At 44.6% G+C, this 144179-nt stretch overlaps 1 long non-coding RNA gene across 1 annotated transcript; it reads left to right on the forward strand.

Moving 5' to 3' along the window:
* Positions 1-39778: 39778 nt before the first annotated feature.
* LOC149371139 (uncharacterized) lies at positions 39779-114068 on the forward strand. Its single transcript, XR_016291878.1, has 3 exons — positions 39779-39930; positions 113237-113298; positions 114007-114068. It is a non-coding gene; the product is annotated as an uncharacterized LOC149371139 (long non-coding RNA).
* Positions 114069-144179: the final 30111 nt, after the last annotated feature.

Below are 144179 nucleotides of genomic sequence, written 5' to 3' on the forward strand. Positions count from 1 at the left end.
ATTCCTGGTATGAAAACAAACGAAGTGCCAAAACAAACGAGATAAAATAAATAAAGCTCGGATAAAGTTTCATTAGAGGTTCCAATTGCCACTGTCAGCTCACTAAGCTCGCATGACAACCAGTATGGAGTTCGCGTCGCTACTTCCCGACGCCATGTACGCGTAAGCACAAACGTTGCGAGCCATCACTAGGAAGAAATACAGTGTTTTTGTATTTAACACAAGTCTAAATATAAGTAATTTGTCTTAAAAAGTTTTTTTTTCACCTCTACTTCCTCCCTCCTCATACAGCGCCAACCGGGTGTCCACCCTCAATTCGGCAGGAGCACTGTTTTGCGAGTTCCATAACAAAAAAAAAGTGACAGTAGAGTGATTGTAATAAAGTTCAAAAGAGTTGAGAATTGGGCGAGTTGGTACAAATTCATACTGCTGTGGCACCACAAGGACAGGGACAGAGACAGAGTGGCAACACTTGTGTTGTTGTCACTCTGTCTCTGTCCCTGTCCTTGTGGTCCCACAGCAGGATGATTGTAATACACTCCCTCAAGTGGTTCCTGTACTCGAACACCGATCAGTTTGGCACCCTTCTACCAAACTGCTGAAAAAATATGGCCGCCAGGTATATTTCGAGATAATTTTGGGTCATCCAATCATTCCGCTCTTCTACTATATCTTGCTGTTCTTGTGGTGAAGCGGAATATCGTTCTCTAACGACATGGAGCATGGCTTGCCTCCTTGTTACCGGTTGGCCTAATATTTTATATCACTCTGTTGCTTTATTTTTAAATGTAAGTGGATCCTCTGTATCAGCCATACGATTGCACCTGCACATGAATGGGTCCAACACCTCAGAGCTTGAAGTGAGATTATTATTTGACAAAAGTTTGAGCACTATCTCAACTTTTCGTTTCACTGGGTTAACTTTTTTGTGTGAATTTTTTCCTTCATGCTTGTTAAAAAGGTATCTTTGGCTCTAAACGGTGATCTGTGCGCTTCATCATTAGTTCTGCTTGTGTAACCTTTAATATTTGTACCATAATTTTGTTGAGAACTCCCTTTCAGTTGTAGGGAAGCCCCAAGCAAGTGTAGTAAGTCAGTGTTCTAATAGATAATTTAAGAAGTTGATATCATGGGTACCACTTGTGCGCAGTTGTCTATACAACCTCATAAATGCTGTGAATGCCTCCGCAGTACATATGTGTGACGCCTGTGTCACATATAAGTAACCGGGCCCTTAACGACCCTATGTGGAGCAGTTGTTCTCCCCATCATCCACGAGAGATATACTCGATTTCAATCGACAAGCGCCGCCAGAACACCGCTACCAAGCGGCTAAAGGTGGACGACCATCTGGGGACGGGCTTCCACGCCGGTCGGAGAGTAGGGAGCTTGTCAAAGCAAAATATTCACAAAATAACTATGATGTGCATAGGAAAGAGATGCTGCAGAGCGATCACCAATGAAACTTAAGAACACTCGCAGAAAGTCTGACTTGAAAAAAATTGCAGCACGGATAACAAAAAAAAATCTTACGACAAGTACCGTAGCACAACAAACAAACAACAGAGGAAAGTATTCACCGAAAACTGCAACAATTCGAAGACCCGAGGCAGTTGGATGGGCCTTCCTGACGACCGTCGCTTCCAGAGTGGCCCACGTTCCCCCCCTCACCCCCCCCCCCCTTGCCTGGTGAGGTGACTGACAATGGTAATGACCCGAAAGTCGCGCTGTGTTCGTCTCCTGAAAACACCAAAGTGGTTGCTCTATGACACGGCCCATCTAGCGGCACTAAGCGATATTTTTTTTCTAGGCAGACAGCATGTTCGCTATTCAGGCCCATTCCGTGACACACAAAAGCGCAGCCCTTCGCCGTGTACAGTCTTAATCTCTTAACAGCGCGCGACTTTGTATTGGTTCGAAGAGGGAAAATTCAAAAAATTTGCGAATCATTTCTTTTATTTCGGCTCTTTGAAGTCGGGCATGTATAAGAACTTGTGAACGTCAATTATATTCTCAATGAGAGACCGAACTTTACGTTCTTTGTTTATCATTTTTTGTAAGAAAATAATTTCCCCTTATCACTATGACATTCCACATGAAACCTCCGATTCCTTTTTGTTTCAGTCTTCCTTCTTACTGTCAGAGTGCTTTGCGTCTTCTATTGTGCTTTCAGTTTTGGTCTCTTTTGATCATTTGTAATATATTTCGACTAAGATAATTTCCCGGCTGCAGTGAGTTCCTTTGCTTTGCGAAAGATAGAAACAGACGACAAGAAAACATGGCCAATGCAGCGCCATAGGCGACTAGACATTTTTCCTTCTTTAGAGACGCTGCCAAAGTGGAAATAACCCCAATTCATAAAAACTCTTCTAGCGATCTATACTTTCTCCAGAAGACATCCAGCGCTTAAAACCCTGTTCTGCACCGTGGTTTCGTTTTCGCGATATGTATGAATTTAAATTTTTTTTAGAAGAGGTGGGCACCAGAAGCCCACTACATGCTCTAGATCCTTGTCAACTGTCACACGCATAGGCATGCGACACAGGCTCAAAGCGCATAAGATGGTGAGGTTCCGTTTTCAAGAGGCTGCGGCTGACAGAAATGGCCCACCTGTTCACATGGGTGAGTTTCGCTAACATTATGACAAGAATTCTGGGAACACCGGGAACGCGCAAAAATTAACCTGTGTTGCTTGCTCAGAGGCGACATGGCTGTGGTCAAGGAGCCGTTTTTAATTAAGCGGGCGCTAGCGAAGGACCCTTATCAAAGGGTAATTTTAACTGGCGATGGTTACTAGCTCGCGCAGCAGGCAGAATCACGGTTACATGGTAGAGAACTTTCTGTCGTAAGGTAGGATCTCACAAAGCAGAGTGGGTTGCGTTTCTGGATTCTCATCCATCCCGCTTCCTGAGCGGAGGTCAAATTTCATATCAGAGGCTATTTACTATATAAAGCGTGAACCGGTATTCCGAGTTCCAAGTGATACACAGGGCGGAGGGCCTTTTGCATTGATTTGCGATATTGCCTGACAGCCCTAACGAGATTCTTATGGTCTCAGAGCTGCCACCGGTGACCGTGGTGGAGTTGGTGAAACACTTTTATTTGAAGGCCTAAAGAAAACAAAATTATGCGGCAGCATTGTGGGCGGCCTTCAGGCTGCCGATTGTGGCGTCCAGGCAGTGCCTAATTCCGACGTCCTCTGCCCAGGTCACCAGCCGAAGTTGGAGATTGGGCTCGGTGCTGGACAAAGCAGCCTCCCACTGCTGCGGACTGTTTAGGTGCCAAGAGGCAGGGCGCAAGTGTGCGGGGCAGGAGAATAGGATATGGGCGTAGTCGGCTCTTGGGCTGTCACATAAGAGACAGGCTGGCGAGTAAGTGCCTTTGCGGCGCGAGGATTCCCAAATATAATTAATCAAAAGTGCCTCAGAAAACAGTGATCTTGCTTACAGGTGCAGAGATAATGGACGCTTCCATTGTGCGAACTTCAGCTCGCAAAAGGATAATCCTTGTGTCATTCACATGAAACCAGGCTAGGAGAAAAAAGTTCGATTGAGAACAGCGCTGCTGGTACCACGGACGAAGTTTTGTAAAAGTGTATCAATCTGGAAAGATTAGTCACTCGTAGAAGTTGTTGGAAGCTTTAAGCGATGAAAAATGCGGGTAACAAGGCGGCAACTCGGGAGATTACACGCAACCATCTGGTTAAATACGTATGTTTCCACTGAAATTATGCACTTTCATTCGTCACATAATTGTCCAGGTGCTCTCGCTCTCACAATAGACACCTAATTATTAACTTTTCTCTTAACCTTGCACACGGCTCTCAAGAATTCACACATCTGTCAGTAAAACATGCCTTCTGAAAGCTTGCTAATCAATGAAATCTTCGCACAAACCGGACTCATTCATTCGGAGAAAAATATAAAGGAAGTGGGAGCGAAGTTAGAACACTTTGAATAGAGCTCTACAAACCATTAAAAATCTAGAAATGTCTGAGCAACATCGCGACCGCAAGCGGAGAATTTTAACAGAGCAGCTCCCCTCCAATCCTCATTTCCTAAATCTTCGTTTCCTACTCAGTCATCGAGGCTAGCATTGCCTCCGCACATTGTTGGGTATGATATAGGCTTGCTGCAACCAAAGACACTGCTTACTGTACCAAAAGAATTCCTTAAATTCACGGAGGGCACTCCGCTTTTAAGGGAGTTGGCGAGCCATGCTATTGCCCGACGAGCAACACACTACAAGCATAAGACGAAAAGCATTTTATTCTTTTACGAGTCAAACTTACAATAAGCTGATGTAGCGGCTTTTCTATTCATACAAGGTGTTGCGCACCGAGCACAAGACTACGATAGCCTGAAGGCTACTTCGTCAAAGTACATACAACAGAGGCACCCCCGGGTCAGTTTTGATAACATTATGTGACGGTTAGCTACGCGCAGAACAATAAATAAAACTGCTAACCGACGCGGCTACTCCAGCAAACACGTACTACAGCACCAAACACAACGCGGTGACTCTGTCGACAAAACATCAATATAGCACACTCAGATAAGATTACAAGGCGCTATGCTATCTTAACGGAGCGCTAGAGAAGAGTCTACAGTCTTCGTAGCTATGCCAATGCAAGTTACTGGTTTTACGCAGGAAGTAGACCGTGGCGGCAAAGCCTGATAGGCCGCCCCTGACCAACCAAACATGATCCTAGGACGCTTCGGCGGCTGATCCTGGTCGCGCACCCCACAATGTGCATTAGCAGTCCTCCCGCGCTAACCTGCATCCGGTGCGCCGCTCATTCGGCCTTTACCCAGCCGTTATCTCTTCTATTCTTAATAATAAATTTTCACTTCGCAGCTGTCTCACGAATTCTGAGTGCACTTTATATGCTCATCACACCACTCTGTTGTCATCTAAGAAGGATTTCGTTTCATTAACATTCTTAATCAAGATTTTAATAACGTAACGTTTGTGCGTGGTGTAGCAATAAGAAGCTTAAGATTCGCCACCTAAAATCAACATTTATGATATTTAGCTCTAAGGATGTAATTTGATATGACATTTTTTCCCGTATAATGACTACAATCATATCCATCCAACTGATCACTGTGTGCTTCTTAGCATAGTTCTAGATTCTTGTCTAAAACTCGACCGGCATATACCGGCATTACAGAAAGACTTCATTCGGAATTAGAGTATCAGTAAAAGCTCGTCGTTTCTTTAACTTTCTTATTTTAGTCACTCTCTATTATGCATTCATTCATAGCCATATAAATTATTGCATAACTTCGTGGCCGCCGACATACCGGTCCCCTTTTTCGTCTATTCAGCTTATTCAGAATCAAGCTGTCAGTACTCTTACGCTGAATAACCGCCATTGCCTACATCCCTTTGTATAACGATCTCATCATACTCAATATTAACAATCTCATTAAATTCAAGGTTGGTGTATTTTGCTATCGGGTAGTTGGTGATCATAATCTTCAGCAACGTATACTTAAAAAAGACACCATAGACCGAGATATTGCGCGCTTTTCAGATCGGAATAATTTTTTTTCTTCCGAAAGTTCTCACCAACATCGCAATTCATACAGTTGGATTTTCATTCATTAAACTTTTGATTTCACTGTCCTATGATATTAACACAGCTCCATCTTTATTGACATCTAAACGGCAACTGAATAAGCTTATTTCTAACTGCTTGTCTGCGAAGTTCTTGGTGTTTTTGTTTTTTGCCTGTGCTGTGTTTCCCCTATCACTGGTGTCACTGGTTTTAAGTTTAAATATGTATTTTAATCTCTTATGTCATATTATTTACCCGGTATGCTTTAGCTCATTGCTATTCACGGATGCTGTGCTAATAATTGTTATTGTTTATCCATTTATTCTGAGAGGTACCAATACAGCATATCATTCTAGGACCTCTTTCTGTTCGATCAATCAGTGTATACACAACACCAAGGCGCCGCGAGAAGCAATGAAGAGATAGAAGAGGCAGAAAAAGGAACCACAACGGTTTTAAGCAGACATATGTCAGGTGTGCAACCTTGCACGCTTAAAAGTGCAAGAAAGTCTCAAGAGACGGGAAGGAGAGTGCAGACCACTTAATAACAGCACAACAGCAAATTAGGAAACCCGCGACTTAAGAACATTACATTACATGGCATTACATGAGTACACTAGCTTTCTGATTGGGATTTGCCTGCTTGAGAGTACGCTGCACAATTCTTTCACAAGCCGTAGTACCTGTAGGTGCGCTTATGCCCATAAATCTACCAGTGGGACAAAAGAAGAATGCATCTACATTGTTTAGTGTCCTGAAAAGGACAAAAAGCAAAAGCGAAACTTCTCTCTGCTGCGTTTCGTCAGACATCCGAAGTCAACAAGGAAAGCGTGGGGCGGTAGAGTCGAAGCAGAAGGCGTAAAGCCAGCGTCTTTGCGCCCCCGGCTGAATGCGCGATTTCACGCTCAAGCGACCAACGTTGCATCTGCAGATTGGTCGATATTCGTCGCATATGCAGGGTCTTTTGTCATGGCCCGTTTCAATCTTGCCGACGTCAAGTGTCTGCCTCATGCTAGCGCGTGAACCATGGAATAGCTATTTGTATTGAGCTCCCCTTATGGCCGCTAGAGAAGGCTTCGCTTTGTTGTTACCGAGTTCTTTTCAATTAAGGTGAAGTGTTCCTGCTGAAAAGAATAGATTTTAGTCCAAAATATCAAAAGCTTAAATTCCTTGCTGCAAAGCCTGCAGTCACATGAATTAGTTCCAGGTGCTGCTAGCACAAGGCGGAAAACATGGTGCCCCTTACAGAGCAGACACCGATGCTCAAGAAACATCCTGCTTTGTGCAAGTTAATTTTTGCTTGTTGATCTTGTAGAAGGAAAAATTAAAGAGACGCATGAATGACACTGCACTTTTTCAATACTACCACTGAATACTGAGTAGTCAGCGCTTCTATCAGTGCAGATGCGCCCAGCCGTTCTTCCTTGCCTTTCAGTGCTGTATAGCTGAGATCCAAACTCCTGCCCTAATGAATAGCTCCTGACATAATATCGAGGCAAAAACAATCCCTCTGACTTTTCTGGGCATTATATATTTCGCAAAACGTACATATTAGTGCTCTCATTCCGTTTAACATATTAGCCAGCACTGCTGCTCCTTAAGCTACTCTTCGTCAACCACGTCGCAGACAGAGAAAATAACCGAAACAAAAGGGGGCGGGGTGATCAGTACAAAGAAAATTAGACTTCTTCTTTCCCCTTCCAGAAAAAGTATTAATACAGCAAAGGGATTTACAAACATATTAGTGTTCGTAAATGGATGAAATAGAATTGCCTGCTTACTTAGACTAGGTGTACCCGCTGCTAATAGCCTCACTATCAGATCTGTCTCTTTGCTTACGACAACAGGTTATAAACAATGAACCTTTTGTTGTGAAACAGGATATAGCGCGGTGGCCGTGTGGCTGATATTGCGCTGTAAGATTCATGATGCAACCACCTAGCTATGCCGCCAGGACAACTTATCATATATTTATCGCCTACGTTACCTTAACCATTCAATGCAGTGAGCAAAGTAATCCCCAACTGGTTACTCGTTTAGTTGGCTTCAAGATTCGTGCATACAAATGCGGAAACATGGATTGTATACTGGCGCTATGCGCCCCGCTCTCCCCGGCATGTGACAGGCATTCTTACATACGACACCCGCACTTCGTCGGTGCTAAAAACTTAAAAAACTAAAAACTTGTGGTCACCAGGAAAAACTTACCCTTTTCGGAACATAGCCTTGTAACTACATCGTCAACTAGACTTATGCTCTCAATATACTCCGCTGAAGTGGTGAGAATGCAACACTACGTGACCGCCTCTTTGGACATTGTTGGTTATTTACGCGGTGACACTTAAGTCCTTTCGTACCTTTTTCGCGGTTTGTATGCTCAAATAACTACGTCTATCCTTACCGGGGATAGTGATATATGCCTCTCATTGTGGAGGCAATGAAGGTGCTTCCAGCGGAAAAGCTATCAACGGGGACACATCCCAACACCATCACAAAATTATCAGTTGCATCACGCGTTATCCCGTGTTGCCACGTAGATCGGTCTTTCTGAATACTAAGCCTCCTTCAGGAGGGCGCGAGAATAGGGGTGGGTTCTGCACTAACTCCTACCGTCAACACTCTCTGGGAATTCTTAGCGTAGACACCTTCTTTGTCCTCTCGATTCTACACTCCTGCCAAGAAAGTAAACGCTGAATAATATTCTTGGGTTTTGCTCAAGGATTAAGGCAGCGACCCCTCATAACATGTGCAGCCCGGACTATCCGTCAGGCCTCACACACGACTTGAACATGTAAAGGCAGGATTTTGTGCCCCGCCAAAATAACCGAGAGCAATGAACCTTCACCTTTACTTTACCTGTTGCCACAAGGCTTATAGGGCAGCTAGAAATGAAAGTTTAACTCAACACTTCACTCAAAGTTAACTGGGGGCGGCGAGAGAGATATCTCGGCTAAAATGAAGTGAAATCCGTTCCCAACTTTCTTTCGTGGTTTCTTTCTTTGCGCTTTTCTTTCTACCTGACAAGAGTCAAAATGCCTATGGAATTGATAAAATGCAAATCGCATAGATCAACTCGTTCGTCCAAGAGAGCACTTGCTTATATTTGTACGGAACCTCAAGCCGAACACGAAGGGCAGGGTAAAACCAGCTGAATGTCAAAACGACACTAAGACACTTTGGTGAACCCACACGTTTCATAGCAGAATCTGTAAACATCAGGCGAACTGTGGAGCTTCTTCACTGCGCGACTTGAACCAGATCTGCAAGGCACCTGAAGAAGTTATTTCGGATGCTTGTAATCGATCTGTGCCACCAAGTACAAGCTAAGGCAGAGCTCTTTCTTGCGTTTCATTCCTTTCTCTGTCGGCATACCTTTCTTCTTTGCACTTCTATTCCTCTGGTCTATTCACACACCTTCCTTAACCAACGCATAGAGGAGTCTTACATGGGCTTTCGCGATTTTTACAGCTGTGCCTCTGAAATGACGGAACTGTGTGGGCTTACTGTCTAGCAGCCATGATTACTAGCCTCTGCTCGCTGCTATTTGATTCTACAGGTCAAGTGAAGCCTGTCACGTTAAATGTGCTCAGCGGAGTGACATGAACTGGTGAGCGCTGCTGTGAATTCTTCAGAGCCGCACAATTTTTGAATGATGCGCGAAATGGCCAAGAGTATGAAGCCACAATGCCTTGGGTAATCACATTTTTGAAATGATAAAAATTGATACTTCTACTACTAATGTTTAGCTTCAAATCTCCAATTGTGAACAAGGAATGCACTCAACCAGCGTACTCGTTACCATGATTCATGTATCTTCTGAAGTCTGACAAGACTGTAATTAGAATGCCGCAAAAGCAATACAGAACCTGAAAAGCTATTTTTGACAAATGGGGATAATTCACCCCCTGGGCCGTTTCTCTAGCAAACAATTTTCAAATTATTTGTTAGTCGCTGACCGGTCATGCGCCAGATTTAAGAGTGGTAAATTGTGAAAGGCTAATTCTGCGGGGAAGTGGCTTTTTAAATGTTAATCTTGACATCCCAGAGCTATGATACAATTTTAGACAAATGGCAAAGAAAAAAGTACACAAGAGAACGCTTACAAATTACAACTTAAGGTCAAGCTTTTACATCTGCAGTTGCACACAAAATCACGAAAAGAGCTTAGGTAGTCTTGATTGCCACTTGAAACCGACATATTAGTCTTTCTGATAATATTCCAGGCATCCTAGTAGTGATGATCTGCTTTATACCTATTTATCCAGGTCGCAGCGACTTCTTTTCACCGGTGCAGCAAAAGCAAACCCGCTGTTACTGTACGAAAGTCAACCTAACACAAAAATCGTTTCACTATAAATCTAGAAATCTTAGGAGTCAGCTCGAAATTGTGTTGCTCAACAGAACTCTTTCACTGTTTGTGATGAAAACAAAAAACACAAACAACTTACACAAAACAGTCGGAAGAAAATTTGATCTGGCACGAGCAAAAAAAAAAAGGGCCTGGATCTGAACAACTTATTCACGAAGTAGTAGAAATGCGCAGCTGCTACACGCTGTCTCCCCTACTTTGCCAAGACCACAGTGCCTTAGCTCGAAATTCAACCTAGCCCGTGGACAGTTCGTTAATAAACTGAAAACTCTGAGTTCAGTTCGAAGTTTTTCTTATTAGGAATTTCGTTATAAGTGCTGCATCCCACCAAAATTAGAACAAAAGGTGGGAACCAAGTTAGAGCCTACATTAGTGGAACAAAAGCCCAAATTGCTAGTAGTTCGCAATTGCAAAACGTTGCCGCTCCTGTCCTGTAGCTTCCCCATTCCTCTTTAGTAAGACTGTTTTATTTTATTGCGAAAGTTGATCCCAGCTTCACGCAAACCGAAACATTCTCGCTAGAGGTTTCAACACGTGCCTTACATAGTCGCAGTGGCTTTGCGACATTTGCGCCACTGTCTACATCTATCGCTGTTCATAACTGTGCTTCTCATTATTTCTGTTGATTTTATCTAATTCTATTACCCCCTTGCCTGCTCTCTTATCTCTTTCGGAATGGTCAGATTTACAAAGCCATAAATTTCGCAATTCCGCCGCAAAACTGCGGCTCACTAAAGGCGAGTTGTCTAATTTAACCTTATCATAATATTTTACTGACCTTGTTTTCGCTACAGCACCCGTTGCAAGAGGGCTTGTTCTTTCGCAGCCATTTCTCTCAAAAGAACAATATGAAATAAATGATGCAAGACAAGTAGAAAATCTGATGCGGCTTCACCCTCGTTCATCTAATGTCCATGGTCATTATGATGCCGCTCTGGCGCAATCCGCCTCTTCTCTTTTAGGTGCGTCACGATAGCACCATCATCATTACTTATCTCACGAGCATTTTCTCGTAACCGGAGAACAGCTGTTCTCTGAAACCTCTCTCATCTACTCTACCCAATGCCGTTAAAGCTTCGGCTGAAGCGTTAAGTTAAAGCCATACGTTGATGCATGTCATTTTTTTTTTGTACGGTTTCTCGATGGAATTTGAGATCCCTTCACCTAACTGTTTGTCTTTATTTTCCTAGAGGACGAGGTGAAATGTGACCAGTTTTGCCGAGGTGGGTCTAGTCGAGCAACAAAAACTCTCAACAGGTGAACGCTGACGACATGGCCAAAAATCAGCTGTAATCAGGCAAAAACCTCATAAATTCTTATACATACAAACGAACAAGTAGAAGAGGCCCCAAAGGTGAGAACTGTAGTACCTCTTTGAATGAAACGCAAAGAAAAATAAAATCAAGCCGCTATAATGGTCCATTAAAAAATTTGATTCTGCACAAATTACAACCAAGGGGCAATAATGTAAGAAATAGGCAAGCAATGGCTACTATAAAGACTTGAGATTTTGGAGGCAGCACAAACAAAGATATAGTATGGCTGAAAAGCGTTTAAGGTAATATCGGCGGTTAAAATTTAATGCGCGAAGTATTGTTTTGAATGGGAACTGAAATGGAGCGGATTTGATATTTTAAGACAAAGAACCTTAACACTTGAATAAAGAAATCCAAGTGTTTTGAATTTGATTGCTGCTTCCAACGTTTGATAATGTGAAAATGATATACAGTACACATAACATAGTATAGTTGGTCAGTTCACGAATGTGCATATACTGAAAACGCTAATGGATATTTTATACATGATATGCAAATACGCCAAGGCTAAATGGTATGAGGTTCTAACTGAGCATGATGTCAAGTTGAAAGTAGAATTGTGGGCTAGAACTATAACAGATAGAACGTTTGATAATAAGAACCACGTTGCTCTAGTAAGCTGAAGTGAATAGCGGTGAGAAAGGTACGTTAGAATCGCAGAGGCCATACAACAATTTAAACGATAGTGAATGAACGCATAGTACAGAATCACTAAATAACATACTCAATTATTGTGATACATTTAGAAAGACTGCAATCCTTAAACCATTTTGTTTTTCAAGCTGTTTGCTGGTTATATTTATTTTATAGTTACAATATTCTATGCCATAAAATGAACCAAGATCACAACGATATATGCACTGTGAGCTTCCCGAAAGAGGACTTTTTATTATTGCATACTTGGAACTTGACATGAAGAAGACAGATTTAGCAAGGTTGATAAAAGTTTACTTTTAGAGCACCATTTAGATGTGGTAACAAAATCTTAATTCAGCTGGAACGTTAGCCTACCCAAAGCTTTATTTCAGGAGATAAATGTATTATCGGCGCAAAAAATGTACACAGCGGAAGGTGAAAGGTAGATAGGAACATCATTATGAATAATTAGGAATAGAAAATCTAAAATTGAGTCTTGCGCACCGCCCACCGCTGCAACATTTGTGTTAAAATGGGTGCGTGTGATGTGCACTGTTTGTTCGCGATTGCATAACTACAATAAGTTTTCAAGGAATTCGAGAATGCATAAAGACATTAGCTTTGCAATAAGGGCATAATGGTTAATTGTGTTAGACGCGTCTCAATAAAATAAAAATACAGAACCAACATATTTGCATTCACTCGATTTCGAATTCGCATTTGTGACTTAACTAGATCTAATCAGTCAGGCCAGATTAGCAGACTAGTCCAGAATCCTTGTTAGAAAAAATCTCTTTCTAGATCACCATATAAACTTATTCATAAATTACACTCCGCAGTGAATTAGTGCCTGACTTCAGTAAAGGGAAGTATCACTGAGATGGGCCTGTAATTATTGACGAGGTTTATGGCTCTTATGTTAAAATAGGCAAGACCTTTCTTTGCATCAGCTGTCGGAGTAAGACACCAGGCTCATAAATAAAATTGATCATAAATGTGAGTACATCAGCAATAACATTACGATTTTCAATATCAATACCAAAAAATACTACCTGGTCAAGTGGAAAATTCTTCATATTTATAATGGTAGTTTTACTTCAGTAGGAGACAAGGGGGGGGGGAGGAGGTATGATTGCTCAAAATGACACAGGGCAATTTAGATAAGAAATAGAGTTCCCAGTGGGTCGATGAAGGAATCACTAGATGCGTTGGCAGTTTTGGGAGGGCTGTGAAAAGTTATTCTATCTGGAGAGATATCTCATATGATAGAGTTGAAGTTGATGTTGAGAAAAAAAAGTTAATTTTGCGCCACCGCTTCTTAGATTAAAGGCCGTAATTAAGGGTTTCATTTTCGTGGTTACTTTCGCAGCCATATTTTAAAAGTAGCATCAATGAGTTACATTATTTTTGTAACTTTGATACAAACCTTTGATGAATGGTTGTCTTTTAGCCTTTCTGCGTATATTGTCGTTCCTTCGTAGGTTCTAAAGACAGCACTGTGTAATCCAAGAGCTGTTTGGAGACGAGTTCCTGCAGCATATTAGTGTTCGAACAGGAGGCAAAGTAATTACCAATTAAGACCAAAATGCACTGTAAGCAAGTTTGGCGTCTAGTAACGGCGATACATTTCGCAAATGTGTGGAAGACATCAATTCTAGGATGAACAGGAGTAGCATAATGCAGGTGACCAGAGCTTTCTCCTTATCGAGTTTTCTCACCACAAGCAAGTACGTGGCCTAAGACGTGACGGGAAAATTGAGCCAATTGCATTTTGCTTGATTTACCCAGCTTTGCGTATGACAGGCTTTGCTACTACGAGACAGGAAACCCCCAAGGCAACTATCCATTTGTAACTTTGAACAGCATCTTAAGTCTTCAAAGAGGCACCACTTCTAAGAGAAAAAAGAACGCTTCCTTGAGACCGTTCATATGTCATAATTTTTGTTATTAATACCTTACATATAAATTCTTAGAATTTATGCAGGTTTGGCAGTCATGGTGTCTTCTTTGCTATTTACATGTTTTTAGTAGCCTCATATTTTTGCCAAAGAATGCTGCTGAGCTCTACATGGCTGATCCCTACCACGAAATTCAGTGAATTTATTCCACCTTCGCGTGAAGCTTATCTCGGGTGACTTTAAAGCTTTCGAGGTTTCTAACATGAACACTACCTCATCAGGAGAAAGTACCAAGCCACCAGCAAGGATTGTGCACAAAAATTTTCTGTATAACCGAAACAATGTGTGTCGCCAAGCATAACGAGCACTCTTCCTCTAGACATCCGGCGAGTCTGCCTATACTGCAGAGGCTTTCTTCAGAGGGTGGGGTAAACACCTGCTCTTTCGTAGCTTGTCGTTTCCATCCCCGTCCCTTTCTTCTGCTCAGAGGGACGCTCATTTCCTGTGGTGGCGGTAAAGATGAAGACGCCAGGCCATAGTGTGGTCGCGTGTGCTCCGAACGGGATAATGATGCTGACCACTGCCATCTACATCGAGTGCTTCCCGGTCATGATGGCCACGGAGTACCGGAAGTTTGAAATTAGAGCCCACCCAAATCTCCGTCGGTTTCTACGCCCGAAGAATCTTTCAGAGAATCCTGCGCACACATGAAGCCGGCGTCCCTGTTTCCTTTTCTACGGCTTTAAAGAATACTGTGGCGTCCGGAGGCAACTGCGTTGGACTGTGAAATCGGTAGGTTAGAGTTAAATGCAGAGAGTGGAAATTCGCTCTGATTGAGTTTGGTAAAAGGGAGCTGTCATACCGGTTCAGAACCGAGGATGACAGATGGAGATTGCTTTGAAATGAACAAAACATTTTGGGACTGTGGAGGATCTCTGCCATTCTGTATATTTTCAAAGCCATCTTTCCTATAATGAAAATGCAGCTACCATGGTCTGAATAGAACGCGTCACCTAGAAAGGGAAATGCATGTTGTCAACCTCTTTACAATTTATCGGTGGTTCAGTTTTTAGATTGCCATTACAAAAATGTACGTGCTCCAGATAAAGTGAGGAGCGCAACGCGAAGTTAATTATCCGTATTTATTTAGCATTTTAAGCACTTAACTTCTGGCCGATTACTAAAGAGAAATTTCTTTTGGTGCTTTTCTGACCCATAGCGACCACAAGTACACTCTGCTTACTTACGATTTTCATCATTTAACGGGACATGAAACAAGGCATTTTCTGTGAAATACGCCTATACTAAATACGCATATATACCGATTTCGCCGATCCTTGCCTGAAACTCCTTCACCTTGAAAACCGAGCCTAGCCCAAAACCTAAATGAGAATTGAAGTGCTAGCGCAACTAATTCGCATTTGGGCCAGCCGCGCTAAATCATCCTTCATTCTCTGTTAGTGGTAGGACTTGTAACTCTAACGTATCAAAGTCATTTGTCATTCATAAGAAGTGTGTAAGTTAAGCGCCCATCCTCACAGTGAGGGATGAGACTTCTAGCGATGAAGGAGGCAGGTTCTGAAAAACCGTAAGGTTTACTTTTGTTCACATGCAGGCAAACAGTTTGTTGACTCATCCAGGATATGATAATCAATTTCTCTTTATTTATTGCGAGAGCACTGCGTTCTAAGGATAGGATTTGATGAGAATTTCTAATATATTGGGCTCTTTTACACGATGCTACTGCATCCATGTTCTATCATCACTCTTGCGACCACCGCAGCGTGCCAGGCGCGGTCTGTCTTGGTCTATATTCCTTGGGGTATCCTGCCGGGGCGGTCATGAAATTCCTCAGTAATTTTCACCCGTTGCTTCGGCATGCCTTAGAGATCACAGGTTTCTACAGTCGGAATGGAGGCGACTGTTACGGGTCTTCAGAGATGGTCTTCATGTTAACTTTCTTACAGTAGAGCCTGCGCGCGAGTTCGTGTGTTCGTGTAATGTGTTGCGTTCACACTAAATCTTCATATTTTCAACTATCTTTCTTCAGAGACCGGAACGCTGTCACATATCTAAATAACGGCACGAATACCATCATCTCGTAGGATTTCAGCCTTTGGTGACATTTTGCTAGCTGTGTGAAATGACGTCTTTCAATGCGTTCAATGTGCAAGAAGCGCACCCAAAAGCCTCGTTTTTATGGTTTACACGTGGGGAGCTTGTTGCAAGAGCTGTTGCGTTCTTTCTGACGAGATTCTAGCCATTGTCGTTGCTAATCAATTAACACCTGCATCAGGAAGAAGTTAAATAGAAAAAAAGGCGACAGCATAATGCAAATCAAAGCGCCTTTGAACAGTACGGGTTTTGTTCGTCCAACATACAGGTCTGAGTCACCGAAAGGACTGGTGGCTTATACGTAAGCACAAAACTTCCTCTTACCCAAGCGCTGCCTTCAGGTACAGCTGTCCAAATCTTTAGCTGGCGTGCGTTACGGCCGCTTTTTCTGCGCTCCTGCTGTTTACGACGACGCAAACTTTCGGAAAGCTCCTTATTAAGCACGGGCTTAGTGAGCCTGTGCTTAGAGTTGATATTTTCGCAAGTTTTCTCCGTCACAAGGGGCAGGAGCACGGAAAACGCGGCCATCGCGCACGCCAGCTAAAGATTTGGACAGCTGTACCGTCTTTGTCAAAAGTAACCAGGCTGCATGGTTTGCTTCTAGGTTGTATAGTGGAGCCCTTGTGGCTTTCCTAAAGAACTAAAGGTGCTGGAAGGTAATAAGACCCCAGTCCTTACCTTTAACAACCCTTTCAGCTTCAGGGAAGCTCTTAGGGCTCCACTGTACGAGCTAGAAGCAAACCATGCAGCCTGGTTACTTTTGACAAAGACTGTACGTGACGTACCAGTGAGCGTTTAATGCCTGCTAGCTCCTAACCACGAGCTAGGTTTTTGTGCGAGAAGGACGCAGAGAACCAGAGTACCGCATTTTGCTTTCCAACACTTATGGTTTGTTCATCGTGTCCAAGACCCCAATTTTTTCGCAGTTTTTTTTTTCTCATTTCGTTACGTACTGGGTAGGTAGAGGCAAGACGACAGGAGAAGTAAAACTGCAGTCGTCGCTGCCACTGGGATATTACGCACGTCATTCTCACTGAAGAGTCCTCCCACATCAGCACGGAGTTCCGTGTCTGTGTGCGTTAGTCCAAATGAGTGGGACGGTTGCGATGTGGTACACGTTCTCTTTCCGGCCCTTTAGTGCTTCCTACTCACAGCCATTTTCCTACTTATCTAGTGCAATCAAAGGGCTGATAAAAGCAAGAAGGATTACTCTGATGCGTCCTCTGACCACCAGGGCTGCTCGTCTGAACTGTCGTAATCTCCGCGTTCAAACCAGTTTCGACTTCCTTTACTTGTGTAGTTCGCTACGGCCTACTATTCTGATACGCTACACCGCTGACACTGCTATTCCAGATAGCGCGCTTTTGTGACACAAATAGCCCATTTTTAAAAGTGTGGACCATTTTAGGTGAAATACCCGGTATATAGACGACTACTACTTTGCAGACAGAGCAAGCAATAACTTTGCCCTATTGCGCTTTCCGCCGAAGCCGCGCAGATAGCGCCATGGGATTCAGCTTGAAGCAACGCTTTCTTCGTTGGCGACGGTGAATCCCAACACGCCCGACCGCAGTAAGGGTGCGAGACTAAGGACGGGATAATTACGATGGTCGCGGCCTCTTTCATCCAAAGTTATGTGTAGACCATGTCAAGACAGCCACGAGACATTAAAATTAGAGACATCACCTGAATCCCGTCCGGCCACTGCTCCCGGAAGCTGTGGCAGTAAAGCCAGCGCAGACATTAAGGCTGCCTCGCGTGAAATCTGGTTTCCGTTTTTGGAATAACCTCGTGGCGGTGACGCGGTGACAGCGACTGACGCTCAAGAGAAGGGCTTATCTGAGCGAGTGGAGATTCGCGTTAGAAGGATGGCACAGAAGATGCTGTCCCACCAAGTCCTGTTAGAGAGGGATCGCTCGAGGAAGTATTTTTGTACGTTCGGTGGATAGAAAGGCTTGGGAACGTGTTAGGTCTTTGCATATGAGTCGTTAATGTGCTCTTCGAGCGAAACGTATAGCATCGCTAAGTGAGATGTGGAATGAACCATCTCAGCAGTTTTAGACTATCTCTTCCGTCTTCAGCAACGAAATGGTTTAGACGAAACACCAATATGTTCTGATGACCGAGCGAAATTGAAGCTGCATCTTACGCGAGTAACGTTCTCCTGCTCACCATGAAATAAAGAAAAATTATAAAGTTTTAGTTTATTGGCTTAAGTAAACAGTTACCCACCCAGCGAAAAATGCTGTGATAGCATGTTTACACAGGATGTTTAAAACGCATTACGCTTTCTACTGTAGTCTGTCTGGCTAAGCGAAAACAAGGATACTGAATATTTGGGTAAGGAGTTGGTTACTTTTCCTGTGTTCAATCTCAAGGAGGCGACTTAAAGTGGCAGTGTCTAGTAGGAACTCGACGCAGTGCAACTAGCAATATGTAATTCCTTGATTTTCGGTATTGTGGTGTGTTTTCGAACTTTAGTTCTAGTGTTCTAGACATATTTATATGGTTTTTATCTTCTCGAGCTACTGTATAATTGGCTGCTGTTTGCATACTAATATGTAAATTATTGTGAATAACATCTAGTGGTGTAAAACCATGACAGTCTTGTACAAGAGTTCGTGGGCCTACTCAGGCTGTTGAGACACCTTTGAGCTCTTGACCCTTTGTAGAATGCGTTTTTTTTAATAATAAATTGAATTGAATTGAAAAATACCTCAGATTATCACACGCGAAATCTCCGGCTTTTCCTATTTTGGATACAGAATTTAGATGATACCTACAAATCTCTTAATCTGTCGTTTAGTATCACGACGTTTGAAAAGATTCTGTGCAGGTCTCGAGGGTGCTTTGCTGCAGATTAATTCTTACCAGTTGATATACTGCGCCAAGATTACGGTACGCAATTATTTTTTTCCCTTTCGTTTTCTTCAAAAACTGATTTGTGGGAAGAGAAAATTTGTAATGTTTTTCAGATATTCCCGCGTTTTGTTATTTTCGTTTTCAAAAACAGTGAATACTTGATGCTTTTCAAAGGCATTGATTGTTACAATGCAAAATTATCTCCCGTCTATTGAATTCGCACTGATAAAAGCTCCATAATTATTTGGGACTACTATAGCCAAAATTTCCCTATTCTTTCCGACCAACCACGTGACCACATTACCTGATGGCACTTTTTGTCAACGTCACGTTGTCTCGAGAAGACTTAATACTGACATGCTTCCTCATATCTATATTAAAGGGCGTCATCTGACCTTACGGTGAACTGCTTGTTTTATTACTGCTATGCATTTAGCATGTGATACCTGCTCTGAGATATTTCGGATTACTTGATGCTTTTTCGGTCCAGGTGTATGCAGGACTTTCAAGAAGGAAAGAGTGCACAAACATGCTGGTATGAAAAGAACGTTCAGCGAATAACCAAGAAAAATAAAAAACAAATAGGAGGAGGAAAAAAAGAAAAGAAAACACTCAAAAAAGGAGGCAAGATGTAGTGGGGAGGGGGTGGAGGTGGAGACGGTTGTTTACTCCAACCACAAGTGCTAGCGGGTGGAAAAAGCCCATCGGTGGGCAATATTAAGCACAAACTGCAGCAAAACCAACCACGGTCAGGAAAAAAAAAACAGAAATGAATCATAAAGGACTGAGGTGAATGGTCCACCAAGCTTGGTAATATGCCATTGCGATCACGGTAGCTCGAAGCAAGGCCCGCGTAGGTCGCGTATTAAATATGCCGATGAAGCAACTTCTGTACGACGCTCGACTCATTAGTTAGGCGAGGTGTAACTAAACCTAAGCCTGACTGCGAGTGCAGATGCTTTGCTGGTACTTTCCATCACTTGCCATCATTTTCCACAAAGAGTGCTGCTTCGTTTTTCACACCGACACTCTCTTACACTTTGCAGTTTTACGCCGCCTATTTCTTCGGAGTTATCTGCGATGTGTAATTACGGTAAACCACACTGTGAGCGGTAGAGACACTTTAACTTTGTCTGGTTAAGCAGTCTTAGCGGCAGCCGCAATTGCGCCTGGTAAGTCACGCATTCAGGGGCTAAGACCATTAAGCAGTGTCTGGTTAACGGTGCTCAGCAACGGTGCGTTGTGCCCCGGACAGAGCAGGAACTAATCCAGCGTTCAAGCAGAAAGCATTCGCACTTCACCGATCTCTCGGGATTTTACTCTGGTTTCCTTCTGGGGAAGAACACTTTTCTGCATGTCTTTTTTGTTTTCACAGCTTAGCATAATGTGCCTTGAAGAGCATGGATGCAGAAGATTTGAATTCGACTTTCCAAAGCAGGATTGGCTCTAGGTGCTAGTAACGTGAGTTTTTTAACGTATCGAAGTGACACATGGGATAATGGTGATGCCATAGGGGAGAGCTCGGCTTTAATTTGGGCCACCCAGAGTTCTCCAACTTGCGCCAACATTGTAGAGCACACGGCCTAGTTTCACTGCTTCACATGTTCAGTGAACTTTGATTCGGTTATTTTAAATCTTTAAATGCCTCCCAAAATACAAACAACTGTCTACCATTCACATATTAACCTTTCTATCCTAGCACGTGGTTCACGAGTTGCATATAAATTCTGCTCTCGGATCTGAATAAAATGTTGCTAGTTTTAGCGCCACTTCTGACCCCTTTTTAGTATTCGTCTCCCTTTTTTCGTGCTACCTTTCTCAAAATAAACTCAATTGCATTCAAACTCCCCAAAATCAAAAAGCCGTGATCGCTTACGTATTAATGTAAGTTTGCACGGATCATACAGAAAGGTTGGAATTTTATTTAACTGCATTTTGTATGAAGTCTACGTTGCATTTTTCTTACCTTAGATAACGTATCCAAACCGTTTATGTGTGCCGCACGTGTACTCGTACGAAAAATTATGTATAAGATGCAAACTTTGCGCGAGTGATGCAGCGCCTAACTCATATTTTCTGCTGCCTCGGTTCATGAGCAAAATTTTTAGTCTTCAGTTCTCCGTGCAGGTCGCAAGTACTGCTCATTCTGAGACAAAAAAAAAATTCATTTTTCTCTGCGCGCATGTGTACAGACGAGCCTTGATTGAAGCAGAGGCGAGGGCACATTATCCGCCCATCTCCGGTGTTTCCATACATGCAGTCTCAGCACGGATGAAACAAAAATGTAGAGGATGGGGGCAGCCACGAGCTCTAACTTATGGCGCCCGTACGCCGGTCTTAAGGAGTGCATAAGGAGCATCACATAAATTTGCAGTATACATAGAGGCGAAGCAGCACTGCTTTACAAAAGGGCAACGGCGACGGCTGCGATCAGAGATGCTGAGCTGGGGATAGGGCACGTTGCGCTATTATGCTGCACCAAAAAAAGCAAAATGAAAGAAAAACTGTGCACTGGTCCATGCGGACGCAATCGTTTCCTGTGAGCGGCCGCATCATCATGGCGTTGTCGGCAGGGGCGAGCAGTCTTCTGCTGTGGCGTATCACTCGCAAAGCGATCCCTTTCCGCAAGACGCTTCCTACCTCTCTTTTCATCCGGCTCCATTGCTCGGCTTAAGCAGCTGTGACGGTGGCGGCATTGAAATGCAGGACGATGCAGAAGCGTACGCGGACACGACGACACACAGACCTGACAAGAATGTATATGCAACGCGTTCGAACACTCTGCGAGCGTGTATACATCTGCCTTCCAAAGGGGGAAACGTCATGAGCTGAAGGCCCAGCGGTCCGGAGCGCCATCCTTGGGGACGGCGCGGAAGCAGTTTTTCCGCCCAAAGCCTTTCTCGCCCTGGGGCTCCCCTCTTGCTCTAAGCGGCCCTTTCTCAAAACGTAGAGAGTCTCGTTAAATCTCGTACGGTGCCCGGATGTTCTCCTTTCAGTGCCCGGATGAGTGCAATTCAGTGCCCGGATGTTGGCTCTCGGTCTCGGCGTGACGTCACCACACTGCCGACAACGGGAGCTAAAAGCATTTCATGCTTAAAAACATTGGAAGAGCATTTGAGGGGACTTAAGTATACAAAGGTCTCGCATGACGTATCTAGTGCAGCAGCAACAGCAGAAATAACAATGAGAGAAGGAGAAATCTGATGCTGTCATTGAAATACGGTCAGCGTCAATGCAGAGCCTTCCATATGCCTCCCTTCTTAGCCAGAGTTGTAGTTTCGGTGTTCAAAATCTGCAACTAACTTTAGTTAATTTATTTTTCTTTGACGATTAGACAACTCAGTAATGTTTACACTTTTCGCGTCTTGTTCGTGCTCTTATATACCACAGAATGCCTAATATCAAATTTTACACCGCGTACTATTGCTGAGTTTTAGGTATTAATTGCACAGCACAGTTTATAGGTGGAGCGCTTCTGTCACTTCTAGTTCCCTCGGCTGCCATTAACTGCCGTTCTGGTTTAACTGCCATCACGGCTTCCCTCTCGGACATGGAGAAACGTTACTTGTCATTAAGAAAATGCACTGGCGTCCGCTGTCTGACTGGACATGCTGCAGATATTAGTTTCCAATAGGCAACGCATGAGTAAGGTAAGAAGAGATGAAAAAAAAAAAACGTAGAAGGAGATGAAAAAGTAACTGTCAGATAAAGAAACACGAAAAGGACAAAAACAAACAAATTTTGTTGAAAATGTTAAAAAGCGTTAGGAGGCTACATCGTGCGCTGTTTACTTTTTGCCAAAGCTGTGCAACTTTTATCCGCGAAATATCTCAACACTGCTGCTTTCGAGGCACCACGGCGTTCGCTGTTCTCGCCTCCGACGGCCACACGACGATGACGATACGATCTCGCAGATCGGTAGCGATACTGCTTTACTGTGCAACCAAAATGCGAAAGTGCGGTTGCGAGCTGCCGGCTAAACCAGCCTGTATGTCAAGGAGATTTAAAGAGGAAAAAAACTGTATGTGCGACAGAAGGCAAACACTGCGTGCTAGTACCCAACGGCCGCTGGGGAGGCGGGCGCACGGGAGAGATGCTCTCGAGGGCATTCTGAGCCGAGATAGCGGTCGCTCGAGCGATGGCAATAACTCAGTCTGTCGCGTGCGGCCCAATGTAGCCAACACTGCCGGCCGCAGACACCGCTATCCGGTGACCGCCGAGAACAAACGGCTCGTGTAGTGCAATCCAGGGCAATATAGACACGAGCGATTGCGGCTGTGTGTGTCAGTGTACAAAGAATGCATGTAGATACTCACCCGGAGTGCGTCATTTGTATATTCATTCTCGCATTTATTGCAACTGCTGCTGAGACCGCAGCCTTTTTCACGTCGAGATTTATGCTAACATGGAGGCTTCTGTCCTCCCTGAAAAGCAGTTTTTCATTTTGCGCCGAAGGTTTGGTACTGGTCACCCCACGAATGCACTTTCGAAACTGCAAATAAATGGGCGCACATGTCAGGTTGGCAGTCTCATTTCGTTATATTACCAGGTAGTTCATCATTGCTTCCATAATTGAAACTTCTAATTGCAGATCGAAACTTCTGTTCCATAACACCGGTGGCAAAGAATTCCTGGCACGGAAGAAGACTTTCAGCGTGCCAGCTAAAAATACCGCCCGCAAACCTTCTTTCAAGGCTTCAACACACGTTTACGGCAGCTGTGCTTTCAGGGAAACTCGCTGCATCTTCGTGCACAACTTTCTGCAAGCAGGTGCATTTGATAATCTGGATTCACCTGCCATTTCCTTTTCTTTGCCTTTAACTGGTCTCTTTTTCTGTTCGTTGAAATTTTAGCGTGACAGAGTTAGATAGCAAACTTTTACTGCATTGCAGGCGACTGCTAAATTGATGATTGGTCGTGACAGGTCGCTCGGGAAGAGCATCCTGGGACCCACAAGCCCTAATCGTCGCAGCACCTGTCATCTCCGGGTAGCGGTGCATCGCTTACCGAGGCACCATTGCGCCATGACTGGTATGAGGCCTCCCAGTGATCTATGAATGTCAATTAAAGAAGAACCAATTGCGCATATATGGGCAGCAACCCATTAACAGTATCGCGTCATACCCTTAAGGCGGAGCTTAAGCGTCGTCTCCAGTATTTTTTTTTTGTCAATATTCAACATGAGCAATTTTTTAATTTAAACAGTTGACAACGCATCTTCGGTTGAAAGTATTCTATTCCGGCCCGCCATAGCTTAAACTCCTGAAATGTTCCCATTGCTGCTACATTTCTCACCTTTGTGCGACAAAATGCAATGAAGAGTAGAAGTGACTTGTAAACGAAGTCTGAATGTTTCAGAAAGCCCTTTTTATACCTGTTTTTATACATACTATAGATTGAAAAATTTATTTGACATGGATACCGGATTACGCCACTTCAATTCAACATGTGCGCAAGGAACCTTTTAACCAGCAACAGTACACTTTGATTCTTTTAGAGCTCTATAATATTTGTTAAGCAGAATATTGCATACTGCTGCAAGAAAAAGAATGGATATAAAAGTGATGTTGCTGGTGGCTTATCCTACAGAAAAACGCAGCTACACACATACAGGCCAGTAAATTTCACAGGTTGTTCTTCTTCCTTGCACCAGGGGTGCCCCGCCAGAGACGGTTGGTTTAACTCTCAAGACTGAAGCTTGATCTTCGCACCAGGGGTGCCCCGTCAGAGACGGTCTCAAGATGTGTTGACACGCAGGGATAAAAAAGGGAATAACGGAAGATTTATGTACAGCAATTTACAATAGATACAAGTTCAGGCACTAGATAGAAATTAAACATCGAAGGACAAACAATAAAAAGGCGGAACTGGCTAACACTAGGGGAGGCCCCTACTCGGCGTAGCCCAAGATGCATAGCATCTGACCTTAGCGCAGAACCCCGCTTACGGCTTCGGGGCCCAGTTTGAAAGCCCTAAAGGCCCGGCCCACATTTCGTAGCTTCCAATCATGTTGTGCTCTTAACATGATTGGTTCTTGAAGGGCATGGCCAGCCCTCCGGCTTCAACAAGGTAAACCACCCTCTCTACCACTAAATAAACATAAAAACAAACCCAAATACACATTCGTGCCAGTACGTGCGCGAATCGGTACCGCGGGGCGGGGGACACCCGTACTTCCTGGCGCGTTCGCGAGCGGCCGCGTTCCGAAAAAGGAGACGCTTCGCTTTGAGCGCTCCCAGGTGCGTTCCGATGACCCCGAGTACACTAACGATCCCTTACAAGGCCCTTGAAAATGCACTTTGGATGCTCATATTCATTGCCGGTCTGATTAAGTTAAAGCTGTTATATTGACCTGAAATCTCTAAAGTCATATTTGTGATATTTTTATGCCGCTGAATTATGTAAATTCACAGACTTGGCCCAGAGATTGATTACCACCCGAACTGGGCCCAAGTGATTTTTTTTCTCCCCGGAAAATACGCTAGCACCAAAAAAAAATGAACTTCCCGGTCGTCAGAGATCACGATGTCAAAATGTGCTGGCTTATTGAAACGCTGCTTTCTATGAGTATAATGATTTCTGTTAATGAATTCTGATGCTGTCATAATCTCGACGGGATGACGTCTATGGTACTAGGGACAAAAAAAGCAGACTGGACCATTGGGTTTCTTTTTTTTTTAGGACTTGCTCGAAAGAACGTTGCCCATCAAGCATGACTGTTCTCACAAATAAACACACGCCTATTCTTTATAACACGAAACTGTACGCTACCGCTAACGCTAAGTGCTCGCTAAATTGCGTTTATTTTGGATTGAAAAGTCTTTTGTAATCTTCTTTGTATTTCGGTCGTCACCGTTTTCGGTTCTATGTTTTATAATAGTGGTCTCCTTTATATATCTCCCCTCCCCCCCTCTCCCCATCTTTTCGCAAGACGAGACGGCTTTGTCGGCAATTTGAGCACCGCGAACTTTGGCCTCTAGCTTTACAGACTTGGCTTCAAAATGAGAGTTTCGGAGAGGCCGTGCAGAATGAAACGACGTTGTTAGCCGCGGCGACTGCATCTTTTGTCCGTGAAACAATGTATCCCAATTCAAATCTCATCACGCTGCCGTTAGACTTCTCAACTTACGGCGGCCCAGCAAAACGAGAGAAATAGACTGCCAGCAAACACCTTCTCCCATAAAAGCAGATATCAACAATTACACGCATGGTACGAAGCGTCTCTGCTCTGGACGCACACACCTTTTTCTTATGGTCGGTCGGCTTTGAAGTTTGCTTTAATTTTTCCTATTTTGTTAGAGCTTTGTTCTCAGAATTCCAAAGAAAATTTGGAATAAACAGATAGGCGCAAATCCGTGCGCACGTACCGACCATCAGGCATATAAAAGGCACGATTGAAGAAAAGACGTCACAGAAGGAGCGGTCGAAAGGCACGGAGACAGCAAAAGGAAAAATGCGCGAAATAAGTCGTTGAACTCGGCCGAAATATGATGGCGGGCGCGCAAGAACACTTCGACCAGTTGGAGTTGCCAGGAGGGCATCGAACTTCGAGTAAATGCAGAAATTACCGGCGCCCTACGAATGCTAGAACAGCGGCGCCTGTTGACAGGAGGAACGCAAAATAAAAAAGCAAAAAAAACGTCAGTGGTAACAAAGCAAAAAGGACGAAACAGGAAAAGGGGGTACGAATCGTTGTGTGCTTGGAGTAGTCTGCGCGGCAGTTTTTGCCCTATCGAGGGCTGAAGATAAGAATACAGGGTGTGTTGCATGAGAGAGAGAGAGCTTCTAAGGTGAGCGCGTGCTCCTGGGAACAGTTTTAGGGGGTGGTTTCGCTTTTCTTTTCTGTAGGATTGCACTCTTTGTAACAATAAAACCTGCCAATACCCGGCATCACAAAATTAGCTTATTGGTCGAGAGAGGACAAGTGACCTTGCGACTTCATCAGAACCTGCCCACCATGGCAGGTGAGAACCTGGCGATGGAGTTGTGAGCAACCCGTTGAAAGTTAAATTATTGATTGGTCGAGAGAAGTCGTGTGAACTTGTAGCATCATCACAACCTGCCCACCGGGTTGTGAGCAACCTCGTTTCTACATGGGAACCTATATAAAGAATCAAAAGCAAAAATGAGAGAACTATGTTACAGCTAAAAATGTCGGCAGCTTCGCCATATAGCGGATACCAGCTACATGCAGATAGATGTCCTCATATGGCCGTTAAGAGACCTAAAATTGCAGCGAAACTGACGCAAGCACACACAGAAGTTGCAACATGCAAACCTGCGACTTATATGAAATTTATTACTATCAAATTTCACTCTTGAGATTAGTTTGGCATCCGCTTAGGTTTTTTTTTTGTTTTACCGCAGCTGTACCTTAAACGGCAGACCTGCATTTGCTTCGCTTTCCCCTCCTTATGGCTTCGCTTCGCTTGGCACGTTTCAGGTTACGCAACTAACGTCGTTTCATAATTGTATTTACGGGCTCGAAAGGGCTTGTCCGGAACAGGAAAAGGTGATATGGGCTGGAAAAATTCGTATCCAGCAGCCGCTTTTTTATTGTTTTTTTTTGTTTTTAGGAGCACTTGGCAGGTAGTACATTTTGCAGTTTTTATCATACTGCAACCGTGCTTTTTACTCTTACTTTCCGCCTTGTCTGGGAGGCAAAAGCTTTTAAGTTCTCGGCTTCTCCAGGCAGCTTTGCGTTTCATTGTTTCGTTTCAGGACTCTTTTCAAGCACTATACGATTTGTTTTAGCCTACAGTGAAGCTCTGTGGCTGCAGCATAGCCCTGTTTCACGTTATAGCCTTATTGCCACGGAAACAACGCCGAACCGCTGAGGAGCTTGGCATTGGCGTTCCATGCTTCCTTGTATGGCGACCTCTTGCGACCACCTTTTTCTTCCACGTTCATTTTTTTTTCACCTGCAGATAGAAAAGTGGTTCAGACGTGATAGCCAGCTAATGTGAATAAACGGACAAAAGAGCTTGTATCCCGAGTGCAGTTTCGACGAACGCAGTATTGCATTCACCTACTTGAAATCTACACACCGCACTATCGCGTACCAACCACTTTTCTGAGAAAACACGGGGAGCTTATGGGTCTCGCAGGTAAGGGCTTTAATAAAGGCTACTGTGCAGCCAAGAAAAAGACCTCCGCGTAAAAGTTGCTACGACATTCATTTTAGTAGATAATTTAACAAAACTTCTGTTTGGGCTAGATGGTGCATAGCTTATATTGAAAAGAATTTAAGCGCGCAAGAACACGCACACAAGAGGAGGCAACACACAGGATAGCGCCTGTCCTGTGTGTTTCCTCCTCTTGTGTGCGTGTTCTTGTGCGCGTAAATTCATTTCATTTTAGTAGAGTTGCTGGCATTGGGACGTCTAACTATTTCAGCGATAACGTATATTTATTTATAACTTTTGCGATAAGGGTGTTATACTACTGTTGTGACTCGTTTCATCCTTTTTTTTTTTTGCAGCGCCAAGGTGTTTGCACTGTTTTCTTCTCTGGAGGACCGCTTTACATGACCTCGCATCGCGTAAAACATATGGATGCCTGCTACCGACGCAGGAAGTAAAGTGGCGTCACCTTCTTGCATTCCTAGTCATACAGATGCATTTATTGCTTGCACACTACACGACTGCGCCTGCCTAGAAGGGTCAGAATTGAGATGCAGCGACCAAAAATGAATGCTTCCTAAAAACGGTGTAACTCATGAAGCGAGCAAGAGAAGAATCGAAAGGGCTAACATTGGCCACAAACAAATGCGACCGGCGCAAGACGGTAAATTGAAACTGGATCAAAATTTGAAGATTTGAAGAAAACTCTGAAAATGAACATACAATGCGGGATAATTTTGGGATGTAGCCTGCACTGTGCATGTTTATCAGCCTATGAGCCGGTGCTTTCATTTTTCACATTTTGCGAGCGTACGACAACCCGATTTACCAAATACGTGAAGAAAACTATGACGTCATAACACCCTCATCGCACTCGAAGCCAGTTGCGGGGTTTGAGACAGACCATTGCACAACTGTCTAACATGATACGTGCTTCTGCTGATGCTAAAATTCGTTGCGCAAGTGAAAAATCTGACTGTAATTATTAAATCTGATTGCATTATTGGAAGTAAAAAAATGAGGGTTCCTGGCTGCGTACCGTTACCGACGACGAGCAAGTGTGGGCAGTGGACATACCGGTCATATAAGTTGGAGCCAGAAACATATTCTTCTTTTCTCTCGCATGCTTAAACTGCTGTGCTGCCATCTGTTTAAATGACGCTACATCGACCAGTACGCACACGGTTGCAGGTGCAGATTTGAGACCTAATGACAGCTAACCCAGATCTACCAAGGCGTCATTAGGCCAATCATCGCGTTGTGTAGTCCGACGTGATTTGAAGTTTGCACTAGAGTTTACCTTCTCACAACACACAAAAGATGAGGTAACTCAAGCTCCTTAACAGTAAAAAAACGGGAACGCGTGCAAACGCAGCAGCAATCGTTCAGTGCACTGCACAAGTGCGTGCTGAGAGCTGCACGGAACTAAGCAAATGCGAACGCACAAAACGTAATGCTAGGTTTAATTCAACAATGCAGTAAGCTAACCTTGTGGTTTCTCGCGCTTATATTGCCTCAGTTTAGATATGAAAATGAACCTCACATTCTGGTAGAGATTTTGTTCTTTAATCTTATCCATCTTATTTTGCGCCGTGTCTAAGACGGACGACGACACGAAACTTTCCGTGCTGTTGAGTAAAGCGATATAACCGCCGGTCTGAGGCGGCTAACAGCGTAATAAAGCTCAGAATACGATGCTAAAAAAACAGTTCTCTACATCTTTGATGAGAAAAAACAGCGCTGAGACGGGGGACAAAGAAAGAAGACGACAACCGGACCGGCAGTATGTGCCACTAGCTCAACTCTTCATTTTATTGAAGTTTACATCTTTGATGTGGAAGCCGCCCTTTGATTTTATATAAGGCTGATTAGGATTTAATAAATAGTTTTTAAAGTATGAGGCATTAGTGGCGGTGGAAAGGAATCCTTAATTTTCATTTCTCCCCGCAAACAATGGATTTCGATTTCCCCGTAGGTCACATGAAATACCAAGTCTAACACAGAAATCATTATCAGTAGGGCGGCCATGACACATTAGTTGACCTCCGTGCTTTCGCAGGTCGTCAGCACAGGTGCTGGTAAAAATGTGCACAAACAGAAGTCCGCAGCACGTAAAGTATAGAGGACAAAATGTAAATGAACTTGAGGTTGGGGAAGCGAAATATAGTTGTGTTTTTCTTTTCGATTTGTTCAAAGTGCTCAGGGGCTTTGTGTTTTCAGACAAATGAATAGAATGATCCCATTCGCTATTTTCCTTACTTGCTTTTTCAACCTCCCCAATTGCTGCTTTATTTTCTACTTCTTTCCCCCTCAGGTACCTGGAACATGCTGGTCTCTTTGAAGAAAACTAAAGGTTGCCGGTGAAAAAAAGGGCTGAGGCTTAACTTGGTTAAGCCTGGAGAATGCGAAGCATCATCGTGTCGCGTAATTTGGAGGCGCACAACCACAGCGACGGCGCGAGGCGGGCCCCCGTTTCTGCACTGTCGTGACGTCATCAAGTCACGTGGTGTGACGTCATGTATCACGTGATTTGGAGGCGCACAACCACAGCGACGGCGCGAGGTGGGCCCCCGTTTCTCCACTGCCGTGACGTCATCGTGTCACGTGGTGTGGCATCATCGTGTCACGTGATTTGGAGGCGCGCAACCACAGCGACGGCGCGTGGTGGGCCCCCGTTTCTCCACTGTCGTGACGTCATCGTGTCACGTGGTGTGCCGTCATGTATCACGTGATTTGGAGGCGCACAACCACAGCGACAACGCGAGGTGGGCCCCCGTTTCTCTACTGTCGTGACGTCATCGTGTCACGTGGTGTGACGTCATGTATCACGTGATTTGGAGGCGCATAACCACGGTGAAGGGCTGAAGTGGTAGCTAAAGTAGTATGCTTCGCATAAAAGTACGCAAGTTCATACGTGCTCGCTTTGTCCTATTCTTTTTCATGCTCGGATACGCCCTCCCGTCGTTAGCACAATGAAGCGCGAGCGAACAGAACCATGCGGAAACCCTTCCGCGAACAAAAGAGACACACTACGCTCTTTGGCTCAAAAGGCCATGAATTGAAAGATAGAGGAAAAGAAATTTCGCCCCAGAACACAACCGGCCGCTTGTTCTTGTTTTAAACTAGGCCACATCCACATTCATTACAAACGTGTACAATGGCACGTCTTAACATCGCCTCGTTCGCTCATTTTTTTTTCCCTCAGCGTTGTCTTACTATTATTTTAATTTCATGTCACTGACGCGACTTTCCAACTATATCGTGACTGCTTAATAAAAAGCAAAAAGAAGATGCACCCGCCTTTTGTGGTGTATACTTAAACTTTTCGAAATTAACGCATTATATTTTGAGTCATAGCACGAATAGCTATGAATCATACCGGGTGGCGCACAAACTGATGTCATCGACTAGCCAACGACAGACAGCGCTCTGTGAAACAGGTATTTGGCTTAACTTCCTACTTGCAGTAGACCATCGTTTCTCCGCTCTGTGCTCAGGCTGTCAGGGATAGACGGCCCTGGCTTTTGGCTGCGCAGAGAGTCATTTGATAAGTTTACAGTGAGTCTATCTGCACACGGCCCTTCGAGAGCCGATTATTCGTTAAGATAGATCAACAGACTGCTGGCTTCTCCTTCGTGTAGTAAGAACGTTTATCTCTTTCTTTATCTTGGCGCTTTTCAATTGAACCAGAGGGAGAGGAGGATATCCTAAAGTAGGGGCGTGTAGTTGATAAAGTGTGATGTCATCCGGTTTACTGTGCATTTCTTTAGGTTTTAGAGTGATGCAGTAAGTTATTTAACGGTGCATATAAATTGTCTCGCCCTGAACAGCTACAATATTTGTTCGGCCTAAGGCGTCATATGACTGGACGCTGTCTACTAGAAAATATAATTATTTCATTCTTCTGGCGGATCTCTTTCTACTAAAATATAAACATTCCCTGCGACAGACTACCAGGACAATAATAGAACAAATGTCAGATCGAGGATATAAAGTCATCCTTCCACCAAGTTTTTTTTTTTACATTTATTCAAGCCAGGCCATTGTTATGCTTTGTATCAATACTGTGGAATAAAAATGCAAACGCAGCATAATGTTCTTTCATCGGTGACGGAATAGAAGTTGGATCGTGTTCTCTTAGCTTAAAAGGCATTTCTCAGGCGAAAGAGTAGCTTCTGCAGCGTTTTTAAGAAATAATATTAGTTAATATCTGGTGGCAAAGAATTTAGCACGTGGCATCAGCGAAAGAAGATAATGGCCTAAGCACTCACCTAGCACCAACTATATTTGTCATTGTTCAGAACCACAACGCAATTTCAATTATCAGTGGTCTACCGTAATTGCATATAGCGATATAGTGTTACAACTACTAGCTTCACAAATGCACTTACACTCCTTTGTTTCAAAAACTGAGAGTGATATAAATGCCTCGACCCAAGTAGCGAAAGAAAGGATGCACCGGTCAATGCAAATCACTGTTCATTCACAGAAATCGAACTGAGCATTCCAGGTTTTCATGTCGCCATGTCTGTTTTGTTAGTTGTTTCCCTTAAATAAAATGGCTTTTGCTGCACTCAGTCCTCCACTCGATTTGAACGTTTAAAATATTCACCGCTAGTAAGTGCACGCCACTCGCTGTAAACCAACTATGACCGAACAGTACTGTTCCGTTCAGGACTCTGAAGCTAAAGACTGGTAATCTCATTTTTGCACCGAAAGTGCCGCGTACAAAATTTCTATAAGGTAGAAAATCCTTCAACCCCCAAAATTGTGGCCAGTAGTCTTCCAACAGTGAATAGTGTAGAACACTTATTTTGCCTTTTGAAAACAACAGAGCTAACAGGTGAGGAACGAAAAAAGAAACGAACATGCCAAGCACTGGCAAAAAATAAATAAATAAACAAACGCTCGTCACTTGTCTGCTTGCGCACTTCTTTTCAAGATGCAATACGGACTAGATGAACTGCCGGCACCAATATGCCATTTTACGTCTTTACAATTTCTAAACTGAAGTCTCCCTACTCTGAAGTTGCGTCGCTTTCTTTTGAAAAGATTGCATCAGAGCTGTCTTTTCTTCTTGCGGGTGTCTCCTTGTACTTTGGTGTGTAACAAGGTATTTAGAACCAAAAAATGCCAGGAAATCACCCCAAGCAAACGTATGTACATTTGGCTTACAAGTTCGATCTCCCTTAAAAGAAAAACTACCACACTGCCGGTTTGATTAGCAAGCAGTATCACACCATAGCTCCCTTTCTCCCACAGTAACTTCATCGATTATCGAACTCCCACACGATGATCAGGTTGTGTTAGCTTATGATTAGGTAGCTGCGGCGTGGTCGGCAAGTGTTTCACTTCTTTTCTAGTGACAACGCCTTCCACGAGTTACATGAATGAACGAACGGACGTTCAGTTTAAACACCCGGTTGCCTTACATCCGCTGCATCCTTGCACACGTCTTCTGATCTGATCTATAAAATAGCGGTAACTACTGTAATTGTTTCTTTTGGTTCGCGTGTCCTCAGACGTGGTCTAGTGTCTGCTTGATCGGTAAAGTGAGGCTGTCTTGAGCACTACAGTCGTGTAGCTACCTCACCGGTGAATTGTTGGTGGAATTAGAAGGTATCAAGGAGAGATAAAAGAAAGGATGTGCTTTATATACATAAAAGTCTGCGTTACGAAGCCAGGATAGCTCTAACCTGCAAACTGTAGGCGATCAAAATAACCGAAGAAAATTAGTTACCGCTGTTGCTCTTCCAGCATACTGCTCTCTCATGTGAGAAAATTAACGCAGGTACCATGGAACGGCTGGCCAGATACTGCGAATTTATTGCCGGAGCTCTGACACATCGCCTTGAGCTCTTGTGCTGTCTCCGTTTTACTATCCTCTCTCTACTCTCTGACCCGTCGGATGCCTCCACTTAGTGCTCTGAAAGGAAAATTGCAAATTTACTTACGCTCATAACCACATTGCTCCTAGATGCAGTAACCATCTGCGAGTGCGTGCGTCCTCCACCTATACAACAAATTCGACGTTCTCTAGCAGAAATATCAAAGCGGCTTTGCTGCCGACGAACCTTGCAATCTGGACCACAAAGCATAAGGATATGGGCTGCTTTACAATCTGCAATAATATCTGCGAAATACGTAAGCCGTCTTCGACCGAAGCTCTCCAGTTCACAGCTACTGAGGTGTCGGCAAAGTCCCCACCCGCCCTTATCCTTTTACATTGTCATGTTGAGAATGGTACGCAAGAGCCGAAGGTACGTGACGCTTGTGGGCACCATACATAAATATATGATGTCACAATGCGCTCCAGGGCACAAGTATATTGTTTGTCTTGATCTGGTTACAACGTGTGGAAATTACGTAACGTAAGAAACGAGTTTTAGATATGCTAGCCTGAAACGATTAGGCAGCATCCAAAAATTACCACTGGAGTGTTGAAGTTGCAACCTGGACTCATGATACGTTCGCAGGTGCGTAAATAAGCGCGCATAAACGTTGACAGGCAGATCAAGCACGATAAAGTTGCTACTCATTGTAATACAATACCTAAGGTGGACCGCTGCACGCCTCTGTAGTTAAAACCCCCTTTTTTTTAGTTTTACTATGGTCCCATAGTTTCGCGAATAAAGCGGTTAAAAGCGTTGTATGTTCAGTGTCATTCCAATGCAAAGAAGACACAGGGATACACTCGTATAAGTACAGCTCTCGTTAATTCGTGCTATCGTGCCTGACGGAGCAACCGCCAAGTTTAGTCGCACCACAATCGTGTTAGGTTACAATTGAATATGAGTACATTCCATAAGAGGGTCAAATATGCAATAACAGTTAAACAAACTTGCATCTTTGGGCGCGTTTTATCGAAAAAGTGTCAGCTATGCGCTCATAATATGTATGCTGCATTGAATTTCGTTCAATGCCACAGCACACCATATTCACAGAAGTACCACTTCATGCTTTATTAGGCACACTTAACATCACATTAGAAAGGAAAGGCATTTGCTCACCCTTGAGTAAACGTGAAACATTCAGCATTGGTGATATTGCAGTTACTTGCGTTGACAGTGTTCGCCTTGGTGGCGAACGTAGGAATGTCCTTTACATCGCAAGTGCCACGTGTGCTTGAACGCTGGCGGAAGCAGCAGTGGAATAATCCTCTTACGCTGACTGCGCCGTCATTATTGCCAGAACAGAGGTGGTTGCTAAGCTAATTAGCAAACATGAAGAGGAGAGGGGGGAGGGGGTGTTCGTGAGGACACAATATGAAGAAAGCCGACAGTCACTGAAACCGAGGACAGCATAACGCAATTCGTCTCTTTTTATTCCATTTGCGGTGCTGATGAATTGGAAGTTGGTAGCGTAATTATTTTTTCACTGAAAGATACTTTGTCACAGGAGCCTAGACTCTACTTTTGTGAGCACCAGGAGGGTGACGGCACTACGCATTATTAGTACGAGCACTGCGTGCAGGGAGCGCACGAAGAGAAGGGCGTATGCCACCGGCATACGCGGCCATGGCGACGCTTTCCTTAAACCTGCAGCCGTGAAGCTTCTTAACACGCTCATAATCGAGGTGTCAAGGCATGAAGACATCAAAGCACGGCTTATTGCCACCGCGGGACAGCGCTCGTTCAATTACTTTGCCATACCCAAAATCTGTTTTGGCGGCGAAGGGAATTTGGCACGACGGGAGAAAACAATGACGATTAAAGGCAAGGACGTGGCTTAGGGGCGGAAGTGGGATCTCTAGAGCCATATTATCGGATAAACCTTTAAAGGCCGGGTGGCAGAGAAGCTTTGAGAAGCGACTCAAGAAAGCCGCGGCGACCTGTATGCAACGAACACCTCGTGGAAAATTAGAAATATAGGTCCGTACACACACAAAAAAAAAAGAGTAACAGCGCCTTCCTATCCCTATGTTTGGCTTAGCTTCCTTGAAACCTCAGAGGACTTCAGAAGTCCTGCTGGAAAAGATCAGGATAAGCGAGAGTGAATCTTCTCCTGGCATAAAAAGAACAAAAGAGAAGCCTCTTTCAAGCATGAAACATTATTAACTTAATAAGAGCACAACTGCATCCTTCATCGATGTTTATTTATTTTTAGTTACTTTTGTTATTTCTTCTTCTCTTTACACTTGACTATTCTTCTTCTCCTTCGTGTTATCCCCCTTATTCCGAAGGGAGCGTCCCTAATTAAGTGGGTTAAGCCCGGCCAGTCTTGAGCGAGAGGATGCCTTAGCAGAGGAGGGGGAAAGAGTATTGTGCAGCGTGCTTACCGCGACAAAGAGTGGGCCGAACATTTTGCCTTTGGCTTGCTTTGTCAACACGTATAACCTAATTATAGTATCTAATATCTTTATCGTTTTTTTTCTCTCCACTCTCTCTTGACCCTCTCTCTCGTCTGCATACGACTTCTAAAGCCCTAGCAAACGAATGTTTCGTTAGCAACCTTGCCAGTTAGCCCGAAACCCGTATTGTCGCTTTGAATTGAAAGTAACTCCCCAACCAGTCTCGAGTCTGCTGCTTGATTCTTGCTTTTGGAGCCCTCATTTTTCTCTCTTCCATGTTGTATTTGGTCAAGCTTGAACGCTTTTCTTACGCAAGCATGTGCGTGGTTTTTGAGTTCGTACGCAGAGAGAAAGATGCAGATTGGCAACCACATCCCGCACACATCGCAGCTTGTCCTCTCTGAAGAACACGATTACGTAGAGCCTCTCCACCCGACTTCTGCCGCAAATGACGCGTAAACAACGCACTGTGTTTCTCCTTGGCATCTGTTCGCTTTATTTTGTCTCTCTGGTTTGTTCTCTTCGAGGTTCACGATTCCGTATTCGTATTCTCTAAAATCATAGCTAACGAAGGAAGCTAGAGGGATCAATCGTATTTTCTTTGGGCAGGTTCGCTGCGCTAGCCTCGGTGGTGTACTTGCAAGCTTTCAAGCGCTGGCTTGCGGTTGTAATAGCTCGAACACTCATTCTGCATGCACTGGATCCGTTTTGAGAGGAATGGGTAAAACAATGGCGGATATGAGATATCTGCTTTTTGAAAATAATATCGCGCACGCCTCCGGCTGAAGTTTCCAAGGCTTTGTATATTTTAACTATTGTTTTTTTTATTTTTTCTCGTACTCGGCACCTTTCGTAGATTTCTACTACGGGCAGACGACATGCAGGTTATAGTTTCCTGCTAAGCTACAGCAGGACTTTAAAAACAACTAAATTTAAAACCTATTCACTCGATTCAGAAAATACAAATAGTGCGCTGTTTTTTCCTTGTCTTCCAGTTTCGAGGTAATGTTTTGAACATTAGTATTTTTAAAGAAGTTTACGTGTTATCTTGAGTGGAACTTTTTATCTTTCAGATCTCTTTACCTTTTAGATCTTTTTATCTTTTTACCTTGAGATAAAACACAGTGGAGAAGAGAAATAAGCTGTAGATTACTTTAAGGTCCCTTTCTACAAAACAACTTAAATACGCAGTTGGCGACATGCACTACTGTTTTTGAGTTGGTAATTTTGGCTAATGTTAGACATAAAAATGTACCTCGCTTACCTTTTGCAGCTAGCAGACACAGAGCGTTTAAAGAATACGCTCAATAGGTCATGAAGGCTGTTTAATACTCTGTACTAGTTCAATGTTTGCAGTGCACGTCAATGGTTTTTAAACCATAGTGGAATTACGCTGAGACCCCATGTATGCCGTATATTCTACGATCGAATTAGTTGCCTGAGGCCGCCGCGGTGACTCAGTGGTTAAGGTGCTCGGCTGCTGACCCGAAAGACGCGGGTTCGATCCCGGCCGCGGCGGTTGAATTTCTTTGGAGGAGAAATTCTTGAGGCCCGTGTACTGTGCGATGTCAGTGCACGTTAAAGAATCCCAAGTGGTCGAAATTTCCGGAGCCCTCCACTACGGCGTCTCTCATAGCCTTAGTCGCTTTGGGACGTTAAACCCCATAAACCAACCAACCAGTTAGTTGCCTGAAATAGGTAAGTGGCTTGTGCTTGGCACTGTCAGCTTTAACCCCTATAGGCGCAACTGAAAGGCTGAGCGAAGTATACACGTGTCGTATGAAAAGCCCCTGAAATGCATCTTAACAGAAACATTATCACCTCTCCAGTCAAAGGTCTGGCTGCCATCGCGGAACCAACCTAAACGTTAAAGCGTCTAGCTATCCTCTGCTCCGTGATGATATGACAAATGCAGTCGCTTATGTTATCCGTGTTGGTTTCTATGATGTTGTACATCAGCCGGTCTTCGCCCAAGAAAATATGTAAATTATGGAACGTGAGCACTCCGTGAGTCCCACACAATGAGAGTGTATACTGATTATTGCATCGTTTTCTAATATAACAGCTCAAATAAACTATACGGGTAACAAAGATGCTTTGGAGATTTTGTGGACGTTGCGCACGGATTTTTCCTTTTTTTGCATCATCATCATCATTTGCATTTTGTACAGGGTGGAGAGCGCAGCTGTCCTGCAGAACGTCTCACAGTTCTTGCGATGGAGAGTACTTGCGTAAAAAAACATCCATACCGGCACACCAGAAAGGAAAGTCCCTGCCTTATGTGGTCATCACTATATTGGTACATGTGATGGCTTAGTACTCTGTTGCCGACATCCTTGCACCCCTAATCTAAAAAAAAAATGGTTCCTAAGCTATTCAGCCATCAGCCTTTTGACACCATGCCCAAATCCTTTAAACGTTTTTCCCTAGGCTTTTAGGCTCACTTTTATCACCAATTTACACTCCAAGTGTCCTTCAAACCACTAATAGCAAGCTTTGGTTTTGAATCCTGTAAAGCGTGCTTTGTTTGTACAACATGCCTGCAATGCAACAAAGAGGAATAAGAAATTTGGTAGTGGTTGATAAAAAGGCAACCTATTCTTTATAATCGAAAAATAAGCACTGCCACATAAACCAATGGAGTGAAAAAAAATAAAGAGAGAAAACAAATTTGAAAATTCTTTCGTAATGAAAGCGCAAAGCTGGCAAACAGGTAAGAACTTCCGGACAAATTTCCGCTGCATGTCTGTAATAATATGTGCTAAATTTTGGCCTGCGACTGAGCAACGTTTAAATGAAAATGCGAATGCGTGATGGAAAAGCAAAATCAAGAAACAGACAAGCAAACGAAACCCATCGAAAGAAAAAATATAAAAAATATAAATAATGGTTGAAGCCAACCTAATGTGGACGTTCAGCACTAGCTTGTCGAAATTGTAGTTTTGCAATTGTGAGGCTTGCTTTCAAAGCTGCGGCCAGCCATCAGTTTTTGTCGATTGCGTTTCCGTTTTGGGAGGTTTGCAACGAGTGCTCTGTTAATGCAAAAGCATTAAAGGTCCCGTTATCGAGAAAAGCCGCCGTCTGTCCATCTGTGTGTCGAAAATTACGATCACTTGCCTGCCATGGTTGGCAGGTGCCAACCTGGCCAGCGGGTTGTGTGCAACCTGGCCAGCACGGCAGGTGTCAATTAAATTATCCTCAATAAATTCATTGCAACTGTCACCTGCTAATCGTGGCATTGCGCATGAACTGATGTTTGGGACAGAGACAACCCCCCAAGAACTCTGTGCAAAAATTAGCCTTACGGGAGCTCTGTAAGAGCAACCTGGCTTTCAGAAGCCCCAGTGACGGCTGTATTTCAAACAGCCACCTGCCTAGCCAATGGCGCTTTGCGTAACCGCTGCACCACTGCGCCGCTTGTGATATGAGGACTCCACGCAGTCTATGAATCTCTGGTACAGCTGTACTTGCACGGCACAGGTATATAACGCTAATTAAATGTACTATTATTCAAAGGTCGAGCGTTTCTCAAGTTTTTTTGTGATGTATACTTTGGCAAGAAGTTGAGCATCTTAATTCGCAGCATGTTTCCAGGTGGCGTCCCGAGTGCCTTAGTCATCTGTTGGCCACGCCACAGGATTCTGTCTTTGACCTCCCGGATAGCTGCAACATTCAGAGCACTGTGGCCCACACCCGCTCCGTCTGTGGCCACGGCCGACCCGTGGACCCGTGGTCTGCGGCCGTCCCGGCACGGAAGAGGTATGTAACGTCGCTTCTGGCGGCATTAGAATGATTGCTGTGGCCAGCTTTGCGCAAGAGTGCAGAATTCTACGCTAAGTAGTAATTTCAGGACGGTATCTTCCGCGGCGTTTTGAAGCATTGACTTGAATAAAACTTCGGTTGGGCCTAGTTGGTACGTGTTGTTGTAAAGGTGTTGGAAGCATTTTACGTATTCTTGTCGCAACCACGAGCCTCGACTCAAAGCGACAAAGTTAACGTGAGGATACAAAACATTGTGTACGGAGTTGTGACGTGATCGCGTACGCTGGATGCTGAGAACTCATATGATTTCTACTGCAACGCCGAAACCGAGAACCTAGAATTTGACAGCTAGAGTTGTAAACCTCGCTACTGTTGATAGGCCGTGTTAGCGAATCGTTCCGACCAGCTAGCACATATACCGCGCCCCTTCAGTACTGGTCACTCAACAAGAAAGCGCTCACAATGATATGAGCAGTGACTGTACAAAAGGAGTGTTTTAAGTTGTAATCCTGTATTTTTTTTTTCGCACTGATTTTCGCAGCACATTTTCGTATCGTGTTTTGTATTGTGTCTCTTTTTCTTTTTCACGTAATGCCAACATTGCCTATCAGTTTCATCGAGAGACGTCATCATTTTGAACTTTTCTTCAGTGCTTGTAGCAATCATCGTAAACTTCACTTTTTGGTCAGAGGAAACTGTGGCTTGTTTCGAAATGTTTTCTTCTAGACTTGTCTTTTTTCGGGCTCTTATTGTGCCATAAAAACACGACGCGCAAACTTCAAGTCTGCGAGCAGCCTGTTCCGTCAAAAAGCCGTTTATCTAGGCCGTACTGATTGCTTCCAGATTTATTTCTCTTTGTGTTTCCAAAAGTAAATTGCGCTGCTCAGGATGTCTCTACACGGAATTGAAACATTATTCTGCATTCTTCTTCAAACACAATAACCACTCAGCTGCAAAGCTCCCGCTCTGCCTGCTTGCAAGTACTCGTTTTTTTAGCTTCAAATCTGCTAGAAAATATCTGCTCTCATCCAATTCCTTGAGCTGATAGGATTCCATAACGTGAATGTAACCGTATTATAAAAATAAGTCTTGCAACGCCTTTATTTTCAACCAACAAAATGAAAACGAAATGACTAACCTTCAAAACGATGTTAACGGGAAAACATGGTAAGAAATATTAACTAAGTCCGTCTCATCCTTTCTTTTTTCAAAGAAGCAAGTTTGTTCTTATCTTAAGAATAAACTGGAGAACTGAGGTAAATTCTGTCCCTACGTCGGATGCGCAGGTGCGTAGCTTTCTTAGAAACATTTGAAAACCCTTTATTGCAGTTTCTTCATTCTTTCGTTTCATTAATCCTCTCAAAGTACACATCTCGAAACATGCTAAACGGGACCAGGAACGTCGTTGTGTGTGTTGCAAGTTGGTGGTGCGGTCGGATGTAATTAGAGTGGCATAGAATATAACAGGCGTGCTGTTGTTAATAACGAACTTTGGTTGGTTTATGGTTGGTTTATGGGGTTTAACGTCCCAAAGCGACTAAGGCTATGAGAGACGCCGTAGTGGAGGGCTCCGGAAATTTCGACCACCTGGGGTTCTTTAACGTGCACTGACATCGCACAGTACACGGGCCTCGAATTTCTCCTCCAAAGAAATTCAGCCGCCGCGGCCGGGATCGAACCCGCGTCTTTCGGGCCAGCAGCCGAGCATCATAGCCACTGAGCCACCGCGGCGGCAATAACGAACTTTAGGAGTACGGTCAGGAATTCATCGTCCACAGCGCTTTCGAGCGCAACTGTAGCACTGCGGAGGTTTTTTGCGAAGAAATTCGATTAGGCTTTTAACAAGGTTATTTTCGTGCCTCGCATAGTAGGACGCCTGTGAGCCATTATGTTTGCCGAACAAAAAACAGGGCTGCGAATAAAAAAACCAAGAAGCCCGATGTACAGCGAGATGAGCATGCAGCTGCATGTTATAAAATAAAGTTGCTGAAAAACAGTTTCCCTGCTCTGTAAACAACGTGAGTGCTAGCAGATCACCATGCAGATCACCATGGGGGTGCAAGCGTTAAAATGGTTTTTACAAAACGCATGCAGTATATCTTTTTCATTTCTCAATAATATTAGGGCGGTGTCGTGTATGCGAAATTCAGACTAGGGCTATGAAAAGTATGCTAGATAACAAATTTGAGGGTTGAAAAAAATCTAAGAAGCGGTAGTGCCAAGGTATGGTCAAATTGGAACCTAGGTATTTTTAATTTTTAATGCTTTCGAAAGCCGGGGTCGTCACGTGAGTGCTAGCAGATCACCATGCGAATGTGCCGCGCTACGCTTTGCATGCTTTTCTTGCACAAGAACAATAATATACATTTGGTACCAAACCGTAATTAAAGCCGACTAGTATGAGAAGAACCGTGGTTTGGTTATAGCGTTGTGCCTTGTGTGACGACCCCGGCTTTCGAAAGCATTAAAAATTAAAAATACCTAGGTTCCAATTTGACCATACCTTGGAACTACCGCTTCTTAGATTTTTTTCAACCCTCAAATTTGTTATCTAGCATACTTTTCATAGCCCTAGTCTGAATTTCGCATACACGACACTGCCCTAATATTATTGAGAAATGAAAAAGATATACTGCATGCGTTTGGTAAAAACCATTTGAACGCTTGCACCCCCCCCCCCCCCCCCCCCCCTTACAACAACGGTCTATCTTATTACTCCTGTGCTCGGTGGGTTGCTTCGAACGTGAGTGAACTTCGGCAGGTTTACTTCGACCAAGTTCAAGTTGACATTCCAGGAATTGGAAAATGACAAAGGTTGTCACAAATATGGTGACAACCTTAAAAATTAACATACAGGGTGCGAAATTGGTTTGAATAGAGCAGAAGGATTTAGTATTTTCCTTCAATGCTCCCTGTGGGAGCGCTATTCTGTTTGAAAACAAATAAAATCTTGTAAACATTCAGCCACCAAGCAACGGACATTGCCTCTCTGGGTCGAAGACAGCTTTTGGAACAACACCATCACAAAAGGTCTTCGAGAAGCTTCAGAGACCAGCGCATTACGAAACCCCTTGTCTGTACTTTTGATTAATGATGCAGGTTTGCAGCTGCTTCGGCGGAGTTGGTAAATTACAGCACCAGTGAAACAAGCTATTTCTCTAAATAGCTAGATAGCTTGGCAAATAAAGCGCGACTCCAGTGCAGCCAGTACGTTCACTTTGTAATTTTGCAGCTGGAGGCTATCCTCAACCAAAAACAACAGAGGGAACAAAGTGTGGGTGAAGTTTTGAAAACAAAGACCTTCGCCTTGCGAGCCCGTCGCAGTGCGCCGCAGAGACCTCGCTTAAGTTTAAAAACAAAATTCTTTGAAAACAAACGCACTTTGATGGCTACAGCTTTCTTTACAGAGGCCAAAATAAGTGGCGGTCTCTTCTTTGAAGCTCAGCATATCTACTCCTGAGTTTTTTTTTCTGTAGCGTCGCAGACGTGCACATCATACAACTTCTCGCGGCGATGCCGCTGTAGGCAGGCAAACGTAAGGAAAGATAAGAGGGAAAAAGCGTGGAAGGACAATCAGCTCAAAATGGAATGTAGCAAGGAAATCAACAAAGATCAAAAATAAACAGGGAAGGCGTAAATGTTAGTTTCAGAAGTAAGAAAATAACAAACAGGCTTGAACAAATCCTCTAACTCCTTGCAGAATGAGCAAGAGCGCGTATGTGGCGAACCGCTGATGTGTGGTTTACGCTCCTCGTCGGCGCGGCGGTGTTTTTTCTCGAGATTGTAGTAATGGAGTGATCCGATTCGGCGTTATTAATCACCCGTCACCACACACATTCTTTTTCTGCAGCACAACAACCACCGTTAATTCCATGGAGGAGAAAAGGCGGCACACTATACGACCGACCACAGCAAGCCAACAACACAACACACACTGACCGACAACCGCGTCTCCGTCCCCACCACGACCGTCCCGACCCTTTCCCAGAAAGGGCCTCTAATCCCCTCCGTGGTTTTCGTGTGGGAAGATTCGGCGCGTCCGGCGCCCACTGGTCCCAAGTTGAAGGGGTAATGCCCTGTGCAACGGCTACCACCACCCGCTCAAACAGGGACAGTGGCAGCGGTCACGTAGGTACGCATCGTCCATGCCTCCCCACGGCTATGACGGCGCGGAGCACGTCGTAACGCAGTGGTGACTTCAGACTGAATTCTCCTCCTGTCCCGATTCCAGGACCCCGACGTTCTCTGAAAGAAAACAAGATATACGAAGACAAGTGGGGATGGAGGGGCAACTTTTCAGTTGACAGACTAGCATGCACTAGGCTGCAAAGCGTTCCCATTTGAGTGACTGCAAAAGGGAAATATATGTGGGATACGCGGAGATTAGTCCGGCCACAGTAGAAAAGTTGAATCCTTTGTCTCTTCTGCCCGCTCTGTGGGCCCACGCCCGACTCACGTTTCCGAGCTACTTGTGAGATTTCTGGCGTGTCTGTATCAGTCCTTTCACACCCAGCCCTAGTATTGTGGAGTGCTGCATATCTCAGCATAGCGCACATGTGACATTTCCTTCTTACAAAAAGCGTATTGTCTGTTGCGAAAAGAAAAATAGAAACGAAAAAGAAATAGCGAGTAAATTCTTAAGAGGAGGGTTACTATTGTCGATGTTCTTCCCCCTTTTCAGGCAGGAGTTTTCTTAAATTCTTTTGTTTATTTTAATTGTTTACTCATCCAGTCCTTTATAAATTGGAACTGCGAAACTATGTACCGAGAACAAAAAAGTTAATCTAGCCATATCGAGATTGCACTCCAGCGTACAGTGATATTTTGAAAGATGTTTCTCAGATGATCAGTCTCATCATAATACGATTTTCGACATCCGTATCATAGTGGATTCGAGATCGCGTACCTCGGGATGTTGACACTGTTTCTTGATAAGCTTCATCGGGAGAATACGAATGGCTGATATATAGTGCAAGTTCAATTTATGGTGCAACCATTCATGCATAAGTACCTCTGTCTTTTCTGTTTCAAATCCGTTATTAAGAGGCATTAAGCTTTGCTATCATCCCGATTTGATGGTCTTCGTGTAGACATTCCACTGTGCGACTATCTGCGGAGCGGAAGTTTTTCAGTGAAAGCACAGGGTGCACTCTCAAAGAACGGCGGATATAGGTACACAACACCATAAAGAAAGAATATTCACAAAAGTTAAATAAGTACTCGTGTGTCTGGGACGAGGCACGCTCTACTGCCACATCTTTCTTGGGTCATAGAAATCGAGCTCATATTTGCACTGGGGACTTCCACGGTGCATTTCATTCTCTGGAGTTAGAGATCATTCCCGACAGCGCATTCGGCAACCGTGTTAGTATCCTCTTCTCACAAATCATATGCCTAATACGAGAACAATGAGCATCGTCCTGTGGCAAGATAGAGCGCAAATATTTGAGATGGGAGAATACCAAAGTATTTTACTCAGGAAATTAATTCCCATGTTTCGATTAAACCACTAACAAACGCAGAGCCGGGGCGACAGGGAGGCAGAGAAAAAATTCATGAACGATGAGATATTTTCTTCTCGGCACTGAGGTTGCGAACAAACTATTAAGCACAGGGCTTTGTATCTCACCTTCAGAAGTCGCAGCGAAAGATTGTCATGTGGACAGTTGCCTTTAGGCTTCCTAGTAATGAACTAGCCTTGCCTCTTTCTCCCTCACGCAGGTAAAGAAATCTCAAGTTGCCTTGCTGTGCTAAGCTGACGTTTACTCAAGCTCACTGAAGCTATCGCTACAATTTCTAGAACCAAAACAAGATGTTTAATCTGTTTGCAGCGAGTAACTGGTGCTGATGATCAGCTCTCATTGGAGGCAAGACGCGAAAAGCGAGAGAGAACTAGGCGTCATTCTGTTTACTAGGCGTCTCTCAAGAGTCCAGAAAGTGGTACAACACCATACAAGGACTGGATGCGCATCAAGCTCCTTAGAGACCCGGATAATCGATCATCTCCTAATTCGATAACCCCGCCACACGAAAACGTGTAAGAAGCAGAGAGTCAAAAGGTTTGTTCCTCCTTACAACGCGAACTGAACTCATTCCCGCTTTCTTTTATTTTGCGTTGTGCGCTGAATGGCTTGGAGATGATTAATTGAAACTCAATTATACGTGTTGGTTTAGAGGGCTGCAACGAGGAGGCGCCACAAGATGCGCTTCGTTAGCAAAGCGCCTATATTAAGCGTCATATAATTACAGGACTTCGCAAGCAATTCATCATATCTGTCAGTCGAGGTTTAAAGTGATGTCGGGCTGATACACGTCTGCTGGGCTTCAATTTTCAAGCTCCTTTCCAATATTAAACAAGTTACTGATGATGTCGGCTTTCCCCCGCTCAAGAGCTAGTCTTACACTTTCTAAGCACTGCACTTTCATGATTGATGAGGATGTCTTTGACGGGATTGCTGAAACGAAAGGGTATTCACACGAACGAACTGTCTGCCTAGTTTCCACTGCATACCTAAAAGAACAGCGCTGTGAACAATACGAATGTAAAGACAGACAAAGGCGCTATGATCAATGGCATGGGGATTTTGCCGCCATTGCCATACTATCTGGTTATCGGGAAACTTCTAGTTGAAATCGTAAAATATTAGAATGCTGTCCAGAGAACACATTTTCCATCGCCTTTCTTCTTTTCCTCTCATTTCGTCCACCAATATTGGTCCCTTCAACCTGGGACGCAAGCCGTTCGACACGACGTCATGTTATTGTTTGCAAAGACTTACCAATGATAACACTTACACATATAAATGCGTCCTAAATCCATGCAACACCGGCATACTTGAGCCGCTGCAGACGAACCAGGGAGCATGATGACGCCTCTGATATGTTCTGCGAAGGTTTTGGGCGCAAGCTTTACCTCGGAGACCAAAAATTGCGTTGACTGCGCGACGAATAGGCGACGCCCGCCACATATGTGACAAGGCATAAGTGAATGCGGCGACGGTACAGAGACTACATGTGGTGCCCAGACCAAACAGGCCAGATATTAGATTTTTGCTTCCCCACTGCTTGTTTGCTTCTTCGCGATCGACGTTACGACCACGCGAAAGAGAAATGCACATAAAGATAACAAACACGGACCAAGGCGTCCTTCGGCACAAGAGCCATGAGTGGTGCTGAGTAGGCGCTATGAGGGCAGTTGGAGTTCAAGGAAGCGGCACTAAGGGTTATATAATGTCTCGACGCAGAAATTGGGTCCAAAGTTTTTGAGCTCTTTTACTTGCCTTAGATAGTGTGCATACTTCCTCACTGCCGCCGAAATGCTGTTTGCGCCACTGAACATTCCTAAAGTGTTCCTCTTCTAAACTTTTGCACCCACTACGCTTCCAATGCTGAATCCTTTTAACCTACCAAGCGCTCCATGCTAGGACATTTTATCATCGTTTTTTTAAATAGCGGATGATGGTTAATTTAGGACATTGTAAGCATTCGCTCGGAGCATATGAGTTTAGCCAGGCCTTCGGCGACAATTATTTTATTGGAATTGGGCTGCTAGAATCGATATAAGCGGGTAAACGAGAAAGATCATCGTTAGGTATGCCATGTTGTTGTTGCTTTCTTGTCCTATCGTCTACTACTGTACGTCGTGATGCATTTTCCACGAATGTTCATTGTTGTCTACCTTTTTGACTGAAATTTCTCTTACAAACCGCAAACAGAAAGCTGTTGAACTTCTTTCTTCTCATTGCTAAACATTAACCACTCTAATCACAGTGCTACGTGTCTCCAAGCATGAACAGTGCGTCCAAGGGGACACTGAGTGTGCCGGAAAGTTGACGTGAATAGTTGATGAGGTCAAAACAAGACGAAATTATCCCAACACACACCCATATACACATATATACGCAAACTTGCGCCTTTCAAAAAAGATACATTGGCACTGTGTTGTTTTTGCTTAACTTTGAAACCTTCGAAGAGCTCTATTACAGAAGCCCAATTGTCCCAGAGCCAGCTTTATACGCTGGCGTCAAGAACAACTGTGTCCCCTTTATTGTCAATTTCACATGTTTTGGATTTTCCTACATGTGTCGGCGAATAGCGCAAGCTTTAAAATATTTCTCAGCGGCCTGTTTCATGTTGAGCCTGCTATCGTAAGGAACGCCAAATTGAATTTCGACGGTTTCTTTGGATACAAACACAGTTTTCACGTTAATTCCCCCAGGAATGCTGTCGTACCAGAAAAACACATCGGGTAATTCTCCTAGCTTTTGCAAGATTTTCCCAAGCACTCATGCTAAGAGCCCCAAAGACCTACTCCCTATTCACTTGTTTGATTAATCCCTAAGTTAACTCCTCAGTTGTTCATCCCCTGCCTAGTAAAATGGTTTCCAAGCGCAGCTCAGAATTCAATTCGTCGCCGTGGAAAACATATGCTTTTAGCGATATGATCCGAATTCACTCAGTATAAAATCTATTGCTTGCGTTGTGGCCATAGCAAGAAACGTTCTCTCTGATCCCAATGGGGTTATGGGCAAATTAATGCCTGAAAAAATGAACTCTGCTATCTGCCTCATTTAATATACGAAAAATTTCCCCCAAAAGAAGAGAAAAGGGCTGGCACCGCTTTTTTCCTCTCTCCGTCTGACGCGATGCTCAGTCATGAAGTCTGCTTTTATCAAAAAAGAAATTTTCATTTTGAAATTCAACTGGTGTTACACGGCCGAATATATTGGAGCATATGAAACTGAAGATTGGCAACCGCTCTGCGGATGACTGAGGAGGGGTCTGTAGTGATCCCACCCAATATCGGAGGAGCGGCTTTTCTCGCTGCAATGCACAAATTGCCCACGAAACGAATGGATCGCTGGAGTGCTGGTGAAGTCATAGCGCGTTCTCTTCCGGTTGACTTATCTCAACGGGCACAGTTCAGATGCACGCAATTTGAATTTAGAAAAGCTTCGAGAAAGGGCTGTGTTCTTTAGCTAGCTTATTCACTTCACTTGCAATATTCTGCTCTAAGTTATTGCGACTGCATTTATTTCTCAGAACATAGGCAACAAATTGAGCCTGAAACACTATGATGGCTATGCTGTTTCCTGATCCGCATTGCTGGGCACATAGAAGTCACCATTGAGCACATTTGATATCGACAGATACGATGTTTTTTTTTATATTGTCATTAGAATACATCCCCATTTACAGCTGCATGCAGCAAGCACACACCATGTACAAATGTTGGCCTGATGAGTCTTCCCTGTCGACCGGAAGCAGCGCCACAACTAAAACATAGCAACTTGCGAAGGCATACGTTTTCGTGTTGTTTGTCTCCCCTGGTTTAAATAATGACGACCATAAACAAGCCCTTCTCTCAGATTTTTCCCCTGTTTCTGTACTGGCTGTGATTAAGTTACATGCGTGTCGGCCAATTCTTTGTGAAGGCCGAAAAAGAGGCAAAACAAAAATTAACGCAGGAAACCCTCTACATGAATTGGTGTGCAACGCACTCCCTCATCAGGCTCCAGGAGTCATTGTTTCCAGGACACACGAAGGAATAAATTTTTTACTTTGTCAATCTTTGCGGCAGCTGGCACCTTCCGAGGCAAAACTCCTTGAATTATTATGCCACTCCTAGTGCAAAGGTTACATCTGCGTCGTTCTTTGCCCGCATAAATTGTCCACCCCGTTCCCATTTTTCCGTCTAAAGCTACATTTATAGAACTTGCACAAGTGCACGTAGCGCAGCTTAAACGATGTTCGAAAATTATCATTTCCTGTTGCTTTTAAGTGTTACTTTATGATGTTGTCCATTTCATTTGGGAGAAATGCGCAGGATTTACAATTAACACCTACAATAACAATGTGTTGGCGGCAGACACTCACGGCATCCCAAAGGAAATTGCAACAGCAGAGAGTGGCTGCCCGGAAGAGCTCCCAGTGCGTGTGATCAGGCGGCGCGCGGTGCAGGGCCCTCTACACAAGAATCGTCGTGAAGGCGCTACATCTCGCAACGTGTCGGCGAGGTGGGCGTACGCCTGCTGCGTCGAGACTAGTCAGCAGGTGCACACTCGAGGCGAGAAAGTCGCTCGTGATCTCATGTCGCTCGTGATGGAAAGGCGAATTTGACTCACCTTTTAAAATTTCACAGGAAAACTATGTGTCTGTATCCTGACACAATGCGTTGATATGGGCGGAAGTTCTACAATTAATGCTGCCAATCCCGGCGACCGGCGAAACCTTTATCACTGGAGAGAACCGAACGCAAGTTCACCTAAGGAAGCGTCAAGTTTGGTGATTCACCACGGAAGACGATCGAGAGCAAGAACTCTTTCGGAAGTCGAAACACTGGCCTGCACGCATGCATTCCTGCTTTGGGGTAGTCTGGGCGTTGCACAAAATACATCGCAACTTTTTTACCAAACAACACATTAACCCCTTTGTATCTTGAGCACCAAGGACACTAGACAGTGGGTGTGTAAAGAGCTGTTTTATAGCTGCATTCTTCTTTCCCCATATAGCATAGATGTATAAGCAGTTCGTTTTATTCTACCCCTTCATTTTAAGAATCACGCTTGTACAACTCAGCCCAAAAAGATTCATGTGTTTCCTTCCCCTTTCATGATTCTTACAGCAGACAAGAAATTTGGCTGCATTTGAGAAGAGCCACAATGTCCGCCGAGTATTCTAGTACTGCGTTTGTAGTGTCACAGCTTTTTCAATAAAGCTTCAGATTCAGATAGGCAAGCATGTGCGACAGCAAGCACTTGTTAGGCAGCTTAAAACAATTTCAATGTATTGGCCAAAAAAAAAACATTATTGTGAAAAAAAATCAGCCTGAACTGAGTGCCAAGAAAGTGAAACAATTTATGAAGGCGCTGTTTTCCCACGTGTACAAAATCATGCAATGCTCTTTACACCGCAACGTTCGCAGCCCAGGAACATCATCAAAGGTAAGTGGCCAGTCATACGGCAGCTACATAGCTCCGCAATGCATAGTTTACAGTGTGCTTAATTTACTGGTGTGTCTAAACACCTTTACGCTCAGAAAGTATCCACAGAAATATTCATGGAGCATTTCAACCTTTGTTCCATCCGCGAGAACATTACTCCACACTATACCAAGGAAGCAGTGAAGGCAGCTCATTCTTTTGGTTGTTATTGCTTTGTGATTGAGAACCGGGCACAAGCATATAGCGAGCAGGGCACACCAAGTCACAGCCTGTATTGCTTTCCGAGATATATTTCTTTTGTATCGTATCTACGTTTCGTCAGCATGCCTTTAAATCCGAGGTGGAGGCGTACAGTTACAAGGATGTGCCTACCTCGGTGTTATGTTTCGCGTCGCCTACGCAAAGCTCTTATTGCTGGGAGACATTCTTCGGTCGTATCACACCGTGGCTGAGGATATGAGACGAACGGAAACAATGAAAAGATAATAGCAACTGAAAAGAGGCTGAAGAGAAGTTTGCAGCAAGACATAAAACAACGCTCAGGCACATGTCTTAAACATCCCGGCCTAGATTTCTGAAGGGAAATTACCAGGATTCCGCCACTCTATATAAAGGCGACTGCCGACTTGCACCGAATGGTTCTCCGGAATTCAGTGGAAGAAAAAATCGAACAAATGAAGCTAAAAAGAACACTAACCACTACGATCAAACAAATGAATGGCTTGAATGGCAAGCAGACGAATGGCGCGTACTGGAGGAAAAAAATAGTAGCAGCACAAGCATCTAAGCTCTGTCCACGACGACAATTCATGACCCTGCAGTCTCGCTGTTCTGAGCTTTTTGGGTGGGTTTTTTAGCTTTATAGAATGCCCTGGAGCATTCGTAGCATAGTTTCTTCGACATGAGGGAGACGCCTAATGATAGACGTCATTTCCTTGAACGTCATTCAGCATTCCGGCATGGTCTGCTTCTGCCACGCTGGTCGTCGTATTTTCTTCTTCACCACCCTGTTCACTCATCGGATCTTTGGCAGCATCCCTCTGGGGAATATCCGTGCGGATGCATTCGCTGCGGAATCCTCTGCTGAGAATGGCAGACCTAAGTGAGCATGCTCGTTCTTCCTTCCGTGTCCTTCCTTCTCCCGCTTTATATTTTTTCGTACAGCCTTGGCAGAATATTTTGTGACAACCTTAATGAAGTTATCAGGAAGGAAAATAAGAAAAGAACTGCGAGGTAGCATCAAGAATTCAAACCATTTTGCATGACTATGGCACAAAGAAGTGTGAAAGCAGCTGGTAAAGTGCCCAGTCAGGGCATTCAACTGTGCGCTTTCCTAACAGATAATAGATCAACTTATGCAGATTTCAAATGGGGGTGCAATCATTGTAGTCAGGAAGGCGTGAAACGACAAGCAAACCTTTTAACAAATACTACTGCCAACTTTTTCTTGCACTTGAAGGCATTTTGACTCTAGGCCAATTAGCGCGAGTTTATATAAAATTACAGCTTAGAAACAAAACTCTTGCTGGGAGTTCTTTTCCTTCCTTGGGCTGTGCCTTCTTCGCTTACTCAAATTACTGGGTTCATTCATCGCAAAGGTATAGCATTCAACGACGATACACAATGAATGGCTTCCTTTTGTTATTTATGCCTATCCTACTTTGTTGGTGTTGGCCCCTGGGCCTTTGCAATGAATACTTACTGACTTGATCGCATAGCCAGTCAAGCCCTGCGTTTTCTTCTCAGGCATGTTCGTCATGAAGTCTGCCATTCATTGGAGAGGACACTTCCTGTTTCATGAACGAGAATCACGTCTGCAACATGCCTTCGGAAAACATTCCGTTCCAAGACTGAAAAGTAACTACCAGGACCAAACCTTACGCATGGTTTTTGGACTCATTTATCTTGCACAGGGCACTTTTCTATTATTTTTCTCTGTGCCCTATAAGTAGCATTCATTAGTCGACGTCTTATTTTTGCGTTTGCCCTATTTCTGTTACTTATATATTTATTTATTTATTTATTTATCAATACTGCAATCCCCTCTGGGGATTTTAGCAGGGTGGGATACAATAAATACATAATGAAAACAATAACACAGACAAACCATATAATACAAATTAGATACATGGAGCGTATAAACAGTTAAATACAACACGTTTCTAAACAATACCTAAAACAAATGCCGACAGTGATGATTTTGAAATTTGATCCTGCCAACAAAATGTATCCTTTAACGGCACTCCTCAACAAAAAAGAGAAACAGTAGGAAAGTGGGCAGAAGAAAACTTTGGAGGAGCTTTCCTTTCAACGACTGTAGTTGAAATTGTGCAAATATTTATGAAAGCGCACTGCTGGAAATTTTCGACATTACTGGCTCACGTCTGTGCATCGCTTAGTTTCTTTCAAATATTTAAGCTGTGACTATGAACGGGCCACTGTACAAATTCCCTCGTGAAATTAGTGCCAGCGCAGTACAGTTTAAGAACAAGTGATGCTGCAGCGTGCATCACTAACTTACTACGTTGCTGCGGCTTGGAATAGTAGCCAGAGATTTGCCCAGGCTGGTTGCTGAATCAGAGCTCACTCTAGCGCGCATCTACATAGAACACCACGGTCAGCAGTCCTCAGAGTACTGGCGGTTGATGACTCTCGATCTTCACGCGTATAATCTACGGTGGCTTAGTTGAAAACAGTGACGTCTTCAAACCTTATGAATGCAAAGTGCTCGCACTGCACGCTCGCTGGCGCATATGACTTAAAGTTACTTCATTTTTATAGTTTCAAGCTACCGATCATGAAGCTGGACTGACATGTGCTCGATATTAGATCCATGTGAATCTTCCGGTAAAAAAAAATGAAGCTTTTGTTTTGTTCAGGTCACGCTTATGAAATTCCCTCACCACGGGGTAAATCAAATGAATTAGACGGTGGACTTTCTCGCATCATCATCTTACTTATTTTGTATTCATCTTCAGGCAAATGTCCGCTTCAGAATATCTTTACTCCTAAAAATTGCGTGCCTTTTTTTTCATCCTATGACTTCAGGCATTTTTAGTTCAACTGTAATTAGAGCGAAATTGAGGTGGCTCTGATATACTTTGACACCAAATTCCTCCCCGAAATTGCTCTTTTCATAAACCAGCATTGTCTCCCTCAGCGTTTTGTTTTCAACGCAATTAACTTAAAATACTGAATCATTTTGTCCTGCGTTTCGTGTCACCGATTTGCCTCTCTCCAGAAATTTTTGCTTCTAATTCATTTAAAAGTAAGACTTTCTCTTAATGTTCCAAATTTACAATAGTTTAGCTCTACAAAGCTAGGCTACAGCCACAGGTAAGTTCGCTCCGCTGTCCGACTTCTCCATGTAGAAGCGCTCGCTGCTAGGGGCTCCGATCATTCTTTTTCCACTCATCAAATCCTTCATCGTTCTAAGCTGAGGGGATCTTCATTTTCTCTATTTATTGTTAACGAAATAACTTCTCCTTTTGTAAATGTTTCATTTTTGCCTTCTTTAATTTGATTAAATTCTGCTCGGCAATTTCAACCTGTGAATTCTTCGTCGTGTGGCCAATCAGCCTCCCTCCTAGGTCTGTATCATTCATAAAGGGCGCAGCAACAGCAGTGAAATAAAATACACTGATGACCAGGATACGCTTATCAAAGCGTTGGAGAAGAGCAGAGTAGCGTAATCTAGGGTTGATGGCAAATAATTCAGAAACCCGGTTGCTCTGCTCTTTACAGAAGAAAATTTTAAGTTAGAATATATTACTCCATTCGTCGCGGTAGCTCCTGCGGTTATGGCACTCGGCTGCTGAGCCGAGAAAGGCGGATTCGATCCCGGCCGGCGGTCGCAATTCGATGGAGGTGAAAAGCTAGAGGCAAGTGTACTGTGCAATGCCAGCGCCCGTTAAACTACCCCAGGTGGCCGAAATTTCCGGAGCATTTCACTGCGGCTTCGTTCATAGCCTGGGTCGCTTTGGAACGCTTTTTGAAAGTTTTGGAAGCTTTCGAAAAGCTATGAAAGAGTTCTTCTTTCTACCCTATGTCACACTCATCCGCCAATTCCTAAAAAAAAAAAAAAAGAATACGGTTACCAGGTCTGCTTCACTAAATATAACGTTTAAATGCTTGAATGGTAGAAAGAATAGGTGTGCGATTCCTATGCGACTACTACCAACCAAGATACCTGTCCTCTGGGCAGCTGTATTCCGCAGGCATTCACACGCTGTCCGATTAAGATAATGTTCCATCGTCTCCAATTTTTGTACTTACTAATTCAGAACTAATCCAAAGTAGGTTTTAAAATTTTTTTTACGCTTGATTGTGTTAACTTCTTGATTGAATGTTCCAATACGTGAGTGGTTTATTAGGTACATACGGAATATGCAGTTTGTTTTTGTTTGTTTACTTTGACTACTCCTTTGTTGAAAATATTTGTCGATCAAATGTTTAGAGGAATCCCCCAAAATGGAGGAGATTTGTAATTAGAGAATAAATATTCATTAACATGCACCCGAGCGCAGCCATACGGCTGCAAAGGAAAGCTATACAGCTTTCTCAGAAACATCGTAGTTAAAGACAAATTCGCCCTGGTCCGGGCTTCGAAACAGGGACCACCGCTTCAGTGGAGCAGGCGCTCTACGATTTCCGTCCCAGTTAGCTCAATTGGTATAGCGACTGTTGCGGTGAAGCAGTGGTCCCAGGTTTGAGCCCCGGACCAGGACGAATTTTTCTTTAACTACCAAGTTTCTGAGAAAGCTGTATAGCTTTCCATTGTAGCCGTAAGGCTGCGCAGCCGTAAGGCTGCGCTCTGGTTGATGTCAATGAGTTGAGTAATTACTCCCTTATTAAAAATATTTGTCGCCCTTTTGTTCAGGATTGAAACTGAAGCCCAGAAATTTTTACTTAAGTAGGATTTGTTTTCCGCCAGTAATGTAAGAGTTAAAAAGATTGAAATATTAAAAAAATATATTAAATTAATTATCTATTATCCACCAACAAAGCGATGGTTATTTTCTCCTCACACACAACCATCCTAAAGCGCATACACATCAATGGGAAAAAGGAAGGGTGGATTCCTTTGGGTGCTTAACCAACGTTTCCTCAAGAGGACTTGTCTTGTTTTCGGATTGCGCTTACGTCTAACAAGAGAATCGGCTGCTTGGCATGAATAATTGTATTGCGCTTTTTTTTTTTCGTTGTACATTTGACGGCCTGGCTCGGACGTGTATTCCTCGGCAGTCGTCCGTCGGCAGTGAGCGCGACGGCTCCTACGGGTCTCCGCTGGACGGTGAGAACCACAGTAACGCAGTGGCAATGGGCACATTTATCAACACGATATGAGTAGCCCATATTTTGTGAGGCACTTTAGATGACACCACATTCCTACCACCTATCTGTTTTTCCCGCTCACTGAGTAGCTGCATTATCATCGTCCTTGAGTACTCGCAGTCGCAGAATCAATATTCACTGAATCATGAAAGAAGTACACACAAAAGAATGGCGGAAGTTTTTCAGGTCGGGAATGGTGCAGAAGCCTTCCTGAGGAACGTGGCTCTGGCCACCTAATTTACATTTCGGGAAAGAAAAGGAGCATGACAGAAGAGAACGATAGTGAAGTTGTAAAGATATAACGAAGTTACCTAACAAGCAATAAGCATGGTGTCCAAGCATGCCACCACCACTAGATTAAGAAAGGTAATCAACACCCACCTGCACATAAACAATAAACACGCTGCAGTTCTAAAAACGCACTTACGGTTGACGCTCGTGCTGTTTTCGCAAGGGATGATGAGGATGCCCTCAGTGCTGCCCAAGCTTCACCGACCATCGTCAGGCGAACTCGTTAGATTTATTGAGAGGCGGGGTAAGTTCTCGCCAAATACGGTACCTGAAATGACTCTCTTCTTGACCGCGCAGTGCAAATGAAGGAACTAATAGTACTTCAGGCGCTTGGAAGTTGTTCTCTTTTTCACGACATGTATGCTAAAGATAACTAAGTAACAACACAGTCATAATTTGGAGAAGGTATATGAAAGGGTGACTTTTTTAGTTATCTTTTTTAATGTATTCACATCTGAATTGCTTGCACACAAGCTAACTCTTCGCTCAGCCTAGGGCAGCGCCTACGTCGGGGCGGCCACGCGCTCAGAATGCAGTTCGCCTTTTTTATCTGTCTGTATTTTATGATGTTAATCATATTTTAGTTACCGACGATGGTCTTACTCCTCGCATTGTTTCAGGAGCAGAGCACTCACTGATTCCGCAACGTTCTCTGTTTCTGTCATACACTGACAACCGTGCAAATCATAATAGGCAAGACTGCAAGAACGGTCCTTTTATTGAGTTTCGGCAAAGGAACCGTATGCGCATACCTTCAGGTCGCTTGCATAAAAAGCGTATTCTGACCTTAAAACTGTGGGCTTTGTTTTTTTTTATGAATGACGGCGCCTTTATCAACCTTGTCTATGGTGAAGGTGATAAAAAATGTATTTTAATATATTAAAAATATTATTTGGAAATACTTCAGTTCTATTTAAGTAGCATTGTTCTTTCGCGCAAGAAATCACGTATAGAACTAAACATTAGTAAATGCAAAATAATGCGTGTCTCTCGATAAGACGGCGGCACCTAGATATACACACTCAATAACTCTCCGCTTCAGGCTGTATCATCATGCAGATACCTATGCCTAACCATTTCTTGAACATTAAATTAGGAAGCTCATACTGACCAAACTACTAGCAACGCCAAGCTCGCGTTAAGATGCTTGAGGCGCAATTTCAGCAAAGTCCCTATTTCACCAAAGCTCGTTTTTTTATAAAATTCATATCCGACTCAAACCTGACCACAATGCTGCCATCTGGGATTCTAATCAAAGTAGTATATCACGTGGTATTGAAATGGTTCAAAATAATCCTATTCGATTTCTACTTTGTAATTATAACCAAATAGCCAAAATAAGGTTTATCAGGTCTAGCATATGTTTACCATGTGTCATTTTGTCGCAAAATTTTTCGCATTTGCTTGTTTTATAAAATCTACTATCATGAGTCTCTACGTAGTGAAGCCATCAAGTTGCCTAGCTACCGCTCCTCACGTGTCGACCATCGTCGCAAAGTTCCGCTTCCTCATTGCAACACTCACACTTTTTAGTAATAATAGAACAGTGCGTAACAAGACAGGACAAAAGGAGGAAACAGAGCGACACGACACTCTCTTCTCACGCGCTGCTCTCTTTTTATAGATCACCAACTCACCCAACAAGCAACACTTCAAACACTTTTATTTTTCATTCCTGCGAAACACATGGATAGTCTGGAACCACCTTTCGGCACCTATCGCATCTCTATCAGATTAACCTTTTCAGGCAAGCGTTGTTCACGAATTGTTTTTTTAATGTCACTTAAGTGCTCATTATTCCCTTTAATTCTGTTTTCTTACAAATCATTATTGTTATTCATGTCTTGTTTTTGCTTTTCTATTTATTTTTATGGCAGGTATATTCTATTTTCTCGCTTTCTTGAAATATCAGGCTGCCTATTCTCATTTATATTTTCTGTACTGCACAGCCCTGTCAAAAATATTCAGCACAAGCTTTTTTCTTCCAGGCCGCGTAGCGCGGTTCTTTTGCCCATTCGACAGTCCTAAGCTTGGGAGAGTTGAGTGCGCAAATTCTTCCCGCCTTAGTCAGATTAGGGTCCCTAGTGTGCAAGAGCAACTGCCTTGTGGGTCTCATACGCAGACCACCTGGGCTGTATACTTTTGACAAAGACTGCACATCTGCTAATTTAAGCTGAATTTTTGCTCCATTTTTGCTCTATTTTCTCTCCAATCCTTCAGCGATGAGTTTATGCGGAGTAAATAGATAAGCGGCCATATAGCTGTCTACTTCGCTATGGAAATCAACAATAAATTCACAATGACTTCGCAAAAAAGGACTCCTTCTTGGATGCTGCAAAAACTACGCCAAAGAAATACGCTCGTTTTGACAGTTTCGAACGAACAGTGTGTACGAAAGGAATTGAGGCTAAATTTTTGCTACTACGACGACAACGACCTTCACTCTGGTGCCTGAAGCCCCCGAAAAAACAAATTGGTAGATGTGATCAAAAACCACAAAACTGCGAATCAAAACGAAGGCACGAGGGAGCTAGATTGTGTAATGTGGGCTAAAATTTGAATTTTGATGACGGGGCACATTCTATGCGCTCTTATGAACATACGAGTACATGAGCAAAAACCAGATCTTCGAGCGAAGCCCAGAGCACCTGGGCAGGAGAATGCAAATTCACAGACCGAAGCAGAGCGGATGCGGTATGGTATGCATCGTCCTTGTTCGTCCTTCAGTTTTCCATTCTATGTTCCTTTCTGTCGGCTGGGCCCAAGCACGAGAAGCTAGAGGAGTTCTCGCTAAAGAGACAGAAGCGTGTTTGCGCAGATGCCTGTCAAAGTCTGGAAAGAGAGCCGCGAGGGCAGAGCTTTCGTTCGGTAAAAAAGGAAGAAGCGAGGAATAGGCGCTCGGAGGGGGCAGCAAAATATGCGAACGCATCGGTTTTTCCCATTGCGAACGCTCTGCTTGCCATTCTAACAGCTTTCAGTGACGCTGAAGAAGTATAGGAAATGAGAAGGATCTAAAAAGAGAGCTAACCAAGGAAATGTAAAAGCCGAAAATTGAAGGTGGCCAATAAAAAAAAAACAAGTAAGATACAATGATGAGCAGGAACATCGTGACAGCGTGGCAGAATTCCAGCGCCTCGTTCGAAAAACTACGCTGTGAGGAGACAGGTGCGGTGTTTACCTGCACTTCACCGCACTTATTTCCCAGTTCCCAGTAAAGTCCTCTCTCATAATAATACATTTCTTTATTTCTATTTCTCAACTGTGTTTCAGAGCGAAGGGTGAATAGAAGGTTCAAGTAAACAGCCCCCAGACAAACTTAGTGTTGCTGTACTACTGAGACTATCCTTTCTCTTCGCTAATGTATCACATCGTTCAAAAACTAACGTGGCGCTAATACACTCGAACTGGTTACGTACTGGTAATTGGTGTTTTCTGCAAACCATACAACACTTGTGTGAACAAGAGAGGGGGGATGAGGGGCTCGTTATAAATATGAGAGAAGCCAAAAGCCACAGAAACCAAGGGACACGAGGGATTTTTAATTAATTTATTAATTTTTTGCTGTTGTTCGATTTAGAATATTACTGAATATGTTATCGCTTAAAGCTGATTGATTAAAAAAGCAGAAGAAAAAACAACCACATGCCGCCAGTGGGATAGGAACCCACGGAGGTCGTGGGTTCGTATCCCACCGGCGGCATGTGGTTGTTTTTTCTTCTGCTTTTCTAATCAATCAGCTTTAAGCGATAACATATTCAGTAATATTCTAAATCGAACAACAGCCAAAAATAAATAAATTAATTAAAAATCCCTCGTGTCCCTTGGTTTCTGTGGCTGTTGGCTTCTCTAACACTTGTGTGAAGAGCTTTGCCGTGCTGACAGTTCCGTAGTCGTCTCAGCGCATACTTGTTTTATCTCTCGTATTTATCAACACGCGAGCACATGTAAGCCAAATCGTCGCAAGAGACAGGCCGACATGGAAACCAATCGATGTTGCCATTGATTTGAAAAGCCTGAAAGCATCCTTCTATCATAAACTCCCCAACATCTTTGTTAAGCCCTCTGCTGACAGTTTTTTTTTTCATCAGAGCAAGAATGTCTGACAGAAGTCATTGAAATATCCGGTCGCTTCCAATGTCTTGACTATTATATATCACTGATGATTCCATAAGCCTACGGTTCTTCTTAGCCCGGCCACCTCCTTCATTGTTACGGAGGCAGAGTTCTCAGTTTCATAAGGTAAATGGAGATTGGTAACTTGGCGCACCCCTCAGCAGTGTCGTGATTGAATTGATGATGGCAGAGGAAAAGGAGAAATATTAAGGAGCGCAGGTGCACAGGCCCACATATTGTGCAGCGTTTCTGATGTGCTATTGATAGTCCTGTTGAAGATCATCGTGTGCCGTTAACATAAAGATACGACCCAGGGAAAAAACCTCAGTTATCTTTATCATACTGAAAGATTAACATTAATGACCTCCAGTGAGTCCTCCCTTTTTCCAGAATTAGTTATTAGAATTTATATCGACTTTAGAGAGGTGTGCACGACCACCTTTAATGCACAAAAATGAGCCACAGATGGCGACGTTTTCTGCTTGGCGTTTGTATAAGTTGGCGCTGTGATAAATATTTTGCCGGAAACAGAAATAGGCGCTAATTCTGCAAGTGTGGGAACATTGAAAATAAGGGTCAACTTTGTTCCCGTTAGAGTTTCCCAACGTCTTCTAGTGATGCTGATGATGATGTCCTCAGGCTGAATGGCACATAACCACGGCGGGGGATTGGCCAGGGTGCATAGCGGATACAAACACACTCATGTACAGGAATGGAGTATATTTAAAATTTCGGGACGCAGAGCCACCTCCTAAGGATGCTTCTGTTTCCTCTTCTACCGACGGGGAGAAGAGAGGCTGGAGGTCGCCCCAGCTTTGCAGGAACTTTGATCTCTACTGACTTAGTGAGAGCCTAAGTCCGTTGCACTGCAACAGCAGTATATTGCGCCCTAGGCATCAACACCACTTCCCTTCAATAATGGCCTCACATAGTGGATGAATTCTCGCTGCAACATCTTGCTATTATGCGATCGAAAGGCGCGCATGCGATCCTAATTTCGCTACGACCACTTTAGTTCGTAAAATTCATTTCACTAATCAAAGCACTGCTTACTTCATTTCGTCTGCAATCTGAGCGTGGTGCCACAGGAGCATGTAGTTGCCGCTGCATTGAATGTAAAAAAAAACACCTCGACGAAGAATATAGTCATAAAAAAAAACATGGGGAATTGAGTCCTATGACACCTGTCGTATTCGTCAGGCTCCCAATCTCTGCTCTCTTTATTGGCGAAGCTGCCTGCTCGCCGCGGCGTGGTTCTGCTAAGATGAGTCGGTATTTCTCTTCGCAAAATGAACTGTCAGGAATGAAAAGCAACAGGATAAATTGTGCCGCCTTTCAGCGCCTCTCACTGCAATCCCTACGACCCGCTTCTATTCACTGCAGTACTAAGTGGAGCTAGCGAAAATGCCGGCGTCATTTTTGCGAAAAACCTACCTCAATTCTCCACAAGGCCTCCATCCACTAGTTTAGTTTCGCCTGTGTATGGTCAATGAGCGGTGCTTTGAGAAGGCGCCAAATAACTGACAACTTTTAAGCCCTACAATTGCTCGGAGTGTGGTTTACACGCATGTTCGGGTTCTCGTAGAAAAAAAGGAAATCATAAACTATGCACTGCGTGGCCACAACTGTGCGCATAATTTCGTAGAGACAGCAGTGGTATACATTGGGTTTTTAATTGAAGTGCGGTTCAGGTTAATTTCTTCGGTCTAAACGTATCTTTGTGTAAATGTATCATCTTTCAGGGGATATTGTCACTGTCATCAACAGACAGCAGATTTCACGACACAAATCATGACCACCTAGGTAATGAGTTTGCCGTTTTTAGACAAATTTGTCCATCAGGAGTGTAATCCCTGCCCTATCCACAGGCATCTCAGCATAGGAGTAATTTTCAACTTCAGAAGATAAGCATAAAAATTAATTTTCGTGCTCGGCATGAGAACGAATTGGTTTTTAAAGAAATATTTAGGGAATAAAGTGCAGACTATTATAACATTTGCTGAAGTGTATATCCAGCTTGCTTAACTTCTTTCTTTTTCTTGCTGTCATTTTCGTGCTCGCTGCCACAAAGCTATAGAAAAAAGCAAGCCATTTTGATCCATTTTCTCAGCTCGCAAAAAACGATTCAATGGCAATTCTAGAATCGTTACTTGAAGGTAGTCGCGAAGTTGCCTTTCGGGCTCCCGCAAGGAACCGCCACTTTCATTAATTTATCGAAACTATTGGTGACTCGATAAGCATTCAAATAGCGGCGGGGTAATCAGCGTCAAGACCTTGGAGGGTCAAGACTGCAGGAGGGTAGGACACCGGGCCGACGTCTGCTACAAACCTACAACGAACCTTTGCCGCCGCTGCGGAGAAAATCACTCGCCTCCACCTGAGGGAGAACAGCCAACCTGCCAACCCGTCTGCATCGTCTGCAACGGGGGCCACAACACAGGCAGCCGGAACTGCAAATTCCGGCTGATCACCAAGAACAAACAAGGAACGCCCCATGGCAACCAGGCACCCAAGCAAGGGGACAACGACTCATCACTCCACGGACACCAATCTAGGCCCAGGAAGAAGGTACAGGGTGCTACCGGAAAAGGAGGCAGCCACAGCCGGAACAACTCCAGCTCCTTCCCGCCCCTGGGGAACCCTGCAGGGAACGACAAGAGAAGCTCGAGCCGCGGACGCAGCGATAGCCGCTCCAATAAAAAGGTGAGCTGGCCAGCAGAGGCCTCCCAATCTATTGACGCTCGAGAGAAGGAGTTTCAGATCCAACTACAATCCCGAGACAGAGAAATTGCCAGCCTTAAAAAAGAGTTGGCTGACATTAAACGCCTGTTACAAGCGCATCAGGTACAGAATGCCACTGCGGCTAGAACGCCACCCACCGCGTCCCAGGCTTCGACCAATAATGCGATGGAAACGGACGCCATTTGCCACACTCCCTCCACCGCGTCCCAGTCTTCGGCCCATAACGCGACGGACACAGACGCCAGAATAGCAACTAAAAGACCGCTTCCTACAAAAGAAGGCGAGGAATCCAAAAGAAAGGCCGAGGCTTCGGAAGCCGACACCCCGCAGCCGTCGAAAGCGCCTACCAAACTCAGGGCAGACATCAATACTCTGTCAGAGAGAACTAGCGCTATATCAACAGAACAAGCAACCTTCCAAGGCCTCGTTACTACCAAATTTGCTGAGATAGATATGCGCTTTGCAACACTAGAGGGACAGGTATCCCAAATAGCCACCTGCATGCAGCAAATAATGGATAGGCTTACAACTATCGAGGCCCGCCTACCCCCCATCTTGGATCTGTCCACGACGCCACAACCATCTATAACCCAACATGGCACCACGCCAAAAATTTGAAATTTGGCAGTGGAACTGCAGAGGCTTCCGCCGCAAGCGGGCCCACTTGCAGCTCCACATCCAACAAGCACCGTCTGTTCCAACCCCAGACGTGATTGCATTGCAAGAAGCTAGCGGCAGGGCTACACTGCCAGGCTATAAAGCATATCTGCCACCTCATTATGATACTAGTAGCGCAGCCGGCTCCTTCACAGCCACTCTGGTGCATAGAAATATCACCGCAATTCAACATTTTATAAATGATTCGGAAGAAGATTACACCCTACTTGAAATAGTACCAAGGCAAAAAGGAGACTCAAATCTCTTCATCCTTAATGTATACAACCCGCCCAGAAACAAAGGCAATGGACTCCCACACTTGTTGATAAACACAGTAAAGCTGGCTGCTAGGGCTCAACTAATAATTGTGGGAGACTTCAACGCTCAACACCCAGCATGGGGATATACCAAAGCAACTCCGAAAGGGAACCTGCTCTGGCAAATCATACAGTCACTAGGGCTCACAACGCTAAACAACCCGAGCGACCACACACGCATGGGTAACAGTGTATGTGTAGACACATCTCCAGACTTATCCCTCTCTAAAAACGTCAAGGACGCAAAGTGGGTCAACACCGGGCAAAACCTTGGTAGTGATCACTTCATCCTTAGCATCACCTTCCCCACGACAAAACTTAAAAACAAAGCAAAAGAAATACGAACCACGGATTGGGACAAGTTCAGGCAACTTCGCGACAAAACAGCTCCAAAGGAGATCTCTAACCTTAGCGACTGGGTTATCTCCCTGAATGAGGATGTCAGCTCCACTAGCGTTGTGGTGCCAGTTGAGAAGGAGGAGCAGATTGCAGACTCAAAACTGTTACACCTGTGGCAGGCACAAAAAGGCCTCCAAAAACGCTGGAAGAAGCAAAAACACAACAAGCGACTACGCAAAAAGATCGCTGAAATCGAGAGGCGAATCGAGGAACATACACTTACTCTCCAAAAACAACAATGGAACCAAATATGTGAAAGCGTCAATGGGCAGCTCGGAAATAAGAAGACATGGCATCTTCTAAGACACCTGCTCGACCCAGAACAAACACGTCCCGTGCAACAAAGTCAACTGTACAGACTCATACATAAATATGAGGGTACAACTGAAGACCTAATCAAAGAGCTAGCAGAACGTTATCTAAACACGGATGATGGTACCACTCAACCAGACTACCGGGGGACTCCAAATCCAAATTTAGACGCAGACATCACAGACGCAGAGGTCTGGTACGCAATTGGAAAACTGCGGACAACATCTGCGGCGGGACCAGACAAAGTAACAAATAAGACTCTCAGGAACTTAGACGCAACGTCGATCGCGGCGGTTACAGACCTTATGAACAAATACTGGCATGCAGGCAACATACCACCAGAGTGGAAACACGCGAAAATCACTTTTATTCCTAAAGCGGGTAAGAAACTCAGCACTGAGAATCTACGCCCAATTTCATTAACATCATGCCTAGGCAAACTCATGGAGCATGTCATCCTCAATAGGCTCCAAAACTATGCGGAGGACATGAACCTCCTACCTGAAACAATGTTAGGATTCAGGGCCCAACTATCTACCCAGGACATACTCTTGCAGCTTAACAAGGACATAATTGAAGCTGACGAGGGAACAGGAACGAAAGCAATATTGGGTTTAGACCTTGTTAAAGCTTTCGACAACGTCACCCACAAAGCCATTTTGACAAACTTGTCAGAAATCAACCCCGGAGAAAGGACGTACAACTACATCCGATCCTTCCTCACTAACAGAACAGCAGTGATAACGGTCGGAACAATAGAGTCTGCCCCAATCACACTAGGAAGTAAAGGAACGCCACAGGGCTCCGTCCTGTCCCCTTTCCTTTTTAACCTCTCCCTCATCAAAATTCCCCCCAAACTGGCACAAATACCAGACCTACATCACACGTTCTATGCAGATGACATCACACTTTGGGTAACCAAAGGATGCGAAGGCTACATAGAAGACACACTCCAAGCAGCAGTGGACATCATTGAGGCATGCGCATGGGAATCCGGCCTCACTTGTTCTGAGCAAAAATCTGAACTCTTCGTGATCCGTCGTAAACAAAGAGCTAGGCGTACCACGACATCCCCCCCGCAAATAAACGTCTATGTTAATGGACGATCTGTCAAAGAGGTACAGACCATGAGAATACTGGGGTTGTATTTACAAACGAATGGAAAGAATACTGACACACTCACTAAGCTCAAACGCACGGTAGAAGCGACGGCGCGATTAATCCGCCGCATAGCTAACCGCAGACAAGGGGTGAGGGAAAGAGATTTATGCCGACTAGTGCAGGCCTTTGCGCTAAGCAGGATACTCTATGCCACCCCTTATCTCAAATTTTCGAAAGCAGAAAAGGACAAATTGGATAGTATGATACGGCAGGCCTATAAGGCTGCGTTAGGACTCCCACTAAATGCCTCAACCGAAAGGCTTATGAGGTTAGGAATACATAACACCTACAACGAACTGAAAGAAGCCCATTTAATGGCTCAAACAGCGCGATTAGCCAATTCCAGAACTGGCAGGAGTATTCTTACCAGGCTCGGAATTAACTTTCAACCTACGAATAACGATGCTAAAGTAGACTTACCCCGCGACTATAGGACGGCCCTACTAATCAAACCACTCCCCAAAAACATGCACCCCGTACACCATGAGGGTAGAAGACAAGCAAGAGCCAAAGCCTTACATAACAAATACAGACAGTGCGCTGGAACACTTTATGTAGATGCGGCAGAATACAAAAATACCAATGCCTTTGCAATTGTGGTTGTGAACGAGAATGGTGACCACATCGTCTCGGCGACAATCAAAACGAAATCCTCTGAAACGGCAGAAGAGGCGGCTATAGCCCTCGCCCTAGCGCATACCCAAGGGAGCATCATCTTCAGCGATTCCAAAATGGGTATCAATAATTTCGCTAAAGGGCGAATTACAAACATCTCCCTTAGAATCCTTAACGTAACCAAATTCTCACCAAATTATTCCCAATTGATATGGGTCCCAGCCCATTCGGGGAATCCGGGGAACGAGGCAGCCCACAATAAAGCCCGAGGTTTCGTCGACCGGGCAGTGGATGAGTCTGGCTCCCTGAATTTCACGAAGGACACCATGATCACATATCATGATCTCACCAATCATTTTAAACTAGAGAGGAGAATTTTCCCCCCTCCAGACAAAAGACTTACTAAAGAACAAGAGGTTACGTGGCGTCGTCTACAGACGAGATCGATACGCACCCCATCACTCCTCGCGCACATTTATCCAGATCTTTACAACCCAAACTGCAAACACTGTGGCCAACGTGCTACCTACGATCACATCCTGTGGGACTGCAAAATAGAGCCACCTCCGGGTGATCTAGTTACAGCTCCTTCTCTCGAGCGGTGGGAGACCGTGCTGGCTAGCTCTGACCCCAGAACGCAAGTTTTGGCGGTGGAGTGGGCTGACAAAGTCGTCGAGGGCTATGTACTCTCGACCACTTAACGCGACCTCTTGCCAAGCTCTTCCCGGCGAATAAAATGTTTTACAATCAATCAAGACCTTGGAAAAACTGAAAAAGGGGGAAAGCGTATTGCTTCAGAAGTACAACGAATGAAGTCGTTACATATATTTAAAAAGCAGAAAATCTGAATGCACATAAGCAATCTTTCACTGGCTTTATTGCAGCCTCGGTTTCGTACATACCCTTCTGCATCCATTTAGTCGATTGCGTTAGCGTGAGAAATGACCGTGAAAAGAGCCAAGCAATTGACGAAGTCATGTGATTACTTAACAGGTTTGATTTTACTTATTTTTGTTTTGCTTTAGCCACAGGTAGTTATTAACTGAGGTGTAGCTGTTCTTAAACCTTTGTAGCTCGTTCCTGAGTTGTATGAGCAGAACAGGGCCTTTGCCGTTTGGTACTACGTTGTTTAGAGGGTAAGTGATTTAATCCGAGTGCTTTTTTCGTGTTCTTTCGCATCTTTCAGGCCTCGCTTCGGCTGCATGCGTCGTTGGGCTCGAGTTTCGACGGAGGTGAATTGCAGCTGCTCTTGCTGAAAGCCCTTTTTTTAGTAGCTTTTTAAAGTTTTGCAAGTAGCGCAACAAAAAAAAAATGCAGGCATAAAATGAATTGGTACCGGCCTGCCATTTTGGTCAACATTAAATAAAATAATAGGAGAAATGGCTACTCTCAAGGCACGTTGAACGCTTGTGTTGCAGATGTCCGGTGAATGATAGCAATACAGTTGCTTTTATATCCTTGCAGACTTAAAGCTGCCAAGGTCAGGAAGCCGGGTAGTTAAGTGCAGAGTTTCTTCACCGCAGTGTTTATGTATTTCTTTTGCGGTTCACCGTTTTGGACTCATCTCTTGGACTGGTTGACAAATGGACTGCTCGTGAAGCCTGCTCTGAATTCCCTGAGTAGTATTGATCACCTTTCCACGGTCGGGTGAGTGCGCTTCAGGCAAATACGCAACGCTTCTTTCGCAGATTGGCAGTTTGCGAAGCTCAGTGCCAGAGGGGTCTCGCGCTCAGAAGCATTGTGCATGCGACGAATAAACTGCCTGAACTAACCAAATCGTGCTGCGCGGTAGTAATCCCCAAATGGCGGCAGTCGCACTCTTTAAGCCAGAAGGGCGGCCCTTGGATTTCTTTCTTTAGATGAATGACACAGTAGCTTTCATGCGTGCATGTTTCAATGGCAACTGCAATACACCATGAAAGATCTGCATGGAACTTTTCGAAGTGCTTGCATATTTGCGTATAACCTGGCCGTGTGACGGTAACGAATACTGACATCTGCCGGCAGAGGTGTTTTATAGTAGTCTGCAAAGGAATAAATGTCAGTAATCTTAACCTTCATTACTAACCGAGCTGGGTGGTGCAGTTAAATTGAAGAAAAATCATACGATGATTATGTCGCCTGCGTAAATATCTCGCCACAAAGAATGCCTCGTGCATGGTTCACAAATCTTTCTGAAAGCTGGTTACGCTTTTGAACTTTCAGAGATACATACATATTAAACAACTTAGAAATGTATCGCTAAGGGGTGTATTTAAAAACTGCCAGGTGTTATCTGAAAGAATACAAGCTTACATGCATTTTTGTTTGCGTGGAGGACTCCTGTATGTCTTATGCTTCTAATGATAATTTGAATGGGCTTATTTGTTGCTGAAGCTAATAAAGGCATCCGAAGACAACGACCGCGAGTATTATCATTTGTTTCAATCAGCACATTTAAGGCAGTGCGCTGTTGATCGATTTGCTGATTACTAAATTCTTACGTGCCAAGGCAATCCAGCGGGCTGTGAAATACGCCACAGCGGAACGTTCAGGAGCAATTTTCACCCCCCGCGGTTAATTTATTTATTTATTTATTTATTTATTTATTTATTGTACCCTCAGGGCCCGAAGGCATTACAGAGGGGAGTGGGAATACATAAAACTTTCAGTCTAAACAGCAACAACAAGAGAAAACAAAAATAAACCAGGAATACATGACAAATTGAAAACACAGGAAGGCAATAAGATTAGAATGCAGTAGGGATATATTAAAACAGTGTGTAGACAGTGAAAGGCAATTTTTATACAGTAATAAACGACACATACTCAGAAAGAAACATTAAGGACTTGACGAAATGCATTGTTATCAGAAATACCTGCGATGTCGTGGGGAAGGTGATTCCAGCTGGCACAAGTTCGAGGTATGAATGAGTCATGAAAACATTTGGTGTGACAAGATGGGATTCCAACTTTATGACGGTGATCAACGCGTGCTGATATGTAACATGGTCTTGACAGTAACTTAGGGTTGAGAAAGCTGTTGTGGTAAATTTTATGAAAAAGACACAATGAGGCTATTGATCTGCGGTGGGAAAGAAGTGGTAGGGACAAACTTGATTTCATGGCGGTTACACTGCTTGTTCGGTGATAATTAGAAAGAATGAAACGGCATGCGCGGTTCTGCACAGCTTCCAAATCTGAAACAAGTGAATCGATGCCAGGGCTCCAGACAGATGCTGCATATTCTAACTTGGACCGTACCAATGTTTTATAAAGTAATAATTTTATTGAACTAGATGAACGTGAGAAATTTCTGCGAAGGTACCCAAGCATGCGATCAGCGTTATTTATTATGTATTCAACGTGAGTTTTCCAAGACAGGTTACAAGAAACGTAAACACCCAGATATTTATAACATGACACGGTTTCGAGAGACACGTTGTTAATGTGATAAGAGGAAGGGGCATTAGAGAGACGAGAAATGCGTACATGTTTACACTTATTAATGTTTAGTTGCATGTTCCAAATAAAACACCAGTCAAGAATCTTGTTAATATCGGATTGAAGACAACAGACATCATTATCATCTTTAATTTCGCGGTAAATAACACAATCATCGGCAAAAAGATTAATTGAAGAAGAAATGTTAGCCGGTAAGTCATTTATATAGATGAGAAAAAGGAGGGGCCCAAGAACTGACCCCTGAGGCACTCCGGAACGGACAGGCAAAGAATGCGAGTTTATATTGTTTGCTGTTACGAATTGTGAACGGTTAGAAAGAAAGCATTGTAGCCATGCAAGGACATTAGGGTCTATGTTAAGATTGCTTAATTTAAGAAAGAGAAGCTCATGCGAAACAGTGTCAAACGCTTTCGAGAAGTCCAAAAATATGCAGTCTGCCTGAGACCCGTGGTCAAGGATGCGATGAAGGTCATGTGTGAAACATATTAGCTGAGTTTCGCATGAAAAAGACTTACGAAAACCATGCTGGGCAATGCTGAAAAAGGAGTTAGATTCTAAAAAAGAGATGAGATGAGAATATATGACGTGTTCCATGATCTTGCACGGAATACTAGTGAGCGATATAGGTCTAAAGTTATCAGGAGAATGTTTATTTCCGGACTTATGCAGTGGAATCACCTTCCCAATTTTCCAATCATTGGGAATACAACCTGTTACAAGAGACTGTTCAAACAATTTAGTAAGAATTATGGAACAATGGAACTTTGTATTAATTAAAAACTTCGAATTAATGTTGTCAACACCGCAGGAAGAGGAAACCTTAAGATTTTCTATGATGCACTGGATGCCTGACGCGTCGAATTCAATTGGATCCATAGGAAGAGCATCAAAAACAGGGCACACGCGATGAACAAGAGAAACATTGCTAGAAAATGCCGCAGCAAATGTATTGTTTAGAACTGAAGAACATTCGTATGGAGGAAAGGCAACGCCATCAGAAGAAGTAAGTAGAATTGTGAGTAAGTAAGTAGAATTAGTGCGTGGTAGATTCTGAAAACATGGGTTCTTTTGTATTCTACCTTCTGTGAAAGGTGGCCGGTACGGGTATGCGCTGGGCCCGAGAGTGTGTCCTCAGTAGCAGCACAGCATAGCCGGTGAGGCTCCGCTAGTAGCGTGTTCTATTGCCAAGGGAGAGAACATTTCTTTTATGGGAATGGTGCAGCAGACTGAACCACACTGCACGGCAACAGCGTCTGCTTAGTGCGCAGCATATTTCAGATCGCGGAATGTTCGATATGATATTGAAACTATCCCTAATCGAAGTATCAGCCAAATTCTAATCAGCTGGTTCACTTGACTTTCATTTTGAGAAATTATGGCGCGTATAAAATCATCGATTTGAGCATATCTTGCAATATGCGTCTCTTGAATTAAAACTTCATTCAAATACCTTCGTTGTGGTTAGGTCGGACTGTACGTAAGGCGATATTTTAACGACGGTAATACTAAACGAAAGCTCTACTTAGACGTGACACCAGAATGTCTCAAATACCACATAACGTGCTTTAGGTAAAGATATCCAATAAGCGTCACGAAAATAAATATAGAAACTAAACTGAAATAACATATGCGGACGTAGGTACTACCTTCTTCATACACTGGGGCTCGGCTAGTGACGTCACCAATTCTTGCCAGGCAGTTTAGCGTAAAATATACGGTACACAATGAAATAAATTGAACCTTGAAATGAACACTGTACGTTCATTATGATGTGTCCTAGGCTCTTATGACCGACCACTACACTACCGCAGCATATAACCAGACCATAACACCTGGTGTGCCTGCCTTTGCACGTGAGTAAACGTTGCCCACTCTCATATATAACGTTTCTTATGTCTTTCTGAGCGCAAACAGAGATTCTGCCGAACAAAAGTAAATTGATTGTAGCACTCTGCCAAGAAAAACCATAAAGAAGACTTAGCAAGAATGATTAGGCCTGGCAAGGAGGCAAAAGTTCAAGCTCACAGTGCGTTTGGTTTTTTCATTGCTGAACTTTCCTTTTTACATGAGCCGCCAGAAGTTTTAACTGTGGCACTCGGAACACTTTTACTATTTCTGATGGCAAAGGTATCCTCTTTGTTCAAGAAAAATTTTTATCCCGAAGGTTCACCCACTTGAGCATGAAGCCAATTTACACTCTTAGAGACGGCGAGAGAGGCTGTTCCATGGCTTCTTGTTAGAATGCAAGAAGTGTGTGCGGTGCAAGGTAAGCACCTCAGCATAGCCGTCCACAGGGCGACGCATGCAATGGTAGATATCGCCTTTCCTTGCCCCTCCGAATGCATTCATTTACGCGCTCCTTAAACAAATATAGGCATACACCTTTGTATAATACCGCCGCGGTGGCTCAGCGGTTATGGTGCTCGGCTGCTGATCCGAAAGACGCGGGTTCGATCCCGGCCGCGGTGGCTGGAATTTCTTTGGAGGAGAAATTCTAGAGGCCCGTGTACTGTGCGATGCCAGTGCACGTTAAAGAACGCCAGGTGGTCGAAATTTCCGGAGCCCTCCACTACGGCGTCTCTCATAGCCTTAGTTGCTTTGGGACGTTAAACCCCATAAACCAAACCAAACCAAACCTTTGTATAATCACTCTCTAGAAAATGAATGAACGTTCGTGCGCGCTAAGCTGCAAATGGCAAACTTGCCAATCGAAATGCTGTTGCCACCGCCGAGTAGAAATGCGGCCGCGTCCAGTTGATTTGGAAATGTCTATAAGATGGGACGAGCGGTTAGATGTTCATGCGTCTGATGTTACGTAGTTAAGAAAATGCGAGCTATATTGATATTTACTACCTTACAGGGTCTGATGTTACGCTCTCATGAAAGTAAAACAAAGTGTAAACTTCCACCAAGAATATTTGAGATCCTGAAATGAAAGCTCGTGGTTAACACAGTCAAGTTATTTTTGTTGTTTTTTCTCTTACATTGGCGAATTTATTTTAAACATCACGTTTGTAAAACAGGAGCGGATAAGAAAAACAGTTTACGAAGACTGGTTCCTATGTGGTAAAGATTTGTTGCCTACTACTCCAAACCTTACGCGTGACAGGCCCTGAAATTTGGGACCAACTCCACTTTCATTTGCACCTGAATTGCAACCAAAAATGAAAGGTTCATCCTTTTCATCGACTTTCTGGGACAAAAGAAGTCATATATGTTCGTGTCCATATCAACAGCAGCTACAAAAGGCACCTTCAGCAGCAGTGGAGTGGCTGCTTTATGCCCGTTTAGTCAGATTTTTCTCAGGCTGCGATGACCCGTGAAATAACTGCAAACAGCCTGTGCGCGATGGGGGCAGTTTCTTTGGTGCAACTAAGCATTGACCCTTTCTTTCTCTAGAACATAAGTTTTGTACAGGTGCGTCTTCGAAGCACAGGTCGGAGGCCGTTGACCAAAGACGCGTCACGGCAGGCACACACCCCGGAGTCACACCGAAACCAGCACAGCACTTCGTTCTCCTCTTCGTCCGCCGCGTGAACGGCTGCCGGTCGTTCCCATTACAGTTACCTCCCCGGCGAAAAAAAGCCATCCTGGCGACTTACGGGGACGAAAGAATTGACGGGTCGTAGTAGGGCTTAAGACGCTCGACGTGTACAGTTTCACGCCCCCGGCGACGATGATCCGGGGAGGGGTCAAGGGGCTCAACTATGTAAGTCACGGGAGAAGTTTGTTGAAGAACGCGGTAAGAGCCGTGATAGCGGGAAAGTAGTTTCGTGGCGAGGCCGGGAGTGGAGGAAGGCACCCAGAGCCAAACGAGTGCGCCGGAGGGATATGACGCGGGAGGGTCCAAGGGGTCCCGACGGTGCTTCTGGTGCTGCTGGAGTTGTGTGGTGAAAGAGCGCGCAAGTTGTCGACATTCTTCGGCATACATGTGGGCTTCGGAGAAGGATGTTGTCTCGGAAGAATCAGGGCGATAGGGAAGGATGGTGTCCATTGTGGAGGTAGGCTCGCGACCATATAAGAGGAAGAAAGGAGAGAATCCCGTCGTTGTCTGCGTAGCCGTATTATACGCGTAGGTTACGAAAGGAAGTACTTTATCTCAGTTGGAGTGGGCGGTATCAACGTACATAGCGAGCATGTCACTGAGAGTGCGGTTGAACCGTTCAGTCATGCCGTTGGTTTGGGGGTGATAGGCGCTGGTACAGCGATGAACGATTTTGCATTCCTTGAGCAGTGCCGCGACGACTTCCGATAGAAAAACACGGCCACGGTCACTGAGCAATTCTTTCGGGGCGCCGTGACGAAGAACAAGACGGTGTAGAATGAAAGAAGCAACGTCCTGTGCGGTCGCAGATTGGAGAGGCGACGTTTCTACGTAGCGGGTTAGGTGGTCAACGGCCACGATTACCCAGCGGTTGTTAGCCGAACTGGTGGGAAGCGGACCGTAAAGATCAATGCCGACGCGGTCAAAGGAGCGGGCAGGGCAGGGTAACGGCTGCAATGGGGCGGTGTTGTGGCGGGGAGGGTTCTTGCGACGTTGGCAGGCTGTACACGACCGAATGTACTGTCGTACGAAGCGGTACATACCGCGCCAATAATATCGCAGACGCAGGTGAGCATACGTCTTCAATACACCGGCATGGCCGTATTGTGGGTCTGCGTGGAAGGAGGCGCAGATCGCAGCACGGAGGTGGCGAGGAATCACCAACAGCCACTTCCGCCCTTCGGACAGGTAGTTACGCCGGTATAAGAGGCCATCACGAACGGCAAAATGGGGGGCTTGGCGACGAAGAGTACGGGATGAAGAAGGTGGCGAGGGATTAGAGAGGAAGGTGAGGAGTGAGTTGATCCAAGGATCCTGCTGTTGCTCGGAGAGCATATCAGGGACACCGAACGACGAGAAATCATAGGCACAGACGAGGGCAGAGGCGGAATCGCAAGGAAGTGGTGAACGGGAAAGTGCGTCGGCGTCGGAGTGCTTGCGTCCAGAGCGATAAATGACGTGAATATCAAATTCCTGCAGACGTAAAGCCAAGCGGGCAAGTCGGCCAGAGGGATCTTTGAGGGAGGACAGCCAGCAAAGAGCATGATGGTCGGTGACGACATAGAACGGCCGGCCGTAGACGTAAGGGCGGAACTTGGCAATCGCCCAAATGATGGCCAGACACTCTTTTTCTGTCACTGAATAGTTAGATTCCGCCTTGGTGAGAGTGCGGCTGGCGTAAGCGACAACATATTCTGGATACCCAGTCTTCCGTTGGGCAAGAACTGCGCCCAACCCCACACCGCTGGCGTCAGTGTGAATTTCGGTCGGACAGTCAGGATCAAAATGGCGCAGTATTGGCGGGGAGACCAGAAGGCGACGTAAAGTGTCGAATGCGGCATCGCAGGCGGGTGACCAAGACGAGAGGTTCGGGCTGCCGGCAAGAAGCTGCGTTAAAGGGGCGATGATACAGGCGAAATTCCGGATGAAGCGGCGGAAGTATGAACACAAGCCTACAAAACTGCGAAGTTCTTTTAAGGTGGTCGGTTTGGGAAAGTCAGCGACGGCGCGAAGTTTGGCAGGGTCAGGAAGAACACCATCTTTGGAGATGACATGACCTAATATCGTCAGCTTCGTGGCACCGAAGTGACATTTCTTGAGGTTTAGTTGTAGCCCGGCTGCAGTAAGGCACGTGAGAACACGCTGGAGGCGAAGTAAATGGGAAGAAAAATCTTTGGAAAAAACGACAATGTCATCCAGATAGCACAGACACGTTTCCCATTTGAGCCCGCTGAGAATATTATCCATCATTCTCTCGAATGTGGCTGGGGCATTGCATAGGCCGAATGGCATGACATTGAATTCATACAGGCCGTCTGGTGTGACGAAGGCGGTTTTCGGCCGGTCAGCAGCAGCCATCGGGACTTGCCAGTATCCAGAGCGTAAGTCTAAGGACGAAAAATACTCCGCTCCCTGCAAAGCAGTCCAGTGCGTCGTCGATTCGGGGTAGAGGGTAAACGTCCTTGCGAGTAATCTGGTTGAGACGACGGTAGTCCACGCAGAACCGGATGGAGCCATCTTTTTTCGTCACCAAGACAACAGGAGAGGCCCAAGGGCTGTGAGAAGGCTGTATGATGCCGCGCTGTAGCATATCGTCGACATTTTCACGGATGACGCGGCGCTCTGTGGGCGAGACGCGGTACGGTCGCTGGCGCAAGGGGGCGTGCGTACCTGTGTCAATTTCGTGAGAGACGGCGAACGCACGGCCCAAAGAAGGTTGGGAAAGGTCAAAAGACGCGCTGAAGCGTTGGAGAAGTTGCAGTAGCTGGTCACGTTGAGCGGGCGGAAGGTCGGTAGCGATGGCGCGATGAAATACGTCGGCGGGACGCGGATCGGGCGTGGTCGCACAAATGTCCAGGAGAGCAACCTCGGGACATGCACGGTGATCAGAGAACTCGTAGGCAAGTGCAGGGTCCAGTTCTTCGATACGACCGAGGCATTCGCCGCGAAGGAGAGAGGACGGGGGGCTGGACGGCAGGACTGCAGCGACCTGCTCCTGAACAACACGGCGGATAGTCGGCGCAAGGGAGGGCGCTAGGTCGGCAGTAGGGCAGACAGGGTCTGGAACGGCGTGATGGAGAAGAGAAAGCTGGCGGGCGATTTCCTCGCGTATAAAATCTTTCACGCGCTCCATGAAGAGGGTTTGGTCCGGAGACGAGGGACCAAGGGCCAAGCCAGCAAGACTCTCGGGAGGCGCACCAGACTGCCGCGTAGAAGCGCGTTGCTTGCGCAACTCGTCGAAGCTTTGGCACAGCTCGATGACGGCACTGACGGAGGTGGGGTTCTTCGCCAGGAGCATTTGGAAAGCGTCATCTGCTATGCCTTTAAGAATGTTATTAACTTTGTCAGCCTCGGACATCGAAGGGTTCACGCGCTTACACAAATCGACAATGTCTTCAATGTAGCCGGTGAATGTTTCGGTCGGTAGCTGTGCTCGAGCACGGAGGCGTTGCTCGGCGCGGAGTTTCCGCACGGCGGGGCGGCCGAAAACGTCGGCGAATCTAGTCTTGAATGATGACCAGGTGGGAAGGTCCGCTTCATGGTTACGAAACCATAAGTTGGCAACGTCTGTGAGATAGAAGAGCACGTTGCTCAGCTTGATGGAATCGTCCCACCGATTGTAAGTGCTGACGCGCTCGTAGGTCGCCAACCAGTCGTCGATGTCCTGGTCGTCCGTACCGCTAAATGGGGAAGGGTCGCGCTGTCGTTGGACCCCGGAACAGAGGACGGTGGCAGGGGTGGCCGGCGACGACTGCGTCGAAGTGTTTGGCATTGTTGGCGGTGCAAGTAGCGTTCCGCTCCTGAGTTCCAGGTTGAGCACCGGGACGGGGATCGAAGCACCTCCACCAAGTGTACAGGTGCGTCTTCGAAGCACAGGTCGGAGGCCGTTGACCAAAGACGCGTCACGGCAGGCACACACCCCGGAGTCACACCGAAACCAGCACAGCACTTCGTTCTCCTCTTCGTCCGCCGCGTGAACGGCTGCCGGTCGTTCCCATTACAGTTTATTTACTCTCCTTTTTTTTTTGCATGAGACGTGCAGCCTATACTTTGCTATGTACCGCATGCAGTGCTGGAAACAAACTGAGGAAAACACTTCTACCTACCCTATTTAACAACCTTTGTCATAGCTACATCTCGCCGCGTTATCATGACATGAATATTACTAACATGCTGCAGGATACGATCATATTTGTGCGCACTGCGGCGAACAAAACTTCCAATATTTCTCGAGATGTTGCATGTAAGACGCAAATCATAACACTATTCACTCTTTTTTATGTCGTGATTGGCAGGATTTTCTTCTGTTGGCCAATAACAATACCATTCAGGAATCCAAGTCGCTTGAAAAACTGCTGTTAATCAGCGCCCCGAGAGTATTCTTTTTGTGCGACTTTCCTCGCAAACTTCAACTCGAAGTCAAATAAAATTTAACGTGTTGCTTTCATTTTCTCCCCTGTCTTCTTTATTTCACTCCCTGTCAATTGTAAACCAAGCCATCGGTTGAAGAAGCGCATATGTCCTTTGACTGCGTTTTGAGCTGAGCATAATTGCTAACCTAACCGTCCATTTTGTCACCCAAACGTGGCGCTCACTCAAACCCCCCAAACCCACACAACCATTGTGGCTCAAAAGTAAAAAAAATTCTACGCAGCTGTGCTTCAACTCCACTTTTGAATAGCACAAATTTTCATTCCGGTCACTTCTTCATCAGAAAGCCATGGTTACAAGCAACAGAAACTAATGATCAGTTTTATGCACCAAAATATCTCGCACATAATTATTTTTCCCAACGTCGTGAAACTGTTTCTTTGAGATGCAGTTTCTGTCCACATAAAATATTCATATAGCACTTGTGAGTGACCCCTTCCATGAGAATGGAATGCAGCCCTTATCACAAGCACGATACTTCCATTCCAAGTTCAGTACAATCAACCTCATGGCGGCCGCCTGACTAAACACTACAATTCCATGAAACCGGTTAGTAGTTCAAGCAGTGAGATCTCTTTTTTCTTTTTCTATGAGTAGCGCAATGAGCAATGCACTACGAGAACCCGGCACAAAACTAGGGGCAAACTGCATTCATCGAAGGACTCATTCTCTTGCTCTTTCTTCTGCCTAATAAACGATGTAATGAAATCGAATTATTTGCAAAAAACTGTGGCTTAGCTTGGGTGAGCCTGGTAATTGCGAAGCAATACGATAGGTTCGTCGCTGCCGTTTGGTTGCGTTCCAGCGTTCTGAACTAGTAGTACTGGAAACACATTCCTCACATTCCTCACTGGTAGCACATTCCTCACTGTCGGCCAAACTCGCAACTTCTTCTCTTGCTTCTGACGTTGTTTCTACCGAAGACTTGACCGTTTTCGTCGGGCTGCATATTGAGCACGCCGCTTGGAAAGTCGTTCTTCTCGTTCTTCTGCCGTCTCCGTAGCTCGCTGATGCTTCCTCTTTGCATTCTGCCGAAGTGTCTTGCTTGCTTGAGGCGGCATCTGACAGGCTTGACGAGAGGAGCGAACCGGCGTTGGTGCCTACCAGCCTCGCGCTGCGACGGCGCGAGATGAGGCCCCGTTTTTTTTACACAGATAGTATGACGTCACTCCGCACGTGGCGCCCCTGGTGAGAGGAGCGAGAGTTAGGAAGCCGTTAGTGCCTACCAGCCTCGCGCTGCGACGGCGCGAGATGGGGCCCCGTTTTTACACAGATGGTACGACGTCATGCCAAAGGTCATGCCAAAGGTCAAGTGGTGCCTACCACAGCCTCGAGCTGGAACAGGCTGAGGTGGTAGCTAAAGTAGTATTGCTTCGCAATAAAAATAAGCTTGTTTTTAACCCTCTCTCCGCGCGAAAAGGAACACAAGTAGCAGACGCCACAGCCATGCTTACTCCAACATCCCTGTCACATATCTTTTCTGTTTCCTTGTTTCCTTAAGGCTGTTTCATTAACTGCTAGATCAGTCGATCGAATAAGCTAAATTGAGCAGATAACGCTAAGAGAAGACCTTTTATTTCACGGGGCTTCCACTTCAAGCTCAGCCAGGCGGCTTCAAGCTCAGCCAGGTGGCTGCGGAGATTTGAACCAAGCGGGCCTTTTCCTTAGAATGACCTTTTCATTGGCGGCCATGCGGCCCGAAACGACCTGCAATCCGGTGATGAGCCCCAATTTCTCCTGCGCATTATAACCTGTTGTGTCTGTTTACTCTCTTCCCCTTGCTCTATTTGGCCGTGTACAATTGCGCTTCTTCAGGTACATCGTTGTAATCAAGGGTAATATCGGGGCCCTCTTCTGACCCAGTGCTTTACGTTTGCCTTCACATCGCATCCCAGAGCCGGCTTCTAAAGCGCTCCCTGCTGGATGACGTTCTCTGTAAGTGTGCTAAATCGGTTCGCGAAACTGCCTAATGTAATGCCGAACCTAATGCTGCAGCGAGGAGATCGCAGCCCGACCCGACTGTTTTATTTATTTATTTGTTTGTTCATTTGTTTTGGCATTGTGACATCTCTTCCTTTCTCTTTTTCCTCAACAGCGTACGCACAAAGCCACGAAGGGGAGAAATCCAATCCTCCTTCGAGTGCCTCATTATCGCATGACTTCTACGACTTATTCTGCTCACCTCGGACTGTGTTTCTTGATTTAATGGGTTCTCCTAATTGCAGGCTGTGATGGGGTTGCACCTCGAATCAGCTTTAAACGATCTCTGCTTCGTCGCCGTCTAGTATGAGCCGCTAGAGCTGCACCGCTGCATTTCCATTGCCTTTTTCTCATTCAGACGTCTTAAAGCTGCATACGGGTCCAATCTTTAAAACCCACCGACGCTTGACGAGTTTGGAGACCGGCAATCTCGTCATCATTGCTGCCCATTTTAGGCCAAGGAGATAGTCCGTGCTAATTCAGTGCATAGTTGAGCAGGGCGACTGCTCGCATGCTGTACTTGGAAAATCTGAATAACTGTCCTCGAAATCAGGCTGTTATGTAACGATGGAACTGGAGACTCGATCTTCACTTAACCTGCCCCCCAGCCAACATTATCCTAATGCTGGTGGAGGGGAGTTGTCCAAGCCGCGTCGCCACCGTCTACCTCCGCGAACGCAGAAAGGACGATAAGTTTACTCGTAACCGCCGTTTATGGAACGCTCCTATCATTGCTATGGAACCCTAAGTATACCAAATGCTTGTTCGCCCTAGTCCGCTCTCGTCACCTTACTTCTACTCAGAAAGCGACGCTTTGTGTGTACTCAGCCAAATGGCTGAAAAAAAAGATGAGTGGTCAGAAGCGTTGTTACTGCTGTTAGAATTATCGTGCTTGCTTGATGACAAAAATACTTGCTAACCTGGGATTGCCCGAGCAAGCTTTCAAAATGTGTACGATGCCTGTGCGCGGCTTTAAGCCAGGTAGTAACTTTGGAATGAAGAATATATTCTTAATTTTTTGCACAAAAATTGATGCTCATCAAAACCTAATACCAATTCTAGCCAGACAAGAGGCAAAAAACTACCACCTGGCTTAGAGCCACGCACAGGCATCGTACACATTATGAAAGTTTGCTCGTGCAATCCCAGATCAGCAACTATTTTGAAGCGAAAAGCTTCACTATGCTAGTCAACACCGCGCCCCGTGTGAGCCGGAGGCCAGATTTGCCACTTTTGCGCATGCGCGAAACCGAGCGACCTCACGCACGGCGCAGGTGGCCGCCATCGCTAACTCCGTCGCCTGACCTTTCGCCGCCGCCACGCGCTACTGCGTATGTGGGCCGCCGCTTCCCCTCCTCGCCACCGTTTGACGTTTCGCCGCAGCCGTGCCCAGTGCGCATTTGAAAGGAGGGGTATATAACCCGCGTGCTCATAGAACAGGCGCAGACACTCGCCATGGATGGAGAAGAAGAAGCAGGAGTCCGACGGCGCAGAAGCACCGATCCAGAAGTGGTAACTTGGGAGTTGCTGAAAAGCAGCGAGAACTTTTCGCTTCAAAATATCCAGGCTTAACCTCAGCTAAGCCATAGCCAATTTTTTTGTCATCAAGCAAGCACGATAATTCTAACAGCAGTAACAACACTTCTGACCACGCATCAGGAAAAGAGTGACAGTCGAGAGACGTGTTTCAGTCATTTGGTTGAGTACACACTAGCGTCCCTTTCTCAGTAGAAGAAGACGAAAGGCGGACTAGGGCCAACAAGCATTTGGTATCATTACAGAACTTTGATGACTTCATTGGAGTGATCCATACATATACTCAATGTCAGCAACTGAGATGAAGGTAGCTTCGGAGAATCAGCTCGCCTCGTTTTATCAGAGTGCACAACTTGTAGTGGGGCCAAGCAAGAGCCTGCAAACGGCTTTTAACGCCATGCTTTGCACATCAACATGAATTGATTGTTCACCTTGACTGAAAAAAATTACGAAAACAGCCCGAAGGTGGCATCTTCGTTCTGTGTTCCCAGAACTGTGCAATTTTGGGGCTTAAAATGGTTAAGAACCCCAGGTGGTCGCAATTTCCGGAGCCCTTCACTACGGCGTCTCTCATAGCCTGAGCAGCTTTGAGACGTTAAACCCCATAAACCAAACCAAACCACGTCGACTATTGTAATATCCAAAACTACGTTAACTTTAATGGTAATTACATTGTGCCGAGGCACTTCAGTTTCACCTTATGAAACGGCACTGAAGTGCCGGCGTTACAGCATACGTTTATCCTAAGCAAAATTCTGTTCTCAAGATCTCTCTCATGCTTGCTCACGTTGTCCCTATGCATCGATCCGTCTTCGGAGCCACCTCTATCTGCTCAGCTAGGCGCACCGTTCTCTTGCTGCTTCCTTCTCCTCTCACCGCCGCCATCACATAACATCGTCTCCCTTCCGACAATGCATTCGCTGACATCAGCGGGACGTCGACAGGACGGGAATCTTTTGTCTCTCGGAGACTGGCCCACTTGCCCCTACCCAACGGCTCACATTCTCAGAGGCTGTTGGCTGCTATTACCCGTCTTATTGCGCAGCCTTTGCAGCTTTACCTCGTTATTTTATTGCTTTTCCATCATATCGCTAGCATCCTTTGTCTCCCATTGTCCTCGCATTTTCTTCGGCGCATATTTCCCGCAGGCCCTTACCGTCTACACTCTCCTCGAGCCCTCGCGAGCCTGCTCCTCGAAAGAGAGCCGTTCATCTCCTCCTCTTCACCCTCCCGTAAGTTCCGTGCAGCTCATTAGTGCTGCCGATAGAACAGCGCGATGAGGGATGACACCGCTGCGCTTCGCATTCGCCGCTCGTGCCGCTCTCCCTTGCTCCATTGTCCCCGCTTCCCGACCGTGGCTATTATTCTGGCTTCGTTCAACACTGGCCGCCTTCTTACGAAGGCGGCGAACGTACGCCTCCTTTGCTCCGTACGTCTTCCTCAGATATAGCAGACCTGCGAAGAGCAATCTATGCATCCACGCAACAATTACAAAAGTCCACAGTAATTGCACAATAATCGCATGGACTAATAAATAGACGAGGTCTTTTATTTTCAGACCTCTTTAGCCAGTATCCCTATTTTTGCCTATCAGGCGACGAAAATTTTTGGTTTTCGGAGAGTCAGGTGCAAGAGAACTGAAGTGTCAAAATTGGATTGTATCCTACTTCGTTTTTTATTAAATATGTTTCAAATATGTAGGCACCATAAAGACTTTTAGCACTTCATTTTGAGTAACCTCAGCTGGAAAGTAATTCAAGGCTGCCACTCTGCGAAGCTCCAGTACGAAGTATCTCCACTCCGTCGCGTTCCTCTTTTTAAGGAGTGAAATATGTCCATCAGAGAGCGTGCAAAGGCGTTTAACGCCACAGGAGAGAAAACATTACTCAAATGGGCGCTTAAGCAAAGAGTTACAGAGGGCACTTCACACTAATTACATGCTTTGATGGCGAAAGGATTAATGGGACACGTTACTTTTCTCTAATCACAAACGAACTCATTAGCACATGGTCGTAAGCTATAAAGCAACGCGGTTTTGTGGCCTATGAGTTGCGTGCTCGCTTATTCAATTCTGCCACCTTCGAATTAAATTTTTCTGTTTGCTGATAATATCATTAAAGTTTTCTCTACCACCTATCCTGTCTCTACCACCTGTCCTATCTCTACCACAACAACGCCGTGTTTGTTTCCAATGGGCCAATAACGCTTTCGGCTTATAAACTTTCATTAAGTCAACATGCATGTTTTCGGGGGCGCCGTCTGCATTACGACCAATGAAAAGAAATCCATGTCGCCCTTTCAAGCAACTTCTGTCGTCTCATAGTATGTTGTTATCTTATATTTATATAATGTAATATATATAATTTATGGGCTCTACGTTCATAATGTCGGAACTTAAAATAGAAGCCTACAGCTCTGGACATCGCATTGGCAGTGCATAATGCTTGTAAGAAAGGTTGTTGTTACTTCCACAGTGGCGATAACTACGGTGTCAGATGTCTCAGAGAAAGTGTGCATCTACTGACCCAAGTTTCCAGCCTTGTGCGCCTAACAGGCGCTGCTCTAAGTCTTGAATCTTTATTTATTTGCGGCTGATTATTTATTATATTCTGATGTACTGTGACTGCCAAAGAATTGTGAGGTATATTATAATTTTTTTATAGGTCCCTTCAAGTTTTTTTTTTTCATTCATTTTCATTTCTTTGTTCCCTCCTGGGCCGAAATGAGCATAAAAGACAAATTTCTCGTGTACGATGGACCAATATCATCGAAATGTAAAAATTGCTTTCCTTCGATCCGCCACATTAATCCTCCAGTATTGAAAAATAATATGAAATTTATTATAAATATAATCAATATTTTATCCCTGTCAAGCGCTTCTGTCTCAGTACATGCTTGCATTATGAGGAAATAAATAACAAATAAATAAATAAATAATGAGACATTTCCATTTTTATAAATAACGGGAAGGCGCGAGAACACGAGGAAGACACAAAGGCGAGCGCTGAAACAGCAGAGAGCCTACGGTACTATGAATTTCGTCGTTTTAGGGTTCCGATTTGGGAACGTTACAACTTATTCATGATTTAACTATGTTAGAAGACGCGAACAAAAAAATGGTATGGTTTTAACATGGACCGAGTGGACGTCCTAATACATGAGTTTGCCTTGAATGGCTGATAGTTCTGCTTTGCTTGGTCGTGGGCACGTCTGGCGACGATATGAAACATGTTAAGCTCCGATCGAGGTTAAGCTGATCTGATCTGTTCGCGCCGCTTATGGAAGTTGATGAAGACGACGACGTCCAATGCACAGCGCGAGAGTGTGTTCCAGTTTAGCACGAGGCGTGATCGGCTGCGGCGATAGCGTAGTGCTATCCTGCAGTGGCCAGTGAAGCAGATCTTTTAGCGCCCCATCGGGTTGGAATCGCAGTCGTGGCAGATCCTTTTGAGCTCTGTACCGATGCTTGAGCCGCACCGCTGAACATTATTCTTCTCGTATACTCTTTAAGGCGATATTAACGAGGTAATACACGACGAAAGAAACGCTTAAAGGGATTTTATAGAAGGAACAAACGAGCTTGGAGTGAATGTAACAGATTTTGAGAATCGTGCTTGGATATTTTTGTTACAGATTGAGCGGAGTAGCCAAAAGTCGAAAGGGGGTTGGGCAATGAGGCAAAAATAACAGGAAAGACCAGGAACGAACGCTATGTGCTCTCCTCAGCAGGCACGTTGACAAAGTCGGATGAAAAAATTCGCGCGAAGCACGATAGACGTGAAGCCAAGAGAGGTAATGCGAGCAGGTCGCCATGCCCTGCAACATCAGTGATTATTTCCCGTTGCTTTAGCCGCGACTGTTGTGCTTTGAACATACAAGTCCTCCCTTCTGCTTTCCATCTTTTATGCGAAGCATATTACTAGAGCTACACTACAGCCTGTCGAACGCGGCGGTGGAGCTACCATTGACCTTTAGCGTGACCATGTGACACCACGTGACAACATGACGTCACAGCAGAGGACAGATGGGCTCCCGGCTCGCGCGGCCGGCCGCGGCGGTGGAGGCTCCACATCAGAGGCGCTGCAGCTGACCACGTGACGCTACAGCAGCGGTATAAAGCTGAGCTTGCCTCGCTCTCCGGGCACTTACGAGGCGGCCAGGTGTTGGGATGCCGCCTAGAAGTAGGGCTGATTTGAACGAGAAGCGAAAGCTTCAGCGTGCCACAGAGACCGATGAAGAGCGGGATGAACGTCAACCAAGGAAAGCCATGTATTACCAAGCCTAGCCATCAATATGCTTCGCATCTGACTAGGCTTAACCGTAGCTAAGCCTCAGCCATTTTTTCTTTCAATATCTCTTCCACTGTCTTCTACTTCGTCTGCCCTCCCTCCCTTTCAGTCAGACAGATAGCGAAGAGCAGATAGAAGTATTTATGCAGCACTGTATTTAACACGGTAGAATAGAAACTCGTTCGAATGCATGCCATTTACGTTCTTCGTTGTGTTCCTACTTTGATAACGCAATTTGTTCGAATGTAGCGTGTCGTTGTAAACGGAATATATGTTACTAAAGGTTCGGTTTGAATTGGTTTGTGGGGTTTAACGTCCCAAAGCGACTCAGGCTATGAGAGACGCCGTAGTGAAGGGCTTCGGAAATTTCAACCACCTGGGGCTCTTTAACGTGCACTGACAACGCACAGTACACGGGCCTCGTGAATTTCGCCTCGATAGAAATAGAACCGTTGCGGCCGGGATCGAACCCGCGTCTTTCGGGTCAGCAGCCGAGCACCATAACCGCCGAGTGAACACGAAGGGTCAGATGTTACTAAAGGCAAATAGTTAATCGAAACCAACACGCAGGGTGGCAGTGAAATTTTGTTTGGTACTTCTGCTATGTTTTATTACCAAACGAAGCCTTGATAACCCATAACACGTTTAGCTGATCCTATTTCGGACATTCATATGCTATGCGTGCGTTATATAAAGATCGCGCCCAAGGCAGACGCATGTGCCAGCTGCTCCCAGCCCATTCGTTGTCGGCAGCATTTTTTGCAGTGCGTGTCCTGCAAGCAAAATTTTAACTTAAACAGTATCAACATACAAGCCAAAGAATAAAATATCCTCTTAGAATCCGGGACCAGCAAGTGCAAATGTGTTCAGTGCATGAAGCGGCGCGATTCTTCGTCGACGAGGCTTATCTGCACAGCCGGCGGCACGGAAACGCCCCCCAGGGCACTTCGCTCTTCCCTGGATCTTAAAGACGCAGCTTCCGTCAGTGCTGCATCAAGTGTTCTTCAGGCGATACAAGGAATGGCTAGTCGAATGGATGTGTTGACCGATGAGGTACGACAGCTTCAAGCCGAGAATGTGCTCCTCCGTGAGGCTGTGAATGGCCTAAGTGCATGTGTTCTGGTTCGTGCCACCCACCACAGTGAGTGCCCGTCCTCTGAGTGTTCGGAATCTCGCAACTACACGTGATGTTGTGGCGACAACGCTCGCACGACAAATTCTGCCCCCCCCCCCCCCCCCCCCCCCGAAGCCTCCTTTTCAGTGCCAACGTACTCATCTGCCACGCCAGCCAAAAGCGGTGAGCCAGCCATCTCGGCCTCGAGCCACGTTTGACTAAGTTTAGCACTCTATGTTTAAAGTAGCCTCCAAATTAGCAGCAAAGAAAAACATAGTTGTAGCATGGACCCGGCTACAACAGCGTCAGACATGCAGGAACCTTTGGCGGATACAGTAGGTGACAAGGTTGTTACATGTACAAAATGTTGTTCATGTCTCTGGATGAGAATTTCTTCGAACTTGTAAGCAAGAGGTGAGAATTGCTTCGAACTTTGAGCAAACTTGAAGTTTGGCTTGTGTTTTTTGCCCTTTGTATGAAAAAATGTGGTCCTCAAGGCGCTTTTATGATCAAAATGATGATTTAGCCAGGTCCGAAAATGGCACAGGAATTCAAGCTATATTATCAAAACACGAGAGGGCTCCGAACGAAAAGGGAAGTCTTCTTCGCGAATGCATAACAATGTGAGTACGACGTTATATACCTGACAGAAATGTAGATAAACTCATCGTGTGCAAGTGCATCTTATTTGTCTGATAAGTACGCTGTTTTCAGAGCCGATAGAATATATTCCGACCAGATTAAATACGAGGGGGGTGTACTGATAGCCTGCCGTTCTGTGTTAGGTGCATTTAGAAGACCAGGCCTGGAGATGTACAAAGAATGTGTGTGGTTGGAAATTCTAGCACGTGACAAGTCACAATATCTTGTCGGCTGTTATTACTTTCCGCCAAATTCAGATTATGACGTTTTCACCACTCATTTTTTTTTTATATTGGGAAAAAATTGGTTTTTCAAATTTCAAGGCTCACATTTACGGAGATTTTAATCTTCGTAAGGTCGAATGGACGGCCGATTTCGTCACCAGTGACTGTACAGCCGTGCTTGAAAAACAGAATGTGTTATGTATTTTATAAATATCCGTGTCCCTCAACACATTGCGATGTAGAACTGCGCTGGTAAGATTTTAGATCTAATATCTTGTGTGCCACTTTTTGGTGTACAGGCGGTGCGTGATCCTTTTGTCCTTGCTGACAAATACCATTGCCCGTTTTTCTGTCTTTCTTTTTGTCTTTTTGTCAAGTGGTTTCACAACACCTGAAATATTTGGAGCGCTTACACTGATTACCTTGGGCTGTACAATGGGCTTCAGAACTTTCGACTGATCTCAATTTTTTGAGATCGAGAATGTTGACTAAGGCGTTGAGCTACTGACATCAGTTGTATATACTATATATACCGCGGTGTCAGTCGAGGAGGTCTTGTTTTCTTGCTGGTTTTCTTGCGACTAGAGGGAATACTTGAAGAAAAAACATAGGTATCATAAGCTGTATGCAAAATCAGAAGTGGATATTGGTACCAAAGATATTGATTATGTAAAGAAATTGTGAAAAAATGATTGCACACAATGAAGGTGAATACCTCAAACTTCTCGAACAGAACTTTAAAAGAGAACCAAACTGTTTTAGGGCTTTTGTGCAGAAGCAAAGGAATGATAAGGTTAGTTGTGCCGTGCTAAAAATGCGTGATGGTTTCTGTTCAGAACAGCAAGGTATACTCTAAGCTTTCTTTGATCAGTTCAGCTCTTCTTTTGTGCGCCCTGAAAGCATCACTGCTTTTATCATATTTGAAGACAGCGCTGACTGCTTAGCGTATGAAAATGTTGCTCAGCATGAGCAATTTACAAGCTTAAACTAAACCTTTCAACAGGCGTGGACGAAATCCCCAGCTTCATAATCAAAAGGTGCACCATCATTTTTGCTCCTGTTTTGACACGTTTGTTCAATTTATCCATTCGCAATGGTGTTATTTCCTCTCAATGGAAGCTGTCGCTAGTTCTTGTATTCGTCTGGTGATGCTTGTGATGTGAATAATTATCGCCCTGTGTCACTAATTTGTTCTTTCGCGAAATTTTTTCAAATGGTAATGTACGAACGCATCAGCTCATATTTAAACAAAAGATCTCAACTCTGCTGCACTGTTTTTTAAGTGGACGATGCGTGGAAACAAATTTGTGCAGTTTTTTTTAGGATACAGTGGGCCTTAGGTGTTTAATCGTGGTCGGGCAGATGCAATCTTCTTCGACATGACTAAAGCTTTCGACATGGTTTCCCATGAGGCGCTTATGATGAAGATGGAAAAATATGGACTTTGCCCCGATTACTGCAAATGGCTTGAAAGCTACCTTGGCAACAGCCGTAATGTGGTCTGGTTTCCCGGCTGTGTGTCCGACGAGTTTGTATTGTCATCGGGAGTGCCTCAGGGCTCCAAGTTAGGACGGCTGTTTTTTTTAGTGTTTATTAATGATTTTCCGCTACACATTATGAACTCGAAGGTTTTGCGTTTTGCGGATGATCTCAATTCATTCTGTAAGATTTTGAACATTGAGGACTGCCGCCGATGGCAAGCTGACATTAACAACATTCAGAAATGGTGCTTGATGAATGGCTTTAAAATTAATATTAAGAAAGCTTTCGTTTTGTCCTTACCAAGAAAACACAACACAGTCATGTGTGGTTATGCTTTTGTTGCCGGCTAAATAGCTCGTGGTGCCTATGTAGAAGAACTTGGTGTTATTTTGTACTCAAGGCTTGATTTTCGATTACATGTACCTGCGATTGTATTGCGGGCGCTGAGACAGCTTGGGCTTATTTCTACATTTTAAGAAAAAATCTGATACGGGAATCTGCAGACTCTTTATTGTGCGCTCATGAGACCGCGTCTCGAGTTCGCGTCGGTAGCTTGGAATAGCATCTCTGTTAGCAACTGCAAGAAAATTGAAAATGTTCAAAGTAAGCTCATACGCATTCTCTGACGTAAATATTGGTGGCCGTCGTTTCTGCGACTATAATTCTCTCTTAGCATACGTCAGTATGTCTCCTCTTTATGACAGGCGACTCATGCATGACATGCATTTCGGCAAAACGTTGTGCGTGGGCCCCATTGACTTTCAACAATTACTGATGTCACTGATGGCAAGCTGCGGAGACAGCAGCTTTTACTTCAGCCACCTCTTTTCGCTCACTTGTATAGAGTGGTGAAAATAAACAAGATTATTATTATTATATTACATCTGGAGTGCCTGATTCAAAGGCCGCCAAATGTTCTGATCTTTTTTATCCTATGATGCATGGTATGTGCCCAATGACTCGTTTGACAGCACGGACATATTTTCCTAAAATGGTTTTCATACGCCATCTTAAATTAACGCTTTTTAAATTGTTTTTATTGTGTATTGTGTTAATGACGTGTTGGGGTCTGACTCAGAGTGCCCTTGTTTTCGGCGAACTGGCTTTGAGGGACACTCATATAAATTTATCTAATTATACTTTCGCAGTCAATGGTTTCAAGATCCAAAGCTTCAAGGTCACATTGTCAAGCATAGATAACGTCATTAATATTGACTGACTATTTGACTAACACCGACCGACTGATAAATGTGCCAAAGCAAAAGTGAGGGCAAAAGAGCACGTCGTGGTTGAAGGCAATGAAAAAATTTATAACCAGATGTTGCTGTCTAACCTAATCAGAAAATTTATTGGCCGAGCGAGCTTACACTCTACACAAATCTGGAAGTTACATCTACAGCAGTGATCTGACACGGGATATTGTGTTTAAAAGTCGGACGCCGTATATACGCAACGATTGCAGTGGGTCCTCATACAATAAACGCTGGCAGTGGCGTTCCATTTGCCTCTTACCACACTGACGGACAGGAAAAAACGGGAAAAAAAAGTACAGGAATAATGCACGAAACTCCCAAGAAATAATTGGCTAACTATTAAGCTTCCCGGTAATGCGATTTTTGAGCTCAGCTGAAGTGGCATTTGATCTGTAGGCGACTGCATATTTAACGCGCAGTGCCGCGAAGAAGCGTCTTTGGGTTTCGGCATTGGCAGCGCGCACAGCGATCTTCCGCCGCTGAGCCTCGCCTTTCGCGAACGGACGGAGGCATGCGCTACTATGACGCCATCTCTGAGCCAGCGCCAGCCAAAAGTGGCACTCCCCGCGAAGCGCTCCCCTCATACCTTACGATGACGTCATCCGCGAGCAGACGATGGTGCGCGTCCCAGGTCGCCGCCGCGCAACCTACCTTCACGCTGGTGCCGTACCCTCCTCCTCCTCCTCTTTCATCCTCGCGCTCTCTTCGCAATCGCCGTCGTTCATCCTCCGCTGAGCTCGGCGATCGGTTACACCGAACATGGCGACGCAGGCCATTCAATCCGGGAATGGGGGTGTAAGATCTGCAGTCTAAAATGTAGGAAATGTCGCATGTCAAGGATACAACGATCAGGTGCTACTGCAAACGACCCTACTCATAATGTTCGGAAGCGTTTAATGCATATGAACTGGAATCGAGTTTGCCTTTTTTCTTGCTCAGCCCTCTTCTAATTCTAAGGAGACTTGTTCTTAATACTCGCTTGTTTAATTCTATCTTCTTTATGGCTTGCATAATGTTTAACGGAAAAGCGTTGCATGCAAACCAGAGGAACGATCTTAGAAAAGGACACCAAGAGCGAAGAGGATTAAAATTTATGTGCATTGTTGACCCGCATGCTGGTCCTGGGAATCTGCAACTTTTATGCACTCAAGACAGTCTTCGAAGCTGTTGAAGCGGAGAGTGAATTTCTAAAATGGTGCCGATATTCATTTTTTTTTGAAGCACTTAGTCAACGTACCCTCTTCACTGCTAAATATATACATATTAGAGAAAACTCTTTTACCGCGTTTAACTGTTTCAACACTTTTGCGAAAACGAGCTTTTTATTGCATTTAGCGGAAACCGCAGTGCCCTTTACCGCAATTTCCGTGCCAGCCATATCCTCCATGCAAGAGAAGAAAATGAACAAGAAGAATGAATGCATACCTATATGCAAATTATCATTTACTTTAGTCCCGAAAAGGGCAGGAGCGCATTTCACAGCGCATCGACTCCAAACTGTTCCGCAGCAGGTTGTTCGTTTAAATGCGCACAAAAAAAGCAGCAAGAAAAACGGCGCGCGAGTATCTGAATATAAATGAACAGACTGAACCAGCTCTCCTGTCCTTTGAATGCAGCTGCCCGCCAGCGGCATGATGAAAACATTCGCTCTGACACCTGGTGCTCAAAACCAGAAATGCGCATAATTAATGAGGCGCGCCGTAGCATACGAAAGTGAACACATTGCTTTTATTCGCAACCTCTCCTAGACGCCCTTGTGTCAGCGGTTTGTTTCATGCGTCCACTAACCGCGAACCGGAAACCGAATGGTGATCTTGCTTTGCATTCGGCCCTCATTTCTGGTATGAAAAGGTACTATATTGTTCGTGCTTTCTCTCGATTATACAGTGCAGCGTTAGATTGACTGCTACTGGCGTCTTGAACAACCACTGTGGTTAAATATCGCTCTGTTGTGCGGCGTCAGGCCTTACCACTGGGTTTCGCATCTCATTTTTGCACATTTGAATGTCTCCTCACCAATCACCTTTCGATAACCTCTTGTATTACCCATGGCATTGCGGTCGAATTTTTGAGAAATATAGAAAACAGCCTAAGCTATTTTCAGAGTCATGTAAGCTACTAATGCTATCCTTTGTATCTTTATATAGGTCGGTGTCCTAGCAGCTAGAGCTCACATCATCTTGCTTCTGTGAAATGAGCATATGCAAAGTTAAAACTGTAAATTGAGCTTATACTTCCGAACATTTCTAGTGCTGGTTATTCCGAATTTTTTCAGTAACATTCTACCGCTGCTTAGAACAACAACAAAAAGTATAGATTCTACATTGAAGAAAGGTATGATTGCTTGTTTGGTTTTATGCTATAAATTTGTTTTTGCTCCGCTGTTTGTCAGAAAGCATTTCAGTGACTAACTTCCTGCAACTCGAAAAGGTGAGCCTCGGTTTCGTAATTGTATTCAGTGCCGGCCCACCGCGACGGCTAAGTGGTTAGAGGGCTCGGTTACTAAGGCGGACTACGTGGGTTCATATCCGGCCTCGGCGCCTCCTTTCAATGGAGGCAAACGACAAAGGCCCGTCTGTGCAGTGCAATGCCAGCGCACGTTAAGGGACCTATGGACCACTCCACTACGGCTTCTTTCAACGCCAATATGTCGCTTCGGGTCATTAAGCCCCATAATTTCACAATTTGTTATTCGATACCCATCCTTGCAAAACTCATGTCCAACGTTCATCGACAAAATGAAATGAATATTGAAATATTAGAAGGTACTGTGATGCAAATATTGAAGGTAATGGTCCATCCTTCTGATTCATCCCAAAATCTTTCGTTTAAAGTTTTTCCTTCGCTTGCATCGAGCAGTTAAGACTGCCTTTGAGAACCATTAATGGGCAACGTTTTTGAAGATGATGAAAACGTTAATAGCAAAAAAATGCTGGCCTGCCATCGGGAGATCTGTGGATATATTTATTGTTATGGAAAAGTTATGCAATGTGTTAAAAATTTTGTTTTAAACTCTTTGCCGCTGAAAAATCATTTTGCGCAGAATAATTTGGTATGATGTCGGGTAGTGTTAATGCGGGCAGCCTTTAATTGCTTCATCAACCTTTTCCATCTCATAGCCAGTTGTGCCAGTTCAGTGTGGCATGCTAACCAGCCCTTTCTTCATGAATTTTAATGCTCTAAATTCACTGGTTTTCAGTTTTTCGGCATGTAGAGCAGAACTTGGCTTATTAAAAAATTTACATCTTGTGGACCCCCTTCCAGCCTTTTACTGGTTAGCCAGTTCTGTGTATAAAAGAGGCAGAACCGCACTGTTAGATATGTGACAAATTAGACACATTTTTGTAATGTTCTATATTGTCATATCAGCGAAAAAGAATCAGCATGCTATAAGCGCACCCGAGGCTTTTTTCGGGAAAATTTTCAAGGATGAACAAAGCTGCTAGCCATCAAACTGATATTCTCTACTGCCCTCCTTCGATGTCCCAATAAGGGCAGAATCTCGCTATTATGATGACGCCTTCACGCTACTTACGACATAAGAATCTATTGCTTCTAGCAGTTACGCACATGATGACTCCTAACACATGGGTACTCTGCTCCAAAGCGGTTTAATAGCCTTACACGAGGGGCCCTTCCCTCCTTGGCCTAGCCTTGTCCCTCTGCAAGGCATAGGATATCTCAGGCCGCGTAATACTCTAATATCTTTACAGGGGGTGTAATGCTGGCAGGTACTAGAAAATGCTACGTTAATATATTTATTAAGATGTACCGCATGGACGTTCAGGAAATCAATGTATTACAGGGCTGGGACACAAAAACCATCAAAAATAAATGATAAATCACTGCAAATATGTAATAGACCAAACAAAAGTGTCTCGTTCAAATAACGGCTTACATGATTTGACCATTCACTCGAAAGCCATATAAAGTGCAAGATAACAGTTACGCGTCATAGGATAGGATAGGATAACTTTATTTAGCTTTGTACAGCTTTTATGCGGTCAGATGAGTCCATCCGCAGCGGTCGGTTGCCCCTATTGCAGGGCTCCGCTGGATGCGGCCGTCAGCTGAGCTCGCCGTATCAGACCGGCTGGTCATCGCGGCAGTCGCTGGAGAGCAGACCCTCCCATTGCTCCGCACTTTGGTTTGGTATAACTGGGACGACGTCGACTTTTTGGCATGCCCATGTTATGTGATACAGTGTAGATTTTTCATGGCACACTGCCGCTAAGATGCACAAAGTAATACTCATACGGAAACACAGACACGAAGACATGCTCGAGGGCAACTGCGCATATACGAAACCAATGAACGAAATATTCTCAAAGGGGATTAAGAAGAAAGTTACCTGAATCATGGATACAGAAAATGACGTGCTAGGTGTTATGAACAAAGTGCTTGGCTACATTCCCGACGAATTTTTCAGGTTGCATAACGAGGCGATGAAGTTGGAAACATTGCTCGACAGCCACACATTACGAGTGTGCGAAGAAAAAATGAACGCTTGAACGCTGAAAAGAATTCGTGTGTAACTTAAGTTAAGGCAAAATCTTTTAACAAAGTAGCCGGGACTTTGTAGGGATGCTAATGATGACCATGTGTTATGCCACCATTTTTGAAAGAGATATAAAAGGCTAATATGATAACGCCTGTTTGAGCGGTGTAGTAAAAGCTCGAGCTTCATTTCGTTTACACTCGACTGCTAATTGCAATTTCATAAAACAAGATGAATAGGCCTATTCTAGATGCGCTTTAACATGCCCTTTCAGTATTATTGACGACGAGACAAGCTGGAACAAGTGCAAGTAAGGTGGGGTCTAACAGGTATGAAATATGCTTGTTTACCCACATAAGACTACTTTGTAAGTTCCTGCGCAGAAACCTAAGAGCCAGGTAGTTTTAGTAGAACTAGTAGTTATGTGCCCATTTATAGAATAATATGGCGTGAGGTGAATGCCTAGGTACTTACATTGCATACTCCGAAGCAATATGTCGTTATTATAGAGGGAAGGAATTTACATGGTTCCTCGTTTCAGGGTGAAAGAAATCATCTTTTATTTGGAAGCGTTTAGAAAAATTAGTCCTGTCTTACGATAATAATTATTGATGTTAGGATTGCTAAGAGTAAAGGGCGGTCGCCAGTACTCATTATTGATCGATAAACAATGCAATCATCAGCAAATATTTGCACCTAGGATGAAGTCTCCTTCAGCGTGAATTAGAGAGCGGAAGGTGATTGTAAATCAAAAGAGTAACGCGCGAAGGGCGATGCTTGCGGCAAACTTGGCATACCAGCAGAAAGAGTACAAGGATAATTTACAACATTGAAATGTTAACGATTACGAAAAGTTTCGGAGGCATGAAAATTTTAAATACTATTTGAGCCCAGAAATGCTACATATTAGGCGGTAGTGGGCTACACAGTCAAATGCTTTATGAAACTCAAAACACATCCAGTCGATGTGTAAGTTGCTGTTCACGTTGAAATGCAGGTCAGCAGTCACTTGGAATAACTGTGACGCCGCAGAATTTTTTCTTTTAAATCCTTGCTGCTTCGAGAGAAACAATGATCACATTCAACTTAATAAACAGATTCACAACAGCGCTGCGGAACGAGGACAGAAGTAACACGAAAAACACAGGACGGGCGCTGACAGCGGCCATCCTGTGTTTTTCGTGTTCCGTCTGTCCTCGTTCCGTAGCGCTGTCTGAATCTGTTTAGTAAGCATGAACCAACTAGCCCACACCAAAATCCTCTTAGAACACATTCAACTAAACCATGAATTTGAGACGTCATAATGTGCTCAGTATGCGCCCCTTACGTAGGGTGATAATTTTCTAATATGTTAGCTGCCACTTTTTTATACCACTCCCAATTTTGCTATTTTCCAATAATCGTGGAAGAAACCTGTAAAGCCACACCTCATTTAAGGCCTTACGGACTGAATACAGGTGTCTCTGCTCTATCAGGCCTTGCATTTCCACGCCAGCGGTACCGCTTAACGCATACAGTACAGCGAAAACAAGTGTGCCAACGAAGAGTTAAACAAAAATCCTCCATTTCGTTTGCGGGCTATCACACCGCCACCGCAGCGCCGTGGCGCTCGTTTTCTGCCGTGTCCACTGCCACCCGCCACTTTCCCGCCAACGAATACACAGCAGTAGGCGCTGACGTTATCAGCCAAGGTGTCCGACTCCCAAATAACCTCCCGACTCACAAATATGTACACGCGTGAGTACGCGCGCGCAGATAAAGTATAAAAGGAGCGAACATCAGGCGGAAAGGGTCACCCATCCTTCTTGAAAAGGGGATTCTGAATGTTTCTTGGTTGTTTTTTTTTTGCCAAGCCCTGGTCCCGCGATCTGACCAACCCTCAGGGCCTGTGCCCACAACGTATTAAAACTGAAGTGGTTAATCGAAGCCTAGAGCCGGCCTTGGAAAATGGCCGCCCTACTTCTTTATTTTTCAAAACCTTTAAACATGCGAGAAAAAGCCCCATAGGGTAGCCAAGCCAGAGGCTTCGTGCTTGGCACCGAAAAGCTTTAACTAAAATTATTAGTCAAAACTTACGGTCCTGCCAAAGTTGTCTCTCTAAGAGAGAATTGTCTTTCTGGTAGTTTCTGGGTGACTTCAATTGTGTAACATAGTTTGCCTTATGTACTGTGTAAATATGTTATTTTATCGTCTTCATCATCGCCTCCTGCTTCATCTGCGCTGATCCTCTAAGTATAGAGAGCTCTGGAGCCTTCCGAAGGAAAACAAGCAAACATTAAGTTTACTTTACCTATTGATCATGGTTACCTGGAGATATCAAGTAAGATAATGTAAGGCACGGACAGTTGATTGCAAATATCGACGCATTACAAATAGGCATGCCATTTGTTTCACTAACTGCCACCGTTGCCAACACAAGTGAACGCACAACGTTTACGCGTTAGCTGCACATTGTTCGATCTGCGCCACGAGGCCTTCCTGAGTTTACAAATTTTATATTTGTCTTGTTTTTTTTTCTCATGCAGCGCACCCACATCATTTGTCCTTAATGCCTCATTTGTGTTTCCTTAAAAGGCTATCTAAATGCTATTTACCATGCGATGAACAAGCGCTAGAGACCATTAGGGGTTGTTTTTCGGAAGCCGGGTCAATATGATTACCCCCATGTTTCTATTTGCTTTTGGCAGGACTCAAACCGGAGTCAATTTTGCTGCTTTCTATTTATGCTGTTCATATGCGTACCTTCTGGATTTCTGCAGGTGGCATTCACAGAAAAGTCGATGGGAGAATCACAGCAGTAAAGTTCGCAGTGATTGAAAACAAACCGCTAATAGAAAAAAGGTAATGAAATGTATAGGGTTGATTTTTTGGCACCGGGAAGCGAGAGTGCCTGCCAAGCAGACATATACTAAATCTTTCCGTTCGAGTATGTGCAAAGCAAGCTGAGCACACGTTTTCTATTATTCTCGTTGTGTGTTAGAGTCAATAATAGAACTATTAGAACGTGAAAATGGATAAAGTTACTTGTCGTGAAATGAATAAACCAATTATATGAAGAAAATAGGACCGTAAGTTGTACATCACTCTATTAAATAGCATGCCTTTAAGGTACTGCTCTATCCTACAGATACCAATACAAGTGAATGCGGGAGAATCCAAATTAGCAGTACAGAAAAGTCATAGTAGCAACTCTTAGTTCGTTACAAGACACATTCATGAATGCTAGTTTTTGGCAAAAGAATTACTACACTGGTATTCCAGCACTATTCTTTTTAAGTTAAACTGGTCTGTTCACATCTCGAAAGCTGCGGTGGCGTGGCTGTAGCCGCAGATTCATGACTTGGTGGGGATGAGAACAATTATCAAATGTAAACCAAATTAAGAATGCAAAAACAATGAAAATGAATCTCTCTCTTAGTAAAATGTTCCCTCCGGTAACGTGACAGCGACAGTGGAATAGGTACCAGGAAGGAAGTCAGAACGTAGGTAAAAATGTCTGCCCTCCATAGCTAGAGAGGGTGCATTTAAGTGGCGCAAACGAAAGTCTGGCCTAAACTTGCTTCAGAAAACAGTCATCAAAGAAAAGCTGAGTAGGAGAAACACGCGTGGAACAGGCAGTGAAAGTATAAAATAGCAAGACGAGTTTAGGTGAAGAGAAAAGGTCGGCCGCTGGCAATGATAGCGTACAAGGGCCTTTGCGTTGCCCGGTAATGATTCTGTTTTCTTGCTTCAAACGAATTACAATGTTCCCAAGTGCAGTGACTCCGGCCTAGTTACCAGTTGATGTTCCACCGTAGCTCAAAACAAGACGCGCACTCTACCCTGTCGCGCGAAGTTCCACTTAGCAACGGTCAGCGAAAAAAGGGTCGTCACCTACACAGCGCCCCCCCCCCCTCGCCCTCTTCTAGCTACTGTGGGCTGAGTGAGCTCTGCTAAGCTCACTCAGCCGCAGCCACAAATCACTGCCACTTTTTATTACGGCGCTCCGAGTGCTTACTAGAAAGCAATAGAAAACTAGTGTGATGAATGAAACTCATGTGTATTGCATTGAGCTAAAATTCTAAATTAAGTTTCTCTAAATAACGACATTAAAGAATTGTGTTCATGACGCATCGAGAACATGGAGTAGAATAGAAATGAGCCACACAGGCAATCGGTGAAGAAATCTGCTAGTCTATATTTGACGACTCCATTTCACCCAATGTTCAAAGACGGGATGCAACGAAAGACAAAGACGCGAGAAAGAAGCAAGAGAGACAGAGTGTGGCGCAGGAGCAGTCGTGGCATTCTGGTTGGAGGCTATGTTCTCATTCTAAAGAACTGAAAGAGCGTTCGGACACGCCTTTATAACAGGAAAACAACAGGGGAAACGGCTGTTCTGGTATTGAAAATGGAGCAACGCAGTTGCTTGGAGGCACTTTCCCACAAGGGTTTTATTTATATTTCATTTTTTTTTTGGTGAGCTGAAACCACCGGGCTTCAGTCGAACTCGCAGAGTTGGAGCTCGGCGGTCGAGGGGTAGACGACCTTCATTTTTTTATTGCGGTCTTCGAGAGGCGCTCGAGGGGAGACCCTGGGACAAAAACTGTCTCCATGGTCTGATGCAGCGAAGCGCTGCTTTCATTCGAACAGCTACTGTAATGAAAAAAAAAAAAAAAAACGCGTGTTAAGAGTTCGAAAAAAAAAAACACGACCAGCAGCCCATTTTCTTGTTTTAATTAATTGCGTTTCTTTCTTACAACTTTTCTTCCCGTATTTTTTTTTTTTTTTGCTCTTTGACCCGTCCTCTGAGAGAAATTGATGGTTTAGTTTGGTTTATGGGGTTCAACGTCCCAAAGCGACTCAGGCTATGAGAGACGCCGTAGTGAAGGGCTCCGGAAATTTCGACCACCTGGGGTTCTTTAACGTGCACTGACATCGAGAGAAATTGAATCGTTTGTCAAGGTAGTAGCAAAATCCGCGGTGAGACGCATGAAACATCAAAGTAAATAAAGGAATTCGCGGCGGATTCGGGTCGTCTGTGAAAACGAGCTGTTCGAAACGTAGCAGCAACGCCGGAGGTTTTTATTTGTGTTCGAAAAAAAAGACTCCTAAAACTTTTTTTCTTCAACTACCCTCAGCGTACAATTATGTGCATTCCATAATATTTTATGGCTCATTGGGTTTTAGCGTCCCACAACGACTCAGGCTATGAGGGACGCCGTAGTGAATGACTCCGGATATTTCGACCACCTGGGGTTCTTTAACGACCACTGACAACGCACAGTGCATGGGCCCCTAGAATTTCGCCTCCGTCGAAAATCGACCACACCGCCTGGTATCGAACCTGCGTATTTCTGTTTAGCAGCCGAGCACCATAACCACTGAGCCAAGTGCAATGAGGGAATTGCTCGGCAAGGCAGGATGAAAGCATGACTGTTAATTATTGCGGTATCCAAAACTAAGGGCTCGTTTAGCTTTTTGCAACCGAGTATTCAGTTTCCGGCCTTTATGGTGAACTCTTGTAAATAACAGCACAGGCTAATGAAGTGCCCCTCAAGTTTTCTCATGTTCGAGCTGTCCATTTGACTGCATGATGATGATGATAATGATGTCCTCAGGCTTAATGAGTCAAGCCTACAATATCGTTTCGACGTCTTTACCTCCCTAAAAGGTATGTGGCTTAAACAAGCATTTTTTTTCGCAAAAATCGTACAGCATCTTCCTAAACCCTTTCTGCTTCCACTGAACATACTTGCCTGTCACCAGTCCCTTCTGTCCTACCCGGCAGTGCTTGCTGAGATGGCAGCCGCCATAGCCTGTTCACCTTATCAATTCATAAAAGCGACACACTTAATGAAAAAATATTCCTAATAGATGTGGAATTCAGGGGTGATGGCGTGGTAATGAATAAACGTAGGAAGATAAATGATTATTTCAATGTTTTGACGTTGCACGTTTGTTCCAACAAAAAGTTGCCGTACAGAAGCAAAAGGCGAGGTTCTCAGAGATGCTGTCTAGCATAAACATTGAACAACCTATTAAGGCAGTTTCGCTTAGAAGGCAGGAAATTTTTAGTGCAATTTGCTTGTTCTTCATTATTACCGCGCCTGTGCCTACAACTTTGTGGTATGCAACATTATGAGACTGTTCAGCAACTGATGTAATGATTATTGATACTACTTAGCTTTTAAATGCCATCTTTAATGTTACCACACGTGTTCTATCATTGCTAGTTGGTATGAAGGAGGGGATATAGTATCGTGATCTGGCTCTCTTCGACAGCTTTTTTTAGCTTTCGTTTTATTATGGCAGCATTAGAAGGATCATCGGAAAAAAATGCGCAATCGATCACATTATTCCCTGGCCCGGAAGAGACGCCACCACAGTGGAAGTAACGTCACCGGACCGGAAGTGACAACTATACATTTTAATATATCATCAATGCGTCCGTATTGCCACCTCTGTACACCTTCGGAAAAACATCTAACCACCAGCCAGATAACCCAAAATATGCAGTTGTGTGCAAGCTGAGGTAGAGGGCTCCGCAAACACAAACCCCGCAACACGCAAGTATTTAGCTGTCCGTGAGAACATCTTTCCTTTCTTAAAGCAGTTCAAATTCTTTTTTTTTAAGCTGTGAAACGGTACCCTGCCGTATAAAACGCAATGGAAGTTTTCTCATGTATGTGAGAAACTATCAACTAAAATCAGCTAATCCGTTTCGCTCGACCTGTTTTCTTTTGTTTCTGTTTGGTTTTTGTCATTTCGTATTCATTAAGTCACGAATATCTTTATTTTGTGTTCTTTGTCGTTTAGTTTTCATTCATTCACGGTGTGTGCAACGCACTGCCCACTTTTCTTTCCATCTTTTTTCTACTGCTGCCTCCTGTTGCCGACTGTCTGCGCCCTTCTGACCACTTATCTGCATATTTAATATGTTTTGAGAAAATTACAAGACAAGAAAAGGAAAAAATTAAATGCTCCACGGGTTTTTCTCAGCCAGTGATTATGCGTGATCTGAGCGGTTTCTCATCTTTTCCTTTCTCAGTACTGTGAATAACTCAAAAATAGACTTGCAGGTCCCTTTTTCACTTATTTTACTAACGCCTCCAGCTGCTGACTGCGCCAGTTTGTCGGCGTATCTACGTAGCTAATGTTCTACATGTGATGTTTTTTAATAAAGAACTGCAAAACAACAACATTAGCAAAATTTAATACTGAACGGGTTTTCTCAGTGCTTCATTATGTATCGCCTGAGCAGTTGCTATTCTTTCCTTTCTCAGTGCGGCGAATTAACAAAAAATAGACTTCCGAAGCTCTTTTTCACTTCTTTCAATGAGTGCACAGCAGCAAGTCCAAACATAAGATTTTGTGCGCTAGTAAATATAGCAGTCACTTGTAGATTGCGTCTAAATTCATGGCCTTTCCAAACTGATGATAACGGTTCCTGGGAAAAATGTGTAGTTTGACGCTTGAATTATGGAAGGTTCAAACGAGATATTCGCTTTTCGGGGTAAGCTTAATTCATAGCCACAGTCTGGATGTCCAAACGGGGCACAGTGTTTCGCTATAGACGAAGCAGCAGAGCTTCCGCTCATCCATAAATTTAGCGTGGAAGCCTAAGTGAAGAATGTTTGCACAAAGGTATAATTTCCCCACAGCAGACCAAATTTAACTGATTACCCAATCCTCCCGCAGGACATCGTTTCAAACTATATTAATTACTTCGTTCATACGAAAAAACAATTACTAAGGTTGTAGTCTTTAATGAGGGTCTCTAACAATTGGAAAATTTGGTTTTAATGAAGCACCACACACGCATTCTGTTCATGTACTCAGCTAAACTATAGCCTCGAGTTGCAGATGCGGCTATTAACGGAGATTATCGTTGCTGCTCCATTTTTCCATTCAGTGCACAAATTGTGGCGGTGATTGCGCAACGAATGTAAGACAACCAGCTTGAAATTAGATTACATTCAGTGGTGACTCTGCAGAGTCGGTCCTTACAGAAAAGCAAAGCTTTCTTTAACTGGCCCTGAGCGCCCAACCTTTATTCTTGACCATTTAGGTACTTATTTCGATGCGTGTGATTTTTTACCTTCGTCGGCCTAATATTCTACCCATTGTGAGCTACCTTTCTCTTGCTTTAGGTCTCATTCAATACTGGCTGGCAGATATGCGGACCAATAGACAAAAGGCAATCGTTTTTGTGTCAAATTACGAAAGCCTGCTACTATGGTAGTTGTCGTCACTGCATTAGCTTCTTTACTTAAGCAATCTTGCATGCAAAGGCCGCTCTTGATTTCTCGATGTACTGTACTGAGTTCTGTATGCATGTATATCCGGGGCAGTAGTAACGAATGCAATTCAAAGCGTGTAAAAATCAATGCTTGTAGAGGTATCTGGATCGTTATGATAAAAAGAAATTGTTCATGAAGTCTTTGACCAACCTTTGTAGAAATACAGATTTCTGCAGCTGAGCATACTCATTGCTGCTCATTTATCAGTGCAAAGAAATCCGTTCTCACGCTCCTAAAGATGTGCGCTGGCTTTTGAAAGTAAATCTGAAGTTGACTGTTCAGAAAAAACTACAAAAGGAATATAGAGGAAGAGGTCGCATGATCAAATCCATTAATTTGCAGTGTCTTAAGCCGCCTGAACGCCACCATCTCGAGGTATGTTTCAGCAGCAATAAGGAACAAATAGCTGCAAAAAAACCTTGCAAAAGCAGTGGTACTGCGCACAAGGAAACAACAGAAAGAAACAACGCTTGGTCAAGCACAAAGCTTTAGGTATGTTTAGAGTTTTCATTTGCTTGCAAAAAGAGCCTGGTTTGCCCGCGACAGCACCTTGAGAGACCGTCTTTAATGGTGCGTTCACCGGCTTTTTCAGCTGAGGAAAAGGTTTCAGCGACCCGGGACAAGACGGACTGCGGACGAGTGCGCAGGAAACGATAAGCCCTTGTTGCTCTTTGAAGTCTTGTGCCCTGCTTTTTCGTTTCATGGCTTCTTCCTTTTTCTTCTGATTTCGCGCGTTCGTGGCACTTCTCCTCCCTGAGCCGTGTGTCGGATTGTAGTCAGACCGAATGATTTACCGCCCCCTCTGTCTTTGGACGTATCCGAGCGATGAGACCGTACGGCGCCGTTTCCTGTTCTGTCTGCCTCGACAAGACCCTATGGTGCGCGTATTCCGACAGTCATAAATCAGCCCTTCCGTGCTTTTTCGCCCTTTCACTTCGAGTGCGTAAGGCAGAGGAAGAGAGGAGTGGAAGCAGAAGGTTCCTACCTGGCCTCAGGAATAGTCCAGATGCATTTCACCACTGCTTTTATCTTACTCATCCTTACGTTTATGGCATCAGTGTTTTGTCAGAGCCGCGCCGTGCTCAGTGGGGCCGCACATCTATATGTAGCCACAAAAGGAGGTACTCTAAACCTGTATGATTGCGAAAAAAATCTGGTTTGCTTAATGATGTGAACACCTCTGGCACGCCTCTCCTGTAATTTTTAAAATGTACGTCTCTCTCTCAACTCTGCAAAATACTGGTGTCTTCGGCTGACGACGCTGCTGCCGATTTCTGCGCACTCTTGCGGTGCCACACGTTCGGCTGGCCGCCACTCGGGCTGAGCACTGAGTTTGGCTGGGACGAGCGCGACACGAGTGCACGGCACCGCGCCACCGAGAAGATCGACGGTTGATGTTTGGGAATCCCGTCGTGCAGCGCGCGCGAGCTTACGCCGCGGGCAGACGACGCTGTTGACGCAGAGAATTTCGCATCATGAAAGTGGAAAACATCGACCCAAAAGAATGGGGATGGAAAGATGTTTCGGCTCCGGCATGGGAGCAGAAACGTTTTTGCATCTCCCTTGTTTTGGTCGGTGTCTTCCACTTTCGTCATGCACCATCCCGACCGGACGGCATTCCGTCAGACCCTTGACTTCAAGAGAATTTCGCTCTACAGAGGTTATAGGAAGCTTCAACGAAGAGAAAAACAGGCGAAGCATTTTTAATATAAATATTCTAATGGATTGCTGAATATGATAGCAGTTGCATTACATTTATTTGCGCTGTAAACACGCAGCCAATGGCCGGAGAGCAATGTGCCCCCTTACAAGAAAAATTAAAGGTTTGTGTCAATATTTCTTGTCCTGCAAACCCCAATTTTGCTCACGCTGCAGATAGCATCGTACTTTTCATTAACATATACACAATTTTAAGGGCATCGATAAATTTCAGTTCCGAGCACTGAGATCGGATTAAGAATCGTCTGCGGATTTTTTGAGCAGTTACCTTAAATGAACGATTGTATAATATTTCGGGAAATAAATTACGTCAACTATACTGACACTGTCCAGTCAGGCCTTAATTTGGTGTTAAACTGGTGCACAACATGGAATATGCAATTAAACGTTAATAAATGTAAAGCGTTGTGTGTTTCCCGTATATCTAACGCTCTTCCTTCATATTATCTTAATGGCTGTCCTCTTTAATAGGTAAAAACATATAATTACCTAGAAATTCACCTCACTCAAAATTTAACATGGTCTAGTCACATTGACTGCGTGGTTAATAACGCTAACCACACGTTGGGATAATTACGTCGTAATTTCTCTGTCGCTCCCTCATCCCTTAAACTTTTACTCTATAAAACACTAATACGTCCTAAACTAGAATACGCAGCATCAGTATGGGACTCTACGCATGAAAACCTGGTATATTCTTTAGAACTTGTCCAAAATAATTCCGTTAGCTTCAGTTACAACCGTACGGCAAGCATCACGGCCATGAAATCTAACGTTTCACTCCCACCGTTACAATCTCAGCGTAAAATTTGTCGCCTAACACTATTTCACAAGCTATATGATCACGTTGCGCTTCACTTCTATTTCATATCACCCCCAGAATACATTTCACGTCGCATCGATCACCGCCACAAGGTTGGCATCGCAACGTGCCGCACCAAATATGCTTTTCAGTCGTATCTTCCCCGCACATCTGTCAAATGGAACCGCCTTGCCCCCCATATTGCAGCCATTGCAGATAATAAAAGCTTTCACCGCGCTGTGTTGTTGTGTTGTGTATATATTTCCACTGTATTGTGTACATTGTTGTTATGCTATTCAAGTTTTTGGAAGTTTGTTTTATTCTGCGGGAAGTTTACTTTGTAATATCTATTTTCACTATATTGCATTCACTAGTATTTATCCTAATTAACCCACTCCCCTCTTTAATGCCTTTGGCCCTGAGGGTACAATAAATAAATAAATATGTCCCAAAAGGCTTCATTGCCGGGATTTTGATAGAGGTAGAAGGAATGAAGATCTCTCGGTCCGCCACTCTATATTGGGAAGGGAAAGGGAGAACAAGAGTGAAAATTAACCAGGAAGGTCAACATGTCATAATAAGGAGAGCAACATGAGCTTACGCTTTTATTTATTCGTTTAATCACAAACATACAGTACACGTGCTCTTACAGATTTGCGATTTTATTATTACTTCTTTCGTCTACGGCGACGACAACAGCGTATCGCTCAGGCGAAGACAAACATGTGCCTATCGATTTTTTGCTCACGTTGAACCCTATTTGGCTACATGACTCAAGTAGTGATGGAATTGCTATCCCGCCCAAGAAATTAACGCTACGATCATTGCCGGGCTTCGCAGCAATGTGTCCGGGCCAACTGTAAAACAACAACTTTTCAACGGGGGCTGATTGCTTATGCGTTTCAACTAAGTGGCCAGCGCGAATTTAGAGCCAGTTTCATACATGGCAGACGGCAGAGACGCGTCGGCATTGCAGATGGCGTCATGTTTCGTACCATAAAACAGCAACGTTCCACTTACAACGGAAAAGGAATATTCGCAAAATGCTCCTGTTGCATAAATTTAGCACGGATGTCCGAATGACTGGACATTCCTTCGAGGTTGCCCTTTGTGGTGACATAAAGCAAGCAGGCCTGTGATTGTGGCTCCAATCTGGAAGTGGGACCATAAACGGTAGGCGGAACCAGGTAAAATTTGCTGTCACTTTCTCGCACTGGAGCTGCAGGTCGGAAAGGTCGCGGGCTTTAGTTTCGCTCATTTTTTCACGTCCTTTCGAGCTACTCCGCTAATAAGCCAGATTCTAATGAAACCTCCTGCTGCCTCTCGCTGCCAAAATCTCCTGTTCTGCAACTGTTGTTTTTCTTCCACCGAGTAACATCTCACAAAATCTTTCCCATGTTTCATTGTCATAATAATAATCATCATCATCATCATAATTTTCCATTATTGATTTACTCGTAAGGGTGCCTTAAGGGTATTACATCGGGGGGGAACAACGTGAAAACAGATCATGAGTCAATATAAAAGATCGCATTTATATAAGCATTAAACGAATCAAAGAATATGTCAAAGTAATTACAAATGAAAGCACAACAACATTCAATATATAAAGAATAGACTAAACAAATACAAAAGACGATCCAAAGAAAGTGCCTTTTAAGAAGGTGGCTCATCAGCTTTGCCCCAAACTTTGTATAAAGTATCACGCAGACACGCAACTTTGCGTCTGAGAGCTAAGGTGGTGAGTCCAATCATCACTTGGTGAGTCCAATTGATAATTTAATTAAGCTTACGCTGCAATGAGTGTCGTGCGTGGATGAAATAAAGCGGGCTGCACGGTTCTGGAAGGATTCATGCATGATAATTAAATAAGGCTGATGAGGAATTCAAATCGCGGATTCATATTCAAGCTTACTGGGAACAAATGTTTCATATGTCAATTTCAGGATGTTAGAATCGCAGGATTGAAGCGATCTTCTGATAAAAATGACTTACGTGCAGCGTCGGCCGTGATTTTTGTGATATGATCTGCCCAATCAAGCTTGCTATTCACAGTGATTCTAAAGAATCGGTAACATTCAACCTGTGGTAAGTCTTTCGAAAGTTAAGATTCCGAGTGTGTTAGGTTCGAATGCTTGCTTGAAACATGCACGTAGTTTCACTTACTAGCATCCACCTGCATGAGCCATAATGTGCACTACATATAAGTGAGCTTTAGATTGTTCTGGAGGGCAGCTTGATCATCTTTGGTACTTATACATGCCAAACACGGTCCTCCACTTCTCGCTTCAGAGCTCCTCACAGCATTTTTATTTCTATACAGAACAGCTCGGTGCACGTAGGATCTTCATATCAAGTAATCTTTTTTGCGGGAGGAAATAAATGTTTATGCAGCAAAGGCAACTTTGAGCACCAGGGGAACGACAGTAGCCTACAAAGCACATTGATTTACCACACAATTAAAAAACAAAAACAGGAAAACATCTAAGAACAGCATTAACCGCACGCACGGAGTTGGAAAGGGGAAAAAAGGGAGGCTTCGGTGGCAGCTTCATGTTCTGACTCAAATATGGGCTCTTTCTAGATGGCTCGCATGTGCAACGACGCGGCGTATACGAGCATAGTAGTCGGGCAAACAACTCTCGTTAAAGCGAAGCTGGGTACCGCGAAACGCTCCATATACGGTTGTCGTAGAGCCATAACTGCGTGCGTTCGTATTACTTTCCTGAGCATCGCAGCGGCAGAGGCAAAGACGGACTGCTCAAAAAGCCGGCATTCTCATTTCGAATGCGAGCGCAATTCGTACATGAGAGGCACCTGCGCTACAGAGCGAAGCGCCTTCTTCTGAATGCTTTTACAACCCGCCTCTGAATGCCTTTTGCCTCGGGTAGCACTGAAAAGCGTCAGGGAGAGGCAGCGCTTGGAAGCAGAGGAATAACAAACACAGAGTAAAAATGTTTCGCTTTGGCGCCCCAGGCCCATCTCCCCTTCTTTTAATATTCTCTGAAGTGTAGCCCCTAGCGTTAGGAGAGAGATGAATTCATACCACACAAAGACCTCTGGTGCGAACCTACTGTGTTGTATGCTATGTTGAGTGTTCTCTCCAGTATCTGTTTTATTTGTGCGTCTTGTATGCTTTCTTTTAAGTTACGCTACGCTTTCATTTGTTACTTCACGTCCGACTATCTTGGCTTCTCGTTCATATTCTTGGTTGTTTTCGGACCCGTTTTAAAAACGAGCTTTGGACGCGATGAACCGCGTTGTGTACCCCGAAGAAGTCATTTATTTAACCATCCTTTTCATTCAGCGTTATTACATAGCCCCTTTATGCCGTGAGGCAATGAAATCCTTTGAAAAAGAAAAGCCAGTGGCTAAAAAAAAAGATGACAAGTTCAAAACAAAATGAAGAAAGTTTCAAAATAGTCGGAGTAAAATGCGGATCATCACTTTCCACATAACCGCTGTGCACTGGAAAAAATGGAAAGAAGAAATTGGAAAAAGGAGGGAGCATAGAGGCAGAAGGTACATTCGTAGAGAAGAAAGAGTAAGTGAATGAGTGAGTCTGTGCCCTCCCGCGAAACATGAAGGGCTACAACGAACGCTAGCGCCGAAGCACTAAGTAAAGTAGATGGGCTGTCAGGCGATTCAGGAAGATTGGGGCGCCTGAACCGACGCACTGAGTTTTGTGAGAGCGGGACGCCCACCTTCGTCTCCAGCGTGGTGGTACCATAGTTGCTGTGTGTTGCCGGCCCGCGCGTTTGTCTGTGCAGCTGCAGGTTCTCGTACGCGGATAAAGAGAAGAAAGGAAAAAAAACGTGAAATAAACATCTCGATGTCCTTATCGAATTTGAGTGCTTCCTCGAGCGAGAGTAAGAGAAATGACGGCTCTTATGGCGCAGAACGCGATCTTTTGTCATCTACTTTCTCTTCTTCCACGAAAAACACGTTCGTTGCGGACGCCCCGGAGAAATCTGCGGCGCCTCCGTCGGCTTCGGCGAAATGGTTTGTCGATGGCAATCTCGGCGTTCAAGAGAGTGCTAGGCAGTCCATGAGATTCAGCCAGGTCACGACCAGAATCACAGGCGTAATAACACTGCATGTAGCGTGGGATCTTGGCTTTGGCTTTTTTTTTTTGCAATGGGGGCTTTTCGCCGCGTCTTTAGCTTCGTGTGACAGCAAGCAATATATCTTCGCGTTCATTTGCGGCTAATGTAAAGATTTCCTCCCGTTCCCTTGAGGCGGTAAGTTACGTAGGACTTTCGCCACTCTGGCCCCATAGGAGGCGCGTCCAGCGACCCCTACTTATTTTATGGCCTGTGATGCACTCCTTACTTCCGACGCAAGGAACGTCAGCATGGTAAACTCTGAATCTGTTCCGACTGACGCAGCGGAAGTTGATTGTGGTTTTCCCCTCATTGCTGATTTGGTCTCTAATGCTATTATCTAACCTCCTCTGGACACTGGTGCTTCCGAAAGAGCTACCGTTCTACTCGACTTGCACTATGCTAACCTAATTCTAACTTACTAACCTAATTCGACGGCGTAGTGAAGCGATGCGTTTATTAAACGATGCGATTTATTAGAGCTATAGTGATTACCACTTATTCACCGTAACCGCTAAGATGTCAACTATTGGTACATGTGTGCTAGACGATCTTGTTACAGGCCTCTGAAGCCACAGTCCAGACAGAAGACTCGATGAAAGGAAATAATAGCATGTAGGTAACAACTTGAGACATGATTTTGCTGCTAGAACTTTTTGCCTGAACGCTGCTTACAAGCAACAAGTAGTTAAATATTGGTTTTTGATTCAGATCACACTGCCAGCTATGCAAGGAGCCGCTCTCACTGCCGCCACTTCACCGTTGCACCATTCGTGCAGTCTTGCATATTGCTGAGTATCGCACGTTGCAGTTTCGGTTTTCTGTAAATTTTTGCCTTGCGTACTTCCGGTGAGATTTTTTCTCTATTGGAATTGCTCACGATATGTTTATTTAGTTATTTCACGCACAGTACTAGTTTTCTTTAGTTTCTATGGCAAAACAGTGAGAATTCTTGGATAATTATGTGTACTTGTTTAATATTTCCTAATTATGATCGTCAACACCGACAGACGTAGCAGGTTTGTTTTATATCACGCCCCAAGCCCTTTGATGAAGGTTGCCTGATGAAGAGGCGAAGATAGCATCTCAGTCAGATCTACGCCCTTCGTATACACGTTTCTATGAACTTCAGCTCCCCAAAATTTACTCAAGGCATATTTTTTTTTTCCTACGGTAACACTCAGCCTCGAATCAAATACCTCAGTTAACACTATGTAAGGATCCTCTCATAATTTCTGCGATCATCATCTTGTTTCTTCGCGTTTTTTTTTGTTGTTGTTGTCCCTTGCTCTCTTAAGCTTGCCAAGTAGGCATGGAACCTTGCCATCGCGGCTTGCGCTTAGTGTAAAAAGCAGCTACTGGAGGCCAAAGAAAAGCTGGTTGTGCAGACGATAAACGCAAGGTCAAATCTGGTTGACTAAGAAATGCTCTAAATAATAAACAACCTGCACACCATCTCCTGTCCTGTACACTACTTTGAAGGTAATGACTCTGGCCATAAATTTCTACGCGCAGGAGATTGCACTCGGATGGAAAGTAAGAGTTTCCGATCATCCTCTTCCGTACGACGCTCACACCAGCATTAATTTTTCCGCTCCTGCACAATCTGAATTATCGGTAGCATTCAGCAAAACTCATCAGAACAGGAGCATAATGCAGGAGACTCGGCAGATAACCCAATGCACTTCCAGTAACGAGACTGTCCTTTCCCCTTTCCTCTTTCTTTCGGTCACCCTCTACCACCCCCATAGATCAGGCCTCATTTCGGATGCAAATCCTACTCTCTCATTCTTTGTTTCCTACTTACGAAAATTGGGAGTGTTCCGAAGGACGGGCCTTGAAATTTTATTGTGCGGACTGCGCAATGCTTCTTACTGATCCCTATAAGTATGTTCTCCGTAGCTGCAATACCCTCGCTACGTGTCCCAAATATTTCATGCCTAATTATTTTCATTTTCTAAGCTTATTTTCTGCTCTTCCACAGTGTATGCGACGGTAGTGAGCGTTGATGGTCGTATGTTGTCTTACATTTCTGAGTTTTGCACGCCCAACTTACCCCCTTACGTTTTTTTTTTCCACCATACCCTGTCGCCTAATCCCTCTTTCATCTCGGAATAAGGTTCCGATATCACTGTTTTTTAGAAGCAGCTCTTTTTGCACACAATTAGGTCTCCCGGCATAAAAATTACCACAGCAACGACCGTATCGTCTGATCCCCTGCTTCTTTACCGTCATTTTGTCTGTTGATGAGAGCCTGAGCGAGCATGCTTTTTCTATCCATCCAACTTCTTTCTTCTGTGCCTCATTTGTTTCCTGCCCTACGAATTAAGCACGCATCCATTTGCGTTGACTTCGACGGAAAAAAAGTGGTTCCTTTCACATTTTAAGAGGCAGGCGTGCCAAAGAGGAAGGTAATTTGAGCGCGTAGAGACAATACGAGGGTCCGCTTCAGAAAGAAAGAACAGAATTTTATTTCTTACAGAAAAAGACCCTGTAAGGTGTAGGCGCCATTTCTCAAAATGAGTCGAACGGTAGATCACGTATTTCGCACTTTTGGTGACGCCCTGGCCGGATGCTAAATCACCTAACGTGACCGGACTGTCCAAAAAGTGAACACTCATTTGGTTCTCACGTTGACGGAACTGTTGCGAAACTAATACGTCGGAAGGTATTCCTCGTTAAGTGAGTTTGGAGTTACAGGAATGCCAACTCCCAGTAGATTTCTGCGCCCCTGAAATATAAAAATATAACCGCTAATTATGAGCAGTACTACCCAGACGCAAGCGGAGCAATCCAAAAGTGTCTATCGAATCGTGCCGGAATCGCCGATTGTGTCTAGTGGGCACATGTGCTTACATAAAACGCATAAGTGCATTTTATTGAGTAGACTGCGATTTGTGTGCGATTAATTTACCAATTAATATTCCAGGATATCTGTGCGATCGCTTGCAGAAAGAAATTCACCACTGTTAAAATGTGATAGTCGGGTAGAACATGACAGCAAAGGACAAAAGCCTTTCTCCAACCTAAGCTCCCCCCTCCCCCCCCCCCCCCCCCCCCCCTCTTGACCTGTCAGGCGCAGAACTATTGCTACGACGTCATGGTCAACCGCCTTGAAACTGCCACGGCCACTGTCAGGTGAGGCCGTCATCATGTGTTGGAGGTCCCCTTGGGAGGGGAATTTTCGGTGGCCGCCTGAGAGAGGTCCGCCCAGTGGTCCTTGCATAGAGCCACTGAATCCTCATTCTCTGCTCAACAAGGAAATCGCGGCGAGAATCTCTCCTCAGCTTGGATTTTCATTCATGGACAGGTTTTGGTCTTTGGGCGCTACACCATTAAAACTATGCCTGACCAAGCGCCATTCACTTCCTAATGCGTGGAGAGGAGCGTCAGGATGATATAGATCTCAGCCAGTTGGTTCATATTGCAATTAAAACAGTAGTCAACAAGGGACAGCACAGAGCAAAGTGACGCGACACGACCCTCGTGTCATGTCTCTGCTGTGTGATGCCCCTCGCTGGAAGCTGTTTTAATTGCGAGAGGGGCGTGCAGCCCGTATACAATCATAGGAAGTTGCCCAAAGATCACCTTTATAGAATCTCTGGATAATGTGTTTGCTATGTGATTGCATGTGGAATCCGGCCGTTTGCACTGCATTCTGTGCTTAGAGTATCTGAGAGATGGACTTTGGATAAATCGTAAATCATGGAGGTTAAGGTCCCGAAGAGACTCATAGTCTATCAGTGACACTGTAGTGGAAGGCTGCAGAATAATTTAGTCCAACAGCGGTTCTTGAACGTACCAAGCACACAGCTGTTTTTTTGTATTTCTCCTCCGTGGAAACAGCGCCGCCGCGGCCAGGATCGAACCGGCGGCCTTGGGACCAGCCCGAATGACAGCTTGGGGACCAGCTTGGGGACAACCGAATGACATCCCATGGCGGGTCAGTGTTTGATTAGGTGCGTCAGGATTGATTGAGTGAGAGAGAAAGAGCAAGTAAGGGAAGGATAGAGGGAGGGTGACGTTTTGTTCCCAAAGAGAGTCCAATCTTGTTTTCGAAAAGAAACCGTTCCCAAAGAAATATTAATCGTAGGTTGGCTGAATATTTTTGGATCGATATCATGTGCTCAGTTTTTCAACGAGCTACAAAACGGTTAATATGGCCGTGCGCGAAAGTCGCTGCACTGCGCTGTTGGTGTGGCGCCGAGATTATGACAGCTGGAGACGCCGAAGCAGACCCAACATACGCGCTGTGCTTAGGGCGCTCTGAGGCTTAGTGCACAGCCGGTGCAATTTGCTGCGCGTCCGTTGTTGGGTGCATTCTTTCGCAATTTTTACACATGAGATGTACGCGGTCGCTCTCGCAAGACATGCACCCAGACCACGAGTTGGTTTCCCCTTTGTTGCGCGAGGGGACAAAGTTAGCCGACTTTCTGGATGCGCTTTCAGTGCCTGCTGAGAAGCACAGAATAAATTTTAACCTTGTTTGTATGGAGCTGCCAGCTCGGGAATGAAAACAAAAGTTCTTATAGTTTCTATGGTTGTCATTTTATGAGAGAGGAATGAAAACAAATTTGACTTTGCACTACTCGCAGTTTGGCACGTGCGAGGTTTTGCCTGGATGCAGTATCCGCAATTTGTTTTTGGCATATATATTATGGGGAAGTTATACCGTCGTTTAAAGGGTTATTTTGGCACAGCTGCATGCCCTGACCCCGTGCTCGTTGACATAGCCAGAGCGGACAGAGCACGCCGTCCAGCACACAAAATTTCGACAAAGGGAACGGCAATCGCCTGTACAATTCAGCGCGAACTGTGCTTCGTCGAGTGAACAGCTTAAGTCCGCGGCCATTAGTTAATCTGGTTCTTGCTTGTTCCTGTGTTTTCATCCTTTCGTCCCCGTTTGTTCGCGCTGTTTTTTTTTCCATAATGTATCACCAACTCGCCCGCTTAGCTATCCTGTTGACTTAATCTGGAACACGGCATCTGCGCCCTTTGGAACCAGTTATATGTCCTGTCTATATACCTGCACGACCTTTTGGGCATCACATGCCATGGCGACCAAACGATACCATAAGCCCTGAAGGCTGAGCAGCGGAGATGCCGTCAGGCCTGAAGTAACGTCCCGTAACTCTCCATGAAGTGTCTCCCCTGCTAATTTCTCAACCTCAAAATATCCTGGAGAAACAATCGTTATCGCTAAAGTAATGTTTTCATTAATGATAGTATTAGAATACGTGTCTCCATTTCATCAGCTTTCAGCCACAAGACATTTACATGTGCATGTAAGCATCATATATCCAAGCACGCAAACTTAACAGATCATCACCGGGCGCCATGTACCAGCTGAGCCGACAGTTATCCCACAGGTTGATATGCTTCGACCCTAGGCGCGCTGCTCTATATTCCATGCTCTTTCAGCGCTATTGTGCTTTTGCTATTCAAAACAGTTATTAGCGCTTGCAAACAAGCTTTATTTAATAAGACAAGTCGAGGATCGGCCTTAGCTATTGTTATTTGGCCTGTTACTCAGCATTAAAGAGGCTGAGAGGGCAAGAAGCAATGTACGGCAATGGGACAGAAGAGAAATGTAAATCCATACGAGCGGAGAAGACGAACACCTTCCTGTTGACACAGGCGTGCTAAACAATTTCAAGTGAGCATAGAAATTTTTTTGAGATATTCGCAGGAGTATGTAGAGTACGAGCTGCCGCAGCAGACCTAAGGCATATAAGGACCCCTCAGATGTAAGCTTTGTGACGAAACCCTTCTTACAAGGACACAACTCGTTGATATATTCATCCGATCTTTAAAAACTGAGCGGCTTCCATATTTTGGGAGAAAACAACCGTCCATCATATTTTTTTTTTACTTTTGGATTAGAGGTTAGAGGATTGGACGTAGTTCAGTTTGGCATGCTGGCAACATTGTGTCGGTGTTCATGGGTGAAAATACCTTTAGTCTACGAAGCCCTTGTAATGTTCTAAGTTCACGGTTGTTAGCTGCCCTGAATGTCGTAAAATGCTGACATTTATTGCAGCGGTTAGGAATTAGAAGGAAGTAAAATGTGAGCTCAAGATGGGGTGTACGCCAATATCATTATGCGCCTTGTTTGCGGGGGTGATCAACAGATGGCGTTAACATCGCTGCGGAACGCATAAAAAATGACGAATGATTTAGCGGGGTTAGGCCAGATGCGAATTAAATGCACTCGCACTTGGGTTTTCATTCTCTCATTGGCCATTCTCGAAATTACGTTCATAAATCCCTGGGCATTCTCATACTACTCCTGGCGCAGTTCTGGAGCGGTTAAACGATGCGTCACTGCCCTGTGATGGGATATGCTGCCACCGATGGGGCTTGGGAGACACAGGTTGCTCTAAGTAATGTAATAAGGGAGTAATTACTCATTGACATCCACCCGAGCGCAGCCATACGGCTGCAAAGCAATCTATCATGGTTAATCAACCATTGAACTGCCACTGGCCACGATGGGCAGTTTGCTCACAAATCTTTGGGCAGGTTGTGATGACGTCAGAAGTTCATGGAACCTAGCTGGCCTACCTTTCACCCAGGCGGGAGCAGCGAGCCGCCCAGCTGTTCACTGTCGCAGAGGGACCAGAAAAACATCGCCAAAACCGGCCACTGGGGGCTCTAGCGCTAGCGCATTTGACACCTAGGGCAACGTACGTGTCAGGTTGGCCAGCTAGGTCACATGACTTGGCGACTTCCTCCCAACCTGCCCAAACCGGGGGACCGCACAAACAACGGCTTTGCGGAACAAGGAGTGGAAGCTACACTGCGATCGCACAAAGACCAGCAAAATTATTCAACAAAAAAACTTTTCCAAGCCTCTTCTGGTACCGTGCATCAATGCGTTCAGGTTTTGTCAAGCGGAGGCGTGAAATTCATTGATCTTTGAAGCTGGATTAACATCGGGCACGCTAGTAGCTGTTAATTATACGCGAACGTGCCCATGGGTTGAGAAGTTTAAAAGCATCATTCCGCGAGTATGGACATCTTCGCGCCCGAGGTCAGCGCTCGCAGTAAACCTTTCACTTATAGAAAACACAGCTTATTCAGATTTACGAGTGATTAGTAATAGTGCTGGGTAGGATCGTAATAGGAGATTAGTATAAATCCGCCATTCGGGTCGTGCATGAAGAGGTAAAAGTACGAAAATGGTGTCCTAAATTGGTGCGCAGTCTACCAAAACTCGAAGAGAAAGAGAGTCTAGCCTACGTTTAGGGCAAGCTTAGGCATTAGTATAAAACTAGTGTTCAGAATTTTCTGCTCTGTAGTGTAACTGGAAATGAGATCTGGGGCAGAGATCAAGAAGCCAAAGTGAAGGCTACAAATCTTGAAGTGGTGCCACACCATTTCTTCAGGACGAAAAAAGTTCCCAGGAGTACAATCACAACGTGAAGCTATGTAGTATTTCTTGAGATCCCAAGAACTTCGATCATTAAGTCATAGACTTTCTAAAAGGAATTACGCTGACATTTGCAACGTCTGAAATGGTCGCGAGAAAATCGCAATCCAGAATCCCCGTGGACTGTTCACGGCTAGCGTGGAACCACTTGAAGGCGATGAAAAACCACAGTCTGAGTCTAAACGCTAAGATCAATTGACGAGATGTGGTTGCAGTCTATACAACGCCCTGAAAACTCACGCGAAATCGAACCTTCAAACGTATACGTCTTCAGTGTATCCAGTGCGGGCTGAATGGAAAAAATTTCTAGTACATTAGCGCGCTTTGTCGGACGTTCGAGAGCTGTTTTAATCCCGTTTCAAATAATATTTTTTGCGGGGTCAATGCGCTGTTGCAAAGCACTGGAAAGAGTGCAGTGAGGTACAAAAAAACATTTGCGGTAAGACAGCAAATTCTTACTGTGTTTCTTTCTTATAGCCCGGAAAATATTTTTTTTTCGAAAGCACCATGTATAAGTGGTCACCACGATGGGGTAAAAGAAACCACTTCTTATCGAACACTTTTCTCCAAAGGAAAGAGCGTTTGCAACTTCAATAAGCGATCACCGGATCATCAGCGGACCTAAATAGGAAACACTGTTTGCACGCAACAAGGCGTTATTGACTGCACTGTACGCAACCATCTGCTGTAAGCAGTGCACAACATCCTTTATCCGAAGAATCTAGAATCCTTCTGACATACGAACAGCAATTCTTTATGACTCTGGTTAATTCACAAAAGTTCAACTGCGAAAGCACTGCACGTGTCATGGTGACCCTCGGTATACTCGTAAGAGTAAGCATATAGCTCACTGGTAGTAACTTAGTAATACCGTAGAAACGTCTCGATTTCTCGAGCAATAGGTTGCCTTAAGCCTACATGTGTTATTTACACACGATGGTCTTCCTTTCCGAAATCTGTGCGTATTTCCGAATAATATCACGGTAGTATTTCCACTCCAAGCTCTGGCACATGCGATCATTCGTCTATCCTGGGTATGTGTTTGTAAACATTTCCAAAATTCTCAACTTCTGGTCGGTTATGCCTCGTGGCAGCAGGGCCGGACTGAAAAACAAACTCCCGTATGGTTCGAGCCGCTTTATGTTTAAATCAATTCGATTCTGTTTATGGCTGAACACGTGCTTATCTTCGACCCAGCCGGCCTATATGTTTATGCTTAGACAGACATGGAGAACAAACATATGTTGACCTATATCGATACAGTGCCGCGTTCTAATCACAAGGAGGCCATTATCACCGAAAACGGAGCTTTTATAACCTATAATAGAGTTAGAAAGGAATCGACCTTTCACTGTCCCTAGCCGATTTTGCAACTAAAATGCATGCGTCTGCTGCGAGTTTAGGGTGCAGATTCCATGTTGGTATAAACCTCCAATCACTTCTTAACAATAGCCACGAGTCCTTTTCATACTAGGGGTTACAAATTTGAATAGACGTCGAAATTTCTTAAATACAACTTCCTCAGAAAAAGTTAACATGCCCAGAAAGAGGCAGAGAATGAATTTTTACTGAGACGAATAATTAGATACCGTTATCCTCAGTATCCCGTTGTACTTGAATGATTATGTTGAATCAATCAGATTCAGCTTCGCTCGTTTCGAAGCGCTCGTCGCTTTTGGCAACAGGTTCTGTACGGATAAAAATTGGCTTTTGTGGAAAAGGAATGACGCAGTAATCGTCTCACACCTCGGTGATAACCCGCAAAGCCATTTCAGGGAAGGGAAGAAGGTGAGAATGAAAGAAGACAGAAATAGGTGACGTAGTGGAGGGCTCCGGAGTAATTTTGACCACCTCGAGATCTTTCACATGCACTGATATCACACAGTTCACGGGCGTCTTTTGCGTTTCACCTCCATGGAAACGCTGCCGACACGGCCGGGTTCGAACCCTGGAACTCTGACTCAGTACCCGAGTGCTCTAAGGAATGAGCCACCCTGGCGGATACTTCTGCTACTGATACTTTCATCATGTTTCATCTGTTATTCATGTTTTGCCTTTCATTTTGCGAGTTACGGGGCCGAGAACCCACTCATAAAGCGCTGATTCAATTATACCGAGTCTTTGGCGGGCAGTTTTCTTGCGTATACTCCACAGCCTGTCTATTTCACGAGGCTGATTCATGCATCCGCACCTCTCCTAACTGCTCTCTCCCGAGTTTCACATGGTGAAAACAAACCACCATTTATTAGGCATGCATTCGCCGTCCATGCTTTTTACCGGTGCCAGTGACAAATCACGATAGCTCTAAAGCACTCACCTGCCGCTCTGCATGCGCAATTGCTGGCTCCTCCAAACGGATGGTGCCTGTTCAATCGGCATGTGTTTTTTTGCTAACAGCTTTGTTTGTAGCCAACGAATTTTCGCCCTCTTTCCAAAGAGGGCCCACAAAAGACGTATTAAATGGCCGCCTATATAACTAAATTAAAGAAGAGATTACAATACCGAAAACTAAAGAAGAATGAAGGGCGAAATATTATTCGCGTCATTGTCGGCATGCAGCTGTTCAGACGAACCTTAGCAATGTCTTTTCTTAGAGATCACACCTCGTTTAATATGGCTAAAGTAGCGATATAATTTATGCACATTAAAGTGTTTTCGTTTGATTGGTAATCGTAAATAAAGATAAGAAATTTTTTCCAAAACTAAGTCACCATAGGTGGGCTAATATTTCAGTCTAATTGGCCTCTTCTCCCGTAGAAGTGCCGTTTGACTTGAATCCATTATTTCATTCGATGCCTTATCGTTCAGAGTGAGGACAGCAAAAGCCTGCCAGGCGAAACTTGAACACAAAACAGACGACGGAAAAGGCAGCTCCTCTGCACCTGTCACGTTTTTCAGCACCCCTGAAGTGGTCTTACTCTTAACTAATAGCGTTTTAAAATTTCGCTAATATTTTTGACCTCACACATCAAGTGAAAATCAGTAAGCACTAGTGACATGTATTTTTCACTATGGTTGCGTGCGCTTCAATCATTGTTTTTTCTTTCTACGTAATCAGGACACGCACACTATCTCTTCTGCATTTTGATGACGCTGTAGATGTGCGGCTTACGGCTATCTGCTACTTTCATTACCCGATAGGCTTCATTATCCGCATGGGTTTGTGTACACGGACATGTATATATGACCCTACGTCGGCCCTACGTCATCATATGACCTTACGTCGGCCAGCGCAGAAAAGAGCTGCAAAAAACGCAGTGCGGTAGGCACAGGAAAGGACACGTAACACGTCTGAAACGAACTGACCTGTACTGGTTGGCACTTCTCTACGCGCTCCAAAGACGCATGATTATTAAAAGGCGCCCGAGATGGCGAAAGTTCATTCAGCCACAGCGCCTACGATAACCGCATTTCCGACATTACAAAAACTCATATGGCTACTACTGATCACTAATAATAAGTAAGTATATTTTTGCAACCAGGGGCCTATAAGGTAATACTAAAAGTTAGCTATAAAGAGATCAGCCAGCAAGATCAGTGAACATGACTCATCCCATTTCCAATTTGCGTCGACAGTACCATTACAATTCCACATTCAAAGAGCCTATATTTAAAAATTAATCGCTGTCTTCCCTAAAATGCGAGATATTTTAGCTTCGCAACAGCGTACACAGAATTTTTGTCTTAATCGCCTCAAAAATACGCATTCGTCCGTGAACAATGCATTAATTAACCGTACATTACTCCTTCCCTAAAACAAAGTGAAATTTTGCACTACGCGTAGAGTCTTTCTATACTTGGCGTCTGCAAACTTTTAACAAAAGCTTTTTAAGCACATTTATAGCAAAAAAAAATCAGGTTTACCCTTATTAAGGAAACTTAAGGACGTTTTGCAATTTGTTTCCCAAGGTGATATGTTTCTTGTGAGATTGAATTACAAAAATTGAATTGACAGTTACTTCAAAATATACATTTAAGCTCTGGTGTTTCAGTCAGTGCTGTGCACGAAAGTTCAAATTTATTTTAGAAAATGCATGCTAGTTTATTTTTGTTTAGTACAGAAAACCGACATTTAGCAAACTTTAAGAAAAAAAGTCGAAGTGTGTAGTATATTGGCTGCGTAGAAGTGTTCCTTAGTGACGTAGAATTTTTTTTTTTTCAGAAATGTTCGTTTAAAATTTTCTCTATAAAAGTCGAATTTTCATATCTGGTGAGCGTGATGTTAAGACATTAGGAAAAATTTCGGATGTATTTTTTTTGTCTATGAATAAGAAATAATGGCGACTATTTGGAAATGAGTGTCGCGTTTTGCCACACACCCCGGTATCTCGCGTGACATACTGGTTAGTTGAGGAAACGCACTTTTCTCGAGAATTGGAAGAAAACAAGGCATCGAACATAGTGTATTTAGAAAGCAAACAGCGCAAGCATTCGTGAATTTCAAAAACTGCGTGGAAAGACGTGCAGAACAACTGATGACGGCTCAGCACTACCAAAAAGGGTAAATGAGCTCACAACTGAACCATTTCAAACTAAGAGCTTTTTACGGTACGTTCCTTCTAGTATATGAATATAAAATACGTTTTCGCATGTTTTAATTTGTTCTGAAACTAAAACTCCAAAGGAAATGCACGCTTCCTGGAGTACGCCACACTAAAAATGGGCGTCGCCTAATCGCTTAGAAGTTCATGTGTTTGTAACCGCTATACAATATTTCCCTTTGCTCAAATATACATGTCATTTAGAAATATTCGTCGAGGAATCTTGGCAGTCTGTAGGTGCGAAATAAAAAAAAAATACCTTTTATAATTTTACCAACAATTTCCTCTAAGCCAGATCTAGCGAGATGTCGCGAAAACCTACATGTTCGCTTTTATACTTATGCTCAGCATCTGGCTTATGTTTAGGAGAAATGGAACAGAATAAATTTAATTCACCGTAAAGACTCCGAGCAGCGAATTTAAAAATCATGTTATTACATTAATTCATCACCCATTGCACTCTCAAGGGAAACCACACTGAGCACAGATTTACGATCTGACGCCGTGCTTTCCAATCCCTTCTCTATGCAGCATTAGTTGCGTATCAGTTTCTACGTGCTGCACTAACACATGCTGTCAGAGCCAACAGTTCAATGGAGTGCCGTTATACCTCCAGGTAATCAGAGAGTAAGAGCCGCCGCAGAGAGAGACGCAAAACTTCAGAGGAGTAGAATTTGCTACAAACATGCAGAAGAAGAGGCCGCCCTTAATGCGATTTCCCAGCAGCACAGCTAATTGGCCCAACATTGAAAATGTACTGGCAAAGGCTCGTCCTACAAAGGACCAGAGTGGAACCAGCCATTTCCAATATTGGGCCGATTACCTGTACTGCTTGGGAAGTTCCAGGGACGCGCCGCTATGCAATCTCCTCATCCGCCTTTGTCTTGGCGAATTAGTTTCCTCAGCGTGGACAAAGTGACTTGCACTTACCTGCTCGCTAACCTTCGCAAAATAGACGCAGTCTTTTGTCGTCCATTCCCTGTCTGCACGTAGCTTCACCCAACTGGACCATCATAGAAGGCACCGGTGACCCTCGGTATCGAAGCAAATTAGATTAGGCTGCTTTCGCATTCTCTGGATTAAGTCTAAACTCTGCCTCAAAGGGGTCCGATCGGTGAGTGCCCTTCAGAGCTGGTCGGCTCGTAGAGTGCAAGTGGGAGATCGAGGTTCCCGAGTGCACATTGTCGGGGTTCATTAAGAGGCGTGAAGGTTGCATCTATAGAAGTCGCTTTAACTTCTGTAGTTCTGTAAGTTTGACTTCTATAGTTCACTATTTTGACTATAGTTGTCCGGAGTCACACTTTTGATCTTAAAAGTTTTGAAATTTATGCATGAGGAAAGAAGACTGTTGTTTTGTTTAATTATCATTCTTCTTTCTGCATATTTAGATAACATGGAGCCAAGTGCAGACGGAAAGCAATAAAGATAGCGTACCTCATGTATATTCCACTGAGGCAGAATTAAAGGAGCCAAATTTCATCACTGGTTGCTTTGGTGCCTTGCCTGCTGAAAGAGAGCACAGCACTGCATTGGTTGTTGTTATTGACAAATTCAAAATTTCACCAGCGTTGCGACTAGGAACAAGAACAGAGAAGGAAGGGCAAGGACAAGTGCTTGTCCTTGTCCTTCCTTCTCTGTTCTTGTTCCTAGTCGCAGCGGTGGTGAAATTTTGAAGATGTACCAACTAGCTCAAACCACGATTTTACTCTTGTTATTGACAATTTCCTATTAATAGAAACTGAAGGAGAAGATGTTGCTAGCCACGGCATGTGCCATCGAAACCTGAAGCACCTGAGCTGCGGGCAGCGGGAATAAAGGGAGAGAGAGCGAGGACAGTGTGAGGGGGGCGGGGGGGGGGGAGCGATAGTAAGAAAATATAGGCGAAGGGCGGCAATATGCGCTATGCACAAATACTGTATATTGAAATAGGAATACACGTGGGGTGCTACGCCGCGTATATTTGTCGAGAGTACACGGGCGTGTAAAATGCGTGGGGGAGGGGTTGGGATAGCGGCCGGTCGAGGCCCTAGGGATGTTGAAATGAACGCTGGCGCAACAAGGGCACTAACAACGTTCATTTCATCATGCACAAACTCGCCCCTCAGGCCATTCTTCTGCCCTAGTGATACCTTTCAAGCCGGCATAGATGGGTCGCCCTACGCCAGTTAGAGTATCGCGAGGACCATAGTTAGTGGGGGGCGCTTTAAGCAGTCATGTTTCACTGTATTGGCACGAATGAAAACACTCGCTCACCGCATCGCTACTTATTTGCATCATATATGTTAAGGCGTTATTTCAGACTCTCGAGATGTGCTTCACTGACAGAGCACAGCAACCTTAATATAGCACATCACAGCGTCGCAACAACAAGACTGCCCGTTTTCACACAGGCACTCTTACATAGCTTTGTTGTCAGTAAACACACTTCGCAAAGTTTCTGTAAAGCCGCTGCATAATGCTACATGCCGGGACAAGAGCTAATCAATTTTGACGACACTCTTCTGAATCAGTTAAGATAAACCAAGAGCCATTACTGAAATTCGGAAGCTGCCCGCAGATGTGTGAAAAACAAGCTGGAGAAACCTATGAAAATAAAAATAAATAACCGTTGAACGGTAGCGTGCTCCCCGTAAGTGCTTTGGCTAGTCTAGTGCGTCGCCAGACGACAATAAAACTCACTTTAAACCCGATAGATTGCGCATTAGTACTCTTCTGTTTAACGAAGACTCGTGGTAATGACAAACCGAGCGTTCATGGCACCCTCCTTAGTACTTACCGACTTGGCATTTGACCTTTGCCGTCCAGCGTATCGGCTAGCACGGAGGCAATTCTTCAGGGGCCACAATTTGACTGCAGGGCACGGTCACTTGTAGACAGCCAAGGTTTCTGTGAGGGCGTATTTAGTCTGCCGGAATATCCCTGGACACAACACGCTGATGGGACACCCCTTCGATCAAAGCCTGTAGTGCCTGGGGAATTACGGATGCAGGAACGCCATTATCTTCGCTGTAAATACATGGTCCACTCTCAGTCTTTTTCTCCACCTTCCCAGTTCCCCTGAATTTCTGATTTATCATAGTAGTACACCTCCGCACATGGTGTTATAAATTCTGCAGCAAGGAATATTCGTCGAATAACAGTTATCAAGATTAATTTTCTGAGGAAGCTTAGATGAAGGCATACTGGTGCATGAGAAGCGTAGGGCTATGATAGCCTCTTCCAGTCTTATACTCACAATCTAATACGAGGTATAGGAGCCTATGAGGAGTGCACGAAAAAAACGATCACCCAGAAAAAGAGAACCTTTGACCTTAGATAAAGCGTGAGGTCTGTATACCTCTGTACTTTCGGCGGACATAGTCATTGTATCTGCGCGACAGTAGGACATGGCTATGTTCGCAAGGGCGCCAATGAATAGACGAGAATTCTCGTTTGGGCAAGTTGGTGGCCATTCGTGTTAACTTCAAAGCGCGAAATAAACCAGGACGAAACAGACGAATACGCACCCTTCCGTGTCTTTTCGTGTCTTTAGCCCTTGTCTCTTTCGCGCTTTGAAGTGAACTTGGATAAACAGAAGGCGGACGTATGCACTCGGTTTGCCACCTCTTCCAAGCATCCACGTCGAACGTGCGCCGTTGTTCTGGACAACACAACAAGGCAACCACATATTTTCCTTCGTTGTCCCTCCTTGGGTCAGCATTTCGCTTAACGGCCCTCTGGTTCCTCATTTTTCGCTCGCTCTCTGATTGTTCTTCGCTGTCCTATCGTTTAATTCCCATCTCAACCAATTCTTTTTAATCCGCGCCGCGAGTGGGGCGAGTAACTATGCCAGTACAACAGGATATTACTAGATAATTTCCTTGTTTTTTTTCACCTTTCAATTTCTTTTCTCGAGCTATTTAAGCGAGCGGTGCCTTTTCAGTTCCTTCTCGGCGTCTACTGTCTTGTTTTCTTTTTACTAGTACCTGTCTTTTGGCCCCCATGGATTTCCGCAACACAGACTGATTGAAACCCTGCTGTAGTTTTGTATACAAGCTGCACGTCTCGGTCCAACGGAAGGGCCACATCACATCGGCATTCTGCGCACGTCTGCCTCGCGACTACTTGAATCACATTTCTGTGCCCCTCGGAGGGCGAACTAACAGCCGTCGGAGAACCCTGTAAGTATAGCAATAAACAAAGTTCGATTGAAAGATATGCAGGCGGTAGTGTAATTGTATTTTTGATCTGGTCTTGTTTTCTCGCTTTTTAATGTTTTTAGCTTGGCAGGCTAATGAAAGGAGAAAGCTTTAACGCGTCATTCAGAAACTCCGGAAATGACGTCTGCTTTCGCTTGCTTAGTAAGTGATAGCGAATAAGGGGTTTTGGTCAAGGCTACAGGATTGTGTTGTTATTGCTGTTACTGGTAGTTTAAAGGAATTGGGCGACTCACAACAAATTATTGAGAGCAGTTCACAATTATCAAGTTAGTTGTTCTTGACTGATAATGACACCGCACTATGTGGCTCAGCCGTTACTCAGTTTATCATGGCAGATGCAAAGGTAACATAAATTTAACACAGGTGCACCCCTCAGAGTAACTGAGCCACCAATTTTTTGCAGTGCAGTTGGAAACAGAACTGTCCACGAAATCACAGAAGTTTTTCGAGCCTCCGAACATTAAAAAATTTTACAAGCTAAATTTCGACATTGGAGTCTAAAGCTTCCATTTTTTTTTTCACTCCTGATGTAGGCTAAACTGTAGCCTGAGCTTTCAGTTCAGTTCAGTTCAGTTCAGTTTTATTCCTTAAAGGCCCCCTTTTCAGGGGGTGTTACATAAGGGGTGGGAATACACTTGAAAAACAGCAATGATTAACATTGAAGATGATTTGTTACACGCGCTTGAAAAACAGATGGCGAAGCGATGACGACGATGTCATAGGGAAGGCCGTTCCAGTCTGAAGCTGTTCGCGAAAAGAGCGATGCAGAAAAAGTAGTAGTGTGCGACGATGGGCGTGCAACTTGCAGTGGATGACAGGTGCGGTGAGATATGCGTGCTGCGGCTGTGATGTACGGTGCTTGATTCAGGGAAGAATAAAAAAACTTGTGAAAAAGAGCGAGGCTAGCGATGCGGCGACGAAATGAAAGGAGTGGCAATCCGGATTTCACTTTCAAAGTTGAAACACTGGTGTCGTACGAGTATGAGGAATGAATGAACCGGACGGCACGATTTTGAACAGATTCCAATGCAGTGATTAGATATACTTGATGTGGGTTCCAGATGACAGATGCATATTCTAATTTTGGTCTTACCAATGATTTGTACGCGAGCAGCTTTACCTCAGGTGGGGCAAGACGGAGGTGACGCTTCAGGAAACCTAGTGTTTTATTTGATGCTGAAATGATGTTACTGATATGAGCGCGCCATGAGAGATCAGGAGAGACGGTGATTCCCAGATATTTATACGATTCTGTTAGCTCAATCGGTGTATCAGAAACAGAGTAATAAAAACGATAAGGGTTGCGACGACGAGAAAAAGACATGAGTTTGCATTTAGTAGGATTAAGGGACATCAACCAATTATTGCACCAATTTAATACACTGTTAAGATCTGCCTGAAGGGTGTGTTGATCATCGCGATTGTTAATGGTACGGTAAATGACACAATCATCGGCGAACATTCTAATGCTGCTGGAAACATGCATGGGCAAGTCGTTAATATATATTAAGAATAAAAGGGGACCAAGGACAGATCCTTGTGGGACACCGGATGTTACTGGGACGGACTTAGACAGGTGGCCGTTAACATAGACAGACTGCGAACGATTAGTTAGAAATTCTTCAATCCATTTTAAAATATTAGCGTGTAGGTTGAGCTGCGAAAGTTTTAGTAATAGTCGGCGGTGAGGGACCTTGTCAAAGGCTTTCGCAAAATCTAGAAAAATAGCATCGGTCTGCATGTTACGGTCGAGATTAGCATGTAAGTCATGAAGGAAGAGTGCTAGTTGGGTTTCGCATGAGAGGCCCTTGCGAAATCCGTGTTGTGAAGGATGGAAAAATTCGTTTGCGTCAAGGAAGTTCATGATTTGTGAGTATATGACGTGCTCCATTATTTTACACGGTGCGCTAGTTAAGGAAATGGGGCGGTAATTCAAAGGTGAGTCTCTGTTACCCGATTTGTAGACTGGAACGACCTTGCCCTGTTTCCAGTCAGCTGGAATGATTCCTGAAGACAGTGACTGTGAAAAAAGGTTTGGTTTGGTTTATGGGGTTTAACGTCCCAAAGCGACTAAGGCTATGAGAGACGCCGTAGTGGAGGGCTCCGGAAATTTCGACCACCTGGGGTTCTTTAACGTGCACTGACATCGCACAGTACACGGGCCTCGAATTTCTCCTCCAAAGAAATTCGACCGCCGCGGCCGGGATCGAACCCGCGTCTTTCGGGACAGCAGCCGAGCACCATAGCCACTGAGCCACCGCGGCGGCTGACTGTGAAAAAAGAAGACATAAATAGGCTGCGCAAATAGTGTTCACGTTCTTCAAAAGTTTTGAATTAATTAGGTCTGTACCAGCTGCAGACGACAGTTTCATATTATGAATTATGGATGAGATGCCTTCTTCGCTAAAGGCGATAGCCGGCATGAAGGATTCCAAGTTAAAGGATGATAAGTGTGGAGGCGCGTCAAACTCGGTGGTGAAGACAGTTGCGAATGCATTGTTAAAAACATCTGCACAGTTGTTATCAGCAACAGGTTCATTCAAGTCATTCGTTAACTTAATATGGGAACGGTGCGTAGGATTTAGGACCTGCCAAAATTGCTTTGGGTTGCTTATTAGTAGGTTTGGTAAGTCGTGGTGATAAAATGAGTGCTTGGCATCACGAACGGAATGTAAGTATAATTTTTCGATTTGGTAATATTTTTCCCATGCGGCAGGTGTGTCTATGCGTTTGGCGGAGCGAAAAAATCGTTTCTTTTTGTTTTCTAGTCGTTTTAAGGGCCGAGTAAACCAGTGTTTATTGCGGTTAGTGTGAAAAGTAATCGTCGGGACAAACGTATCAGTTAGACTGTTTAATTTGTTCTTGAAGATTGACCAGTTTTCATGAATTGAGCGAGTGTGAAATGCGGATTCATATTCGGGAAAAAAAGTGCTAAGATCTTCAGTTATTGCGTTGTAGTTTCCTTTATCGTATAGACGTATTGTTTTTTCAGATGTCTGTTTTTTAGTAGAGTGAAATGAAAAAAGAGCATGTATGACTTTGTGGTCACTGATTTCCGGAAGAAAACTGATAGATGTTAGTTTTTCGGGGCTATTGGTTAATATCAGGTCGAGTGTGTTTGCTGATTCTTGTGTCACACGGGTTGGCTGTGATACTAATTGGGTAAGGTTAAAATTTAGACACATTTCGATAAAGTTCTTTGCCTCTGCATGGCATGTTATTTCAGAGCTAGATAAGTTCTGCCAGTCGATGTCAGGGTAGTTAAAATCGCCAAAAGGAAGGATGTAAGCATTTGAATATGTGGAACGAAGTTTCTTTTCTTCTTTCTTCTTTCTTTTCTGCTTTCTTTGACTACTGCGGTTGTTACATGATAGCAGCAGTTACACGAGACGGCCTTCATTGCTCGTTGCTTCTTTCAATGCCAGAATTTAATACGTGCTATTTACGGTATAATTTAGTCGCACGATTTTTCTACTCATAATCCTTTGTCAAATCCTTTGGTTGACACCCTTTGTAAGAAATAGGAAACCGACCGATCAAGCATGATATGAAAGTAGGTCTAAGAAAACACTACATTTTAATGTAAGCTGATTCCATATTCTATTTCACGGCCGTTTCTCATTCTTGAGTTTATTAAACGGTGTGAGGTTGGTGACGACCCTCAGCTAATGGCGGGTTTCTTCAGAACACGACGTAATACCCGAAAATAATTTACTGGGACCACATTTTCATTCGAATTAAATCCTGAAAGAGCCCTTGGTCGGCTCAGAGTTTTTGCAATGTGATACTCCCTCGCTCCTCCTCGCACCTCAAATGTTTCCGTATCTCATGAAGCATTCTCACCCTAAGGAACCCATGTATATATTGCCTTCATCGCGTATTCTCCCTCAACATGAGAATATTCCTTTCTGCGTCTTATTCCATCTTTCCCGTACGCCAGTGTATGCGTGCTGCGAGTCCAAGCAAAACGAGCATCGCTAAGAAAAATTGCGAGTCAATATCTAATCTGCCTTGTCTCGCTTAATACTGGCGGAAAAAGTTGAAATACTTAGAGTAAACTAAGCAAACACTAAAATGCATCTTACGCATGGGAGCTGTGTAAGCACTAGCTGGATATTCTCGCAGACTCTACTTCAACCAGGGTTAGTACGCCAGGGCTTGACTCAGAAATATCCCAACGGGGACCTTGCTCCGCAACAAAAAACGAACGGCCCTAATCTGTGCTTAGGTACTGCCAAAAGGCAAATAGGTCCCTTGCATAGTTATCATGCGTGGCACTTTGTTTTCTGACGACATTCCTCTTCCTCTTTATTTCCTTTCCTCTCGAAAAGGTAGGAGCCGGGACTAAAAGCTGTAAAAACAGGTTGACAGGGGCCCCGGCCCCCTACATGGTGGCACTGCAGCGTGTCGGAGACATTACCATAGCAGAGGAAAAATAAATGCATATACATATTACAAAGGCAATATACTTCAAGCGCAAGAAATAGATACAAATTCAACATTGCAAGGCAACAGCAGTTTGTAACGCTTCAGATACAGAAAAAGAAAAGAAAAAAAAGAAAGAAAAAAGAAAACAGATGAATTACAATGGTTTGGACATTCTGGACACAGTATATAACAAATTGAAGCAACAGAAAATTTCTACAAGAGACATGTGTACAATAATTACAGCACAGAAAACGCCTCAGATTAGAAGATCTAAGAAAACTATAATAATTTCTGCCGACAGAATAGACCGATGGTACGTTTAGGTTCGTATGCTGGATGGAAATTCGACGACTCTAAACTATTGAGTAATGTGGGAGCAATATATTTCAAAGATTGCGTATGGTATGAGGTGCGAGGTGTAGGTACTATCAGCAATGAATGAAACTCGAACCAGAAAACTGAGGTGGCAACACAAAAGAACCTACGTATTAGCTCCTGTATTGGAAATACAAGCCCGGTTGAATAACACTTCTAGATAAGAGTCTTCGTCCCTTCGAAATTAAAATAGCAGGACCTAGTGTTCAGCTTCCTCTGGCTAATAGCTAGCTGTTTTACAGTCCCTGTTTTTTTTTTCTGCCTGATGGCAAACAGCTCGAATACAGTCCCTGGTTCAGTTGTCTTGTTCGCGTTTCATTTCTTGCTGATAGTACAAGCCATTTTTCCTTGTGCCTCGTAAGGCAAGGTCCGGCGTTTTCTTGTAGTTGGGCTAAAGATAAAAAATTTTTTCTTTCACAAAAGATTTATATATTAGCATTAACCTATAGTTATATAGACAAAACACTGGGAGAACATTATATTTCTCGAAAATGGCAGCCGAGTGATGCAAAAAAGACACATTAGCGATATACCGAACTGCTTTTTTTTAAGCAAGTGTAGTTTTTTTAAATCAGTCATACCAGTCGTGCCCCAGACAATATTGCAGTACTGAAGAAGAGGTAATACTAGGGAATTATAGAGAATAATTTTAAGCTTGGTAGGCAAAATTTCTCTCAGTCTCGCAATAACACCAACGGCACTGGATATTTTCGACTGAAGGTACTCAACGTGCTTTTTCCAAGTTAAATGTTTTGAGAAATGAACACAAAGTATTTTCACTGTATCGACTATTTGGATGCGATCTCTACCTAGATGTAGATTCAATGACGTCAGCTGATGTTTTCCTTTTGGTGAATATAAAATTGCTTGTGTTTTAGACGGGTTTATCCTCAAACAGTTTGCATTGAGCTATGAGCTATGAGCCCCACTATCTGAAAAATAGACTAATCATAACAGAGAATGATGTTCCTTTTTTAATTGTACCAGATGAAATTGAATTTCTGTTCTAATTACTGTTTATGCATTTCGCTTGGTTTCCATACGACATCTTAAAAAAAAAATGGCTGAGGTTTAACTTGGTTAAGCCTGGAGAATGCGAAGCATCATCGTGTCGCGTAATTTGGAGGCGCACAACCACAGCGACGGCGCGAGGTGGGCCCCCGTTTCTCCACTGTCGTGAAGTCATCGTGTCACGTGGTGTGGCGTCATGTATCACGTGATTTGGAGGCGCACAACCACAGCGACGGCGCGAGGTGGGCCCCCGTTTCTCCACTGTCGTGACGTCATCGTGTCACGTGGTGTGACGTCATGTGTCACGTGATTTGGAGGCGCACAACCACAGCGACGGCGCGACGTGGGCCCCCGTTTCTCCACTGTCGTGACGTCATCGTGTCACGTGGTGTGACGTCATGTATCACGTGATTTGGAGGCGCATAACCACGGTGAAGGGCTGAAGTGGTAGCTAAAGTAGTATGCTTCGCATAAAAGACACGTAAAAAGATAGATCCTTAAGAAGTAATGAATTAATGTTCGCTTAGTACGCGAGTTGAATAATGTCGATGCATCATTCTGGATAAATGAATTAGCATAAAATTAAATGGAAGCCAAGAAACAGCTTGAACATAAACATACTACCCTGTGTATCGTGCTCACGCCGCGGAGTGTGAGGAGTAAAAATTAATCGTCCCCATAGCACTTGTGCGCACCTATTTCAACCGGTCCATTCCTGGTGTGAAACCGTAGACGTCGACATACACTGTTCCCAAAAGCCTCCCAGTTTTCCATTGCGAGGTCACAAAACATAAAACTTGCTGACTGAGCAAGAAGAGTTCGGTATCGGCGCTAGCGAAGCTAAGAGAAATGGCGGGCGTTTAAAGTAGGAAAAGGGGCACTCCTCGGCAGCGGTCTGTTTCATCGCATTGAAATTGATTCCTTGGGTAAAACTCAGCAAAGAAGCATCAAATCCAGTAGCGCAAAGGAAACCCAACATATTTCCGCAAAATCGACCTCATCAAAATTTTTTTTCGCTTTCTGTTCCATGTGCTGCTCGATTCCTTCCAACCAGAACGACCATTCTTGATTAGATTTTTTGAAAGTGTCAGCCCTCGGTCATCACTCCTTTTCTTATCGGCTACAGCGCCGCCAACCACTACATTGGCTACTTAGCTTTTCATCGCTAGACCTGACCCCTGCCGTTGTTTTTAAGCAGTATAGCAGCCCCCTTTTCGATATGAGCTCCCGCACTTACTCCCACAAGGATCATCGTTGCACGACGCTATTTCATTCTCCAGCGCCTTTTTTCGCTCTCGGGTTTTGTATGGCTACTTCTACAAAAACACGAACCCCCCCCCCCCCCCCCCCCCCGCCTCTATCCCGTTTCTCATTACCCCTTCGACCAACTCCTCGTATTTTGAAGGGTTACTAGAGCAGAGCGGAGTTCAATAACTCTTATGTACGTTTTCACTTCATTGTTCTTTCTATACTGTGTCTCTTTTTGTTGGTTCTATTCTGGTGTGGAACGACCATCTCTACCGCTAAGCAAGGACTCCCCTCCTACCTACGACATCGATTTATTGAGCCAATTTTGCACTCCAACTTTCAACTTCCACTAGGAATTGCAAAGTGGAAGATAAAGCTTCGCGTGTATAAAACATAGAATAAAAGACCGCTGGCAGTCGTGTGATGTTGTATGTTTCTTATAAAAAGCTTGGTCGTTCTTCGTAGAGAAAAAGTGCACTTAGGCATAGGTGGGTGGCAAAAAGTGACGTTTACTGGTGTCTAGCTAGGTCTCCTATGGCCTCGGAAATGACAATATGCTTAAACGCCGTTGACGAGCGCACCAGTGTCTAGGCGGACACAAGAGGCGCGCGTCGAGCCATGCCGACGACACAACAGTGCGCCTATTCTGCGGCAACACGGTCGGAAGATAAACGATCATGTGCAGCGGCTTTGTTTTCAAGTACGCGTTGTTTTCTTGAAAGAGAAGCACCGCCGGGCGAACACAGTTGTTGGTGAGCTCAGCACCCAGAAACACATGTGGAGAACTTAAGCGCCCGCCACTGCGTGCAGGTCCTGTTGACCGTTTTAATTTACTTCAGCTGCCTGGGACCAATGAACGGTTCCCACTAACCACAGCCGTGTGAATGAAGAGCATACTTTATATACGAAAGCGATAAGAAAATTAGTGCAATAAAAAGTTTGATTTTCTGGACTAATTTTATCAGAATAAAATAAAACGAAACAAGAGTAGAGCAAGATAACTTGACACGTTTTCTCTTTCAGATAACTTTGTGTTATAGCTTTTCTTGAAGGTCATTACAGACTTCAATAATTAGATCCCAGAGTGGTTTTATTTTTTTTTTCGCGCCTCAATGCAGTGTACAGCTTGTGGTAAGAAAACACGATGAAAAAAACGTGCTTATCGAACGGGGCATTATGTTTCAAATTGCTTTCTGCGTAAGAGCGGGCTATTTCTTATTGATTGCAACGACCTAAAACTATCACCCGTGCAATAAATTACACTTCCTTCGCAGGGCCCTTCGACCTTGTATTAGCTGCCCCTTTTCCTTTGATTAAGCTACTCTTCACGCCAGCTTGCACCTGACACAGGTATCGACCACTGAGAGAGGGAAGAAATTTTGAATATATTCTCCCCCGTATGAAAGAACGAAACTACCAAAACCGCAAGCTGATGTGGAAGAAAAAAAAAAGGAGCTGAAACTGCAGCGGGCGGTGACTGAACGGAATATAAAGACTCTGAGGTGCATAAAAATTGACTTAACGACCTTTTTTGTACTAGTTGGCTGGTTTTCTTGTTGAAAATGTCCGAGAGCCTTTCCGATAACAAATTCAACTTGCTTAGTTTCTCAATCATTTATTTTCCTTGCCGGTGTTCCTGTTTGTGCCTTTCTCAATAGCTATTGGAGCAAAAAAGAAAGTGTCGGCAGCCATTTATTCCTGCTTTCATTCCTGCTAAACATTGTTCTCTCCCCGCACTGCTTCGTCGAAGTACGAAGTCGCTGCGCGAAATTACATCGATAAATCGATGTCATGGATAGAAAGGGAGTCATTGCTTAGCGGTGGAGTGGTTTCCACATCCGCGAAATAGCGAGAGGAACATACATGGGTTACAAGGAGCAACAAAACAAAGAAAAATGTTGCTTTCAGGTCAATTCACGTAAAGTCTCGAAGCCAGATAAAATGTCCTGAAGGGAAAGGAAGAATGGGCTGGGTTTTTTTTTTCTTTTTCTGGTCCTTGCACTATTCAATAAATTGCAGTAAAGAGAACGAAAAGAGACTCCAGATAAAGACGTAGTTGCATGAAGCGTAAGGTGTCGTGGGCAATAACGCGCTGCAAGCTCATAATTAAATGCAGAAAAGACCTAGGTAGCGGCATGCTGCCTAGATACGCACAATCAAGGGGTGAAAGGCCGTGAGCCACTGGAGGGGTTGGCGAGGGTGGAGACGACACAAACAGGAGTGATGAAAAAAAAAAACAGTACTCGAAGAAAACAAAAAAAAACGAGGGTATTTGATATGTCGGCGACGGAAGTCATTTGATAAAGAAATGTCACGATGATTCTATTCAGGAAATAATTACGGAACAATTCGATTACACTGACTGTTTTCGAGAAATATGTATTTTTCTGCCGCCGCGGTGGCTCAGCAGTTATGGTGCTCGGCTGCTGACCCAAAAGACGCGGGTTCGATCCCGGCCGCGGCGGCTAGAATTTCTTTGGAGGAGAAATTCTAGAGGCCCGTGTACTGTGCGATGTCAGTGCACGTTAAAGAACCCCAGGTGGTCGAAATTTCCGGAGCCCTTCACTACGGCGTCTCTCATAGCCTTAGTCGCTTTGGGACGTTAAACCCCATAAACCAACCAACCTATGTATTTTTCTGCTCTATACCAGACTTTTTTTTTCTTTTTGCTTTACCTTTCACAAATCACTTTTAGTTCTGGCGGCCTCGAAGTCGGCGACTTGCAGGCGTTTGGTAGCTGATATTGTTGATTGCTACATGAAGAAGAATGCAGCAGTTCATATGAACATGTATCAGGGCCGGGAGGTTTTGTCTGTTTCATCATTCACATCTGTTGGCGTTAGCGCGATGACCAGCGCAATACTCTTCCTATTCATGGTTACTTGGCTTTGTTTTGATTTCTACGAAACTGAACTGACCTAAACTGACTTTAGGACTTTGCTTCAGTTTCTTTGGGAAGATTTTTTTACTATATTGTCACGAGCACGCTTTTATTCATAGTAGAACGGGCGACTGAAGCAGCTTGGTCTGCTTGCCGGGACAGGAGACATGTCCCCCGAAGACGGATCCCCAGGCTCAGCTTTGCCAGAGTCGTTGATTTTCTTGTCTGCAGCCTTCTGTGCCCAAGATGTCCCTGGAAAGCGCCGCTCCGAGGTATCACCCAGTACCTCCACCAAGATGCTGCGAGAAAGGCTTCATTCAGACCAAGACGGGTGGCTGAAGCCAGCTCGGTCCGCTTGCCGAGCATGAGACGCATCTATCTGGTCCTTTTCATCTTATGCGTAGTCGGCAATGTTGACCACGCAGAAGAGGCATCGCCTCTTCATAGGCGTCACAATGTTGTCACGACGCGTAGCGCCTTACTGTGGACTTGGAGGAAGAAGAGGGAGGCGCTCGCAGACTCATCTGGGCTGTGAGCCGTTTGCGGCAAGCTGTGTTACGTCGAGTTCACCTGTATAAAAGCCATTTGATCCACTAAAATATTATTAATGATTAATAACATTGCATATGTGAGTCAAAACAAAATATTTTTAGCAATTACGAGAGAAGTTCCTACTCGCTTAGCAGTAAACAAATAAAAATATGGTTTACCTCGTCGTCGAAGGAATATTAAGTTGAAGTGCATTGCAAGAAAGCCTAGCAAATTGAAGGACTGCTCAAAGGCGCTGGTAGCAGCCGACGAGTCTGAAGGAGCTCCAATCATAGCGTTTTCTAAGCTGTGCCGGATGGTCGTCTTGCTTTACCGCCTTTACTATCTAGCAACGCAGGCTGATGATGATGATGATGATGATGATGAAGAACGCATAGTGGCCAGCGCCCGCAACATGCTGAAAGGAAGATGGCGGCCGCGGCGGTGGCTCAGTGGTTACGGCGCTCGGCTGCTGGCCCGAAAGACGCGGGTTCGATCCAGGCCGCGGCGGCCGAATTTCGATGGAGGCGAAATTCTATAGGCTCGTGTACTGTGCGATGTCAGTGCACGCTAAAGAACCCCAGGTGGTCGAAATTTCCAGAGCCCTTCACTACGGCGGCCCTCATAGCCTGAGTCGCTTCGGGAAGTTAAACCCCAATAAACCAATAAACCAAACTTCGACGGCGCTGGTTACGCGGACGGCTACGGCGGCTTGTACTGTCTCCGCCTTAGACGCTTCTCATTTTCTAAAATGAGCTTCGCGTTCTATATTACTCGTTGCTTTCACACATCGGTATCGCAGGCTGAAATGCCATAGCTCTCCCGTTATTGAGTGGTACCCACCGTGGTAGCTCAGTGCTAAGGGCATTCCGCCACTGAGGCCGACGACGCGAGACTACAACTTGAACGCTGCGGCCGCGTTTAAATGGATGTGAAACTAAAATGACGCCCGTATGATATGCATGTCAGTGCACGACAATGTAATCTAGGTGGTCCATACTGAAATGCAGGCCGCACAGTAAGTCTTCACTACGGGACCTTTTTCCCTTCCTTCTTTCGGTCCCTTCTTCATTCGTTCAGTCAACGCTTGATTAAGGTGTCATTTAGAAGTGAGTCACATACTACGCCCTTCCTTTCCTTGAAACCAATTTTTTCTTCAGCAGCCTTCGCTTGCATTCGTGGCCCAAAGAGAGGATAATAAAACATGACGACGACGGTGTCCGACGCACAGCGCCACATGCTGCGGCGGTTTTTTAGTGATGTTAAGTATTAGGAAAACAAGCTGCTGTGATTTTGCCGCCGCTTTTCCCGAAACGCGCCGATGGTTGAAATTTTTTTCTGTCGGATACAATTCGGGCGACTCAGCTTGGGCAGAAAATTTCAAAATGTTTCGAATCGGTTCGCCCTCTTCTTAACACTCATGTCTCGGCGGCATGTTCGTGCTCTGCAAGCTTTATGAACACATTCTAGCAGCTCGCTTGTCGTAGTGGCTGGAATCGAATGATTGTTATCCAGAATCTCAAATTGGGTTCCGCCCTCACATTGGAACAGAAGACGGTCTGGCTGTTTTGGCAGCGGACGTACTAAACTATTCTCCCCATAGTCATCTTGTTCGTACGGTGATCGCTACTGACATCACAAAGGCATATGACAACGTCCTACACTCTTCTATTCTTGGCACCCTTAAAGATCTCGGTCTCCCGCATCGCTTTTTCCTTTCAATTCACTCATTTTTAACAAACAGAACCTTCAGTGTACGTGTCCATGGGAAGCATTTTGGTCACTTTACCTCCAACCGCGGTGTACCCCAGGGCTCCGTCCTCGCCCCACATTATTTAATGTAACTTTTATACCTCTCGTCCGAGCCCTACAGAAAATTACTTCTTGTCGCGTCCTTGCGTACACCGACGACATAACCTTGTGGTCCTGTCATCCAGATGCGTCTGTGCAACAGTCGGCGCTCCAGCAAGCGCTGGATGCCTTAACATCACGACTACCCCCTTTGGGTCTGACCCTCTCGTGTAATAAATCTTGTTTCATTCGCATTGGAAACAGAAGTGGCTTACGGAAAGCAGCACCTTTTAGCTTCACGGTAGATAATTCTCCAATTCCTCATGTAGAAAGTATGCGTGTTCTAGGTCTTCTACTTCATACATCTGGGACTGGGACTCCGTGGCTAAACGCGACCCGTAAATCGGCTCACGCTACTCTCGGTCTGATTCGACGCATAGCTATGCGCTCTGGCGGAGCGCGTTTTGATACGCCCGTCAGCTCGTGCGCTCCATCCTTCAGCCGCGGATAGTGTACCAGGCGCAATTTCATCGCCTCACCCGCCGACAGTGGGACTCCCTTGAATCAATCAATCGGGAGGCTTTGCGCGCCATAACTTATCTTCCTCGTATCACACCCATACCCATTCTGCGAGCGTACGCTATACTTAATACATTGAGTGAACTTATCGACCAGCGTGAGGCAAACAGAGCACGCAAGATGTCGCTTCAGCTTCATGGTTTACAGACTCTGCCTCCATGGTCATACTGTCAGCTCACAGACAATCGCCCCTCTGCTTCTACGCCGATATCAGCCGCCCATCTTCCTTAAGGGTGCATAATATACACCGATGCATCACACACAGCAGTGCAGGGAGTTACTGCAGTTTACAGTTTCTCCCATCCTCATCTCAACTCCCGCGCTACATATAGCGCGGATACTTGTTCCTCCCTTTCCTTGGAGCTTCAGGCGATACACAATGCCATTGCTTCCCTTCCACTCGTACCTACTTTCAATATTGTACACTTCTGCACCGACTCCCTTGCCGCCCTTAAGCAGCTTAAGGCTCTCCGGCGCACATTCCAAGTTGAACAATCCATTCACCAAGTTTGCACAAAATACCCCTGTCCTGTGCGTATACATTGGATTCGCGGGCATGCCCAGGATCCGCATAATATTCATGTGGATGCAATGACACACCTTGACACATCCGATATCCCGCCACCTTCCCCTCTTCCCTCAGATCCGTTCCTGTCCCATGTTTCCGAGAAACAGTCTTTGCGTCAGCGAACACGCGCTCTAATTCCTCCGTGTTCGTACCCTCTCCCCCGGAGTCTCACTCGGGAGGAGCAGGTATCTGTGCGCCGGATTCAGGCAGGAGCGGCTCTGACTCCTTCTGTGCGTCATCGGTGGCGTGACAAACGTTACGAAGTGACAGACAAGTGTCCCCATTGTGGTGCTGCGCCCGACCAGTGTGATGAAAAACACTTGCTGTGGACTTGCCCGGCTACAGCTTCCATGAGACGACGTTTCCTAAAAGAGGTTGGCCTGCGATGGGACGTTGCAGACGACTATAGCAAGTGGACTCAGATAATCGCTTTACCGCGAACTTTTGCCGCTTTTTAAGCGAGGCTTGTTTGCACTCCTTTTTATAACTTTCTTTCCTTTTTCATTATGCCTAATGGCAAACAGCTCGAATAAAAAAAAAATGTTCATACTCGGCTTCATGTCCAACGCGGTTTCAGTGCATATTCACCTTAATTTCCTCGGTATGGCTGTTAAACGCATTCCATGCTGTGTAGAATAAACCTGATTTAATAGAAGCTAGTGTAGAAACGGAGGCTACTGCTGTTCATGAAGAAATGCCATCTAAATCCGCAGTGCATCGCATCTTGATGGATAGGCACTAGAGCTAGCTGCGTCGACACGGTATGAATGGCACAATTTCTGGGAATAGGAGTGACAATTTTCCTTCTGGCTGTACAGCAGGCGCCTCGGTTATAGACGTCTCCGTCAAGCGGCTGTGTAAATTCCAGATAAACACGAGACTGCGAGAACATCCCGCTATTGACGCTCCAGTTTCCTTGTCAATTCAAAACTTACGGGGTGCACAAAACTTTGTATTTGCTTCGTGTCACCGGCGCTGCCTAGTTAATGCTGCCACTATTCGGCGAAAGACGAAAGGTCCATTGGTGTTTCCACGTATCTTCTTTTCTATCTAGGGCTGATTTTGCCTATGCGTATAGTGCATCTGCTCCATCGTACTATACAGCTCTAAAACGCCCCAAGTAGGACTATTTGCAAAATGAATGGCGTGTGTATAGCGTTGGTTGAGTGAAAAGCCTGCGCTAATGACTTCTCAGCCAGAAAGCAGCAGACGAAGTGTCCATTATCGATGAAGTGCTTGACCGCAGAAAAACTAACAGCTATTTGCTTCCTGAACGAGAATTAATATCTCCGGATCTGAATAGCAATATCGGAGCCGAAACATGAGGAGAAAGAAGGTTTAAGCAGGGCATGAAATGGATAGAACGCGCAACGTCCAGTCTGTTAGGTTCACAAACTACGTCCCAAGAGAAAGAAAACACAGTCGAGGTTCGCAGAGTCAAGGCTCGAGATTATATTAATAAAATATACTGAGATTGGGCCAGCGTGAATGCTGAAGTGCAGGGATTATTGTAGACCGATAGGAAATACCTTTCTCTCTAAAATAAGCATTTTGACTGAAATGAGAACGGTGTTGTCTTGTGTAGGATTGTAACCAAAATTTTCTCAGTAGCGTTCGTAATAGCAAAGCCAAATTTGATTTAGATCGATGATTCATGCATTTTCTGTGATCTATCTCAGATTCATGCATCTCAGATATCTGTCGTTATTTGAAAACAACGTGAAATTCTGTCATCGCATTATTGATCGCTCGTTGTTAAGCTTGCAGAAACAACAATGGCTAATAATAAATGGTGCAGAATTGCACGTCATGATATTTATTGGTTTTAAATAGTCGCTATCAAATATTTGGAATCGCCGTGCTCAGATTTCTGACTGCGTGCGCCAAGCTTAATAATCTTGTGTAGAGTTTAGTGGCACATAAGCCCCTAAGGCTACCATGCGCCAAGGTCAAGGTGTAGGAAAATTGTTTTCTGCTGAATTTTACAAACATGTGAAAATTCACCAACGGCGTAGACAGCCGAAGGCGTTAGTTCGTGCTTGTCTGTAATGATAAAGGAAAGTAACTTTTAAAAATGGCTATTAGTGGAACCTTCAAATAAGCACACGTAACTTCAGCGACCATCCTTGCCTGGGTAAGGATCTCGAGTCTCCCTTAATAAGCTCCCCTAATAATTTACACGCGAACGTGCCAACAGTTTCCGGTTAATCCTGAGATAAGCGCCAAATGAGCCGCATTAAGTTCTGAACCGCACTACAGAACTTTCTTGGAAGAATTGCCACAAGCAGCGATGAACAGTGACCGCAAGTGTACAAAGAACTGCAGGAGTTGGAGTTTTTTGAGTGCCAACCGGTGCAAAAGCTAAAAATTAACGACGGTTTCTTCTGAAGCCGAGAAAGCATTAGTGAATTACAAAATTCAGCAGGGTTCAAAAACAGTTGTCTTCTTATGAAGGCAGTGTCAGTTGCGGCAGTACTGCGAAACATTGCAAATTTCGGTACGCAAGCTGCAAGCAACATTTTTTGGGATATCTGTCCTTGAAATAAAAATTGTAACTGAAGGGCCGATTAGTAGGACATTGGTATCACTGAAAATCTGAATCTGCAAGCATTGCAAGTACCTTCTTTAAGAACAATACCAACACAATACCTCTCTCATTGGCTTTTAGTCATCGTGCGAGCTAAACCAGTCCTGACTTTCTAAGTTCACGACCAATGTGAAAATCTTGCTTGTAATGATGTTTGTATTGCAATGATGCTTTTTATGTATGTTTTTCTAAGTAAAAATACAAGCGAAGAAAGCAATATAGAGGTGCCTGCAAAGAAAAAGGAAGCAGATAGCCGACCCGCGCAAATATCTTTTATTCCAGCACCCCTTCTTTGCCTCAGTCAATGGAAGGTTCTTTGAGGGCATCAGTTCGGTCCCAGAGGCCCCAGGGAAACCGATCGAAGCAGTCCCGAAGCAGACGTGCTTAGAATGCCGACACCGGCTGCCCATATTGCACCAATACTTGCGGCTTCGACGAAACACTACACCGCTGCTTCAAATAGATTGCTGTGACGACAGCCGAAAACACGTATCAAAATGAATGAAGCAAACGTCGAGAAGAAACAAAGAAATCTTCCACTCAAATAGTGCGACAAAAAAGGAAAACAGGGAGAGATGGGCTGCAAACAGAATGTTACCAGTGACTGGAATGGCCACTTGCCTAAGCCGCCGTGGAGATGAAAAAGTGCCTTCTGTGCCTTGAATGAAATGAGGGAGGGGAGGGGGGGGGGGTCGAAAGAGAATCAGAGCGTGGACGAAAGATGGAGAAGCATGGTGGGTGTGGGTACACCAAAGGGATGTGTGGAAGCTAACGAAGAGGGTGAAAAATGAGACAGAACAAGCACGAGTCCGAAGAATGACAATGCAGAGCAGGTTTCGAGATGAAAGAAAGTAATTAATATATTACGGGCACTTACCAAGAGGGTACACTTAGTGATCACAGTTAACTGGCTGGCGTAGTGAAATCCCAATGATGCCGCACATGCATGGCGAGTTGCAGAATGGTTACTATTTCTTAATGTGATAGAATGGTTGCCCAAACGCAATGGCGACCACCGTCACGAATGGTGCGCTGTTCTCGGCTTAAGGAACTTTAGTATGCCATTTGGAATATGCCGAACTCGGATATAACGAGCCATGGTTATAACGAACAGATGTAACACCAGCAAACGATTCTCCGGTGATCGCCTATGAGTTATTATTTTTACAGGGTGATTACGCCGCTTAGAGATCTGTGAAACGTGTGGACACGTGTGTATTTTTGTGACGAGTAGATTTATGCACAAATGCGAAATCTAAGCATAAGTTTCTCTATGCATTACTTCACGAAGTATTTTTTCCGAAACAAATTTTACCAGCTTAACTCTAAGTTCTGTGCGTTTATACATATGAAGGAAGCCAACAGCAGTGAACTGAACTTAAAAAAGCGTGTGAGAATATTTTCCCTTCTCAATTTTGGGCACTGATATTTTTACGGGGAAATACTATGTACATTTATTTACAAGCGGTAGGTGAATAGTTCCTAGCAAGGAGCACCAACGCGAACAGGAAGCACCATCCACCTCTTCTTCTTCGTCCCTTTCACGCGGGAGGCCACTTCGACTTCCACTTCCTCTTCGTCGTAGCATGACCCCCGGCGGCATGAGCGCCGTCCCGGCGTTAGGCCGGTGATAGAGGAGCTGCGTGCTAGGCCTTGAGGCGCATAACGTGAACAATATCGGTGGATGGTGTACATGTTGAGAATGCAGGGGTATGAGGAGCAACTTCATACGTGACATCGGTGACCTGACGCACAACACGATAAGGACCATGGTAGGGGGACAAAAGTTTTTAGAGAGACCGACGCGACGGTAAGGGGACCACAAAAGAACGAGCGACCCCGGTTCGTAGA

This window comes from Amblyomma mixtum, chromosome 1, assembly GCF_055824585.1.
Source record: "Amblyomma mixtum isolate Tamu chromosome 1, ASM5582458v1, whole genome shotgun sequence".
Classification (NCBI taxonomy): domain Eukaryota; kingdom Metazoa; phylum Arthropoda; class Arachnida; order Ixodida; family Ixodidae; genus Amblyomma; species Amblyomma mixtum.